The sequence below is a fragment of the Lissotriton helveticus genome, chromosome 8 (assembly GCF_964261635.1).
Source record: "Lissotriton helveticus chromosome 8, aLisHel1.1, whole genome shotgun sequence".
NCBI classification, from domain to species: Eukaryota; Metazoa; Chordata; class Amphibia; order Caudata; family Salamandridae; genus Lissotriton; species Lissotriton helveticus.
This window is the reverse complement of record NC_136069.1, coordinates 1529424306-1529568484: the sequence shown is the minus strand read 5'-3', so window position 1 is coordinate 1529568484 and position 144179 is coordinate 1529424306. Positions and strand designations below refer to the sequence as shown.

Genomic DNA, 144179 nt, shown 5'->3' with positions numbered 1-144179 from the left:
TGTTGTAAATAATTTTGTCCACCCTAAGCGTGGAAGGGTATACTCAGATGTGAGTCCCTTGCTCATTGCACCATCAGGATTCAAGCAAGCCGGGCCGAAGACGCCTGAAATGGCAGAAACCGGTCCCCGGAAGCTTGTTTCCTTCCCAGTGTAAGAATTGGCTTTTGTAGTCTGGTCTGCCCTGTTCCCATGATGCACTGGGCCAGGGACAGACTAATTTGCATACAGCCGGGTTCTGAAACTGGGATGGTGCAATGAGCTAAAAAACGGTGTTGGATCTAGCCCTGATCTCTTGACTGGGTGAGAGTACTCTGCTTAATTCAGAGACTCTGTCCATCACCACCCCTTGTTGTAAATAATTTTGTCCACCCTAAGCGTGGAAGGGTATACTCAGATGTGAGTCCCTTGCTCATTGCACCATCAGGATTCAAGCAAGCCGGGCCGAAGACGCCTGAAATGGCAGAAACCGGTCCCCGGAAGCTTGTTTCCTTCCCAGTGTAAGAATTGGCTTTTGTAGTCTGGTCTGCCCTGTTCCCATGATGCACTGGGCCAGGGACAGACTAATTTGCATACAGCCGGGTTCTGAAACTGGGATGGTGCAATGAGCTAAAAAACGGTGTTGGATCTAGCCCTGATCTCTTGACTGGGTGAGAGTACTCTGCTTAATTCAGAGACTCTGTCCATCACCACCCCTTGTTGTAAATAATTTTGTCCACCCTAAGCGTGGAAGGGTGTACTCAGATGTGAGTCCCTTGCTCATTGCACCATCAGGATTCAAGCAAGCCGGGCCGAAGACGCCTGAAATGGCAGAAACTGGTCCCCGGAAGCTTGTTTCCTTCCCAGTGTAAGAATTGGCTTTTGTAGTCTGGTCTGCCCTGTTCCCATGATGCACTGGGCCTGGGACAGACTAATTTGCATACAGCCGGGTTCTGAAACTGGGATGGTGCAATGAGCTAAAAAACGGTGTTGGATCTAGCCCTGATCTCTTGACTGGGTGAGAGTACTCTGCTTAATTCAGAGACTCTGTCCATCACCACCCCTTGTTGTAAATAATTTTGTCCACCCTAAGCGTGGAAGGGTATACTCAGATGTGAGTCCCTTGCTCATTGCACCATCAGGATTCAAGCAAGCCGGGCCGAAGACGCCTGAAATGGCAGAAACCGGTCCCCGGAAGCTTGTTTCCTTCCCAGTGTAAGAATTGGCTTTTGTAGTCTGGTCTGCCCTGTTCCCATGATGCACTGGGCCAGGGACAGACTAATTTGCATACAGCCGGGTTCTGAAACTGGGATGGTGCAATGAGCTAAAAAACGGTGTTGGATCTAGCCCTGATCTCTTGACTGGGTGAGAGTACTCTGCTTAATTCAGAGACTCTGTCCATCACCACCCCTTGTTGTAAATAATTTTGTCCACCCTAAGCGTGGAAGGGTATACTCAGATGTGAGTCCCTTGCTCATTGCACCATCAGGATTCAAGCAAGCCGGGCCGAAGACGCGTGAAATGGCAGAAACCGGTCCCCGGAAGCTTGTTTCCTTCCCAGTGTAAGAATTGGCATTTGTAGTCTGGTCTGCCCTGTTCCCATGATGCACTGGGCCAGGGACAGACTAATTTGCATACAGCCGGGTACTGAAACTGGGATGGTGCAATGAGCTAAAAAACGGTGTTGGATCTAGCCCTGATCTCTTGACTGGGTGAGAGTACTCTGCTTCATTCAGAGTCTCTGTCCATCACCACCCTTTGTTGTAAATAATTTTGTCCACCCTAAGCGTGGAAGGGTATACTCAGATGTGAGTCCCTTGCTCATTGCACCATCAGGATTCAAGCAAGCCGGGCCGAAGACGCCTGAAATGGCAGAAACCGGTCCCCGGAAGCTTGTTTCCTTCCCAGTGTAAGAATTGGCTTTTGTAGTCTGGTCTGCCCTGTTCCCATGATGCACTGGGCCAGGGACAGACTAATTTGCATACAGCCGGGTTCTGAAACTGGGATGGTGCAATGAGCTAAAAAACGGTGTTGGATCTAGCCCTGATCTCTTGACTGGGTGAGAGTACTCTGCTTAATTCAGAGACTCTGTCCATCACCACCCCTTGTTGTAAATAATTTTGTCCACCCTAAGCGTGGAAGGGTATACTCAGATGTGAGTCCCTTGCTCATTGCACCATCAGGATTCAAGCAAGCCGGGCCGAAGACGCCTGAAATGGCAGAAACAGGTCCCCGGAAGCTTGTTTCCTTCCCAGTGTAAGAATTGGCTTTTGTAGTCTGGTCTGCCCTGTTCCCATGATGCACTGGGCCAGGGACAGACTAATTTGCATACAGCCGGGTTCTGAAACTGGGATGGTGCAATGAGCTAAAAAACGGTGTTGGATCTAGCCCTGATCTCTTGACTGGGTGAGAGTACTCTGTTTAATTCAGAGACTCTGTCCATCACCACCCCTTGTTGTAAATGAATAAGAACAGTGCCATTTTTGTAGGACGTTATATTCAGTGAGGCTCTGAGGTTCTGCGTGGGACTCGTTGTAATCCTAGTTCCGTATGGAATGTTTTTATGTTCTTGAATGGATAGTAGCTGGTGAAAGACTGATCGCCATTTGGCTATTTTTCTTGTGAAGAATAAAAGGTTATTGATTATAATGCCTTTTTTGACATTTTGGTAGTGATCCGGGAATAGGGTATCCGGGTTTTTTCTGAGGAGGTTGTGTTTGAAGGTTTTCGAGGCATTTTTTGAAAGCTTATGAGGGTATTGAATAGAGTAGGCGCTGTTTCCTTCAGGTATAATGATTGGTCCGGTCATGATGAGGGATTCCTTTGGGCAGTGAGGAGCGACAGTAAAATAAAGGAATGAGAGCTGTTATCAATTGGTTGTTTTAACATCTAAGTGGATGTTGGCAATTGACATTCACCGTAAGTGAATCTTATGACAGATTGAAAATATATATACATTAGCCGTTACAAGATGGCTGCCAGGTTAGTTAGGGGCCGTTACCAGATGGCCGCTGCTTGGAGCCACCCCTCTAGCCCAGGAAGACTCATCAGCATATGCAGGACACATCTCAGCTCCCTTTATGTCAGAGTCTGGGGTGAATGCACCAACAGACCTTGTCAGTCTAAAGCCAGATGTTGATTCCACAGTCAGGCAAACAAGAAAATGCCCACTTTCTAAAAGTGGCATTTTCAAATACACAATTTATAAACCTCCATTACTAAAAGGTGTGTTATTAAATTCTGAACTCAGGGAGCCCAAACTCCAAAGCTCTAGCAGTTCATCATTGAAAGTTATACTTCTAAAATGTTAAAAGGCAGCTCCAATGATAGCCTATGGAAGAGCTCGTCCTTGCAATAGTGAAAAATGAAATTGGCAGTATTATCAGGAAATGTAAAACACACTAGCACATTGCCTATCTTAGGCAAGTAGGCATTGCGACAGCTTGACCTCAATATTGACAATGCTGTAAGTCTTCCATTGTTCGCCAGTGGTGGTTCATGGACCCTGGCATCCCAAACATTACCCTATTTTGCAGCAGGAGCTGAAAGCCATACTATATAGAGCAGACAGCTAAATCACATTCTCAAAGGTAGAAATCAATGCAAATTGTTTACAAGGGGCATTTCAAGAGATAACTGACTTCGTGAATTTCACTGAATGTGTGGACTGTGCACAAGTGCAACTGATGACCTCCAAGCCAAAAATTCAAATACAGCCCTGTGTCAAGGTTCGGGTGAGAAGTGATGTAGGACTAATGCTCAGCTTGTTTCTGGTCCAGGGAGGACCTGGCTTGGCAGTTCGGGCAGGACTGTTCCCACAAGGAACAGGGTCAAGACTGATTTGCATATGGCTGGGTCCAAACTGGGGTGGTGTGGTGAGCAAAAGAATGATGGATTAAACCCAGATCCTTGTGACTGGGGGTGAATGTTTGCATTGTCCAGCATTCCGTCCATCAACTGTTTCTTTTGCATGTGGAGACAGCATTGTCAGGTGCTAGTGACAACTCCTCCCACCACTCTAGCCCAGGAGGACTCATCAGCATATGCAGGACACGCCTCAGCTCCCTTTATGTCAGAGTCTGGAATGAATGCACAAACAGACCTTGCCAGTCTAAAAACAGACATTTATTCCACAGTCAGGCAAACAATAAATTGCCCACTTTCCAAAAGTGGCATTTTCAAACACACAAATTATAAACCTCCATTACTAAAGGATGTGTTATTGAATTCTGAACTCAGGGAGCCCAAACTCCAAAGATCTAGCAGTTCATCATTGAAAGTTATACTTGTAAAATGTTACAAGGCAGCTCCAATGATAGCCTATGGAAGGGCTTGCAATAGTGAAAAATGAAATTGGCAGTATTTCACTATCAGGACATGTAAAACACACTAGCCCATGGCCTATCTTAGGCAAGTAGGCATTGCGACAGCTTAATGTTATGCATTTGCATTTTGTTCGAACTGGGGGTCTCTAGTTGGCAGGGGTAGGTACCACTGTCCAAATAGGGACCCTTTCTTCTAGTCAGGGTAAGGAGGAAACACTCTTAGATAACCCCTGCTCACCCCCTTGGTAGCCTGGCAGGAGCAGTCAGGCTTATCAAAGGCAATGTGTAAAGTATTTGTACCGACACAGTGAAAACACCACAAACTGACTCCACAACAGTTTAGAAAAATAAAGGTATTTAATCTAAACTACACAAGACCAAAATGACAAAAATCCAACATACACAGTTCAAGAATATGGTTTCAATTGAGTTCTTAAGGTTGCGTTAAAATAATCCACAGTTGCGTCATGTTTTAGCCAACAGTACCTTTAGATGCGAAAAAAGTTTAAGTCAAAAGCTGTAGCGATGAAAAGCAAGTGATGCGTCACACCTGAGACCCTCGGGAGGCGTTGCGACAACTCCGCTGGATGTAGCGGGCGTGTTGCGATGACTCCGGTCTGTATGGGAAGGGATGCAATACCTTGCGTGGATTCCGGTGCACAGGTTTTCGTGGAAAAGGCTTGCAAAAGGGACGGCGACGAGGCCCGGCTCAGCGACGATCTTCTACTCTCGCGGCCCATGAAGCGGTGCGACAATCTCACCCAGTGACGACAGGCTCTGGGACGATACTCACAGCAATGGTAATCTTCCCGCACCGGTCTGATGCGTCCCGCAAACGAAGGTTGCGACGGCTCTGGCTGCGGCAAACAGGCGCTGCGACGATCTCGGCCTTCGTAGCAGCAGGAATTTCCTCGGCACTGACGGGGATGCGCTCCGCAAGAGAGCGATGCATGAAAACTTGCAGAAAGTCTTTAAAATCTTGGTTTCCAGCTTCCCAACACAGGTACAACTTCCAGAGGCACCACAACTGTCCCAAGTACTCTAGGAAGGACAGAACTCTCTCAGCAGAGTTCAGGGAAGCTGAGGGTGAAGACCTTTTGTTCCTGGGACTTCTTAACAGGGAGCCAGCTCTTCTCAGGCCCTTGGAGATTCCTTCAAGCAAGGGGACACAGCACAAAGCAAAGTCCTTCCCCTCTCCTTGGCAGCAAAGCAACAGCAGGTCAGTCCAGCAGAGCAACAGCAGGACAGTCTTCCTTCTTCAGGTTCAGCTTTCTCCTTGGCAGAGGTTCCTTCTTGATTCCAGGATGATCTCATTTTCTGTAGTCAGGGGTCCTGCACTTATACCCCTAAAAGTCTTTGTTCCCTTTGTACAGGAGGGCTCTGAGCCCGGTCTGAACAAGTTCTGGGTGTTCCTTGAGCACTTTGTTTTCCTGGCCTTTCCTTTCGGAGAGAGGGGCATGGTCATCAGCCGCCCAGCAGGATGTGGAACCTGCATTGTGGAAGGCAGGCACAGCCCTATTCAGGCCCTGGTGCTACCCCCTCCCACCACTCTAGATGCAGATGGAGCTATACAGCCCAGGGATGGTCCACTCAGCCTCTGGGAGCCACCCAGCCCCTGTCACTCACAAACCCGACAGTCAATTCACAAACAGGCCAAGGCACACAGAAAGGTCAGACAAGAGAACAGCAACTTTCTAAAAGTGCTGTTCTCAAGCACAGGATAGAAAAACAACCTTTCCTAAAAGATGTGTTATTAAATTCTGAGTTCAGGGATACCAGACTTTTATGTCCTACCTTGCTCCTATGGGAAGATATGCTGGTAGCCATTGTAGCCAGCATTCCCCATGATAGCCTATGGCGGTGGTTCCTAAAGTGTGCGCTGCGGTACCCCGGTGCGCCGTGATGAGAAGCCAGGGGTGCCGCCTAGGATGTGGCTCCTTTGTGATGAGCGTGATCCAAGCACTCGACCTCTGCATTTAAATGGCTCAATTAAGAGCTCGGTGAGGTTACGGAGAGTGCTGTGGACATCTTGACAATGCACCGAGTAATAAAGCAAGCTTTACATTGAAGGGTTTAGAAGCCTAAAAGAAGCCGAACCAGTTGAATTTACCTTCAAGAAATCTTCCAAAGACCTTGAATCAATACGGCTAATGGGCCCTGGTGGCAACTCTTGCTCAGGAAGCGAGCGATGGCCAAAAGAGAAGATCGTACAGAAACGAAAGCCAAAGGGAGACAGGTAAAGCTCACTCTTTTCAATTTACACAGTGATTTAATTAGATATTGGGTGCACCTTGCCGGGTATATTTCTTTTGTTAGGAGAGCATAAATGTTAATCTTTATATATCCCGTGTTGCAAGTGGTTGTAATCCTTTTTTTAACAGTTCCGTAATAACTTTATTTAGCGTTTTGATAATGTAACTTTGCTTTCATTTTGTAAAATTTCTGACAGAATGCAGTCTAAAAGCAGTTTGTATTGAAAACAGTTGTGGCGCATTGTGCTCGTGCTCTTAAACATGCATGCGCATTTAAAATAATCAGTGTTTACCACAAAACCCTGTCACCTATGTATGAGACTTCTTGTGTACCAGTTACCTATAAAATGGTTTTGGATATCGCATTGCCTGGGATCACTGAGGCAGCAAAACTACACTTCTCTGTGTGCGTTAATATCGTAGTTTTGCAGGAATTAGGAGTCATTTAATATCTTTCTTATTTCTGGCCTAGTAACGATTTTTATGCTTAACTTGAAAAACCAATGCATGCGAGAAAGCATCAGACATTGTCCCTGTCGCCCCTTGTTGGTATTTGGAGGTTGAATAACATTTAACACATGTAACTTTGCTCCAGTAACTCATGAAACTTGTAACTATGCTCTGAAACAATGTTCGTCCTCATGTAAAGCGATCTGATACCTCCCGGTCTAGCCAGCGCTATATAAAACTTTTCAAATAAGTAAATAAATAAATAAATACCCCAATATTGACAATGCTGTAAGTCTTCAATTGTTCGCCAGTGGTGGCTTTTCGACTCTGGCGTCACAAACATTACCCTATTCATACTATATAGAGGAGACAGCTAAATCACATTCTCAAAGGTAGAAATCAATGCAAATTGTTTACAAGGGGCATTTCAAGAGATAACTGACCTTGCGAATATCACTGAATGTCTGGACTGTGCACAAGTGCAACTAATGACCTCCAAGCCAAATATTAAAATACAGCACTGTGTCAAGGTTCGGGTGAGAAGTGATGTAGGACTCATGCTCACATCCGTATTGCCCCTCTCTGTTACAATGTTATCATCCTGAGGTCACTCACATTCATGGACTCATGGCAAGGCACACCCATGGCATAGCTGACCCACTCGGATCCCGATGAGGTTTGAATAAAACCGCTCGAAGGTATGTGGTATGAGCGGACACGATATAGAGTCCCGCATGGTGTGAATGTACCGAACATTGTTTGAATGATAACCGCCCTTGAAGGTCCATGAAATACGCCTTCTGAACTTTGAGCCCCTCGATCAGAATGTACATTATCGAGCCTGAATGAGTACAGATAAACCGTTGTAGCATGAAATCCTACATTGTTTCAAAAAAGATAAAACCGTCCCTGAAGGTTCATGAAATACGCCTTCTGAGCTTTTCGGTCTGATTGTACATTATCGAGCCTGATTGAGTGTTTATTACCGTCTCAGAAGGTATATGAATTGCGCCTTCTGATGTATGAGTCTTATAAGCTTGAAAAAACGTGTGTATGTTAAGTCCACCTGAAGGTATATGAAATGCGCCTTCAGTTATTTGAATGTTTATGAAAAAAACAAAAACGCAAAATATCCACCTAAGCCTGCTCTAACAGAGATCATGTAATCATCTCCAACATATATTGCATGATAGGAGAAACCACCCCGCCATTAGAAATGTCTAAAAACGTGGTCATGCCTTGTTTTCCAAACATGAGTGAGTCGACCCTGCCCAAGAAATGGGGCGATGAGTTAGAAGTATCACTTCATTGCCACACGAGTATGTTCTATATGTTCACGGTATAAAAGTACCAAATCGAAAGTCTTGTTTAAACCTGAAGAACCCCTCCCTTTGTTTAGATTGTTTAAAAAAATGTTATCTTTACAGGTACCTTAGGACCTTTAGGAACCACATCAAACGATGTTCCTCAACACAGATACACTAAGTAATTCTTAGGAGTATATCTTACGTTTATATACACACATCACCCCCTGGCCTGAAGAAAGCCCACCCGACCATCTGGCGATAGAGGGCTGAAACATGTTGACCTACACGATTAGACTAGTGTGAATGAGTCATAATAACTCCAATTCACCTACAATAATTTTATTGCCTTTTGAAATCAGAATGAATAAATTAACAAGGTCTGAAATCTAGAGACTTTTAATACACCTTCACTTTATCACGAGCACCATCACTGGTCACTACTGTTTTAACAAAGGGTATTTCCTCCTGGTGGAGGTTGCATAACCACTAAACCCTATGATTATGCAAACACGTGTAAGGGAAAGCGGAGAACAAAGATATACCGCTCAACGTTACCAACATCCAACACGTGCATGAGGGTTTTTTATTGGGACTTGAAAGAACCGTTCCCGCATACCCAATGTTATGCAGGACAAGTGATCCTTCTCTTTTGATTAGACAAAGGCACAGTTATGTCAGAATGTGCAAATCTGGTAACAACCAGTAGATGCTTGTACTATAAACACCACACATATGTCCAAAAAGCTTATAAAGTATGCCCTCTTAAATTCCTGCTTAACAATGACCCCTCCCCTTGAGTTATCACTATCGGGGGTAACAGAACCTCTGAGGGCACAAAGTTAGAGGGGGTTATGAGTGTGAATCTTCACTCCTCATAAAAAATTTGGATTTACCTGAAGAATCAGTAATTCCACATCCAGGCCCCAGGTAATCCTCATTCCGTTTTCCTCCTTCCAGCTTGGATTTGTAAAATTTCTGGGCATGATTCACAAATTGCACTTTGTTTTTTGGGTTTGGAGTACTATAGCAGCACTACAAAACTTACTACAAAGTTCTATTCACAAACTGCACTTTTCTGGTAACTTACACTTCTAAGTGAGTTTACTACTTTTTAGTATTCACAAACTGCTATTTTGTAGTTACTTAAGTTTTGTGCTAAGTCCCTACCTCCATTATTATCTATGTGAGGGTGTTGCAGTACCAGTAGTTGGCCATGTGTAATGCTGTAATTACTACAAAAGGGTAAGCACAGCACACGTGTAAATTACTACAAAAGTGCAGTTTGTGAATACCAAAAAAGTGATAAACTTGCTCAAAAGTGTAAAGAAAACATAATGGGGACATAGACGATTCACAGTTGCTACAGCTAGACTATGGAATACCCTTCCACTTCCCATTAAAACCAGTCCCACCCTCCTGACTTTTAGGAAGCTAGTAAAATCCTAGCTGTTCAATCAGTAGTCATCCATCTCAACTACTCTTCTTTCACTCCACAGGCCCGAGACACCCCAGGGTATTTGTGCGCTATATAAATTGCATAAATAAATAAATAAAGTTAATCAAAAATGTACGGTAGGTTTGTGAATCAGGGCCAAAGAGAGGAACGCTGGGTCCGGGGTGAATCCAGAAACATTGCACCTCTGACATTGTTGGCAATATTATAATGCTTACCAATGCATTAGTAATCTTTACAGCAGGCTTTGCCATGCTGATGAAAATATTTACTTTACGTATTTAGTACAAATAACATTACTGAACACACAGCACTGACCTAGCCTTACATGTTTTAATTTAGCAGCATGGATTAAAATCAGCAGGGAGACGCCATGTACAAACATACAGCAACCAGACGAACAAGAAATTGTATTAAAAGGAAAGCAGTGGTGTACGTAAGATGCAACTAAATGCAAGCAGGGTAAATGGTCCCTTCTGCCCTTAGTTAGGTAGTAAAATACAGCTAAACTGTAGAGCAGGGATCACTCACACACCCATCGAGTGCCACACCTGGGGAATGGTGCCACTGCACCTGCTGCACTAAGGATAGCTACCCCCTGAATGTAAATACTGTAGAATCATGCAGAAAGAAAGTCTGAGAAGAAATATAAAGGGCGAAAAACTGCAGTGTTCTCACAGGTGGCATTCTTCGCGTTACACAGGATTACCCTAGTCGAGAAGGGTCTAATTTCGGGATCGCCTCATACTATACATTTGCATACAATTAAAATAAATGTCACTGATGCACATTCATCATTGAAAGTTATACTTGTAAAATGTTACAAGGCCGCTCCAATGATAGCCTATGGAAGAGCTCGTCCTTGCAATAGTGAAAAATGAAATTGGCAGTATTTCACTATCAGGACATGTAAAACACACTAGCACATGGCCTATCTTAGGCAAGTAGGCATTGCGACAGCTTGACCTCAATATTGACAATGCTGTAAGTCTTCCATTGTTCGTCAGTAGTGGTTCATGGACCCTGGCGTCCCAAACATTACCCTATTTTGCATCAGGAGCTGAAAGCCATACTATATAAAGCAGACATCACATTCTCAAAGGTAGAAATCAATGCAAATTGTTTACAAGGGGCATTTCAAGAGATAACTGACTTCGCGAATTTTACTGAATGTGTGAACTGTGCACAAGTGCAACTGATGACCTCCAAGCCAAATATTAAAATACAGCCCTGTGTCAAGGTTCGGGTGAGAAGTGATGTAGGACTAATGCTCAGCTTGTTTCTGGTCCAGGGAGGACCTGGATTGGCAGTTCGGGCGGGACTGTTCCCACAAGGAACAGGGTCAAGACTGATTTGCATATGGCTGGGTCCAAACTGGGGTGGTGAGCAAAAGAATGATGGATTAAACCCAGATCCTTGTGACTGGGGGTGAATGTTTGCATTGTCCAGCATTCCGTCCATCAACTGTTTCTTTTGCATGTGGAGACAGCATTGTCAGGTGCTAGTGACAACTCCTCCCACCACTCTAGCCCAGGAGGACTCATCAGCATATACAGAACACACCTCAGCTCCCTTTATGTCAGAGTCTGGAATGAATGCACAAACAGACCTTGCCAGTCTAAAAACAGACATTTATTCCACAGTCAGGCAAACAAGAAAATGCCCACTTTCCAAATGTGGCATTTTCAAACACACAATTTATAAACCTCCATTACTAAAAGATGTGTTATTAAATTCTGAACTCAGGGACCCCAAACTCCAAAGCTCTAGCAGTTCATCATTGAAAGTTATACTTGTAAAATGTTACAAGGCAGCTCCAATGATAGCCTATGGAAGAGCTTGCAATAGTGAAAAATGAAATTGGCAGTATTTTACTATCAGGACATGTACAACACACTAGCCCATGGCCTATCTTAGGCAAGTAGGCATTGCGACCGCTTTACCCCAATATTGACAATGCTGTAAGTCTTCAATTGTTCGCCAGTGGTGGCTTTTGGACTCAGGCGTCCCAAACATTACCCTATTTACAGCAAGAGCTGCAAGCCAAACTATATAGAGGAGACAGCTAAATCACATTCTCAAAGGTAGAAATCAATGCAAATTGTTTACAAGGGGCATTTCAAGAGATAACTGACCTCGCGAATATCACTGAATGTGTGGACTGTGCACAAGTGCAACTAATGACCTCCAAGCCAAATATTAAAATACAGCACTGTGTCAAGGTTTGGGTGAGAAGTGATGTAGGACTCATGCTCACATCCGTATTGCCCCTTTCTGTTACAATGTTATCATCCTGAGGTCACTCACATTCCTGGACTCATGACAAGGCACAGGTATGTCAGAATGTGCACACCTGGTAACAACCAGTAGATGCTTGTACTATAAACACCACACATATGTCCAAAAAGCTTATAAAGTGTGCCCTCTTAAATTCCTGCTTAACCATGACCCCTCCCCTTGAGTTATCACTATCGGGGGTAACAGTGCCTCTGAGGGCACAAAGTTAGAGGAGGCTATGAGTGTGACTCTTCACTCCTCATAAAAAATGAGGATTTACCTGAAGAATCAGTAATTCCACATCCAGGCCCCAGGTAATCCTCATTCCGTTTTCCTCCTTCCAGCTTGGATTTGTAAAATTTCTAGGCCTGATTCACAAATTGCACTTTGTTTTTTGGGTTTGGAGTACTATAGCAGCACTACAAAACTTACTACAAAGTTCTATTCACAAACTGCACTTTTCTGGTAACTTACACTTTAAGTGAGTTTACTACTTTTTAGTAATCACAAACTGCTATTTTGTAGTTACTTAAGTTTTGTGCTAAGTCCCTACCTCCGTTATTATCTATGTGAGGGTGTTGCAGTACCAGTAGTTGGCCATGTGTAATGCTGTAATTACTACAAAAGGGTAAGCACAGCACACGTGTAAGATACTACAAAAGTGCAGTTTGTGAATACCAAAAAAGTGATAAACTTGCTCAAAAGTGTAAAGAAAACATCATGGGGAGATAGATTATTCACAGTTGCTACAGCTAGACTATGGAATACCCTTCCACTTCACATTAAAACCAATCCCACCCTCCTGACTTTTAGGAATCTAGTAAAAACCTAGCTGTTCAATCAGTAGTCATCCATCTCAACTACTTTTCTTTCACTCCACAGCGCCGAGACACCCCAGGGTATTTGTGCGCTATATAAATTGCATAAATAAATAAAGTTAATCAAAAATGTAAGGTACGTTTGTGAATCAGGGCCAAAGAGAGGAACGCTGGGTCTGGGGTGAATCCAGAAAAATTGCACCTCTGACATTGTTGGCAATATTATAATGCTTACCAATGCAATAGTAGTCTTTACAGCAGGCTTTGCCATGCTGATGAAAATATTTACTTTAAGTATTTAGTACAAATAACATTACTGAACACACAGCACTGACCTAGCCTTACATGTTTTAATTTAGCAGCATGGATTAAAATCAGCAGGGAGACGCCATGTACAAACATACAGCAACCAGACGAACAAGAATTTGTATTAAAAGGAAAGCAGTGGTTTACGTAGGATGCACCTAAATGCAAGCAAGGTAAACGGTCCCTTCTGCCCTTAGTTAGGTAGTAACATTCAGCTAAACTGTAGAGCAGGGATCACTCACACACCCATCGAGTGCCACACATGGGCAATGGTGCCACTGCACCTGCTGCACTAAGGATAGCTACCCCCTGAATGTAAATACCGTAGAATCATGCAGAAAGAAAGTCTGAGAAGAAATATAAAGGGCGAAAAACTGCAGTGTTCTACAGATGGCATTCTTCGCGTTACACAGGATTACCCTAGTCGAGATGGGTCTAATTTCGGGATCGCCTCATACTATACATTTACATACAATTAAAATAAATGTCACTGATGCACATAGTGGTTACCATGAAATTCTTGCATGGATCAAGCTAATCTAGAACTACCTTGGACATCTCTACATGACATGGGGGCAGGTGTGCAACTGCCACTGGACGAAAATGGCTTTAGCAAGGTGTCCCCCACTCCACCTCCTTCCACGTCCCTTCATGTGATGAAGCCTGGGATGTAGTTTTGTGAGTGCCTGTCACAGGAAAAACCTGGGCTGAGTGCTGCTGAGAAGAGGGCTATAGTAAGGAAGTACACACATATAGGAGTTCCATGATGTTTATTACATGTATCTTTGACCATGTCAAAAGGTAGGTCGCTCCCCCGCACCAGCACACAGCCCTCCTGTGTGCCCTGAGCCACTGCTGCCGCTCGATCTGGTTTGTGCCTGCAGGAATAGCTTTTTTTCCCCTTGTACTTTGTGCCACACTTTGCCTTGTGTATCCCCCGCTCGCCTCCACCTGATTGGTTAGCATTGTTATTGCTCTTTTTGTAATTCTTGTGCCCCTCTGTGCCCCACTTTGCCTTGTGTATCCCCTGTTTGCCCCCACCTGCTTGGTTAGCATTGTTGTTGTTCTTTTTGTACTTCTTGTGCCCCTCTGTACCCCACTTAGCCTTCTGTATCCCCCGCTCTTTTCCCGCCGCTGCGTCCCCTGGCGGAGACCTGGCTGACCCCCACCTCAGCGCCCGACATCGCCATAGCCATCCCAGAAGGCTAAAAGATATCCCGCAAGGACCGCACCAACGGAGTAGGTGGAGGAATTGCCATCGTCCACAGAAACACCCTCAAAATCTCGACAGATGCCGACGACACCCTCAGCACCGCCGAACACCTGCACTTCAAGATCTACACCAACCCCAACAACACCCTCAGAGGCACCCTTGTCTACAGACTCTTCGGACCCCTAACCCAGTTTAGCGACTCCTTTGCTGACTTCATCAGCACACAGTCCCTCGCCTCCACGGACTGCATCCTCCTCGGGAAACTGGACTTCCACATCGAGAAAAACAACGACTCCAACACCTCCACCCTGATCCACAACCTCGGCAACCTCGGACTCAAACAACTGTTCACAACACCCACTCCCTCCGCCGGCCACACGCTCGACCCCATCGTCTCAGCAAGCATCCAGGTCTCCTTCGACTGCACCACCGAACTCCACTGCTGCATCCACTTCACCTACCAGAAACCCACCACCGCACCCAGATGATGCCTCGCCACAGCTGGAGCAAAATCACCGAGGACCAGCTAACCACCGCCCTCGCCCAGAGCACCCCCGCAGACCCGACTGACCTCGACGCTGCAGCTGGCAACCTCAGACAATGGATCAAAGACTGCGCCAACACCCTCACCCTGCTCAAGAAACCCTCCAACACCCAGATCAGCAAGAGAGCCAGCTGGTTCACCGAAGACCTTCAGGCCTCCAAGCAAACCTGCCGAAAACTGGAAAAAAACTGGACCCGCGAAAGAACACCGGAAAGCTACCCAGCCCACAGGAACGCCACCCGCCAACACCACCAACTCATCAGATCCGCCAAAAGGACCACCTTCAGAGAGCGCATAGACAACAACGCACACAACAGCAAAGAGCTCTTCAGCATCGTGAAGGAACTCTCCAACCCCAGTTCCAACACCACCGACATCCCACCTGTGCGACTCACTGGCCACATTCTTCTATCGCAAGATCACAGACATCCATGACAGCTTTGATGCCGTCAGCACCCTGGCAACCGCCGGCACCCCTGCTCCCACGACCACCACCCGCTCCAACCACCTGCTCTCCTGGACGAACATCAATGACGACGATACCATCAAGATTATGAGCACCATCCACTCTGGATCCCCAGAAGACCCCTGCCCACACCACATCTTCAACAATGCCAGCAGCACCATTGCACCCCTCCTCCGGAAAACAATCAACATCTCCTTCGAGACAGCGACTTTCCCGGAGAGATGTAAACACGCAGAGATCAATGCCTTACTCAAGAAACCCAAGGCGGAACTCAAGGACCTAAACAACATCCGACCCATGTCGCTGCTCCCGTTCCCGGCGAAGGTCATCGAAAAGGCCGTCAACAAACAACTGACCAGCTTCCTCGAAGAGAACAACATCCTGGACCCGTACCAGTCCGGATTCCATAGCAACCACAGCACCGAAACTGCCCTCATCGCTGCCACCGATGACATCAGGATCCTGCTCGACAATGGAGAAACCGCAGCCCTCATCCTCCTGGACCTGTCAGCCGCTTTCGACACAGTCTGCCATCGCACACTAAAAGCACGCCTCCACGACACCGGAATCCAAGAGAAGGCCCTGGACTGGACGACCTCCTTCCTCTCCGGGAGAACCCAGAGCGTCCGCCTCCCCCCTTCCGCTCCAAAGCCACCGAGATAATCTGCGGCGTACCCCAAGGATCATCCCTCAGCCTAACGTTGTTTAACGTATACATGGCACCGCTCGCCCACGTCGCCCGACAGCATGACCTAAACATCATCTCCTACGCTGACGACACCCAGCTGATTCTCTCGCTCACCAAGGACCCCCACACCGCCAAAATCAACCTCCATGAAGGAATGAAGGCTGTCGCCGACTGGATGAGGAACAGCTGTCTTAAACTGAACTCGGACAAGCCAGAGGTCCTCATCCTCGGTTCCACCCCCTCAGCCTGGGACAACTCCTGATGGCCGACGGCATTAGGAGCACCCCCTACACCCACCGACCACGCACGTAACCTGGGGGTCATCCTCGACTCCACACACTCCATGACGAAACAGGTAAACGCCGTCTGCTCCTCCTGCTTCAACACCCTCTGTATGCTTCGCAGGATCTTCAAGTGGATCCCCACCACAACTAGAAGGTCGGTCACCCAGGCCCTCTTCAGCAGTAGACTGGATTATGGTAACGCACTCTACGCAGGAGCCCCGGCCAAACTCCTGAAATGGCTCCAGCGCATCCAGAACGCCTCTGCACGCATGATCCTTGACATCCCGTGCCGCAGCCACATCATACCCCACCTGAGAGACCTGCACTGGCTCCCCATTAACAAGAGGATAACCTTCAAGCTCCACACCCACGCACACAAGGCACTCCACGACACCGGACCAGCGTACCTCAACAGCCGAATCAGCCTCTAGACCCCATCACGCCAGCTCAGCTCTGCAGACCGCGCCCTCGCCACTGTCCCCCACATCCAAAGAGTGACCGCCGGCGGCAGATCATTCTCCCACCTTGCCGCCAAGATATGGAACACCCTCCCCATCCGCCTAAGGCAGACCGAAGACCTCTTAACCTTCAGGAGACTCCTCAAGACCTGGCTCTTTGAACAGTAGCAGCATCCCCCCCCCAGAGCCTTGAGGCCCTCACGGGTATGTAGTGCGCTTTACAAATGCTACGATTGATTGATTGATTGAGTGTACAAGGATGTACAGAGCCTTCTCAGCTCTGCACCGTGTCTGACCTATCATAATATTCCATGACATCACATATATATTAGAACCTTACTACATTCTACCTGTTCTAGTCTTTACACTTAAAGTGATCTGTACACTACTTACCGACCCCACTACTAAACATCCGCTTTCCTTAAAATAAAATAAAATACATCCCACACATCCTTTTTTTATTTTTTTATTTTTTTGCATTAATCTTTTTAATGCACAAAGATGCAATCCACACTTACATGCATATGAATCAGTAGATTGGACAATAAGCAATATATGGAACAGTATCCAGTAATCAAATATGCGCACTGCGGGATTGCGGACTCCTCGTATGACACATAGCAGTTGTACATTTTTTTTGTTTTTGTTGTGTTGAAACCATAATGACATTAATCAAACAGCAACAGAAAAAAAGAAGCAATACACAAAAAACAAATCATATCAATAAGTTTGCGAGAACAATAGAGCAGATCAATACAAGCTCAGTATGGCGTATCAAGAAATGCAAATAACAATACATCTTGCTACAGGCCAGTGTTCATATAGCACCATTGTTGTAGGAGTGGAGCTCATCAGCGACATAGGTACCGCATAAGGCAGCCCATAGGACCCCCACGCTAACAGCCAATACACCAAACCGCTACAGTTCGTTGCGTAGGGTTCGCGTGACCTACACTGAAAGAAAGGTGAAGTCGACCACGCAACTTACACTGAGCCCACCCTAGCCCACCCCTGCCGGTACAATGGAATTAATTGATTGGGATTGTGTCTCCTGAGTGAGCTTCGCAACATACTTCCGATATGGCCCCCAAATGTCTGCTGGGCGGGAAGCAGAGGCAATCTGTTCTGAATATTCTACACTGTTAACATTGCAGTAGGCCACACTACTGAGCCACGCGTGGACGGTTGGGGCGCGTCTTGCGCACCAGAGCAGCGCTACCTCCCTTTTGGCCAAAAGAAAGCTGATGGACGCCAGTTTACGGAGAGAGCGCGGGAAATTTGCAACGTAGCCAACTAACGCAATTTCGGGGGTGGGATGCAACTTCATGCCCAATATGTCCCCCAGAACCCGGTGCACCTCTAGCCAATATGCATGCAACCGCGGGCATGTCCAGGACAGATGGGCGAAGTCAGCCTGTGGGGCGCCGCATTTAGGGCAGCAGTGCGGCCTGCTAGTGTCGATTTTATGAGCAAGTGCAGGAGTGTGATACAACCTCCTTAGGAACTTAAAATGTATAACTTTGTGCCTGCTGTTTATGGACACGTCCCTAGTGGTAGCACAGCACGTCTCCCATTGGTCGTCTGTAATCTGAATGCCCAGGTCGCCCTCCCATGCGGCGTGCACCGCTGTGTCCGAGGAAGGAAGTGAGGCCAGGCATAGTTTGTAGAGTTTCGAGACAACGTGCGTACCCGTCTGGTTCTGTACTATAAATGTGAGTGCGGGGGCGTCATCAGGAGGAAGCGGGAATGTGGGGAATTCATCACGGAGCATGGAACGTAGTCTAGTCAGAGTGAAAGCGTCCATAAATGTACAGTCAGTGAATCGGTGATCCTCCGTCAGGGAGAAAGCATGTCCGTCCGGGAAAAGATCCCCGATTGTGTGCAGCTGGTATTTGGATAATGTGCGTTGAACCACCGACTCGCCTGTGATGGGGAGCCAATGAGGATTAGGCAGCGGCAAAGCAGAAGAGTACAACTTTTCAATGCGTAGCAGTCTTCGTAGTTTATCCCAAGCCCAGCATGTAGTGGACATCGGCTGTATGTCCTGTGGGTCCCGGGGGAGCCCTCTAGGAAGGATGGAGTTAAGGGGCACCGGGAGCGCCGTATCGGACTCAGGTCTCAGATAAGGAATTCTGGCATCTGGGTGAAACCAGGGATGCGCATACGAGCACTGTGCCACTAAGTAATAAAGAAAAAAATCCGGTACTCCAAATCCCCCTCTCTTGTAGGGAAGCGTCAACGTGCGCCAGGCCACCCGGGGGGTTTTGCCGCCCCACACCAAGCGCAATAATGAGGAACGAAGTTGCGAAAAAAAGATCTTGGTGAGAGGGATCGGAATATTGTTCAATAAATACAAAAACCGAGGGAGGACAATCATTTTGATGATAGCGATCCGGCCAGCCATGGACAAGGGGAGACGGAGCCAGCGCTCCGTATGGTCCTCCAAAAAATCTAGGGCATGTCCGTAGTTCAAACGGATAATAGACACTGTGTCAAGGTGAACGTGGATTCCCAGATATTTCACGGAGTCTGCGCACCATTCTAGAGGAAAAGAACAAGTCCACTGCGTGGTGGAGGGGGTTAGCGGAAAAATGACCGATTTATGCCAATTTATTCTGAGGCCTGAATATTCGCCAAAACGTGCTATCTCCGAAAGCAGTGGCTTCAAGTTGGTACGAGGAGCTCGAACATACAAGACCGTGTCGTCTGCGTATAGAGAGACGAGGAGTGGCCCGGTGCGGAATGGAAGCCCTCTGTGGAGGTGCTTTTCTTGAAAATGACACACCAAGGGGTCCATCGCAAGGATGAACAGGAGTGAGGATAAGGGGCAACCCTGCCGGGTTCCTCTAGAAAGTGTAAAGCTTTCAGTAATGGTGCCATTTAAACGTATCCGGGCAGTGGGCGCCGAGTACAGTAACTCCACTGTAGCCACAAACATTGCGGGCATGCCCATTCTCCTCATGATCGATAAAAAGAAAGGCCACTCCAGGGTGTCAAACGCTTTCTCCGCGTCCAGAAACACCGTTGCCGCCGGGGTGGAGGGGTCAATTCTGTGCAGAACAGAGAAAAGTGTACGAAGATTTAGGGAGGTATACCTATGTGGGACAAATGCGGACTGAGCCGGCGAGATGATGGTCTCCACGAGCAGAGCCAAGCGGATTGCAAGAACCTTGGCCAAAATTTTGTAATCAAGGTTCAGGAGGGACAAAGGCCTGTAAGAGCTACATAATGAGGGGTCCCGACCTGGTTTAGGCAGCAGAACAATTACCGCTTCCCGGAGTGTGGGAGGGAGAACGCCCGACTCCAGCGCCTCCGCATAAACCTCGGCAAGCCTTGGCACAAGTTCTTCCTTGTATTCTTTATAAAAGTCGGCCGAGAACCCATCAAGACCCGGCGCCAAGGAACTCTTAAACGAATCAATGGCCTCAATTATAAAATCCGGCGTTATGGGTTCGGCCAGAAACTCCTTCATGTTTTTCTCTAGGTATACCATGGCAATCTCATTTAGATAAGATCGCAGCGTTCCCCTGATAGTGTGGAAGTGTAAAGAGTTCTGTAGTATGACAAAAAGGTGTTACATATATCGGGAGTGGAGTAATGCCGTGTACCCTGCGAGTCAACTATGTCAGTGATGTAAGCTGCCTGGTGTGGTGGACGGAACATCTGCGCCAGTATCTTGCCCGGCCTGTCACCCTCTCCATACTGACGCGCCGTTTAGTGTTTGCCCATGAACCGCAGCTCCCTGTCTGCAGCGTCCCGAAATTCTAGGAGTAACTCAAGGCGTTTGGCTTCTCGGGCTGTAGAGGGATCCCAAGTATATCCCCCTCCACCATAGAGATATCCGCTTCTATGCGGGTCAAGGTGGTGCGAATCTCACGCAGGGCCCCCCTATGCTTGGCAATACAAACCCCGCGGATGGTGGCCTTGAAGCCCTCCCATAACGTGGCCCAGGAAGCCACAGAGCCGGTGTTAATATCAAAATAGTTATCGATGGCAGTGCGGATCTCCTCTTTAAAGACCGGGTCAAGCAGGGCCTTACTAGGGAAACGCCACTGTCGCTCGTAGCCACCCAACCTCGGGATCGCTAAAGTCAACACTACAGGAGAGTGGTCTGATAGCGTGCGTGGGAGAGTGGAAAGGCCATCCACCCATCCTGCAATGCCTGGGGAGAGGAGCCAATAGTCAATTCTGGTGCTATTGTTGTGGAAGCCTGAGTGATGAGTGTAATCAGGGGCATGTGGGTGCAGTCTAGCCTCAACATCTATTAAGGAAAAAGGAGAGCAAATTTCCGCCATCACCGAGCGGCTAGCGGTTTGCAGTCCGGAGAGGGAGAAGTGCTGTCTCTACCTTGATTCATTAATAAATTAAAGTCGCCTCCCATCGCTAACAAATCGATGTCAGAGTGAAGCAGCGTAAGCTGCAGGTCTTGAAAAAAAGCCGGGGAGTCAACATTGGGGCCGTATACACCCACCAGTGCGATTTTGTACCCAAACAACACACCAGTGATCAGCACATATCTGCCCTCCCCATCAGTCTTACTACCAGTCAACACAAAGGGAACACGCTTGTGTACAAGAATCGCAAAACCTCTTGCGTATCTGCTATAACTCGAAAATACTCTATGAGTACCCCAACCCCTAGCCAATGAGATTGTGTCCGCCTGCACCAGGTGAGTTTCTTGTAGGAAGAGGACATCCACCTTATGACGCGTTGCATAGTTCAGGACCTGTTTACGTTTCCGCGTGGTGTTCAAGCCACGAACATTCCAAGACATCAAAGTGAGTCTGGACGGACCAGACTGCAGACCTATCCTGGCCATAACGCCACACCAAGGATAATCAACAACAGGCATGCATCCGTCAAGCCACTCCCATGAATCTCGCAATCACTCACAGACATAAATGACCACACATTCAATACACGTCCCAACCCCCACCCACCACCCAGCCTCCCAGCATCCCCGGAGAGGCAGTCCCCAAACAAGCGCTGAACAACAGTGCAAAGTACAAGGAGTAATAACCATACTATGAAACAGTGTCGCTGCAAAAAGAAAAATGATAAACCCCAAAAGAAGATAGACAAACAGGCATTCGCCATAGGGGGTAGCAACGCCACGCCATGCGAGCGTCCCAGCAAAGCGACCACGAATTAATGGCCATTCAACAAACGCTGGAAAGACCACATCCATAAGCAACATAACGAGTAGGGCCCAAAGATTAGGTAACACTGGACATTCAGCCCTGGCCGGTTTCAGCAAAAAGGTCAGCGCTGGACTGTGTGTCATTGCGGGGCGGAGATCGTGGCGCGGAACCTGAAGCAGATGGTGAGCCTTGTTTCTTATAGCCATGACAAAAGTCCTGTGCGTCCGCTGGAGAGTCAAAAATGCGGAAACTGCCGTTCACCTCGACCTTCAGTCTTGCCGGATAGAGCATGCCGTACTTTAAGCCAAGGTTACGGAGGGTGGATTTGGCTCCAGCATATTTGCGACGCGCCTCTTGCACCATAAGCGTAAAATCTGGGAAGAAGGATAACTTGCTGCCCTGCCACTGCACCTCTCCAGCCTCTCGAGCCGCGCGAAGCGCGGCGTCTCGGTCGCGGAAGTTCATGATCCTGGCTATTATAGGCCGAGGTGGTTGCCCAGGGCGCGGTTTAGGCCCCAGTGACCTGTGTGCTCGTTCGACAACAAAGCCAGCAGTGAAGGTGTCTTTTCCGAATAGTTCGATGAGGAGGTGTTCAACGAAAGTGTCAAAACGGCCTGTGGCAGTTGTCTCCACCACACCAAGGATCTGAATGTTGTTGCGCCGGCTACGCGCTTCCAAGTCCTCATTTTTTATGGCCACAACTTTAAGAATTTTCTCGACACGCTCCAGTCGTTTTAGCGTTTTCACGGCACCATCCTCAACATCCGATATCCTGGACTCCGCCAGGTCGAGTCGTCGGTCATGAGCCTGCACGTTGGTGCCCATGTCAGAAAGTTTTTGTTCGAGGCTATCAAAGCGGGTGTCTAGCGCCTTAAAGCCAGCGCGCATTTCACCCATCATGGTGGCGACCTTGGACGCGGCGTCCCCCGCGTCCGCGGAGCCGGCAGCCCCAGAAGCCGACCCAGGCGGAGGGTCTGTAGTGAGGAGGGGAGTCTTATCAAAGCTTAGCTTCCTCTGATTCGGGTCCCTCTTTCCCATCACCGATGTTGTATAGGGAGTGCAGTCGCAGTGGTATAGCGCGTGGCGCCAAGCAGCGAGGGGGGATTGCGGCAGGGTAAAATGAAGCACCAGGCAGACCCGCGACCAGGCAGGCCTCAGCAATGGGCGCAGCACCGGACGACTTTCGGTGAGAACTAGTATGTCCAGCCTCTCATGCGAGGAACGATGGTGTACAGTAGCCGCAGTGGTCAAGGACCAGATTACTGTGTGGGCCAAGCTCTGTTAATGGAGTGTCACTTGCTGTGGTCCGCAGGGTGGGGAGCGACCCTCTCCTGTCGCCCAGTGCAGGAGGAAGGGAGAGAATCAAGTGTCCCACCGGGTGTGTCTGAGGCGGGGCCACCGTTAGTCCCTAGGGAGTGCCCCCCGGCTCCCCAACTGCCGTAAACCCCCACCCCCGCCGCCCCCAATCGAGCGCTCCCGCCAGCCGCCCGAGATCCAGCGCAGGCCCGCAAATCGAGGCCCCGGTCTCAGCACGCCCCTAGGCCAGTAGGCCGCGGTCGCGTCCCAAGAACCAGGCGCCCCCACCCGGGAGCCTACAGAGGTCGGGCAACGCACGAGAGAACCCGCAGGGTACATGCAAAAGGGTGAAAGGCACGGCAGCCGAGCACCGCGCAGCACTCACCCAGCGCTCCGGCGCAGAAGAGAAGATGGCGCCGAGGTCCGGAGGCCTCGAGTCTCCGCCGCCGTGCACACCTCCATCGGTCGCTCCCAAGGCGTCCCGAGTCACCCAAATGGACAGGGCGGCATCAGCAAGCGGATCTGCAATGATGTGGGGGACTGGAGCAGCGGATTACATCTCACTCGTCGCCGCCGTGAGCCCGCATGGAGGAGCTTCACGGAAAGGCAGCCATTCCGATCGCCGCCGTGGCCACGCCCCCCATCCCACACATCCTTGGTTTTGTTTTTAAATAGCATTTTCATATCCTGAGTTTTCTGCAAGAGACTTTCCACGAATTTTGAATAAAATTCAGCTAGACCAAGAAATTATCTAATTTCATCCTTGGACTTAGGGGAAGAATAACTTGTTATTGCGTCCACAATCTTCCTTTTGGGCTTGATCCCCTGATCATTGATCTCATGTCCTAAATGCATTACTTTTCCTATGGGAATCTGCATTTATTCATCTCTGCTAACAATTCTTTATCTTTCAGGATACATACCACCTTTCTTAAGACATCATCATGATGTTTTCTGCTCTTCCACGTTACTAAAAGTCGTCCTGGGAAAAATGTGACTTCTGGGATTCACCCTAACAACTGTGACATACACCTCTGAAACACAGCTGTGGCTTATGCCAACCCAAATGGCATGTATCTGAATTGGTAACAGCCAAAGTGTGTACAAAACATTGTCAGATGTCTGCTGCTGGGACCTACCACCACCTGGTTGTACGCTGCAGACAATTCCAACGTTGAAAACCACTTTACTTGTCTCGTTAATTACACTATTTCATCTATTCTGGGCAATGGAATCTGATCCACCACAATGTTATTGTTGAGTCCCCTCAAGTCCACACATAGACGCACTTTGCCATTAGCCTTCCTGGGGATAACCAATAGAGAAACCCACTTGGAAGCCTCCACTGGTTCAATGATATGTATTTCTAACAATTTCTCCAACTTTTTCTTTATTTCATCCCTGACAATGAAAGGGATATTGAGTGCTTTATGAATTTTGGGTCTGACTCCCTCCTTTAGCCATTTTGATGGATACATCTTTTACGTTTGCCAATCAATTTTCTCTTGAAATACAGAGGGAAACTCCTCTACCACCCCATTTTTGTGTCTTCTTCCTCGCATGCTACCAAGACGTGTTTTGCACTGTTAGGTTTTAAAATTATACTTAGTTTTCTTTGACCTTTCAAGCCAAGGACTGAGGGCTCCTCCGTGGCAATGTACAGTTTACACACTGCATGTTTGTTTTTGCACCAGAAAACTAACTGCCTGAATCCCACCATATTCATTTCTTCCCCAGTGTGACTCTCTGGGTAAACATCTGGGGGTTCCAAGTGACTGCCATTTTTATTGATAAAGGACTTCTCCCAAACACTTTCTGCTACGATCGTGTAAGACGACCCTGCGCCAGCAGCCACCTGCACTGAAACTCCTCCAAACGATACCCAACACAATGGTTTACTTACTAGTCCCTTCACCTGCAATGTTCAGCACCACCTTTCAACGCCCTTTACTTTTCACTTCCTTCGTCTTTCTCACTCTCTTCTGAGGAATCCTCCGCTTCACTCTCTTTCAAACACACAACCTTGGTGGTGCTTTTTTCTCTGCTTTCCTTGACACACTCTGGCGAAATACCCTATTATACCTTACTCTAAGCACTTAGCAGATTTTACGGGCACCTATTAAACACAGCTGAGTGCAATGTGCTGCCATTTCGAAAACAGACAATACATATGTTCCTTGATTGTTCCACACCGTTTCCCTATTTTCCATCCTTTCTCTGGTCGGTATATCGTCCTCCGGTCTGCATATTCTTCTGTTTACTATCCGACAGTTTATTCACAGAGTCTATGACCTTCTTTTGCTGTGAAAAGGTAGCCTTGGCACACCGCTCAGACAATTCTGCTTTCTTACAATTGCCACAATGTCTTTAAGATTAGCCTTGCCTTCTACCCATAACCTCTCCTGTATGGACGTGTTCTTAGTGTGAACCTTTAACAAATAGCTTTTTTAACACACTTAGGTCCAACCTCACTAGGCTCATGTGGGGGGTAGACAACCGTGTATCGGGTGGACCACACTCACTCTACCATACGAGAGAGGTGGTTTTGGAGTCCCTAATTTACAGATATATTATCTAGAAGCACAGTGCAGCTTTGCATGGCACTGGTACCACCCAGATGCACGTCTACCATAATCTAAACCCGAGGCAGACCTGACGCTGTAGGTGAGACTAGTGGCTATATTGCCAGAGGGCTTGCCCCGTGACTTGACAGCCATACAAGCAGTCTCCACCACCAGTTGGGCATGGGCGAGGCTGTTATGTCGACTAGGAGGACAACTGTTATACTCACCCGCAATCCAGCTGGCGGCTAACCCCTGGATACCCATTACTCAAGAGGTATTAGTACAACGCACTTTAGTAAAATACTTCTTAAACACCTTTGGAGACCTTTTTCAGGAGGGGCATATATTTTTGCGAACCGAAGATTCACGCTTCAGTAACGCTCCAGCAATGGACCACTTTGTGCTTAGATGGCTGCAGAGCACGCTTAAGGCCCAAATACCAAAATATCCATTAGAACCAGGGACATTCCAGCCGCTGACACTGTTAATAAGGGATGCAGAGGGAGACCACCTTATCTCAAAACTGTATCACCTGAGCATCTCGGTACTCCCCGTGCAAGACATTACACTCCGCGAAGTCTGGGAACTGGACTTGGGGCAATCTGTGTCCGACCGTGTATGGAAAAGTTGCTGCACACAGACTAAACTCATATAGATGAATCAACGTCACAAGTTAATACACCTTACATTTATTCAACAGACCTACATCGCTCCAGCAAAGCTGCATAGAATAGACCAAGGACGCTATTGGTTTGTTGTTTTGTTTGTTGTGTTATTTCACATTGTGCACTGCAATAACTTCACTTGTCACAAAATCATTAGCTCATGTAGTATCATTCCCATTTAGCAAATTATGAAGTTATCCCCTTGTGTACTTCCAAATGCAAGTAGAAGCTACTTCTGTAAGCATAAACATATGGAATGTCAGCAATGTGCAACTGAGTATTGCATCCATGTCACCCCAACACAGACATACAAGTGTACAGTCTCATGACATCTTTATTGCACAGTTGCAACTTTAGGCTGGAACAATGTAAAAACAGAGATAAATAACACATCACTGTTGTTTCCCTGGTAGATGTAGTCATTTCAGTCTCTCGTACCCCACTCTTGACCAATGGCTACCAGCATGTGAGGTGAACTTCAGTTGAGATATGGCTGACAAGTGAGTATGGGACATCAACACTGGTGCCTCTTGTTACGTGTTCAAGCAACAGGGTCACAGGGTAGTTGTAGTAGTTTCTTTTCAAACTTACCAACACTAGCAAAAAAATCAATTTCCTAAAAGACATACATATTATTACAAATTGCTTTTTCCACATTTCATTAATCCAAAAAACTATTGACATATTATTTTAAACAATACAATACACAAATATGCAGTGCACCCCTAAATTTGTACCAACAAATCAAATCACTCAACAATATCCACATTCATTCTCATTCATACCATACACACTAACAGTCAGCCCTGGCCCACATATACATCCTGGTCAGGAGGGGACAGCAGTGTTTGAGGTCTCCATGACCATAGCATGGGTTGAGTGCATATGACTAGGTCGACGCGCGTTTCGGTGGAATAAGCCTTATCTTGACCACCTTATTCAGGACCTTCTCATTTCATATGCTGTAGGGGTACAGACAAATATTTTGTAAGTCGGTAGCACCCAATGCTAGTGGCTGACTACCAAACTTTTTTTTATTGATGGATCCTATGGTTAGAAAGGAGAATCTCTCCTTATTGGGCAACTTCACCAATGCCATGCCATGATGAGCACTCCTGTTGAAGTTTGTGCCCTCAATTGAATCAAGGGTTATCAACCCTGTGTGTAGTTACATTTCTATGCCTCATATGTTTAAGGGTCCCCAGACGTCAATGTATAAATTCTTTGATGTGTCTATATTGGCTAGTACTAATACCGATAGTGCAGCGAGCACTTCAATTGCCCCCAATTTATCACACCGCCATGTCAATGCGATGCATTTCTTTTTCATACGGGACCAGCGGCGTCCTGGGCGGCAAAGTCGGTGCGCAGTGATGCACATGTGCATTTGTGGAGGGTCATTCACAGACTGCTGATATGCATCAGGGAGTAACATGCTGACATGTTGGGGTCACATCTGTGTGTCATCACTTAGGAACACATTGGTATATGTGTTTGCGAGACAAGGAAGGTACTGTAATTTCCACTGGTCATAACATCATTATGTGTGACTGTGCACAGGTAATGTTGCATTCACGCATGTGCTCATGCGAATGTAGTAATCCTTGCACATGTTGTGACGTGTGCTATTGTGTAATTGGTTGTGTCATGATATGTTTGCCCAGTGTATTCACGCAATTGCAATGAACCTATTTCTACTCTTATTTCAGCATCAACACAGGGCAGCAAAGGAGATAGGGCCGAGAAGGGACACAGAGGGAACCACTGGCCCAGAGGGTGATGGGAGTGCCATGGAGAAGCTACTCGGCGACCTATCCGCATTTTCAAGCTCCAGTGGCCGCTCCATGGTGGTGGCAGATGCCCCTGGACCTGTGTCCGCAACAGCCATGTCCATCACCCCCATTCCATCTTCATCCTCCCTGCTGCTCCCCAATCAGTTGTCTGGGCCTGCTCCCCTAAGAAGGGGATAGTCTCCTTTAAACCAGGCACCTCACCTCCTGCATCCCCTGCTGCCCTGTGTGTGGAGGCAATTTACATTTTTGGGTCAGACTGCAGTGCTGAATGCCATCTAGGTAAAAGAAAACAGCTAACTCAGATGGTGTCATACCTGGAAGGCCTTCACTTTGATATGTCTGGCCTACAGGGATATTTTAGGGCTCTGGCTTTCACACTTACAGCAGTCTTCCAACAATTCAACCTTTCTACTGCACCTCCTGCAATTTCTCCATCCACAATCCCTATTCCCATACCTTCCCAAAGCACACATACACATCAGCCTGCATCCACGTCAACATCATCATGCAGCAAACGAAAAAGACAAACATAAGAAGAAAAAAGACAGCAAGGAGACTAACCAAGCACTCACCACCCTCACCGCCACATCCAGTGACATACACATACACCACACCCCCATACCCAGCCACAACCACTTCCGACACCACACACAGAGACACCACCAACCACTGCACACCGAGGCACCACACCCACAGCCACTACCGACATCACACACCCAGACCACCATTTTCTGTAAATACATTAATATATTTATTTTAACAATTAAAAACATCATAATGAAATCTTACATAACATATTTATGTTGCTCATGTACTTTCATGTTCGCACACATTTTATATAATTTTTTCACATAAGCTTTTCCATCTCAAAGTAGCACATAAACAATAGATATAGTCCATAAATATATATGATATGTTACTATTGATTAACATATTTATATTACATTTTAATGTATATTTTACAAATATTTGTCTTTATTACTTTTTTATATTAGAAAATGAGGCTTCATGTAATTTCACATAATATATATTCATGTTGCTCATATATGTTTATGCTCTTTTACATATTTAACTAATTATTTTCAATAATACATTTTAATTAAATCTAAATAGTACAGGCACAGTTTTGAAACAATATATCTAGTTTAAACGTATATATTATATTGAACTATTGATTAATTATATTTATATCTGTAGTATATTTTAATATATATATTTACCAATAATTTTGTATTTATTTATCATATTTTGCACACTTTTTTTATCATAGACGTGTATTATGTGTACATACTTACTGGTTTGTATAGGAAAAATCTCTTTTCTATTTTCATTTAGCTGCCAGTTTTTTTGTTTTGAGTGTTCCATTTTTGCATTTATTTTGGGTTAACTCTTGCCAATTTGTGCAAATTTGTGTTTTGTCGATTGGACGAGGATCATGGACATCAGCTGCAAATTGCAAGTTGAAGTTTATTGTTAAATGAGGTTGGGTAATGTTTGCTAAGGATTAAGTTATTGTTGAGTGCTTTTAAATGAAATGTATTTTGTATGCATTTGTTTTGAAATACTTGTTTGTTTCTTATTTTTCCGCATTTTGTATTACTGTGGCATTGATATATATTTATTAATAATTTTATATTAAATTGTTCATTTATCAGTCTTATTGTGTCTTGTTTTCAAGGTAGTGTAGTATTTTATTATTTATAATGATTTTTACTTTGCATTGTTGTATTTTGTATACTTCTTTAGCCTTTTAAGAAATGTAAGGTTTCATTTGGGTAGTATATTGTTCTGTTTTAAGTTCTTTGTCCCTTTTTGAGGATGTCTACAAATTGGTGTAGGGTAGGATGGCTTCGGCCAAATGTGACTTGGAAGGCATTGTGCCATCCTTCCACTGCATTGTTGACTTTTGATTCTTGAGACATGGTGCTGTCATATACATTCCACCATGGTGTTTGGAACTTGGGTTGGCATATCTGGCCAGAACAGTGCAGTCTTCCAACCCAAATGTCTTCAACATAGTCCATTAGGGGACTTAAGTTCGGTTTGTGTACTTGGTAGTAGGTGGAGTCTATTAGAATGATGTAGTGGTCAACTACATATGTGACTGGTACATATGTAAGGACTATTAATTTGTTTATTTAAGAAATGACTAGGATGTTTATCGTATATTCTACACTTAGGTGGCCATTACAATGCCAGTTGGACTGGCTTCTGCGATCCTATTAGCGGTGGTCGGAGCGCCGCGGTATCATCGGAAGTAGTCGGTCCGACCGCCGGATTACAATGCATGCGTATACAGTGAAATCTGACCACCACAGTTCCTCCGACTCCACCAGGAAATGTGGACAGCAGTGGAGTTGGAAAGAACCAATGGAGCTAGTCAGAGAGCGGACCACCTCACAAACTGCCCTCCTGATTACGATGCGCCTTTCCGATGGTCCAACCACCTCACCAGAACTGGCGGAAAGGGAGGGAAAGAAGACTGAAACACACATGTACACAGCTCCTTACATCCTCTGCCACCATGAAGCAAACCCAACACGTTCTGCTGCTGCTGTACCTGCTCGTTGCCACCCAAAATCCGCACTGTTGCTGATGCAACCGCCAGTAAGTGTCACACCTACCCTTGTATATGGAGCCCTCAACAAATCAATGCACCACCATAGAAAAGCAGGCGTGTAGCTTGCTCAGTATGAGTTGGGTTGTGTGAGCAACATGTTTCCGAGTCATCACGCTGGGACATCTTGCCAATACATATTTCATGAGAAACAGGACATGAGGGGGCCTGAAGGGACAGTGGAAAGAGTGAGTAGTGAGAGTTGTGTAGCAGGGCTTGAAGTGGTCCAGGGTCTGCCGGCCGTTAGCACCGGCAGGTCAAAAAAGCAGATGCAGAGAGGGCTCCCATCGGACTCTCCATATTTGCCCTCACCATCAGTGTGCGAAATATATTCAACTCTGCAGCAGTACCACATTCCACTGGCGTAGATGTAACTGCAAAGAGACTCATAATACTCCATTGCCAGTGTTGTCACCAACTATAGTGAATACTAAAGTCTTTCAACTAAAGTGAGTGTTATCATGCACTGCATTTACCACAATGCACCTGGGTAAATTGGGTGCTGGTGTGCCAGGCAGTATGCCTCCCCTTCCTTTTGTGACAAACCCAAGTTCACTGGATTTTACCAGGAGCAGGCACGGCTGGCACAGGTAAGAGCGGTGGGGTGGTGGGGCGGGGTGGATTGAGGGGGCGGGAAGTCAAGAGACGACCGGATAGGTAAAACTAAATAAAAGATTAATAAAAACCACATACATTGCACCCGCCGCATCGCTGAGTCGGCGTTTGATTAGCGCAAGGTAAGTGGTTTGATTTTTTTAAATTTATTTTTAGCTATCCCGTCGTCTGTTGACTCCCCCCTTCACCACTCACCCACCCCACCACTGACCAGGAGCAATAAATATTGAAGTCCAGTCAGGACAACTGTTAATTAGGACCTTGGGGTGAATAGAACGCACATTGTTTCTTATGAAATTAGTGTTGCAAAACAGCAACGATCTGAGTATCCCGTATGCAACAAAGGAAAGTTTTCACTATCACCATGTTATCCCTAATCCAAGGTGCCAAACTTGGAATGTAACAGTGTATCTGATAAACACCAAACCCATTGATATGAGCTCTAACCAGGTGCAGCATTTACATCCCCAAAAGTTGTCTCACCTGTAATGAGGCTCTATGAATGGTTTCCTCCAGAAAAAGGCTAAAGGTTGCCGAGAACATGCAAAGCAGAATAACAAATGGTAACAATGTTACTGCCCATTGTTTCTCATTTATTAGTATTCTACAGAAATATAGAGGTAATGCTAAGATGCCATGGTTATTGCCGCTGTAGTTGAGGGAACTTGTTATCTAAGAAGGAACACATACACATTCCAACATTACGTCAATAGTATTGCGTGCACACTAATCATTAAGTTCTGTTTATATAAATTCGGCCCAGAATCTCAGCAGAAAGAGAGAGACTTCTTTTCTTATCAGAACCATCCTCTGGTACCAAACTTTATTTTATTTGTAAAGAGCAAAATCCCCATGTTCCAAAAGATGCTATGTCTACTCCATGAATCCTTCAGCAGTCGCACCACTACATATGCCTTTCAATACAGGAACCATTGTCCTGTATGTTGCATCTATTTAGGCCATGATTAACTATGATCTATCCCACTGCTACCCTTCTCAATCCAAATAACTGACTAACATATCCACCACTCAAATTACTTTCATATTTCACTGTACTAATTCACCACTTATCCTTTATGGGTTCCGGAGTAGCGTGCTACTCGACGAAAAAAGCGATTCAACTCCCCATCAGGTGTAACAAGCTCTATATAAAGGCAAACCTTTTTTCCCTCTTCTATCCCTCTGCTATCCTTCCGAATCTAAATTACTGACTAACCTATCCACCACTCAAATTACTTTCATATTTCACTATACTTATTCAACACTAATACTTTATGGGTTCCGCAGTAGCATGCTACTCGCCAAAAAAGCGCTTCGACACCTCGTATGGGGTAATAAGCGGTAAGTGCTATATAAATGCACTTACAAAACAATGCAATTGCAATGATGCAACAGATGCTCAATAACTGAGAACAGTGTCCATGTAATCGATAAAACTTTCAATATAATTTTGAGGCACATATAATTCAATTGATTAGAATGAGAAGGACTGTGAAAATATTATAGGTCTGAGGAAGTCGTACAGAGATTCAGTGGTAGAAGTGGGCGGGATCGGAAGGGCACGGTGTGCCCCTTCTTTTAAAAATTATTTCAGTTCGTTCCCCTACTTCTTTTGTTCAAAAAAGCATCCCGGGACGGCAAGAATAGTCCAACTTAAAAACGATAACTTTCATTCAGATTGTGTGGTGCCAGGGGCAGCTCGCACTTCTCTGTTGCAGCAGCCCCCTCCCCCCACCCCCCCCCTGCCCCCCCGAGCTCTCAGACTGAGGACAGGCCCATTGTCATTCCGATTGAGGCGGATTATCTCCTTTCGAATGGCAGTGCGCCGCCTTCTGCTTTTAGCATATCATGCTGAGTTAGTGATTACAAAGGAGCTTTCCCCAGACAGAGTACTGTGGGGAACTTGCCACCATGTGAAATTTGACAATGTTTTACACAGAGTCACTGGGCAGGAGCAATGAAGGGACAGAAGAGGAGACAGGGAAGGAGAGGTGATGGGGCGGGAGAGTTGACCGGGCAGGAGAAGTAATGGGCAGGAGAAGTGACGGGCAGGAAAAGTGACGGGGCAGGTATAAGTGACAGGGAAAGAGAGGCAACAGGGATGGAGAGGTGACAGGGCAGGAGCGGTGACGGGGCAGGAGAGGTGACGAGGCAGGAGAGGTGACGGGCAGAAGAGGTGACGGGGCAGGAGAGGTGACCAGGCAGGAGCGGTGACCGGGCAGGACAAGTGACGGGGCAGGAAAAGTGACGGGGCAGGAATATTGACGGGGCAGGAAAAGTGACAGGGCATGAGAGGTGACGGGTCAGGAGCAGTGATGGGACAGGAGAGGCGACAGGAAAGGAGAGGTGACGGGCAGGAGAAGTGATGAGGCAGGAGAAGTGCCGGGGCAGGAGCAGTGATTAGGCATGTGCAGGAGCGGTAACCGGGCAGGAGCGGTGAACGGACTGGAACAGTGAACGGACTGGAGCAGTGAACGGATAGGGGCAGTGAACGGATAGGGGCAGTGAACAGATAGGGGCAGTGAACGGATAGGAGCAGTGAACGGGGCAGGAGAAGTGAAGGGACAGGAGAAGTGATGGGACAGGAGAAGTAACAGGGCAGGAGAATTGACAAGGCAGGAGAAGTGAAGATGCAGGAAGAAGTGACAGGGAAGGAGAGGCAACAGGGATGGAGAGGTGACAGGGCAGGAGAGGTGACCGGGCAGGAGAGGTGACCGGTCAGGAGAGGTGACGGGGCAGGAAAAGTGACGGGTCACGAGCAGTGACGGGACAGGAGCAGTGACGGGACAGGAGAGGCGACAGGAAAGGAGAGGTAACGGGCAGGAGAAGTGATGAGGCAGGAGAAGTGCCGGGGCAGGAGCAGTGATTAGGCATGTGCAGGAGCTGTAACCGGGCAGGAGCAGTGAACGACTGGAGCAGTGAACAGATAGGAGCAGTGAACGGGGCAGGAGAAGTGATGGGACAGGAGAAGTGATCGGACAGGAGAAGTGATGGGACAGGAGAAGTGATCGGGTAGGAGTGCTGACCGGACAGGAGCAGTGAACGGCAGGAGCCGTGAACGGCAGGAGCAGTGAACGGGCAGGAGTAGGGAATGGGCAGGAGTGCTAACCGGATAGGAGCAGTGAACGGCAGGAGCAGTGAAAGGGCGGGAGCAGTAACCGGGCAGGAGTGGTGACTGGGCAGGAGTGGTGATGGGGCAGGAGAAGTGACGGGCAGGAGAGGTGACGGGGCAGGAGAGGTGATGGGGTAGGAGATGTGACAGGGCAGGAGTGGTGATTAGGCATGAGCAGGAGTGGTAACCGGGCAGGAGAAATTAAAGGACAGGAGCGGTGAACGGGACAGGAGCGGTGAACGGGACAGGAGCGGTGAACGGGGCAGGAGCAGGGAACGGGGCAGGAGCAGTGAATGGGGCAGGAGCGGGCAGGAGCAGTGAACGGGGCAGGAGAGGTGATCGGGCAGGAGTGCTGACCGGACAGGAGCAGTGAACGGGCAGGAGCGGTGATGGGGCAAGAGCAGTAACGGGCAGGAAAAGTGATGGGGCAGGAAAAGTGACGGGGCAGGAAAAGTGACGGGGCAGGGAAAGTGACGGGGCAGGAAAAGTGACGAGGCAGGAGAAGTGACTGGGCGGAAGCAGTGATTGGGCAGGAGCAGTGATTAGGCCGGACTATGTCATTCGCAACTTTTTCTTTTTATTGCTCCCTCCCTCTCCACTGCACTGCATATTTATTTCCCATGCTGTCTTTTTTCTTTGGTTTGCTTCCTTACTGCCGGCCTACTATGTAATGTAATGTCCTTTCTGCTGTTTAATGTGTATATGTAAAGCACTCTGATACCTACGGGTCAAGCTAGCGCTATATAAAACTTTTTTTTAAAAATGGGTAGGTTCCTGCCCGTTCACTGCAGGATCAGTGAACGGGCAGGAGCGGTGAACAGGCAGGAGTGGTGAACGGGCAGGAGCAGTGAACGGGCAGGAGCAGTGAACGGGCAGGAGTGGTGATGGGGCAGGGGAAATGACAGGGAAAGAGCGGTGACGGGGTAGGTGAAGTGACTTGTACTTATGTTCCTTGCCTATTTATTTATATACTATTGCATGACATCCACTGATGTGTCTGCAAAGCATACCTGTGGCCCCCAAATTTTGTCCTGAATTTTGACTTCCTGTCCTGAATTTTTGTCCTGAATTTTGACTACTTGTCCTGAATTTTGACTACTTGTCCTGAATTTTTACACTTACCATGCTGAATTTGCGCCCATGCCATTGTTCCTGCTTATATTTTGCACGGTTTACATAAACCTGTATTCCCTATGAGTATTTGCTTTTTCCTGAATTATACCTCAAATAAACATGTTTATCCATTCGTGATCAGAGACTCCCTGCTCTTGCCAGTCGGGGACTTGCCGTGTTTGTTTGGAGGAGACGACGACTTGGGGCGATAACACCGGACCAGCGGGACAGCGGTACTGCGAGGACCAGGTAGCATAGAGGCATAGCCATCAGCCGCACCTGGGTCTTCCCGCCACGCCTCCCTGCCCTTCATAGCGCTTCGCGGCCCCCGCTACGCTGGTTATAGCTGAGGTATTTTATTGTTGTCCAGTGGGATTTTGTACTTGCTTTTTTTTTGTTCCCTATTACCGAGCTGCTCTGTGGACTACAGCATTGAGGGACTAACCACTATGGCTTTACGTTCTGGGAAAGAAAGAATTGTACAGGTCTCAACAAAGAATGGGATGGTGTCTGGTACCCTTGACCATTTTTTTAAACGAGCATCAGGTATTTTAGAAAAGGAGATAGCTTTTGTTGAGAAGCGCTTATCCGTTGATCTTATAACTGAGAAGCGCTCGTCCCTGAGCAAAATTGGTTCAGTAGTATCCCCCATAAATTTAAGCCATCAAGCCCCTTTAGTGACCCAAAGCCCAAGTCGAGATTTTACATCTATGGCTTTGGACTTTGAGGCGGACTGTCCCTTACTAAATACCAATACAACCATATCCAGCACGATGACGACTAGTTTATACAATAGTGTTGGTGATCCTCCTCTCTACCATAGTCCTGTACAAAAAACCCAAACTGAGGGTAAATCGAACAACTCTTACCCCAGTAAAAGGAAGAGAGGGAGCCAACTTCAGAAAGGGGGCATTGCTAAAATGCCGAAAAACAATGGTTTAACACAACCTATGCACACTTTTCACAACATAAATAGCCCCCCAATTCCCACGGTGGCACCCATTGATACTGTTGATCAATGCCTGTCCAGTAGATCAGACGACGATCTCTTGGGTAAAATAGAAATACTTGTGAAATCTTTGATGTTACCCTTATTGGAACGTACGCAGCTGATCAATTCTAAACTGGATCTGCTGGAAAACCTAGTTATAGATAATTCCAATACGTTAGATAAACTAGTAAAAGGACAACATAAAGGAATGGAGTCACTGCCTAATTCTCAGAACAATGGGGTTGTATCAAAGATGGTTTCTTCAGTTATTACTGATTTATCGAACCCTCAGTCGAGTAGTCCACGAGTGGAATTGCCCCGTGTTTGTAATAATCCTCCGGCTTCTACTAAGGGCACGGCTACGAGGGAAGGTGTGGCGTCTACAACTCAGCCCGCTCCTCGAGTGCGGCCATTAGTGGACAGCCCAAGGGGCATGATAAACTGGGGAATAAGGCAGTCAAAGAGAGGCTTCAATGTGTAAATGTACCTCCTGAGTCCGTTCCCTATACTATTATCTTGACGGGAGTCCCAGCCATAAGGGAGGGTAAAATACAATCATATAGGGACCTGAAAACTAAAGTCACCTTCTGGCTAAATAGAGTTAGCTGGGTTGGACACTGCCCTAAAGATCTAGAGGGCGATTGCGTTATAATTAATTTCAGGGACAAATGGGTGGTGGATTTTATCCGCAGAGAACCAAGGTTTGTAAGGGTGGGTGAAGTTCAATCTTTAGATCTCCACTACTTCTATCCCCAAAGAAGCAGTGACTCTCTCTCTCTCACCCATTTAAGCCTCGAGGGAGAAGTCCTATTAGAAGACCTCGCCCTGATCGGGCAACATACTTTCCATTTTTTCCACGCCTGTTTAACCGGTTTGAGCCCCTCTCAGGCTTGGAGGGAGTTGATTGACTTCTGTCCAAGCCAGGCTGTAACACCCAGTTCAAGAGCTCCAGAAGGGTTTCTGATGGTATGTGTATACCGAGGGCTGGGGAAGATAGTAATGGTGATCTGGCACAGTGTAGGACTAAGGAGATGGTTATGGTGAGATTGAGAGATGTTCAGGGGATGGACAGGACCCCCCCGATCCTCTGCTTAGTGACCTAGTAGATAGAAAAACACTGATTGAAGGTGGGAGGACAACAGACCCCAATCTAGGGTCCCCTGAATCAAGCCAACTTACCCTTCAGGATTCCTCACTCAAAATTGCCTCGTGGAATATTGCAGGGCTGAAGGGGAAAATAGATCTAGCAGAGTGGGCAGACTTTGTAGACGATTATGATATCCTGATTTTCCAAGAAAGTTGGGCTCCGGATCCCATTTTCCGACTAGGTTATCTCAACTTATTTAAAACCGCCATTAGGGGTAAAAAAGGCAGAGCATCCGGTGGCCTAAGAATCTGGGTGAGGCAGTCTCTTAACTATAGGCCCTCTGAAGTGTCAGGGACCAACCCAGATATTCTTGGGATAAAGCTCAGTAAGGATAAATACCAGGAAATTTTTATTATTAATATATATGCTCATGGTTTACCTGGAGGGCGGTGCCCGACAATTATTGGAGCTTTAGACTCACTCCTGAATTCAATTGGAAGGGACAAGTTTTAAGTTGTGGCGGGGGACCTAAACTGTACTTTCGAACCACTTCAGTGTGAGGGAGAGAACTTGTATGCCGAAGAAGATGCGCTATGGAATGTTCCACATCTTGACCTAAGCCCAATTAAGAAGGGGACGGAGGCAGCTCTTCATTGGTTGGGACTTTGTCTCGAATGGGGGCTGAGAGCGGCAACCGGACGCTCAAACTCTGATAAAATGGGCCGGCCAACATCCGATAATGGTATTAGCACAAGTTGCATTGACTATATTTTAATTAAAATTGAGTTTTGGTCACTACTTGATGATATGACGATCCTTGCGCGCCCAGAGAGTGACCATAACCCGTTGGTCTTAAGTTTCAAATCCAATGTCAACTCTGGGCACAGTGGCCCGACCAAGTGTGCTACAGCCGAGGCTATCCTCACCAACGATAGGCGTAGGGTTCGTTGGAGCAGGATAATTAAAGAACCCGCTATTTTAGATAGGATTTCTCACGAAGTCTCTTCTCCCCGATGTGCTATCCAGGCTCTGACTAATCCCACAGGGTCATCCGACCAGTTAATAGTACTCCATGAACAGCTATTTGGTAAACTAAAAGTTCTCTTAACTAAAACCGTTAAATCCAGACAAGCTCTGGCAGTGCCGCCAGGTAAATATTGCTATAATAAATCATGTCGTCAGGCTTATAGTTCCCTGACTAAATCCATGAAATCCAGGGTGGTAGACGATGTTAGAAAGGCAAGGCTCACGTATAAGAAGGCCCAAATGGAAGCCAAACGAGCATGGGATCAAAAATCGTGGGCAGGATTTATACGAAGAGTGTAGGTCCTCAAACCAGATTAAGTTTTGGCAGGTCATAAAATGGGGTGGGAACCAGGATTCGCAAACTCCGGCTAACCATGTACCCGCTGAGAACTGGGTTGAGTATTATGCACCCCAATTTAAGGGCCCTGATCCAGATCCTGGGTGTAGATTGGTTATTTCCGCGCCTGTGCTCCCATTGCCATGTTCGCCTCTAGTGTTTGAACACATCGACGCTGAGGCTGCGCTGGGATTGGTCCAAGCCGGCAAAGCTCCGGGTATGGACTGTATCCCGGCTGACCTATTCAAATATGATCTGTCGATTTGGGTGCCATATATCACTATCCTTGCAAATGCCATTGCAAAAGGGGCACGGATCCCGGTCTCATGGAAAGGGGCTGAAATCCTACCGATTTTTAAAAAGGGGGATCGTTCGGCACCGGGCAATTATCGTCCGATAAGCTTAATAGATGCCATTCAGAAAGTCATCTCTAGAATGGTATTGGCTAAAATACAGATTTGGATTGATAATGAGAATATTTTATCCCCTATGCAAGCTGGCTTTAGATCAAGCATTAGCACCAAAGACCAGGTGCTGAGATTTATCATGATCTATTGGAAGGTGGTGTTATTGGGTGGAGGAACCTTATACGCAGCGTTTTTGGACCTTAGGTCTGCTTTTGACCTTGTGCCAAGAGAAAAATTATGGGCTGCCTTGAGAAAAATGGGAATGCCTTGCGATTTGTTGGAATTAGTCATAAGATTACATGAGGATAATTTTGCACGGGTAAGATGGGGTAGACAGGGGCAGGTAACCGAGCGATTTATAGTCAATCACTGTGTCAGACAAGGGTGTGTTCTTGCCCCGACTTTGTTCCTGCTATTTATAAATCAAGTAGTGCAGTTCTTTGCAGACTCATCCACTGATGCCCCTGTCCTGGGTGGTACAAAGTTTCCCCTTCTTATTTTTGCAGATGACACCTCATTCTCTCTAAGACTCGCAAGGGTCTTCAGACAGCGATAAACAAGTTTGAGGTTTTCTGCAAATCGAATGACCTACAGGTGAATGTGAGTAAAACGAAATTTATGGTTCTAACAAAAAATAGACTGCTGAAGAGTCATGTAAGCATGAATGGCATGGAATTAGAACAGGTGGAAGTAATGACCTACCTTGGGGTAATCTTAGAATATAGGTTAAAATGGAAACCCCAACTCGATGCACTCTGTTTAAAATTAGTTCAACTAACAGGGTGCCTAATTAAGGAGCAAAGAACCTCACAAGCAAAAAGGATAGCGCCGGCATTAAAAATATATGATGCAAAAATAAGTTCTGCAATCATGTATGGCGCAGACCTATGGGGTTTTTCAGACCTTTCCCAGTTGGCCAGGATCCAAAATAATTTCTTACGAAATCTGGTTGGTCTTCCACAATAAACTCCTATGAAACCCTTATTGCTCGATATGGGCTGCCGCTCAATTGTTGATGTAGCACGGTATAGGATGTTAGCATTGTGGCGGAGATTATGGACAACACCGGAACTGGTTCTTTTCGTTAATGAGATCTCAGATGTAAGATCTATTGCGGGTTCAGGCAATCTTCCCTGGTTTAGAGAAGTTAAGCTTATGTTGGGAAATATGGGACTAAGTCTGTTGTGGACGGACCCTGGAAATAATGCCTTTCCTTCAAAAGGTGAATTTAAGGCATTAAACTGGGCGTCTATAAGATATCAAACTGTTGCCCAGACAGAGTCCATCTCATTGACTGATAGGTTCCTGGCCCACAAGCTTGACCCCTCATTGGAGGAATACTGGGACGTCATCACAGAGAGCAATGATAGGAAGCTTTATCATCAGTTGAGAGTTGGGACGTTACCTGTGAGGACTTTTACAAATAAGTGGTGCGTACAGTCTTCTGAGTATTGCCCTTGGTGTAGGGATCAAAGGGAATCAATAGGACATATTTTCTTTGCCTGCCCTGCATACCTCGCCCCCCGGAGAAAATGGTTGAAACCAATCTGTTCTAAATTGAGAACGAGGGTGAGTGCGGAGGCGCTTTGTTTTTTAAGAACTAACACATCTGAGATTGTGTCTATTGCAGTAGCAAAGTTTTTGGGGTGGGCCTGGATTATTAGAGCTAGGCACCAATATACGAGTTGATTAACTGACAGTTTTATCTCTTTAATACAATCGTACGTCTGTAATTGCAATTTAATAATGTTTTATGCTTCATCTGGTTGTATAATATGTTCGACCCCTTACACAGTGATTTTATGTGTGTCGAAATTAACTGTTGCACCTTAGGGTTGTATGAAATTAGTTTTTAATGTTTTTATATGGGGCATCTTGTCTTTTAATATTGTCAAGACTGTTGTGCTTTATGTATATTTTTTATGTATGATGTCTTTTATGATGAAATATTTCGAATAAAGACGTATGAACTATGAATTAAATAACGTTATAAGCTGTAACTGGTCAGTGAAATGCTAAACGTACTAAAAATTGGTACGTTTTGCGGTTTCTAGCCACACACCTGTCTTCGCCCACTGATCCAATCTTCGGTTATTCCCGCCCCAAATGACGAAAAACGTGATGGCTGAAGTATACATGGAGAAAACATATAATGACCTAGTGTTGTGTGTTTGTTGCATTTAAGAAACACAACAATATTGGGAGGAATTTGTATAAAAAAGAACTTAGCGATTAGTGCACAGGCATTTATTTATCGATCTATTATAAATGAACGGGATTAAAAGACATATTGCAAGAAAAAAAGTGTTAGTCCACCCAAGGCCTCCCGTTCAGATTTTGGGCCCGTGGGTAGGCATCTGAATCTCAGATGGTCTACGTTGACCCTGCGCTGCACGGTACGTCTCCTGTCTGAGCGGGAGAAGGCTGGGGCTGGGGCAGTGTCCGGGCGAGCTGTGCAGATGCGGGCGCCAGATGTGGAGTTTCTTCCACCAGAGGCGGGCGGTGCGCGGGCTCAGCAGGCAGGGCGCCCGTAGCAGGCAGGCAGGCAGGCAGGCAGGCGGGTCTTTGGAGACGCTCCCTGGGAGGAGGGGCCTGGAGGAGCATTCAGAGCCGGGAGGGGAGGGCGGTGTGTGGGAGGGAGCGAGCCCGCCCGTCTGCTTGGAAAGCAGCGCTGGACGAGGACGGAGCCGGCGTTGGAAGAGGCTGGAGCGACCAGTGACCACGAGGAGAGGAGAGGGGGACGACGGAGCCTCCGCCACAAAGAGGCCAAGTGTCGCACCGGGGGAGAGGCTCCGAGGCCCGCAGGACCGGGGAAGGTCCCTCTGCAGACACGGCTCCGCCGCGGCCCGGGAAGCATGCGAGAGAGCTGCCGGGGAGCTTCGGTGGAGCTGGACGGGCCGCCCGGCGGGGACCGACCGGAGGGGCTGCGGACAGCAGGTACGGAGGGACCCCATGCATGGCACACCTAACCGCCCCGAAGCACTGCCAGGACCCCCTGACCGCCCTGCGGGCACCCGGCTTTACCACGCTTAGTTGTGCCCTCTTTACCGGCCTGCGCACACTCCTCGGCTCTGCCACCTTTGGTTGTACCCTCTTACAACCCTGCACACACCCAGCTCTGCCCCCCCTGAGTTGTGCCCCTTAGCGCCCGCTGTGCCACCCTTCGTTCACTGCAAGCCCCTGAGATGTCCCTAAATCGTTCCTGCTCTCTGATGCCTGAAGCTCTGATACTCCTAGGGGACACCGGGCCCTGCTGCCTGCAGTCCCCTTACCTACGTGTGAACGCCTAACATTTACCGCCCTGTGCACACCCGCCTCAGCCACCCTGAGTTCTACCCTCTTACCGCCCTGTGCACACCCGGCTCTGCAATCTAGTTTTAACCCCTCTCCTGCCCCTGCACACCCGGCTCCGCACTCTGTAGCCTTCACCCCCTCCCCTGACTGTGGACACTTGGCTGCACACTCTGTATGTAGCCTTTGACCCCCTCCTGCCTCTGCACTCCTCTGTAGCCTTTGCCCCCTCCTCTCCTGCTTGCGAACTCCCGGCTCCACAGTCTGTAGCCTTTGACCCCTCTCCTGTCTGTGCATTCTCGGCTCTGCACTCTGTAGCCTTTGCCCCCCCTCTCCTGCCCGTGCACACCCGACACTGACTCTGTAGCCTTGGCCTTTCCTCTGCCTGTGCGCACCCTGCTCTGCTGCCTGTAGCCCTGAACCCCCTTATCCACTGTGCATAATTGACTCTACGTTCTGCAGTCCTGAACCTTTACTGGCCACACGCGCGCGAGGCTTTGCGCTCAATGTGAACCCCTTACTCCCTCCACACACGCGCCTTTGCTGCCTCTAGTTCCAGCATCTTCCCTTCCCTTGCACCCAGGGCCGCTGCGTCCAATCGTGGCCCTGGCTCCTAGCCCGCCCACCCTAACAGTACACTACTACCCTCTCCACCCGTCCCAACCGCATTGCCTCGCACACCCCTTTCTGCTTTCTAGAGTTAGTTATTGGCACTTGTAGCGCTTACTACCATAGTTCTGGCGTCGCAGCACATGAAGTGATTTGTGTATTGCGCACTCCTTGCTTGCAGCATCACCACCTCTCACCCGCTATGCCCCCATCAATCCCAGCGTGATTCTCGCCCTCCTCCACCCTCTGATGTACTGTTATCAGAGTACCTCCACCCATATACAGCTGTGCGTATCAGCACCGCCCCCTCCAGCTGTGTTCCCACAGGAACACCTCCGCCCACCCCCAGCTGTGCTTCACACCCGTCTGTGCGCACTAGCGGGCTCCCCTGTATGCCTGTGAGTGGAGTCCCGCCTGGCCCAGATGTGCTGCTTAATGGCGTGTCCCGCCGCGACACTACTGTACTGGGTGGATGCGGGTCCACCCCTAAGCAGATGTGCTGCTTGCGTCATCGCCTCAGCTGTGCCGCGTCCCGGGGAGCCCCTGCCCAGCTCCCTCTGGCGAGCATCCATCCATCCATCCCTCCCTCCCGTCTGTGCTGCGGGGTCCGCCCACTCCTCGTGGGGGTGCCCCGCTTGCCTCCGGGGGTCTCCACTGCCCGCCAGCTATGCTTTACTCTAGGGCCTATCCCCCCCCCCACAGGACACTGTTTTTTCTCAGCCTCTTTCCTTGGGCGATGCTTTTTATGTTCGACTTCTCGTTCCTGCTCTGACAACCTTTTTAGAAGCATTATCCAAGGACCTACACGCTTTTTAGGTGTTTTACTTATCGTGAACGCGAAATGAACGGATAACTACGGTATGGCGGCTGTGTGCAGCGTGAACGGTCTAAAACGAGGCGCTAAACCAGCACTTAACAGGTTCCTAAATATACTACTTTCCTATCTCTGACGAAAAATGTCTTGCTCCTTGAAGTGTTTTCCAAGCGCTGCAATCAGTGGGGAATTCCCTCTGTCCCACTTTACGTGTCCTATGCCCCGGAGTTGCAGTTTTGCTCGAGTTTGGGGCCTCATGGCCGGCCGTGTGTCCTCCCAGGGCCCAACGGGGAGCGCCTGCCCCTGCCCCGGAAGGGATCGAGTCTGGGACGGCGCTGGTGTCTCCGATTTCAGTGCTGGCTTTCTCTTCAGTCCACATCTGCACTCCGGGCTCCCCCTCCTGCTCTGTAAACCGAGGAGGGAGTTTCCTGCCGAACAGGACTGACATCACTGGGAGAAATGTCAGCTCTCGAGGCTGGGGTGGTAAGAGGCTCTGACGTGCGCTGGAGCCCCTCGCCAGGGCCTCTAGCCACTTCTAATGCAAGTTACCATGGGCAACCCGTCAAGGGGGCGTTCAGTGAATTGTGCCACTGTAAGTAGGGTGGCAACCTCGACTGTATTAAAGTAATGAGTCCAAAAGGCACAAAGCAGCAGACAAAGGTCAAGCACAATGGTTCCATATATTTACAGTATTGGATGGTGCAACCACTTCCAATATCCGCTGCTCAGAGATGTATGAATTACAACAATAGAATAACCAAAAGGGGACGGTGCACTCGAATGAAGTCAACAGAACACGAATTATTTTGTAAATTTCTTCTTCTTTATTCAGAATATAGGTTTTCTGTGAGCAAAGGCACAGCCAACGCGTTTCGTTCCCTTTTGTGCCGTGGGAACTTCGTCAGGGCTGCAAAAATTACAACATATATATCCATAAATATACATAAAAATTGAAAAAGACACATATACAAAAAGAAAAATATTCTCATTACATACTAACATGACAATTACAAACAAATTTACACTGACCCAAAGAAAACAACGGACTAGTGATACATAAATCTAAACCACACAGAAAAAGAAAGTCACAATAGGTACAGTTTTAAAATAACATTGACATATAAATCTAAACCACATAAGATAGGAATCACAGTAAATACAGTTTCTTTTAAGATTATACTGAATACCCCTACGATGTAACCACATGGTATTTCAGATATAAACAACATTAAAATCAATGAAGTATAGAGAAGTAAATTTTCTATAAACAATTAGTACTGAGTCGAATTCAAATTTGATATAAAAAAAAGGGGAGAAAAAGAAGAAAATGGAAATATAAAAGGAAAAGGATTGTCTCCACCAAAAATGAAGAAAAGATATATTTACCTAGTGAGTATTTTAAAAAGTATTAAAGTAGTTGGGTCAATGAAGTAAACAAAACTATACCCAGAATGCATTAGTTTGTCGCACAAAATGACAGGGCTGCAAGCAATAACATTGAGTGACCATTACATCTGATTACAATTAGATGTAATAGCAAGTCGTTACTTACAGTGCTTATAAAGATCATGTGTGACATGAACTGGTATATAAACGAGCTTTGGCAAATTCAAAAGGTCTCGTCTTTTGGCCCTATTGGCTGTGGTAATGTTTTTTAGTAGCGATTTACACACGGGTACTCGCAAACATTTTCCCAGGGGTCAAAAGTATATGGTCTATGATGTGACTGAGGACCGCATTGATGCCAGCAGGGTTGGGGTCAGGGAAGAGATGGCTGTAAGGTGGGCGCGGGTGGAGCGAAGCTTGTAAATGGGGTGGACTGTGAGTACTGGAGTTATTTTGAGGTTTTCGTTCCATTCTAAATTGTGCCCCTTGTCTATGGAAGAGACACAGATTTAACAATACCTTGTTGCGCTGTGTTTTAGTCGCTATCCCATGTACCGCACCCTGGGGTAAGCCTGCTCTGCTTGCTATTGCTACCTTTTGTGAGTCAAGTGTGCACAGGAAGTATCTTGATTGTTGAACTGGAATTTAATCGAATCCTCGGCCTCACAATCTCCTTATTCCTTTAGTTTATCTGTAAACATTAAGAATGTTCATAAACAGTTGAGGGTTATAAGAACTGATGGAGACCCCCTGCTTTGTTAAGCCTTGCACCAAGCTTTACTGGTAAAAAGAGCAAATTGAGTGGTTTTTTTCCCCCTCGCTGTTGCTTGTAAAGTCTGTGCACACACTTCCTTTTTAGGTCTCGCCTGTCGATGCGCATGCGCATCGAGCAAGCGAGACTATAGGGGCTCATCGACTCTTTATCTAACTTGCAAGGAATCGTGGCGATTCCTTGCAGTGCCCGTGACTTTTAAGCTCAATGCGCATGTGCATTGAGCTTAAAAGCGCGTGCACAGCCGCCCGCATTCCTCCGACACCTTTGAAGTGAAGCTTAGCTTCACTTCAAAGGCCCGGCTTCTTCACACCCACATGCCGCTCTGCCCCGCTCCGCCCCCTCCCCTGAGTCATCCTGCCTGCCCCTTCCCGCCGTGTCGCATTTCTCCTCCCCCCTCCCCTCTCTTCCCTCCGTCTTGTTTCTTTTGGCGATGTTCTTGTTTGTTTAAGCACGTGAGGTTTTGTTAGCTGTCCCGATGTTTTATAGCCTTACACGTCTTACTCGCCTTTAAATCTGTAAGCAGACACTCGTTGTGTCACGTATTCAGCGCGGCTGCTGCTTGGGATCATGTGTTTTTTTTAAAAACAAGCAATTTAGTTATAGAAAGAGGAGGGCTCTATATGCTTTGTAACCTGTGTCGGACGTATTTCGCATGTTTGCTGCTTGGGATCAGGAGTTTTTTTGAGGACAATATGCTTTTAAACGTGTTGTACCCCCTGAATATAACTATTGTAGCTGATGCTAATTGAAAAGGATCGAGGAGGCTGCGCTGTTACAATCTAAATAGCAAAGTGCTTGAAATTATTATTAATGTGCAGCGCTACTCCGTGTGATATTTTGTTAGCAATCCCGATGTTTTATAGACTTTTTGGTAAAAAAAAGAAAGACGAGTGCCTTACTCGCTTTTAAATGTGTAAGCAGACACTCGTTGTGTCACGTATTCAGCGCAGCTGCTGCTTGGGATCGCATGTTTTTTTTAAGAACAAGCATATTTTAGTGGGCAGGCACAGGAGTTATTTTTACAATTCAAGCAGCGCTAAACATTTATGTGTGAGGTAATATACGGAGCTAACTAACAAACAGCACTTACGTTTATTACATTCCTAGCTATGGTATATTACAGATTTGCACTTTAAAATGTAAGGTTTTTAACTGTTAAACGGTGTGCGTCTTTATGCAGGTTTACTTATTGCCAATTTTACCCGTAGTTGTAACCGTGCTTTTTATCAGCACTATTTACATTACCTAAAACATATTTGTTTTGTTAGCACGGAATGATGTCTTTTTTGTACTGTGTATGATGTGCACAGATACAAAGCTACGCGCACAGAGGTAGCTAAAACTGGATTTGGTATCGTTGCCGCCACATCCCTTCTGATTTAGCATAAATGTAGTTTAAACCGCTGCCATGCAACTGAGGAACCGGTTCGGCTCTCTGGGAAACGCGGGCTCTATTGGTGCTGCACACCGGTTGGTTATTTAAACTATAGTATTTTCACCTCCTGCAATTGTGTTTAAAAATGTTTGGCATCCCGACAACATATGTCTACACCCTGTGGTATAACATACATTTTAAGTAGAGCTATGGCTGTGCATTGCGAACACGCCACGGTGATCTGTTTATTTTTACAGCAGAGACTGATGTTTTACGCATAAGAGCTTTTTATATTTACAAGTAAAATCCGTAGTACTGCTAGCGAAGAGCTCTGCAATAGGACTATTTAGTTTAAAATAAGCAGTCCGTGTGCGTGATAATTAATAAAAAAGAAAACATATAAATGTAGAAAACAAGTATATGCTATATAATAGTGTACTCCTTTGCCCTGTGCGTTTTGCACATGTGATACGTAATGCAAAGTAGCTTGCATGGCATGCTTTCTTGAGCACAGACGCACATCTTTATTGCGCTTCCTGGAGATAAGCATAAGTTTTATATTATGCTTTTGGTCCACCATAAAATTAATTGTGTTCTCTTTAGAAGTGGAGCTGGGGCGTGGGTTTTATCACTTTTCTCGCCGTTTGTTTACAAACCTGTTGCAGAGGTTAGCTGCATCTGGTACTTTGTTATAAATGTTGCGTTAAAGATGTATTGTGCGATAAATGTAGGCCTTATTTTCCTATGTCTTTTAATAATTGTGTATGCTTGGTATATAGTATTATACAGCTATTTGTGGTTTAACTGTATAGTTAAAAAAAATACTGTTACAGCTTAAACAAAATATTGCAGAGGTTATGAGGGATTTTTAAACGTGTGGAATTTATCTAAAAAAATCTAGAGCCCCACACTCCTTTAAACCTGTAAGCAGACACTCGTTGTTCAGTGCATACAGCGCGACTGCCACTTGGGATCCGATGCTGTCTTTAAAGCATCAAATGTAGCTTTTAAAAACGGGGCCCCACACACCTGTCAACCCATATGCAAACACTCGTTCTGCAGCGCATACAGCGTGCCTGCCACTTGGGATCTAATGTTGCCTTTAAAGTGTGTCATTTAACCTTTAAAAAACGGGGCCCCACATGCCTTTCAAACCATAAGCAAACACTCGTTGTGCAGCGCATGTAGCATGTCTGTTGCTTACAATAAAGCAGCTCCCAGCTATGCATAAGTGGTTTTATTAATTACCCACCACATTATCACTCAGCACCACCACAGCACCACTCAGCAGCACCACAGCATCACTCAGCACCACCACAGCACCACTCAGCACCACCACAGCACCACTCAGCACCACCATATTATCATTCTGCACCACCACATTATCACTCAGCACCACCACAGCATCACTCAGCACCACCACAGCATCACTCGGCACCACCACAGCACCACTCAGCACAACCACAGCACCACTCAGCATCACTCAGCGCCACCCCAGCATCACTCAGCACCACCAGAGCACCACTCTGCACCACAACAGCACCACTCAGCACCACCACAGCATCACTCAGCGTCACCCCAGCATCACTCAGCACCACAACACCACCACTCAGCATCACCACATCATCACTCAGCGCTACCCCAGCATCACTCCGCACCACCACATTATCACTCAGCATCACCACAGTATCACTCAGCACCACCACATCACCACACAGCACCACCACAGCATCACTCAGCACCACCACAGCACCACTCAGTACCACCACAGCACCACTCAGCACCACCACAGCACCACTCAGCACCACCACAGCACCACTCAGCACCACCACAGCACCACCACATTATCACTCAGCACCACCACAGCACCACTCAGCAGCACCACAGCATCACTCAGCACTACCACAGCACCACTCAGCACCACCACAGCACCACCATATTATCATTCTGCACCACCACATTATCACTCAGCACCACCACAGCATCACTCGGCACCACCACAGCACGACTCGGCACAACCACAGCACCACTCAGCACCACCACAGCATCACTCAGCACCACCACAGCATCACTCAGCATCACTCAGCGCCACCCCAGCACCACTCTGCACCACAACAGCACCACTCTGCACCACAACAGCACCACTCTGCACCACAACAGCACCACTCTGCACCACAACAGCACCACTCAGCACCACCACAGCATCACTCAGCGTCACCCCAGCATCACTCAGCACCACAACACCACCACTCAGCATCACCACATCATCACTCAGCGCTACCCTAGCATCACTCCGCACCACCACATTATCACTCAGCATCACCACAGTATCACTCAGCACCACCACATCACCACACAGCACCACCACAGCATCACCCAGCACCACCACAGCACCACTCAGTACCACCACAGCACCACTCAGCACCACCACATTATCACTCAGCACCACCATATTATCATTCAGCACCACCACAGCACCACTCAGCATCACCACAGCATCACTTAGCACCACTCAGCACCACCACAGCATCACTCAGCACCACCACAGCATCACTCCGCACCACCACAGCACCACTCAGCACCACCATATTATCATTCTGCACCACCCCAGCACCACTCAGCACCACCACAGCACCACTCAGCACCACCCCAGCATCACTCAGCGCCACCACAGCACCACTCAGCATCACCACATCATTCACCGCTACACCAGCATCACTCAGCATCACTCAGCACCACCACATTATCACTAAGCACCACCACATTATCACTCAGCACCAACACAGCACCACTCAGCATCACCAAAGTATCACTCAGCACTACCACAGCATCACTCAGCACCACCACATTATCACTCAGCACCACCACATTATCACTCAGCACCACCACATTATCACTCAGCACCACCACAGCATCACTCAGGGCCACCACAGCATCACTCAGGGGCACCACAACATCACTATGCGCTACCACAGCATCACTGAACGCCACAGCATCACTCGTCGCCACCACAACGTCACTCCGCGCCCCCACAGCATCAATCTGTGCAACCATTCAACAACAACTGGTTCAAATATGTTCTCTCAATGTTTCAAGCTTTATTACAAATGTCACAAAAAGATGTTAATTTTTCACTTCTGTTCTTGGATTTTTGTCACAATAAAATACACTGAACATAATCTTCACAAAGGTTATTTACAAAAGTTTAAGCTATTGCCATTATAAATTACAATAACTTTTATTTAAGTATTAATTATAAAAAAAATAAAAGCCATTGTTATTTGTAATATCAATACATCTAATTCACGTAAATACAACACTTATTGCATTACAAATGCTATAGGTGTCACATTTGCGAAAGTTATAACTATTGGCATTGTAAATGACAAAGCTATTAATTTAGCTATTTTCAAAACCAACACATAAACAAAAAATGTGTCATTTACAATCCCCATAGCTCAAACTTCCCTAATGCGAGACCTATTGCATTGCAAATGCTTGTTTGCTTATATCACTGTGTATTTTTAGATTCTTGTGAAAAGTCCTCTGAACGCGCCCCTCCACTGTTTTCAGCAGGTCATTTTTAGCATCCGTTATAATGTTTAGCTGAGATGTGAATTATAGATGGTAATACAGTAATCTGTATATATGCTAAAGTTGATGAAGACTAGACTTTTCCAGCACCTGTTAGCAGCTAATACTGAAGTAAAAGCTGAGAAGGGCGCATCAGATATTTGAGCAAATGCTATTTAAATTACTGTAAGCTGCTTCCTTCAAGACCTGAGTAGAAACAGGATTGTTGAAACGAACTGTACCCACAGGGGCACATGCACAAATTACATTAAGTAATTGGCATGCGCCAGTGTTGCTGACACATTTTTCAGAGTGGGGGTGCTGCCATTAAAGGTGCATCACTGAAGTCATAGGGATTGTGAAAATCCATGCGTCACATAAAGAATAAGTGCAACAAATGTATTCAGCAGGAGAGGGTATGGATGTACTATGCCGCCGGTAGTGCACGGAGCAGGCTGTCTCAAATATAGTACTAAAGCATGGTGTGGACGTGCACTGTCATTAACAGACAACGCGTTTTCCACTGAAATGACCACAGAATTTGAACACACAAAGTTCTACTGATTACAACTATGCAGCTCACAAATGTAACGCGTGGAAATTAGGCTTCAGTGAATATTTCATTTGCACATCACCAAGTTTATCGATTAGTTCCCATGAAAGTCTTTGTTTAAACCACACTTCGAAATGACAAATAAGTGCTTCATTTGTGCTTTCTTAACTGCCAAAATGTTAAGAAATATCTGTTTAGTTTATTTAGAGGTGTATTTAAACTTTGTTGTGTATTAGTAAAAACTGACATGCTACAGACTTTCACACTCCCTATACCCAGCAATATTGTCATAGTTCACTGTACAAAATCCTCTGTTTGCAGTCAAAGAAAGAAAAGTAATCTACCTCCCCCTTTCAAAAGAATAAAGGGCAATTTGTCAGAAGTTATAGTCTGACATTTGACCTCTGTCTTTAAAATTTAAAGGGCTCTTTATTGCTCATTTGCCTTCTAAGCTCCAGCAAGGCGGCATGATCAACGCATAGTGCCAGAAACAAGTAGTCAGCCATGTATATAGACAATTCTCCAAGGAAAAGGGAACTGCTTGAATATGAACGGTGGACACTTAAAGTGGTCTGTCCTGGGCTGGATATTAAATCATCCTCGTCGCCAAAAGTGTAGCAATGCCACAGCTCTCACCTCTCTGCTGTCCTTCATGAAAGAACTGAAACCCCCCTCTGCCAGTAATCTTTCCCTGGCCTGCCTCCCACCTCTTGTTCGTATGCACTTCTGTGTGCATGGGGTATGTGGATGTGCTGGTATTTCTATAACATAAACCTGGCTGACAGCTGGTGCACATTGAGACATCGGGGTGCAGGACTTCTGAGATGAAATGATTTAAGATCCTGTATGTATGGGGTGGTCCTGAATTGCCCAGGTAGGGAAGGATACGGTGGCCCCCTTCAGTTTTAGATCTTCTGTATAGATGTACTGATATCTTTTCAGAACTGTGCAGTAAGTCTGATCTGTGGAGGCACTTTCAAGGTGGGATTCCGTAATCTTTACATTTTAGGTGGGGAGACATGTTTACTATGCTAGTTTTTTACTACTTTGTTTGGCGTAAGCTCACGTCCAGTTAGGACCTAGTTTTTGTGATGTAGTGTAAGATGTATAAATGTACACTGTGCTTATTCCCGCTACGCAGACACCTACAATTTTCATGAGTATACTCAACAGGTGCCAGATATGGAGGCACAGAAAACAGTATAACATAGGTATTTGTAAAGTGTATATTTACCCCAATGGCTTTCCAGGCACTATGTAATAGATGTTTATTGTCATGCCGCTGGATAGCACTCCTGTTTTCAGCCTCAGGGCGATGATACGATGAGTGAACTACCTGGAATGGAATCATTAGCCCTCTAAGCCATCAAACCTGTCTATTCCTCCAACCTTCCTATCTATGTACAATGTGAAATTAGCCAAAAGGCAGCAGAGCGTGGTGCTGGGCAAATGGGAGGGCATGCAGTCAATGAGTGATGGAGGAGAAACTGGAAAAGATTGTTTGCCTTGCTTTTTAGGTCGAGCCTACTAGACAGCCCCTGCCCTCTGTTGTGAAACATTGTGGGCTTATCAAGAACATTCAGGGGTATTGAAGTCTACCTATTGCCTACTATTGGTTGGCTTTCCTGTCACTCTCATTGACTTGCTTCTTATTCGATGGTTTGCTTGTCCATCTTGTCAGTCCGGCCCCTGGAACATTGCCTCTTCATTTATGTTCTTTTGCTGTTCTTTTTGAGGTACTTACTATTTTCTTTTGACTGGAGAACTCCACTAGAGTGGATATTTAGGTCTCGCCTTTACCATTCCGAAGGAATGGGAAATGGCGAGAATTCAAGTGCTCGAACTGATTGTCAAACCACCACTTTTTTTCGTGGCGTTTTCTTCGAGTGCACAGGCCATACACTTTCATGGCCATCTGTTCCTCAATGTCCCTCCCACCCTTCGTTTGATCTTACCGCGAGTTCAGGCTAATGGCCCTCCCCCAGCACAGAGCGCGCATCGCGGCCGCACAGCACATCAAAGGGCTTCTCCCAGCGTGTGGTGTGCGGCTTCTCCTCCCCTAATTATGTGGCCGGCCGTACTTGTGTTTCCCGGCCGCTTCCCGGCCGCTCTTGCATTTAATTAGCAGCAGCAGCATTTCTCCTGCGCCAGGCCACATCAAAGGCTCTGTGCCACTTTCACCCACACAGCAACACTTACAGACACGCAACGCCACTCACACCCACGCAAGCCCACTATCATCCACGCAACGCCACTCACACATGCAACGCCACTCACACATGCAACGCCACTCACACATGCAACGCCACTCACACATGCAACGCCACTCACACATGCAACGCCACTCACACATGCAACGCCACTCACACATGCAACGCCACTCACACATGCAACGGGTGTGGGTGCAGATTGTGGGTGCAGATTGTGGGTGCAGATTGTGGGTGCAGATTCAGAGTGCAGATTCAGAGAAAATTCAGCAGCACCACCACCATTGCAATGCAATAGGTCTCGTTTTAACGCAAATTTAAGCTATAGGCCTTGTAAATGACAAAGCCTTTTATTTATGTTCCAAAAACCAGAACGCAAAAATAAAGGGCATTATCATTTACAATGCTAATAGTTCAGACTGGCTTTATTGCGAGACCTATTGCATTTCCAATGCTTGTTTTAATCTGTCGCTCTAGTGTGCTTCTCTCTCCCCCTCCCCCCGTTCCACGTTGCTTTCTCTTTTGTGTCTGTTTAGTTCTCACCTCCTTCTTCATGTTGCCCTCTCGCCCGTTGTTTCTCCTCACCACCTCCCTCCACATTGTTTCCATCCACCCATGACCTCATTCTCTCTCACTGGTTGCTTCCTCCCCCCCCAATACCCACAATCTGTGTTGCTTTGTGGTCTTTTTAGAATGTATTTCCTCTAGCCATGATGAACAGCATCAGAATGCTACGCCATATGGCTAAAAAACAAGTAGCAAAGCCAATAGGTCCCTTAGTTGAGACCTGTGGGCTTTGACGACTGACGCTTGTTCTTTTTCTGATGGTGTCCTGGCTGCGTCAGTGCCCAGAGCCTCCAGAGGTGATGAGCATGTCACCTAGCTGGGCCCGGCAGCATGTTGTGATGCATGTGTAGATGATACACTTAATAATAATAATAATAATAATAATAATAATAATAATAAAGGAATTTGTAAAGCGCATGGTTACGCCATCTCGGCGTGTCCCCGCGCTGGGTGAGAAGGAAAGACATTAACCAGCAATTACGGACCACTTAATACTAGCCGGAGAACAGATCTGTCTTAAGTTTTTGGGGGAGCTTATTCCAGTTCTGAGCAGCCAGGAACCTAAAAGAACGACCCCCCCCCCATTCTGGCCTTTTTACTTTAGGAATTACCACCAGCCCCATCCCACTGGATCTAAGAGACCTCCTAGGCACATACCTAGTGACCAGGTCGCGCAGGTAGACAGGACCAGTGTTCTGAGAAATACGGTGACAGATGCATAAGGTCTTAAACATGACTCTTTCCCTAAATGGGAGCCAGTGCAGTGAATCCAGGGTTTCTTTTGAAGCTGCTCTCTTGGGCCGCATAAGAACCAGCATAGCGGCCTCATTCTGCAAGACTTGTAGTCTACCAAGACCCTTTGCCGTGGCCCCAAGATATAGGATGTTGCCATAGTCAAGGCGCGCTGTAATTCGAGAATGCCCCATCGTCTTCCTAGCCCCTAACGGTAGGAGGTCCAATGTTTTACGGAGTTTTTTTAGTACTCCGAAACATTTCCCAACTACCCGCCTAATATGTCCATCATAGGAGAGAGTAGAGTCAATCCATATACCCAGATTTTTTGCCTTGGTACAGGGTATGGGGGTGAGGCCCAGACTAGGAGGCCACCATTCTGACGTCCAGCTTGATTAATCACCTCCCACCACCATCACCTCGGTCTTGCTGCCATTCAGTTTCAGGCAGTTATTATTCATCCAGGAGGCAAGTTCCTGCATGCAGGCCTCGACATTGGAGGCCGCAATTTCCGGTGATTGGGATAAGGAGTTCAACAGCTGGGTATCGTCAGCATAAGATACCACCTCTACTCCAAAACCCTGAACTATCTCCGCCAAAGGAGACATGTACAGGTTAAACAGGGTGGGACTAAGGGCAGAGCCCTGAGGGACTCCCTGATCCAGTTTAAAATCCTTGGAGTAGTATGCACCCTGTCTAACCCGAAAGCTGCGTTCAACTAGAAAAGATTTCAGCCACTTCAGGGCAGGGTCCGAGATGCCTCCTTTGTTCAGACACTGCAGCAAGGTGTAATGGGCTACAGTGTCGAAAAGGGTCGGGGCTGGCAAGGGGAGCCAGTAGGGTTCCACCTCTGTGAGGGGGATGCTTTCTTAGTTCTTCTGGCCCTTGATGAGGACTGCTGCTGCGTGCTAAGTTGTACATATGTTTCCACTTTCTAGTAGCAGTGAAAAGAAAACTCCAACTTTTGCACTTCTTTTATCACTTCGACAATCTGAGAATACAGGAAATGCATTTCCTTGCACTGAAGGGAGTATTCTGCCCCCCTACCTCAGTGTTCCTTAGGCTGTCCACAGGCTTTATAGAAATGTATTGATCTGTGCCTGCCAAATGGGTGTGGCAGTACTCCTGATGTGAGGGGATAGGGGTGACTAGTGCCTGTACTGGCATGGTGTGTGGTGCTATTTGACCTGCAAGCGTGTTTGGCGGTGTAGTGGCATGTGGTCTGTAGGCTGTGGTGTGACAGGGAGGTCTGCGTTCCATGCGCACTTCAGCTCTTGGCAATGACTGAAGAGGAAGGGTTCCAGGTCCTTAAATGTCTGTGATTTTGCAGTGTGAAAAATCAGCTGCAAAAACACATTTTCTCACATTAGTTCCTATTGTTTACAGCATGGGTACTCTCAAACATTTTCTCAGGGGCCAAAACGATCGGTGGGTGATGTGCCCAAGGGTCGTATTATGGCCTCTACGGTGGTGGCTGGGCGAGGGGGTTGGTGGGTGTAGGCAAAGTAAAGCATATACATCTAGAGGCTGAATTGAACCTTGTGAAACCAGAAAACCTGGAATTATTCCCAGCTTCCACACTTTACCAAATTGTGTGATCCTAGGCAATTTTTTATTTCACTTTTCCTCCTTTTTCTTCATTTTTCATATATAAGAGGACCTCAAAATACATAGCTTCAGGATGTGTGCTGTACAAAACCTCCTCCTGCGTTTGATTTAATAAACTATATTGTTGGTCATGTATAATAGAGTCCCAGGGCACCCAAAAAGTGCACATATCAACTGACTAACCTCTTTAGATCTCTATTGGCATTGCTGACAGGGTAGGGGAAGGAAATCATGTTTCTAAAATTATCTTTGAAACCTATCGCTTTTAAATAGTACAACTGAGATATTTAAGGTGAAAAGGTTCTGCATGCTGATTAAATACACTTTTTGAATTTTCATATTTTTACACTATTGCTGCAAGAGGCTTAACATTATGGTATTTATTTCTAAAGTAAAGCGGTGCAGTACTCCCTAATTACATCCTTTCTTTAGGACAATTACATTTTAAATAAATGCTTGCCTCTTTATTTAATATATATATGTATTGTTAGCGCTGAGTACAGTAAACATCAGCCCAGTGCTTCTGTTGACCCATGGGCCACATGTAAAGGCCAGGAAGGCCGCACTTTGGGTACCAGTGGTTTGCAGCAGTCCTAATATTCCAATAGACCAATTATTGTGTGCAAGTACTGTTTGTAATGTACTTTTTAAATGTTAATTACTGCATGACTTAGAATGAAATTGTTAGATGTGTATCTGTTCCAGGAAGTTGTGGGCCTGCTGGTGTGTGAAATTCAGATCTTGGGAACAGTGTGTGCACTTAGGAGATAGAGGCTTTGTCCAGTAGTTAAAGTACATAAAACGTATGGGAACTGTGACCCTGAGTGCAATGGGGTGGGATCAAAGGTGTGGCTAAAAATAAATTATTCTACAACTAGTTTATTAGTCTTTCACCTTTTACATAAATACATATAAAATATAACACACATACATCCCTAAATTAAAAATACATTACATTTAAAGTAATCAGTAGAAAATATTCGCTTACATTATGAAAACTCAATTAGTTAATACAATTACTCCAAATATCTTTATGTCTAACCAGACAATCCCAGAACTGATTCCATAGAGCTATGGGGAATAGCTATGTGTAATTCTAATGCTACAAGGTCCAGGCCTGTGACTGAAAGCACTGTGAATATACAAGTCATTATGTGGTCAATCAAGGAGCTGGGGCTTGTGTGATCTAAGTGGAAGACCTTAGGTGATTAATATTGCTTGGTTGGTTGAGATATATAAAGAACACATTAGTGGACCTTGGTTTAAGTGATTATTGGTCCAACGCCTAGGCCTTCACCACTTTAAGCGTTTATCGCACTGTAAAGGAGAGGTTTTGGTGCTGTGCTGTTCGAAACTGTAAGATTAACAGGTGGTAGGGTACAGATTGCGCAATGTGACGCACATGAGGAACTTAGTAGTTCACTACATTCATTAATGAGATTGCTCACAAGGTCATTGAACAATGACCACCCAGCATTGCTAAATGGATGTAGACAGTCACACCCATATGACATAAAAAACCAAAATCAATGTCCTGAGCAAAATTCATACATTAACACACAAATTAAGTCCACACAATGTTCTTTTCCAGTTTTTTTCTGTTTGAAACTGTTGACACAAACTTCATAGGCCAATATCTTTGAAATGCGGATATACATTTTTTTAAATTATGGATCACATCAAGCTTCCCTTGGCTAGAATCCTCTAAATAAAGTTCAGGTTGGGCATTCTTCCAATAGCATCCTTTACAAGCTTGTGGTCAGCTTCTGACCCTGAGGGTACATTCTGCCAGTCTGTAATCAATCCAAGGAAACTGAGGAGCAAGTCTCATTCTTCTGCCCTGCTTACAAGAGACTGAATAAAATGTGTCAAACCTCTTTGTTTGGTGCTGCGAACAAGGCAGTACCAAGTTGCATTATGAATATGCAAGTCTGATGCAAGTACCTGTGTGGAATTTGTCATTTCAACGATTTTTGGTAATGAGCCTGGAGTCTAAAAATGAATGAACTGAGATAGTGCTTATAAGCTCCTGTACTTGATGCAAATATTTAATAGATTCATTTGTAAAATGTTTTATCTTGGTTTTATAATATGTTTGTAGATGGATAAGTTTCATCCAAACTCGCAGTAAAAGAAAGTATCATTATTTTTAAATTATATTGCACGCAAATTAAAGGTGGCTGGCGCAAAATGTGCAGGGATTTAGCGTTTAGGATGAAACAAGTGCTTTCAAAATATATTATTCAGTAATAGTACCTAATGCACACCTTTTTAATAAGTTTCTAAAACATGAGTGCACTCCAGAACTCTATTGATAATACTACTTTACCTCTGAAAAGTAATACATCTTTGTCACCATGAAGCATCAAATGGCTACATCTATTAAAGCCATGTACCAGCTCAATTAAATCTGCTAATTATTAATGTTATGCATTTTCATTTTGTTAGAACTGGGGGGCTCTAGTTGGCAGGGGTAGGTACCACTGTCCAAATAGGGACCCTTTATTCTAGTCAGGGTATCGAGGAAACACTCTTAGATAACCCCTGCTCACCCCCTTGGTAGCCTGGCACGAGCAGTCAGGCTTATCAAAGGCAATGCGTAAAGTATTTTTACCGACACTCACAGTAACACAGTGAAAACACCAGAAACTGACTCCACAACTGTTTAGAAAAATAAAGGTATTTAATCTAAACTACACAAGACCAAAATGACAAAAATCCAACATACACAGTTCAAGAATATGGTTTCAATTGAGTTCTTAAGGTTGCGTTAAAATAATCCACCGTTGCGTCATGTTTTAGCCAACAGTACCTTTTAGATGCGACAAAAGTTTCAGGTGAAAAGCTGTAGCAATGAAAAGCAAGTGATGCGTCACACCTGAGACCCTGGGGAGGCGTTGCGACAACCCCGCTGGATGTAGCGGGCGTGTTGCGATGACTCCGGTCTGTATGGGAAGGGATGCAATACCTTGCGTGGATTCCGGTGCACAGGTTTTCGTGGAAACGGCTCACAAAAGGGACGATGCAACAACCTTTGGGGCAGCGACTATCTCCGGTGCGGCGACGGGGCGCGGCTAAGCGACGATCTTCTACTCTCGCGGCCCATGAAGCGGTGCGACAATCTCACCCAGTGACGACAGGCTCTGAGACGATACTCTCAGCGATGGTGTACGTCCTGCAAACGAAGGATGCGACGGCTCTTGCAGCAGCAAACAGACGCTGCGGCGATCTTGGCCTTTGTAGCGGCGGGAATTTCCTCGCACTGACGGGGATGCGCTCCGCAAGAGAGCGATGCATGAAAACTTGCAGAAAGCCTTTAAAATCTTGGTTTCCAGCTTCCCAACACAGGTACAACTTCCAGAGGCACCACAACTGGCCCAAGCACTCTAGGAAGGACAGAACTCTCTCAGCAGAGTTCAGGGAAGCTTGGGGTGAAGTCCTTTTGTTCCTGGGACTTCTTAACAGGGAGCCTGCTCTTCTCAGGCCCTTGGAGATTCCTTCAAGCAAGGGGACACAGCACAAAGCAAAGTCCTTCCCCTCTCCTTGGCAGCAAAGCAACAGCAGGTCAGTCCAGCAGAGCAACAGCAGGACAGTCTTCCTTCTTCAGTTTCAGCTTTCTCCTTGGCAGTGGTTCCTTCTTGATTCCAGGATGATCTAATTTTCTGTAGTCAGGGGTCCTGTACTTATACCCCTAAAAGTCTTTGTTCCCTTTGTGCAGGAGAGCTCTTAGCCTGGTCTGAATCAGTTCTGGGTGTTCCTTGAGCACTTTGTTTTCCTGGCCTTTCCTTTCAGAGAGAGGGGCTTGGTCGTCAGCTACCCAGCAGGAGGTGGAACCAGCATTGTGGAAGGCAGGCACAGCCCTATTCAGGCCCAGGAGCTACACTCTCCCACCACTCTAGATGCAGATGGAGCTATACAGCCCAGGGATTGTCCACTCAGCCTCTGGGAGCCACCCAGCCCCTGTCACTCCCAAACCTGACAGTCAATTCACAAACAGGCCAAGGCACACAGAAAGGTCAGACAAGAGAACGGCAACTTTCTAAAAGTGCTGTTCTCAAACGCAGGATTTAAAAACAACCTTTCCTTAAAGATGTGTTATTAAATTCTGAGTTCAGGTATACCAGACTTTTATGTCCTACCTTGCTCCTATGGGAAGATATGCTGGTAGCCACTGTAGCCAGCATTCCCCATGATAGCCTATTGGCAAGGTAGCCTTATAATAGTGATAAACGAAAAATGGCTGTCATTCACTACCAGAGCATGTCACCTGCACTAGTACATGCTCTACCTTTCACATACACTGCACCCTGCCCAAGGGGGTACCTTGGGCCTTCCATAGGGGTGACCAATGTGTACAGAAAGGGAAGGGTTAGGCCTGGTCAGTGAGGACACTGACCAGGAGGACATGGCAGTTCACAGACTGCACACAGGCACTGCGGTGGCAGGCCAGAGACACCATTTTAGGGCTACTCAGGTGGGTGGCACAATCAGTGCTGCAGGCCCACTAGTTGCATTTGAATCCCCAGCCCTGGCACACCCAGTGCACTTTACTAGGGACTTCTTGGTGATACAAATATGCCAATCATGGATGACCAATTACTATTTACACAGGGAGCACTTGCACTTTGACACTGATCAGCAGTGGCAAAGTGCCCAAAGCATCTAAACCAGCAAAAACGAAATCCAGCACAGCATTAAAAATACAGGAGGTAGAGGCAAAAAGATAGGGGGAAACCACTCCAAGGATGCCAGGTCTAACACATTTCTTTAATGTTTCAGGCTTGTTTCTACTTTAGCTAACCGTTTCTCCCTCGACTTAACATTACAAGTGAGTCCCCCCCCTTCCCTTTTACCCAAAGACACATCAAATTTGGCGTTAACCTTCCGAAAAATGGTTGTTTTGTGCCAAAAAGAAACTGTGTTTGTTAAATTTAAAAAAAAGATCTGCATGTCGTTCCAATAGATTCTGTCCACTTTGACCACTGGCTGTATCAGTACTATGGTGATGAGTGTGGTCAGTCTGTCTGCCTTCCACCCCAAACCTCACAGCTCCTCGTTGGTGTCTGTCCAAGGCGCAGGAACAAGGAGATGGGTATTTTATTTTGGTGCTGCATATGAAAAGATCCGGCCAACTGACTAGAGGTGGGTGCCAAGTTTGAAACTGGGAAACCAGGTTCCAGTACTGGTGTTGGCTCAAAATACTGAGATTATGGGCAAATTGCTTCATCTCCACTGCCTTAAAAAAAAAAAAAGCCCCAAACGATGTGTGCTTGTGCAATGTAACCAGTACTCGTGTAAATAAAAAATACCTCTGGATCGAATTTACATTAAATAAAACTGATAATCCCAAACCCCATACCACTATGATCCCCAAAATAACCCTTTATTGACTCCTCCCTCCTCTTCCCCTCCTTGTTGCATCATCATCTTACACCTCTTTTACTATTTCGATCTCCCAAACAAACCTTTCTGAACCCTTCTCTCTAAGTCTTCCCCCGCCACCTCCCTTTTACTCATCCCAAGTCTCCTCCTCCTGCTATGAGCCCAACCCCCCAAAAAAACTAACATCCTTCCCTCTTCTATCCCTCCACTATCCTTTTCACTCCAAACAACAGATGAACATGTCATCCACTCAAATTAATTTCATATTTCACTATACTAATTCACCTCTAATCCTTTATGGGTTCTGGAGTAGTGTGTTACTTGCTGAAAAAGCGCTTCGATGCCTCGTCAGGGGTTGTAGGTGCTATATAAATGCAATTACAATACAATACAATTACACTTTAATTCAGTACCTTTCCTCTCAGTCCTAGAGCCATGTTTTGTTATATTTTAAGTTACTTACCTGTAACATTAGTTGTGCAACTTGAGGTTATGCTAGAACCGTGTCACACACCCACCTCCACTAAATATGATTAAGGGAAAGCAGGTCCCAACGCCCTGTCAAAAAGCGCTGGACATACATAAAGAGGTACATGCAGATAAAAATTTCAATGGAAAACTTTAAAATGCATAATGATTCTCTAACGGAGGATGAGGTGCGTGGAGGTATATGTGCAGGCGAGTGGGGGCTGGGAGGCCTGTCGGGCCACCCAGCCTGTCCTGGAGCTCGGATTGCCTCTGCCACGGCTGCATAGAAATCTGATCGGCAGCTGGAGCCGCGCCGCCCCCATGCCCCACCCCCTTCTCCAGCTCTGATTTCAGAGCACATTCACGACAGCTTCCCAGGGACCGTGTGGCATGTCTTGTCTGCCTACTCAGACACCCGCCCACACAGTGCATCAGGGTCGCGACCTGGTGCCAGCCTTGTCCATCTGGTGGCGGGGTGTCTTTACTCCGCCCTGTGCCCACCGTGAAGGGGTCTCCGGCCGCCACCACAGTGCCCTGTGTGTGCCAATTGTTGTGTGACACGTGGGAGACATTGGAATGGAAAAGTGGCGTGTTTCCAACTTGCCCTTTGTTATTTCGTCTTCGCTCTCCATTCGCCTCGTCTTCCGGTGTAAGGGGCCCTTTGTATCTAGTTCCTGTTGCAACTCGAACTCGCCCTCGACACCCGTTAAAATACTTAACTACGGAATGTAAAATATGCTGGTTGCAGAGTTAACAATACTCACGACTTTGTTGTGGCAGAACATGATTAATGCACGTTATTAACCTGATGAAACTGGTACTTGCGTTATCGACCTCGGAAGGATGAGAGGCCCAGTATAAGTCAACCTACCGGTCATAGATCGCCTCAAGACGGCCTTCCGAGCGCTTTCAAACCGTCGACTTTTACGCTGTGTGTACCAGGGGCGCCTTCATTCTGCCAAAGTTCACACAGCCGGTCACACTTTGTAACTCTGTCTGCTTTCACCTGCCCTCATAAACGCCTAGCCACGCCGACGACTGTATTGTAAGAGTTTACAATCTTTTTATGGAAACTGTGGCCGCCCTTTCACCAGTGTAGTATTTTGCACAGTAGACATTAACTTGTTTATTTTCTGTCTTATGGTACAGGGAGAGTTGCAGTTGCTACCTTTGTAAACTGTGACCCGGGCGGGACGACTTTAGAAATAACACAGACCCACCCACGTGGGGCGCCGGGCTCCTAGCTAGAGCTCACGTGTACAGCGCATCACAGCACTCCCTGGACACTAAGGGTGTATGCAGGCGCTATATTATGGCGGCTGTCATATCTCCCGCTGGCCGCCACTGCTTTTTAGGTCTCGGGACCTATAAGCTGCGAAGCAGCTTCCGGTCCGGAGAATTCATGTCAGTTAGTAGGGCAGTTTAGACCCGCCTCTCAGCTCCGTTCGCTTCCATTGGCTGACTTCCTAAACAGAGGCCAGCCATTGGAAGAGAAGTGAGTCACTCCAAACAAGCCCCGTCTTTTTTGGATTTGGGGGCGTCATTTTTGCTGTTCTTTAGCTCGTGACGTCGTCCGTCACTCAGGACAGCAAAACACGCCCCCAAATCCGAAAAATTTCAGAAGCTTTGAGGCAGCCATTGTTGCCCAGCCGGCGCCGAGTACTGTGATGCTGCCGCTTTCCACCCACACTAGAGCCGCTTCCTCTGCTCTGACGCGGACACGGGCAGTCAGGTAAGTTTTTTCTTTTTTTTAAAAATGCATTTTTTAACGCCCTGCGCCAGTCCCGTCCCCCCCGCGCCAGTCCCGTCCCCCCTGCGAGTTGTAAGGAGAGAGGATCCACCGGCGGAGACGCGTCCACGCAGACTGTGCAGCTTCATGTTAAAGCAACGGTAGCTTTAAAAACCGCGGCAGGTGTCCCTGACTTCCTTTATCTGCGCATTAATAAATGTGCTTGTGTACCGCACCGGAGCGGGTGGCGCGGCTCTCAGACTTCTATCCCACACTTTAATGTGTTACGAGAGCGGCTATAAAGCGACCACGGCTCACGGTGGCTCCATCCAATGACCGACCGCAGGCGACCAGATGCAGTGGGCCGCTCTCTGGCTGTGTCTCCTCCCGGGCTTCGTCCGTGGCGCGCCGCTGCTGGAACCCGGTAAGCAAAATAAAACAGAGACAGTAACACTAACCTACACATTTTTCAACGAGTCCTGTTCATAGAACCTGTGGGGACTTGTCGGTGGGCGGGTTATATTGCTAATAATGTTAGCCCTCCTCCCCCACAACTTTCTGCGACATTACCACCCCTACTTCCTCCGCTCCACTCCCGCGCCCTCACTTTTCTTTCCCACCCTTCAACTCCCGATTCAGAGGCAGAGTCTGGCGCGTCGGAATTCAAGTCGTGAAATAAATACTGAAACATGCTTTGCAGTGTGAGACCCCCTTGTGGCAAAGGAGCCCCTGGGGGTGGGGGTACAGTTAGTAAAGACCCAGAAGTCGCAACCCCTCAGCAGCATTTGCACCGTGTGGGTCCAGTGGAGTTGGAAAGAAAGGGGGGTTCGGGACAGGGTTTCCCTCCGGGTGTGGGGCTGGGGGCATGGGTGGGTCGCGGGGTACTGCCCCGAGGGAGGGCAGCTCGTGTCTGATACTGAACGAACGGTCTGAGGGCGCTGGTCTGCGGGCAGCACGTGTCTGGTGTCCTGGAGTGCAAGGGTCGGGCGCACCTTTCGGGTGTGAAGGCACCGCAGACCTTGGGTCACAGAAGACGCACGCTTGAGGGCGCACACTTCCGAGGGCTGCAGGAGTCTGAGCGCACGGATGAGGGAGCCGTGAGGCTGGCGGGGAGCGGCCGTGCTCGGGCTCCAGGGCACAAGCTATGACCCCAGGGGCAGAACTGAGGACTCAGTGTGGGGGGTAGGGCAGAGCACATCGGGCATGTGCTGTTGGCTTCCTTGACCTCAAAGACACTTAAAATTCACCGCACAAATACACCCTCTGCCACCAAACATAACCATGACCCTCAATGGCAAAGGGCAGAATCCAGGCAGTGCCCACCAGCCCCTAGATCCAGACCCTTGGAAGCCCCCCCCACCCCCTGCCCCCTCCCTCACACAGACAGATCTGGTCCCACCCGCGTTCTCTTTTCTTTCAGTGTTACCTTCAGAGTAGACCTTTACAAAATAAAACATCGAATAGTGTGCCTACGCATACTAGTGGTTGTACCAATAAGCAGGACACACAGAAGCAGGAAGCAGTGGCATATGTTTTAAACTTTGGAGCAAACTTATTTTAACCCTGGCCTCCATTTTGCGCAACCCTCAAAGCTCAACTTCGGTGTCCTGCACAGTACAAAATGCTTGGAGTACATGCGTTGTAGGCCGTGGTGGTTAACCAAAGCAGAAGGGGCGGGTGGCGGGACGCACAAATAATCTCCCTCCACCCCTGGGTGCAAGAGGGTCACGCTGCAAAGCGCATTTTAAATACATTGGGTGCACTTTGTGAAGTGTCTTATGGGATCAGCTAGACGAAGGAATTTGAAAACCACACAGTAGCACGACATTTTTAGGAAGTCCACAACAAATCACAGGGGATGCGGCTCGTTTAAGGTGGGTCAGATTAGGAACCCCTGCTGCCGGGGGAGGTCCTGCCCCTACTGGTTCCAGCCATGTCAGGTGGCACTGCCCCCCTGGGTCCAATAAACTGAGGGGGCTCTGCCCTCCTGGTCCAGCCACTCCACGGTGAACTACCCCTTGAGAGGGCCCTCTGCCCCAGCCACGTGAGAAGACACAGCCTCGCGGAGCAGTCACAGGAGCGTCTGCTGCCCTCTGGGAACAGTCATATGAGGGTGCTGCCCCTCTGGTCCAGGCATTTGATGGGGCGCGCTCCTCAGTGAACAGTCATTTGATGGGGCGCAGGATCTTGGGTCCAGTCACATCAGCCTTATTTTATTTGCAGATCCTCAAACAGAATAAATGTGTCTGATGGCCTATAAATACATATCCCCTGCCGTTCACCTGAGAAAGTTGGTGGGAAAATAAACATCCCACCATTCTATTTGTGGCAGCTAGTAGAGTAGATCAGCGTAGGGATTGTCCTATATCATGCACAAGGCACTTTTGTTTCATCTGTGGGCGGGGGGGGGGGGGCAGAGAGGGAAGGGGGAGTGAGAGCAGGGCAGGGTAAACTGAGGGCTGTATTGATGGACCGAGGATGGTGGGTGCCTAGTTTTTTTAATTACAGAGATTCAAAGGTTTAATGCAGAGGAAGGAGTGTGTAGTGAGCTTAAGTGTGAGGAGCAGGCAGAGTGAAGGCTCGGAGGGTGCAGTGAGGGTCGGGAGGGACAGAGAGGGCTGAAGTGAGTGCGCCAGTGCAGAAGGGGGTGCTGGACGATGAATGGGTTGCAGTGAGGGTTGTAGTGAGTTCTGGAGTGGAAGTCTGATTCTGTGAGGGTTTTTGTGAGTGCTGGGGGTGATGGTTGTAGTGAGTTCTGGAGTGGAAGTCTGATTCTGTGAGGGTTTTTGTGAGTGCTGGGGGTGATGGTTGTAGTGAGTTCTGGAGTGGGAGTGTGTTCCAGTAAGGTATTAAGTGAGTGTTGGAGGGTGAGTGTTTTGCAGTGAGGGTTGTAGTGAGTTCTGGAGTGGAAGTAAGATTCTGTGAGGGATAAGTGCTGGGGGTGATGGTTGTAGTGAGTTCTGGAGTGGAAGTAAGATTCTGTGAGGGATTTAGTGAGTGCTGGGGGCGAGGGTTGTAGTGAGTTCTGGAGTGGATTTGAGTTCTGGAGTGGAAGTCGGATTCTGTGAGGGTTTTTGTGAGTGCTGGGGGTGATGGTTGTAGTGAGTGCAATAGGTCATGCATATGCGAGCGATTAAGCTATTGGCAATGTAAATGACAAAGCCATTTATTTATGATATAAAAAAAAAAAAAATTGTCATAAGCAATGCCAATAGCTCTACCTTTAATAATGCCGAGACCATTGCATTGTAAATGCTTGTTGTGTGTGTGTGAGAGGGCGGGAGGGGGGGGGGGGCTTCTTTTCCCACGTGGCCTCCGCTTCTCTCAGCAGCAGGTCCCGAGAGAGAATAGCGGCTTTGTCGCTGCCCATGTTCACACTGTGCCTAGAGGCAGCGCTATAGCGCTCCCTGGTTTGCCGCTCACTGCCTCTAGTTCCAGTGCTCGGCTCGTGCCTGGACATGCCTCCGGAAGCACGTCTGCGATTGTGTCTTTAGTTCCATTGTAAGCCAGGCCTGCAGGGCAGTGCTTTTAGTCCCTTATTCTTCCAGTGCCTGAAGATTCCCCGGGAGTCCGGTCTACGGTGCAGTGGTTTGAGTTCCCTTCTCCGAGACCTGTTGTGCAGTGGTTGCAGCTCCCTCGCTCAACCTGGACATGCCTCCGGAGGCAGGCCTGCTGTAGAGTTCCTTTAGTTCCCTCTCTCAGCCTGTCCTTGGACATGCCTCCGGAGCCAGGCCTGCGGTGGAGTGACTTTAGTTCCCTTTTCCAGCCTGTCCAAGGACATGCCTCCGGAGCCAGGCCTGCAGTAGAGTGACTTTAGTTCCCTCTCTCAGCCTGTCCATGGACATGCCTCCGGAGCCAGGCCTGCTGTAGAGTTCCTTTAGTTCCCTCTCTCAGCCTGTCCTTGGACATGCCTCCGGAGCCAGGCCTGCGGTGGAGTGACTTTAGTTCCCTTTTCCAGCCTGTCCATGGACATGCCTCCGGAGCCAGGCCTGCAGTAGAGTTCCTTTAGTTCCCTCTCTCAGCCTGTCCATGGACATGCCTCCGGAGCCAGGCCTGCAGTAGAGTTCCTTTAGTTCCCTCTCTCAGCCTGTCCATGGACATGCCTCCGGAGCCAGGCCTGCAGTAGAGTTCCTTTAGTTCCCTCTCTCAGCCTGTCCATGGACATGCCTCCGGAGCCAGGCCTGCAGTAGAGTTCCTTTAGTTCCCTCTCTCAGCCTGTCCATGGACATGCCTCCGGAGCCAGGCCTGCTGTAGAGTTCCTTTAGTTCCCTCTCTCAGCCTGTCCATGGACATGCCTCCGGAGCCAGGCCTGCAGTAGAGTTCCTTTAGTTCCCTCTCTCAGCCTGTCCATGGACATGCCTCCGGAGCCAGGCCTGCAGTAGAGTTCCTTTAGTTCCCTCTCTCAGCCTGTCCATGGACATGCCTCCGGAGCCAGGCCTGCTGTAGAGTTCCTTTAGTTCCCTCTCTCAGCCTGTCCATGGACATGCCTCCGGAGCCAGGCCTGCAGTAGAGTTCCTTTAGTTCCCTCTCTCAGCCTGTCCATGGACATGCCTCCGGAGCCAGGCCTGCAGTAGAGTTCCTTTAGTTCCCTCTCTCAGCCTGTCCATGGACATGCCTCCGGAGCCAGGCCTGCTGTAGAGTTCCTTTAGTTCCCTCTCTCAGCCTGTCCATGGACATGCCTCCGGAGCCAGGCCGGCTGTGCACCGTCTTGGTTTCCTTTCTCCTGCCTGTCCCGGGCTTGGACCCTGGGCAGCTGTGCAGATGCTCGGGTTCTCCTGCCCAGGCCCGCTGCGCGGTGTCTTTATTTCCCGTGCTCTGTTCTGGCTGTGCCTGGACATGCCTCCGGGGCCAGGCCGGCCGTGCACTGCCTTTCACTGGCTGATCTTGGACACATCAGCTCCTGCAGAGATAACAAGGGCCCCTGTCAGATAATCCTGCCTCCCCCTTTGTGTAATTGCTTCGGGAGCAGGGGGAGGAGAGCGTTAACTCGCTGCGGGGTTGGGGGAGGGGGGTTTGTGTGCTAAATCATTAACTTTCCGAGTGTGCAGGGGGCGGGGCAGCGTTTATAAAAGAGGCTGGCAGAGGGTGGTGTAAATACTCAGATATCCTAACTGGGCGCCTCACTTTGTTTTCTGCAACAGGTCTGAATCCGGAGTTCACGACTGCAGAGGATCACACATTCCGCTGCCTGAGCGATGCTGGGCTGTAGCTGGTGACACATGGCTGCCGACCAATTCCCAGGTAACCCCCGTCGTAAACTCTTCTAATCTAGTTTTTAGCACACAACAAGACCATGATGTGTGTCCGAGGGGAGACTGCGGTATAGGGGAGGTGGGAGCCCGCCTTGTTTCTTACTTGTATTCCCCACCGCGTTTTTTTTCTCTCCAGTTTTTATAGCGCCAGCTAGACCCAAAGGCATGAAAGCGCTTGACAAGAGTTTGTTCCAGGCTTGAAAAGTAATTGAAGCTCGTGCATTTATTTCAGCGCTCACTGCAGACAACTCCATTGATTGCTTCGCTTCTTGTTACACACAGCTGGAGTTAGCCATGTGTGATCCTAGCCATAATAGACACGACAGCAGCATTCAGATCATATGTACCGTATCTTTCCTGACCGAGGCGCCATTTCGCCTCCTGTGATTTTCATAGCGTCTTGGGTATGTCCATGACGGTACTGACACTGCTTGTTTATTTCTTATTTCCTGTACATTTCGTGCCCAGGGTACCGGCTTTACCCTCCACGCGCTGTATGTGTTTTTTCAGTGGTAGTTCTCTCCTGTGTGTGTGTGCGCAGGACATACCCAGGGCATGGCCGTACTTACACATTTGATATATTTCTTGTACTGTACGTATTGTGCCCTTCGGGGTACGGGTAGGTATACCCCTGCATGCCTCTTTTGAACTGTCCATACCATGTCAGTGGGGGAGAAGCGTGGCTCAGTGGTTAGAGGCGGCAGACCCGGAAGCTGAGATCGACCGTGAACCAGGGTTCGATTCCCCGCCTCGGCGGGTCTCGGGCTCAAAAGTTCCACGGACTCGACAATTCTCGCTCCGGTGCCTACTCGAATCACGGGGTCACACTCTGCAACTCTGGGCAATAGCTTGCTTAATCTCTTAATGCCTGGCTTTCACCTTGTGGACACCCTGCCGGGGTTTCTCACAGGGGAATACCAGGACGGGTTCCCTAAGCAAGCGCCAGGATGCCCTTTGGGTGTTGCGCTATATAAGTACACCTACATTTACATTTACATTTACATGTCCAGGGCTTTAGTTACACCTTCTGTGTGTTTCTTCTGTCTGAGTTCGGTAGTTAAACCTTCTTTGTGTCATAAACTACACTTCTTATGCCCTGGCCGGTAATTACAACTTCTGAGGGTATGTACTGTACTTATGATTTCCTGGGGGGACGTTAAATCTTCTCTTTATAGCTCCTGATGCACGTATGGCGGCTGCAACGAATATACATGCAATACAATATAAATGTTATGTGCCACATATTTCCTGGGACCCAGGTTCTGTATGTTTTCATCGAAAGAGTGTATCGTGCCCTGGTCGATAGCTGCACCTTCAGTGCGGTTATGCTCCGTACTCGTGATATACCGGGTGGTAGTTACACATTCTGTATGTTTATTATGAACCGGATGTATCGTGCCCCGAGCGATACTGCGCCTTCTGTCTGTCTGTCTGTCTATGGTCATTATACATTCTGTGTACTTCATACGTCCCATATGAATGATGCACGGTGTAGTACTTGCACCTAGTGTATGCGTATGTCCTGTACTGTCATGTCTTGGGCAGTAGTTACACCTTTCTTATGTTATGTCAGGGGCAGCTCTAGGCTCATGGCGGCCCTGGGCAGGGAGCGTAGGTAGGGGGCCCCGGAGGAGGGGGTCGGGGCGGAGCGCGGAGGCCAGTGAAGGGGGGGGAGGGGTGTTTGGAAGTGGAACAGAGCCGGAGGCCGTCAAATCCCTGCCAGGGGCCGCCACGCAAATATGTATCCATCCTCAGAGGATTATTATATTAAGGATATATATTGGCGTGGCGGCCCCTGGGGTTTGGTGGCCCTGTGCAGGTGCACAGCTTGCACATGCCTAAGGCCGCCCCATGTTATGTACCATACGTACCATTTCTTGAGTGGTTGTTACCCCTATTATTTTGCATATGTGTATTTTATATTTCCCATATGCATAATGTACGGGTGATATTTGCATTGAATGTATGTTTTGTCCAGTTAGAACTTATGTATATTCCTTGTATCCCATATGTATGACGGCTGGAGTCGGGGGCTGTCATGTACTGAGTGTATCACTTCTTGGGCAGCAGTTACGCCTTCTATATGTTTATCTGCTATGTGTGTTATGATACACTTTTATGTTTCTTGTGTACCGTATGTGCCATATTCAGCGTGAGTAGTACGCTTTCTGTATAGTCCCAGAGTAGTAATTCTACATGTGCTTGGGCTTTTGATCTATTGCACCGTATCCAGGGCGCTGCTTACACCGCCTGTAGAGTTCTCTTGTGCTGCTTAGGCCACATCGTCACATGAACGCTTTTTGTTGGGGCGCAGTGCTGTAGCTCACCCCGATCCCAGTACTTGGGCACAGATAAATGGAGCTGGCATCCTTCACCCCAGCTTCCAGTCAATGAAACGTGGATTGTTTCAGGTGGTGGTGATGGGGGTCCTTTGATGTTTAGTTAACCCCTTGGCCGCAAAATGGGGGGCCGCGTAGGCAGTTGGACGTTCGCAGCACCAGCGAGGTAGTGCTCATGCCGGCCGACGGCAGCAAGGAAGGGGTTAAAAAAAACTGCATTAGAAAGTCAACATGTCCTGCTGGTGTGTACACTACCTGGTCCCGTGTGTGCCAGATATGCAAGTTTCAACAGAGAAACAGCAAGCATTTTAAATGGCTAATTTTAGACTTTTCGGAACACGCCCAATTTTGGTAGACAACGTGGAACTGGAGAGAGAGGAAAATTATATTTGCCCAGGATCACACAATGTGGCAAAGCAGAGGTTGCACTTGGTCTCATGGTCAGCAGTAGAAGAGTCCTGGCCCATCTCCTTCTTAATTAAAGTGATCCAGTCAAGTGTTAATCAAGGGGGGTGTCGGTGCCTGTTCTCAAGGGAGGATGCTGTGGGCTTCGAAGCGTCAATATATCAACGAATGCCTTCTCCCTTCCAATGCATTGGTGCCTTTACTCTGTTCACTTCATAATAAACAGATTAGTACTCGGGGGACTCCGTCATTTTCTTGTATGTTATGAGAATGGTAAAACACTTAAACTACCACTGCTTGGCCCTCTAGCGCTAATGAAGTAAAGCACTCATATTTTGTAACCCTCATTTTTTTTGTTATAAACTAAAGACCTACTTTCCCAGGTGGGCCTTCAAAGATTATTCGACTCCCTCGTGCTGTATTGCAATACCAACACATTGGAGATCAACATCACCAAAACCAAAGTGATGATAGCTTCGCCCTCGAAAACAAGAAAGAGCACTTGGTTCATTGAGGGGAAGGCACTGCAATCAGTCGCCGCATATAAATACTTGGGTGTCTGGATAGACCACAAGGGGAGACCGACCGTGCACATAACCGCAATGCAGAGTGTCGCCCCCAGCTTGGAGGGGGCTTTCATTAGAACAAAGAGAGCCCTCCATTCCCCGAATTTCTCCCCGTTAATAAGACCGATAGGTGTAAAATTCTTGCCGACAATACCTTTCTGTGCTACAACCTACAAAGACAAAATGTCCCAGTTATACAACAAGGCTTGTGGACGACGTAGGGTATAATAGGGTGCACTGTTAGGGGTGATTACCTAATAGTAGTATTGATTTACACTCCAACCAGCTACTGGGGCATCGTCCCAACCCCAGACTAAACACGCAAGTAAACCACAAAATGAGCTGGGAGTGCTAGCTTATCTCAGAAACAATCAAGCATTTAATCGTCAAGAAACATACATATAGATCTATAATCAGAAAATATATGTTGATATTGAAATAATATACAATCACAAAAACAATGGAATTCTTGTCTTTCGTGATGTGCAGCAGCCGACGCGTTTCGTCCTAGAGGCAGGACGTCATCAGGGCTTGTACAATTATAATAAATCTCCTCTGTCTTTGCCTTTAAATTCTGAACCTTATATCAAGGGAGTATTCTACATGAGGCCCGATTCTTCAACCGTGTACCAGTATTAGTATTAAACTTATACACATTAAATCAATGACTCTCTCCAATCGATTAATCTCTTCTTCCTTTAATCGAGAGTCCTTTAAAAACTGCTCTGCCCGTGGAATATTATACCCCAAATCAATATAATGATGCACCAAGAATAATTGCCATCTCTTGGAAACCGATCCTATAACTTTCTTCCAATTAGATCCAGTCATTCGTAATGTAGCCTCATGTTCATCTCACCGCCACCCGGGTACGATAAATCCCGTCATTATATTGATTTGGGGTATAATATTCCACGGGCAGAGCAGTTTTTAAAGGACTCTCGATTAAAGGAAGAAGAGATTAATCGATTGGAGAGAGTCATTGATTTAATGTGTATAAGTTTAATACTAATACTGGTACACGGTTGAAGAATCGGGCCTCATGTAGAATACTCCCTTGATATAAGGTTCAGAATTTAAAGGCAAAGACAGAGGAGATTTATTATAATTGTACAAGCCCTGATGACGTCCTGCCTCTAGGACGAAACGCGTCGGCTGCTGCACATCACGAAAGACAAGAATTCCATTGTTTTTGTGATTGTATTTTATTTCAATATCAACATATATTTTCTGATTATAGATCTATATGTATGTTTCTTGACGATTAAATGCTTGATTGTTTCTGAGATAAGCTAGCACTCCCAGCTCATTTTGTGGTTTAAAGACAAAATGTCCACCTGGCTAGATAGAGCCCAGTCAGCATGCTTCCGCAGAGTGTACCAATTACCAAACTCGACCTCACACGCTCAAATCCGAATGGAATTCTCTCAGTCTTCCCAACACTGGGTCATGAGTGCAAGATTTATTGCTTATAGTCTAAAAACAAAACAGGCTCGCCCTCATACTCTAAAGAGCAGTATATGGTTATTGTTTTGCAATCCTGATGCATCCTGGAATAAATATTTGTCATATTGCTTGGAATCACTAAAGGCCCAGGATATATGGTCCGCCTCGCTACCCATAGAGACGATATCCAAACTTTTGACCAAACAAGAAAAATTCTGTCCTATGAACATGACGCACAATCCGTGTTAACGCTCTTTCATGGCAGTTGGGCTTCTAAACTCTATGCTCCTAAAACATTACCGCCCTACCTTTCATCGCCAATGAAACCATATGTAAAGCACCAATTAATGAGATTTCGCTTTGGCTTAATTCCACCGATGGCGTATAAGTTCAGACAAGGATATAAGAAAGCAACCTCTACACAATGCCGTTTCTGCAAACAAGAGGAAGAAAACCTAATTCACATCCTGTGCATTTGTAGACGCTTGATCACCCTAAAAAATTTCTGGCTTCGTCCGATCTATCGGCTCTCTCTTAATATTAGGACATGTCATGAAGCACTAGAATTGTGCATAAGGGGCGACTCACCTCAGATGGCTACTCGTTTTGTAAAATTCATGTCTGAAATTAACAATTTATTACCAGCAGGTGATCAAGAATGAATTCCAATCTCTAAAATTAACTGCCCCCTTTTTCTATGTGCTCACTGTTTTTTATTTAAATTTGAATAATGCCTTTCCTTTAATTTTTAACTATTGCCTGTACAAATTGCAACGATTTTAATTAATTATGCAAATAAAATACTTGCTTACTTACTTTCCCGGCGTTTTGCAGTGTGCAAGCCAAGCTAGCTAAGACATAATAAAAAGTGGGGCTTGAGTCTTGAAAGCATTCAATATCGCTTATTTTCAGACATCATGAACACAGGCTCATTCAGCTTCTCAATGTGTGAGGCTTTAACAGGAGTCGATCTGGTCTAGTTGTTCAGATGCCTCTTTGGACCGGGAAACCTGGGTTGAACCCCAGCTACTCCACGTGACAAAACCGTGTGATCTTTGGCTGATCACGTTCTCTCCTTGTACCTTAGTTCGCTTAGTAGATACAAATGCGGGCCCGGATACAGTGGGTTCGTTTCGCAGGATGCAGGGTAAGGTTATGAATTAATCTGATCTTTACTTAAATCCTTCTGGTTTTGCAGCCACAGCCATGTAAATATGCATTATGTCCATAAAACTACCTTGCACTTTCTTGTGCATCCCCAACCACATTAATCGGTAACATTTTAGGAAAGCTCAGCCTGAAGGAGAGACCACATCATGCTGTACACACACCTTGCCTCTTTTGAGGGTAGGGGTGGAGAGTTTGTGCACTGATAGACGTCTTGACAAATGGAAAATCATCTTTACTAAAACCTCTTGTGAACTTTTAACAATTGTGTTTACCTGTGAAAATCTTCATACATTTAAGCCACATCGCGCTACACTTGAGAAACAAACTGAACCCGAGCCTTGTGGGCCACACAACTAATCCAGCGCCCTTTCTTTTTTTGGGCGACTGCGTTTTGGATGCTGTGCCATTTTTAAATAGCACAATTAACTACATGTACCAGGATGCAGTGCTCGGTTGGAGGCGCTACCGCTGCTATCCCACGTGCTCCCGCACTCTTTAGTCCTTACCCCAGCGAGAAGCCAGCGTGCCTGGTAGTTAGATAGCCATAGAGACGGGCTGCGTGTATTCGAATAATTAAGCATTTCGACTGACGTTATTCGCAAATTCTAATTTAATCACCAAGGGTGACAGGTGAAGGGCTCCTGTGTCTAAATCTGGCATGGATCCGCCCACCCAGGCTGGCGTTGGACACCCCTGATTTAAGGCAAAGGATAGAAACGGAAATGAATACCGAGTCCCATCTACCGCTCGCCGCTGTCTAGACCACCGACCCTCCTGCACTTGACCCCCCCCCTCATAAACAGTCCCCTCGCGCGCCATTATGCAGATGATCCCGTTTCAGACTCTCCCAGTGGTTCCCAGGGCCATATGGCGCGCGAGACCCGCCCGCACCCCCGGCCGCTCGGGGGCAGGTGGTCAGCTGCTGCTGACAGCCTTTGTCCCATAACTTCCCAGAGCCCCGGCTGCCACGGAATGCCCCCGCCCTGACCTGCCGCAGATGTCCAGCCGTCTGCGCTGTCACTGACTTACAAACACTTGTCGCCCCCACCCCCCCCCCCCACGTTCCCTCAGCTCGTGTCTTTCCTGCAAAAGTCCCTGCCCCACACTTCTATTTCTGAACCAGGATTTGCATTTTGTTCAGAAAGGGCTTTGTGGTAGCGCCCTGCTGAGCATTGCAAACCAATAAAGGGTTATAATGGTCCTGAATGAATGATTTAGTATTGGCACGGTTCACTCCCACACCATGCTTCTTTTTACTCATACATAAGGCAATGTAGATATATATGTATATATAATGTGCCCGCGGCCTCCTCGCATAGGCTCTGTTATAATACCTTCTGTTTCTTTAGGGCGTCATGCCGATCTAAAGACGAGTTTATTTAGCTCTGTAAACAAGAGATGCGGCTCTTATCTCTTGTAATGGTATATAATTGACCAATCTTAGAAACATGGAAGGCTGAGTCGGCTTTGCCTCAATTCAAACACAAGGACCTCCTTATCTCGGTAGTGAATGTTTAACTCGCTGAGCAATCCTTCTGGCTGTGCAGAGCATCGGTGGCCAATCAAGGTCCGGGAGGGCAGTTGTGAGGCTAACAATAAAATATGAAAATGAGTCCTTTTTTATTAATATACTAACGGCATGGAAGTTTGTCGTATGGATAGCCCCAAGATCTGGACCTAAATCGGAGGCACCTGTAATAGTTGGCTTTGCGGTGTTGGCGGTCAAGCGCCCTCCGAGGAATGTACACTTTTGGGCATCTTGATGACCAGTAAGTATTCTGCTATATTTATTGCTGTATCACCATCTGCACCCAGTCGAAGGTAATCATTTTGATCATGGCTCAGTTTTGGAAAGTCTGTGATTTTATACATTTCTACCACCTTAGTTCTTCATACCGGAAGCAGCGGGTGAGGCAGTGAGTTTCTACTTCACTAAAGTCCATGTTGTATTGTACACTGATCCTGTCTTCTGGTTACACAATCCAGTTATTGCCAGCACATCTGTATGTATCAGCTCATTGGCTAGCTATGGTTTCTCCAAGATCAACCATAGCTGCTAGACATCATGACTTGTGCAACACAGTTTGTTTCCACACTACGTGAACCAACATTGATGGATGTCACTGTAGCCCTATAGGAGAGGATGCTTACAGTTGTGGCTGCTCCCACGAAGCAGTGGGGTGGGGAGGGAGGGAGGGGGGGAGATCACCTACCTCCCAGCTGGCTGTCTGGCCGCCGCCTCTCTTCATCCTCGGGCTCTTCTTGGTTTCTGTTCTTCCATAGCCAATCACAGCCTTGTGATTTGTCTGAGCGTGTGGTTCCGCGCTCAGATGGAGAATGGGAGCCTAGGCATGTTCTCCACCCATGCATAGTGCGCATGACTGTTTGGTCGAACCCAGAGGGCCGGCCAAATATTCATGCGCACTTGGGAGGTGGCCACCAGTCCTCCCCCCTGTGCTGCCCAGTCTAGCCCGCCCCACAAAACTGCCTCAGTATGGAAAAATAAAATAACGCAATGTTATCATTTTTTTCCCTTTGTTGCCGTGCTGAAAGTCAGTGGAGTGACGCTTCTCCGCCTTAGCAGAGTTCGCCCCTGGATGCCTAAGTTCCTTTGAAGTCCAGTGGGTGAAGCCTGTGGTAGATAATTAAGTTGTTTCTTCTAAAGTGCTTCTGCCATTTCTAAGTGTTAACCAGTGTAACTACTGCCTAGATGAATGGTACTCAATTTATTTACCTTTGAAGGAAGCAAAGCCGACAAACACTCGCACATACCTGGCTGTACGTGGACCTTCTGGACGGCGTGCGGATCGCCTTTGCCTCTGATTTCACGCCTCGCGGAACCCGCTGCGCGGGTCCCGCTTCGCCAAGGGGCGCCTGGAACTTGGGAGCTGCCGCTGCCGCTGTTGGGACAGACCAGGGTAAATTGGCTGTGAGGGCTGCGAGCAGGAGGGGCTGGACTCAGTTTCCCAAGAGTCACAGCTCAGCTCCGCCCGCAACACCTGGGCCGCTCTCCCTCATCGCCCCGCCCTTAGCTGACCAGTGAAAGCTGCCGGATTCCTCTCTCTACGTGGGACAAACACTCGCACATACCTGGCTGTACGTGGACCTTCTGGACGGCGTGCGGATCGCCTTTGCCTCTGATTTCACGCCTCGCGGAACCCGCTGCGCGGGTCCCGCTTCGCCAAGGGGCGCCTGGAACTTGGGAGCTGCCGCTGCCGCTGTTGGGACAGACCAGGGTAAATTGGCTGTGAGGGCTGCGAGCAGGAGGGGCTGGACTCAGTTTCCCAAGAGTCACAGCTCAGCTCCGCCCGCAACACCTGGGCCGCTCTCCCTCATCGCCCCGCCCTTAGCTGACCAGTGAAAGCTGCCGGATTCCTCTCTCTACGTGGGACAAACACTCGCACATACCTGGCTGTACGTGGACCTTCTGGACGGCGTGCGGATCGCCTTTGCCTCTGATTTCACGCCTCGCGGAACCCGCTGCGCGGGTCCCGCTTCGCCAAGGGGCGCCTGGAACTTGGGAGCTGCCGCTGCCGCTGTTGGGACAGACCAGGGTAAATTGGCTGTGAGGGCTGCGAGCAGGAGGGGCTGGACTCAGTTTCCCAAGAGTCACAGCTCAGCTCCGCCCGCAACACCTGGGCCGCTCTCCCTCATCGCCCCGCCCTTAGCTGACCAGTGAAAGCTGCCGGATTCCTCTCTCTACGTGGGACAAACACTCGCACATACCTGGCTGTACGTGGACCTTCTGGACGGCGTGCGGATCGCCTTTGCCTCTGATTTCACGCCTCGCGGAACCCGCTGCGCGGGTCCCGCTTCGCCAAGGGGCGCCTGGAACTTGGGAGCTGCCGCTGCCGCTGTTGGGACAGACCAGGGTAAATTGGCTGTGAGGGCTGCGAGCAGGAGGGGCTGGACTCAGTTTCCCAAGAGTCACAGCTCAGCTCCGCCCGCAACACCTGGGCCGCTCTCCCTCATCGCCCCGCCCTCACCTATTACCCAATTGTATCCAAGGCCATAAGTTAGCACACGAATACCGCTGCGCGGGAGCGCGCGGGAGCGTCCCGGGAGAAGCCCGGGACAAGGGCGGGACCGTCTGTGGCCGTCCGGGGCCGCAGGAGGCCGGGCTGGGCCAGGTCTCTAACGATTGGACTAGAATATTATTGTTTTAGGTAAAATTTGCTTAGTATTCATATCTGTTACCCTTTTAGGTTTTAGCTGTTTTTAACCTGTTATTTATTGATAACTCTCATCTAACCACATAGTTTGTTAAAGAATGTCTTCTTCCACTCCAAATACCCTCCCTGATCGTGTGGGTGTCTCTATACTTGGCCCCTTGGATAGATTCTTTACCAAAGCTACAAAAGATATTGATCGTGAGCTATTACTGGCAGAAAAAAGGGCCGAACGGCGCTTATCAGTAGAGGCTGTTAAAAGACAGGTTCCTTCTGCTAATAGAGGCGTACTTTCTGTATCCATAGTAGAATCGCCGGACATAGATGTAGAACTTTTTAATACTGATGGGATTCCGCAAATTTTCCAGGATAATCCCCCACTTCAGGGGGGTCAAGGTATGATGGTGACCATTTTGAGTGATTCGTCCATGGCTACCACTGATAATCTTATAGATCTTAATACCCCATTACTCCAGGAAACTAATACTCATTGCCCTATTAATGTAAATGTTATTCCGCCCCCCTTGAAGTTACAAACAGAGGTTGTTAGCTTGTTGCCTTCCCCTCCTTCTCCAGAAACAACTGAGACACACCATGGTCAGAAGCGTAAAAATGGTGTCTCTTCGCCAGCAAGGAAGAGGAGAAGGCGGGGAAACAAAAATAAAAATAGGTCTCTCAATCCATGGAAACCCTCTGAGATGGCATCTCCAAGACCTCCGTTGCCAGTGGAATTGGGGAACGCCATGTCAGAGGGAAAAACAGAAACACAAATAATTGCAGACGGGGAGAGTAATAAAAGCTATAGTGCCGAGCTATTGAAAGCATTTGAAAAAATGTTAAAATCATTTGTTTTACCGCTTGTAGAAAGGTTAAAGACGATAGAAAAAAAACTGGACTCCCTCCTTTCTCAACCAATACCCCGAGATAATGTAGTGTTACCTATCTTGGTTGCTGATCATGGTGATCAAAATACCAATAAATCTCTTAGTCAGCAAAATCCCCCCAACAAATTACAGAAACCAGTTGTTGATAAAAATAGTTTATCTTTGACAAATACGCAAGTAATTGGTGTAGAAAAAGGGAAAGTACCTGCGGCTGTCCTAAAACCTACAGAACAGAAGAAAGCGACTAATCTGGAAATGTCGCAAAATGGTAAAGTTAAATTGCAATATAAAAATACGGTACAATTACCTCCAGATTCGTATGGTTTTGTTATTGTATTAACTGGAGTCCCAATTGTTGGGGAGAAGGAAATTGAATCAAATAGAAGTTTAAAAAATAAAGTAATACACTGGTTGTCCGTGAATAGACCACTACCAGCATACTTGAATGGGGACATTGTATCTGTTAGGAGGTGTCAATGGATAGGCATACGTCCCAAGGATATAGATGGGGATTTGATCATAGTGAATTTTAAGGACCAGAAGGTGGTATCCTTTATAAACGATTGGTGTGTTGGTAGTACTGAAGGCGGTGTTTCTACACGTGGTTTGACATATTTCTACCCAGAGAATATGATGTTCTCATCCAAAGAACGGCAGAGATATGGTTTAAATACCAACTATTATCAAAAACCACCTATAGAATACTCAGCCTTCGACTATAAAAATAGAAATACTAGATTCCATACCTCAGCCAATCATCGAAATTCCTACTTTGATTCAAATAGCCAATATCGGATCGATCCAAGGGAACACTGGAATATTCCATTGTCTAATATGTTCTATCCCCTGACCCCTCTAAATTTGAATGATTGACTCCCTGTATTTAAACATCCCCTACATGATTCTGGGACAATAGAAGGGGATAGTATGTCCCCTCCAAGAGATGTAAATAGCAGTGAGAACTTGGAAATGAGGAGTGATAAAAAGGACACCTATCAAATTGGGGTATATGAGGTCATCAACCCAGGGGTTAATATCGAAGAAATTGAGACAGGCCAATGTGGCCAAGAGCATTCTTTGGTTAAATTGGTAGTGGAAAAAGAGGGTACTTGTGAAAAGGCTCTAAAAACTTCTGAAAGGATTGGTAATTTCCGTGTACTTTCATGGAATATAGCAGGTTTTGCCCATAGGGTGGAGGATTTGGTATGGGCAGAGTATGTGGATTCTTTTGACTTGGTTTGTCTCCAGGAGACCTGGAGTATAGTGGATCTTAGTTTGGATGGTTTTCTGGCTTTTAACACCTTAGCGATACCATCAAACTCAGGGCGAGCAAAGGGTGGAATGATGACAGCAATCTCTGTAAAACATAATTCAATAACCGTTAATCTTGTGGTGGAAAGTACTTGGTACCAGCTGTTTATTATTAAGAATCTTTTTAGAGAGACTGTTCTCCTTATCAACTGGTACTATAATATATTTGACCCAAATAAAACAGAAATTATTGAAAATTTGTATGAAGAGATTGTTAAAGTAAGAAATAAAGTCTTTCCTTTACTCATTATGTGGTTGGGTGATTTTAACTGTGAGCTGTGTAAATTTAGTGGGTCTAAAGCATGTGGGCTGATGGACTTAGATAATCATCCTATGGTCCATTTTTCACACACAAAACAAGGCGAGGCCCTAAACAGCATTTTAGTAAATAATAATTTATTTATTCTTGATATGAATAGTTTTATGGGTAATAAGAATATGAATACGACTATTCCTTCTTTTCAGGGCACAAGAGGCAGATCTAGCACAATTGACTTTGCGATAGTATCCATGGGTTTCTTTAGCTACCTAAATGACTTTAAAATTGAGGTAAACCCGGCTAGCGATCATAACCCCCTAACCCTGAGTCTCACTATTGCTGCTGATTTAAAGCTGTATCAGGAACAACCAGTAGCATATAGCAAGAATCAGGGCATTACTGTAAAATGGAATAAAGTAGCCGTGGAGGAATTGGAAAAGAGTATTTTTAATGAAAACATGGCTCAGATAGACATATGTCTATCATCCAATCCCGACCCAGTGCATATAATCAGGAGCTTCGAGAAGCTAATGGAAAATGTAGCTACACATTTACTAGTAAAGGAGGGGGGGAAGAAGCATGATCCTGGACCCAAATGGTTTAACGCAGAATGCTCTGCTGCCCAAACTACTTTGGCTAAAGCCCTGCGTATAAAACCTAGAGATGGAAGTATGGTTGTATTAGCTAGGAAACAATATAGGCAGGCAATTAAAAAAAGGAAAAATGAATTGAGGTTTAAAGCTTGGGAAGATTTAGACAAGGCATCTGACTTAAGGGACAATAGACTCTTTTGGGAAGTTATAAATAGGCCCTTTTTAAAATCAGGGGAAGAAAATACAATGCGAGTTCACCTACCAGAAGAAACTTGGGTAACTCATTATAACAAAATCTTTAACCCCAAAGAGATATTATATAATATTGACCTGGAGGAGGATGATTCCCGCTATTTTAATATGGACTCTGCTAAGAAGCTGAGTGAGTCAATTACGCTTGCTGAAGTAATGTTAACTCTGACTTTGGGGGCAGCTTCAAAGGCCCCAGGCCCTGATTCAGTACCTTTAGATCTTTTTAAAACTAATCAAGAGTTTTGGTGTCCCCTACTTATGAATGTATTCAAGGCAATAATAACTGGCCCCATTCCAATTTCATGGAAAGAGGCTGTTTTGGTCCCAATTTTTAAAAAAGGCGACAAGTATGACCCAAGATGCTATCGACCGATATCACTAATAGACTCAACATGTAAGTTGATGGGTCGGGTGATACTGGCACGGTTGGAAACATGGGCGGAGTCTTCAGGGGTGATTGTAGAATCCCAATATGGTTTTAGGAAAGGGAAGGGAACCACTGAGCAGTGTCTGAACCTTGCTTTGATTATGGGCAAGTACATGGGTGCCAAGAATGGCTCTATACACTTGGCATTCATGGACTTGTCCAGCGCCTTTGATACGGTGTGCAGGGAAAAATTGTGGCGCATGATGGCCTCCATGGGTTTTGAAGAACCTCTGGTGACCCTGCTCCGCAGGCTGCACACTGCTACAACGGTAAGGGTCAGATATGGCCGCGGTGGGGAAAAATCAAAATCAATTTTATCCACTGAAGGCGTCCGACAAGGATGCATTTTAGCACCTTTTTTATTCCTGATTTATACAAATGGATTGGAGGGTTTTTTGTTAGAGACATCTGCTGATTTTCCAAAAATAAATGGAAAAAGAGTCCCAATGTTGTCTTATGCTGATGACACTGTTTTAATGACACTTACCCCAAACAGTATGCAGATTTCATTGAATGCTTTTGATACATTCATGGGCAATTTAGATTTAGGTGTTAATTTTACAAAATCTTTTGCCATGACTTGTGGTCCTAAAAATGTGAAGACACGGAAATATATGGTAAAGAATGCTAATATTGAGAAGGTGGATAACTTTTGTTATCTGGGTAACCTTTTCAATAAAAAATTGAGTTGGGAACCTTTATTAACAGCAAGGGTTCAGAAGGCTGCCCAGTTAATCGAAGCTCTTTTCCGCTTTTCTAGCAAATTGGGCCAGCGCCGTGTTCCGGAAATTATATTACTATATAAGGCCAAATGTGTCTCTGTTTTGACCTATGGTTCAGGGGTGTGGGGTTCGGACAAATGTGGAAAAATGCAAATTTTGGAGAATAAGTTTGTTAAACGTTTGTTATGTGTGCCACTGAGTACATCTAATATATTTTGCCATGAGGAAGTTGGCATTGAATTTATAAGTGACATTATTCATGTTGCCCCATTGTTATTATGGGCAAAGGTTTGGCAATCAGAAAATTTGAAACTAACAAAAGATATTATCCAAGATTGTCAAAAACTTGATTACTATACCCAAATCCCGTGGATAAGATATGTTAAAGAGACCTTCTTTAAGATAGGTCTAGGAAAAATGTATACAAACCCAGAACTACTTGGTAGGGATACCAAGGAGATTATTAAGAAAGCCTTTAAATCTAGCCTGGGTTCTCTTGTGACAAATGATAGTCTACTGAGCGTACAAGGAAAACCGGCTCACCAGTTTTATTTGTCATATATTATGAACACACAATGGCGTTTTTATTTAACAAGATTTCGACTAGGTACCCTGCATTTTTTGTTTGCTTTCCCTAAACAGGGGGGATGGTGGGAAAAGTTACCCAACTGCCCTTGTAATAATAAGGTGTCGCAAAATACTCTCCATCTTTTGTTTTTTTGTACCCTGTATAAAGTTCCAAGAAATGTTTTTCTTAAACCTTTATTGGCATCATTTCATACACGCTATTATAAAGAAGCGTATGATTGTTTGTTGTCCCTATCAACTGTACATATTTGTAATTCCGTTTTAAGTTTTATCAGATCAGCTCTGGTGATTCGGAACAGATACTGATGACATTCGGTTTTTCAGAAAAGCTTGTAAATATGTAAAATGTTTGGTTAATTCTATTTGTTTTTAAAAATTTTTGTCATGTTTACTTTTATGGTTTCTATGTGAAATCGAAATAAAGTTTTTGAAACTGAACTGAATGGTACTCAATTTATTTACCTTTGAAGGAAGCAAAGCCGAGCCGTACTTACCAGAATTTGAACTCGCGACTAGAAGATCACTGCACAGGGGCGCCTCCGCTGCAAAGACGGAGGAGCGTTGCCCAACTGCTTTTCAGCAGTGTAAATAAAGCAAAAATAAAATGATGATAATAATAACTCTGTTATCATTTTATTTGTTTCTGCTACAGCAGCTTTGCGGGTGGGGCTGCTCGGCTGACAGAGAAGCGGGGGGAGGAATGGTGGGCACTCTTAAGTGTGCATTAATGTTTGGCTGGTCGTCTTGGGCCGGCCAAACAGTCATGCGCACTTTGCATGTTCTCCACCCAGGCTGTACTATAGCCTGGGTGGAGAACATGCCCAGGTTCACATTCCCCATCTCGGCGCCAAACCACAGTGCTCAGACTAATCACAACGCTGCATTGCAGTGTTGTGATTGGCTTAGGAGAGCCTGGGTGCTTCCTGTTCCGGCCGGAGCGGTTGCAAACATGTTGGAAATTGCTGCCTGCGAGTCTTCTCAAAAGACACTGTGGGCTTACCCGAACATAAAGGGGTTTGCAAACCATCACATTGCTAACCATTGGTTGCCTTTACTGTGATTCTCATTTTCCTGCTTCTTATTCAATTACTTTTTTTTTATAAAGAGTTTTATAGCGTGCGATCTAGACCCGAAGATATCGGGTATGAAAGCGCTTTACATGAGCGCCAGTTTTCTTACAGATGGACACATTCATTTTTGTTCGGCATGGGGAGATTAAGTGATTTGCCCAGAATCACAGGATGTTGAGCGTCGTTGCCGAGACTCGAGCCGGTTCCCCAGTTTCGAGTTCGACCTCTCTAGTCGTAAGACTACATCCTCTCTCACTTGTTCATATTTTGTCTGTCCCTTCCCTGGACAGTCCACATTTACTTGTATGCTTCCACTGCTCACTTTTAGGGAACTTCTGTTTTTCTTTTGTCTTGAGCACTCCACGAGAGTGCCTGTGTTCATCAGCTTTCTCCACGTGTGTTTCTCTTCTCCCTCGAAGCTCTATATTCCTCACTCTCATCTGTGAACGTCTCCCCAGCCCTCCCACTGTGATGCGCTGCCCTTGGGTGCTTCGTCCTGTGTTACTTTCTCAAGCGTCTGCTTCTCCTTCTAGCTCCATGTGGCGGTCTATGTTGCTTCACCTGTTTGCTTCTCTACCCTGCAAGCTCCACATTGCTCTCTTGCCCATTTGCTTTTCGCCGCCTAGCCAGAGTCCCCATATTTTTTCCTCCCACCCACGACCCATGCTGCTTTCACCATCCCGGACTCCCTGTCTTGCTTCTCACCCAATGCCCTGCGGTGTCCTCCATATCCCCAACTGCATAAAAACAAAATGCATTCCTGCCTTTTTTTCCCTTTTTATTTACTAATCAAAATCTGCTTGGTAAATAAAAAGAAAAAAAGCATCCGCATCATTCATGCATGTGTAATGCGGGCAGCCAAGTCCTCATGTTTTTTCGTTTTTAGCCATGCTGCCTAGCATCACTAAAATCTAAGGTCCACGCCAATAGGTCCCCGAGGCAAGACCGACAGGTTTTGCCAATCCTTGTTTTAATGTAGGGTACAGGTTCTGCACCAGGTCTTTTTCAGCCGCATGACCTGATTGTTGACAATAGTGCTCTTTACAAATTCAATAAATGAGCAAAAGGCCACACAAGGATTATCTGAATACCTGCAAGGGAGGCTGCGCCACGTTGTGCTCCCTCTCCTGGCAAGGTATAGAAGTGCCAAGATCGTTACGAGGCATCATTGGGAGGTGCAGTGCTTTTGACACCGACGAGAACCTCTTAAAAAGCTCATGCAAAGACCAAACTATGTTTAACTTAAGAAAAGAACACGGAGTAGATGAACCACGCGGTGCATTGTCACCTCGCAGACCTAAAGTGAGCTCGAGAAAGGACTCAGACACAGCACAGCCTTTCTACAGCACCACCCACCTTGTTTTAGTTGTCTTACAGCTCGTCTTTGACCCTCAACTGCCCCTTTCCTGCAGCAGGAAGAGCTGCTACTTGGAAATGTGAACACCAGCTGGGCTCTAGCGTCCTGCACAAAGGATGCAGTACTGCTGTGTGATCCCCTCCAGGGTGTGGGTAGTTTTATGCAGAGTGAAGGAGTTGTGATTATAACCAAAGACAACATCCTCCCTTACTTATCCAAAGCTGATAGTTCAGTGGGATAATGTGCCTGCTACAAGAAATTGTGCAACCTGCCTGGCCAGGGTCCAATCCCAGCGAGCCTGCCTCAGCCTTTCCATATTTTGAGGATGATTTTGAACTATCCTTTCTGTTGGGTAATGGTGTCCGTGATCTAAACAGATGATACATTTCTCTTGTCACTCTGGGCTGTGGGGCCAGGCTGGCGTCCCTTTTAACTTGTCAACGCTTGCTGACTGCCTTAAGTGTGCAGCCCTCTGATTCCGCCTTTTTGTAGATTAACAGGAAGTGAGGCTAGATAGCGCATCAGGCAGTAGCTAATTTTAATTGGCTGTCTCAAAAACATCAGTGCCTGTATTTATTTATTTATTTGTTTATGAAGTTTTATATAGCGCGGACTAGGACAGCAAACCTCTCCTCAGTGCAAATGAAATCAGGTCGGTGATAACCGCGATTAGCGTTTTTTAGTGTACTTTTTCAGTAGACCGTGCAAACTCCTAATTTTAAGCTTTGCAATCAAATTTTTTTCCCAGTCTCTGTGACCAAACTACCGATCATCCTGAATGTTTTCTTTTCACGTTCTCAGTTACCCAATTTGAGCTGAGTGTGCGTTCCGTGAGTCAGCCAGTCCTGAAAGGCATGTATGCGCATGTGTGGGAGTGCATCTCTCGCAGTGTTTACTTTGCGTTCACCATGGTTACTCGATCCTTTTGCTTGCTTGTGATCACTAGACCGTTGTGCCATGCTTGAGTATCTTGACAAAGCATAGTGAAAAGATTGACAGAGAAACCGGATTGTAAGTATTTCTTTTTGGAAAATGCTGTGCATCCTGTTGTTAATCAAACATGTTACCCACTTTTTTGTTCCTATAGAATTTAGGGCCGACAGCATTTAATTTACATGCTAAATATCTGCAACTCCGCCTCTACAGCACCACAGCAGTCCCACTGTTCCCACGGACTCCCTGTGCTTCCACCTTAAAATGGCTCGGCTTAAGGAAATGTTTGTTTATTCACCAGTGGTTAAGAGCAAGGGCTCATGGGAGGACCACAGAGTGCAGAATTTCCAGCTGCGGCCTACCCCTCTCACCTTTTTCTAAGCAAGTCTGACAGAGACTTTTCTGGTTCAGGTCAGGCGGCCAGGAGCTAGACACGCTCTAAATGGGCAGGTCCCTGGCTGCCTGAGCTGCACTTTGCCGGGCTGAGGATTTCACAGCCCTGTGGGTGTGACCTCAGCCTGGCAAAAGTGCCTTGAGGCCGGCACCCTCATGACGAAGGGGAGCATCACCAATTGCCTCAGGCCTGGGTGCTTCCGTTTTAATCCCTGAAGTGCCCCGGGCAAAGTGTCAATCACACCTCGTCACAGAGTGGACTGCTGCCTTACCTTAGGTCAGCCAATGAGGGAAGGCAACAGTTCCAACCCTCCTGGGACCTCCGAGGCTTGGGATTTCGGCCCTCCCTCAAGCAGCTGTCCCAATCATGCTGGGACCTTCGAGGCTTCCCTGTCAGAGGGCTGCTGTTGAGATAAGTATTATATGTTGTGTGTATGTGTGAATTTACATATATTGGTTAGTGAGTGTTGTGAATGGGCGTGTGTGTGAATGAAAGGGTATAAGTGAGATGTATGTGTGTGCTCCACCCCCTTCCCTGGTAATATTACCGGCAGCCATTAAACCCCTCCCCCCCCACTCCCTTTCAGCAGCCAGTGTTGGGTACCGTCAGCATGATTGAAGAAGAAACATTCCAATCTGTAAGACAGACAAGACAGAGGTGTCCTAGAGACTGAAAAGTTTTCAGGGGAGCCCCCTGCAGATGTTGTTTAATGGAGATGAGAATGTGCTCAGCTGAACCGCTTCAGTTTTAATCCACCTGAAGAAAGGGCAGCACACGTGTAAATCAGCAATCGGTGTATGAGGATCTGCTGGTCGACTGTGTCGAAAGCTGCCAAAAGATCAAATAAAATCAGCATTGCAACCCTGCGAACATCTACCACCATACCTAGTTCATCTGAAACCCTGGCTAGTACAGAGTATCAAGGCCAGAAACCAACTTGATAAAAGGCCAAGCGCAAACGGGACTGGAGGAACCATTGAAGTTGGTTTACCATGGCTTAGCTGTTTTATAGTAAAAAAAATTGTGAGAGATTTGACCAATGCTACCAAATCATTTTTAAAGCATTGGGTTTTCATATTGAATAAAGTGTATTGATAAGTGGCACAAGGAGTCTTCTACTTTCATGCTTTTTGAAGAATACAAATTGTCTTTCTCAGTTATGAGATGATAATAGTTCTTATTTATCAAGAGATGCAATGCTTTTTGGGAGAGGCCATATTTCATTCTTCACTGGACCTCCAGATAGCCATATGGCATGTTGAGTACATTCTGTCATCGTAGTGCCTGCTGCTCTTTGCCTGGAGTAGCTACTTGACTTTAGGATGCCCTATTTTGTGCCTAGCATGGCCACCTCAATCCATTGATCTCTTACCGCAGTCTGTGAACTTTAGGAGACTCCTGTTTTGTCTCTAGCATTACCACTCCCACCTCCTTATCTCCTACTGCTGCCTGAGAACTTTAAGCTACCCTTGGTCCCTAGCATTACAATCCCATTGATCTCTTACGGCAGTCTGCAAACTTTAGGATACTCTATTTTGTCTCTAGCATTATCAGCCCCACCCAATTGATCCCTTGCAGGGATCTTTGAACTTTAGGACGTTGAAAGTAGTTTCCTTGCTATTCATCACTTTTCAACCATACTTCCAATTTTCACAACAAATTGTTGTTTTTCAACTTCTGTCCTTTAGCAAAGAGAAGTCGATTCTAAGCTATTGCTACTCGTCGTCTCGGGGGTCACGAAAGCACAAACATGAATAAACAAGGCCTTTAGATACCAATTATGTTCTATAGTTCATGCTTTTTGAAACCCCTGTAGCAAATAGGAGGCTTCTTCTGAAGGGTTAAGAGTAAACAAATGGCCAGCTAGTGGTACCATTGTGTATGACTAGTACTCTTACCCTGATTTTTGGTGAGTCGACACCCATGCAATGAGTAGTCCTTTTCTTGTCCTTTAAATCTCTTCAAAACGTTGAACCAACAGAGGTTTCACACTATTGCGCCCTAGCTGGAGTAGTACCCTAAATGAGGAGGTGAAGTTACAAACTAGCGTCGGCCCATCTGAAGAACATGCTTACCCAAATTTGTTGTTTACCAATCAAGCCTACCCATAGCACCCCATACTGAACTGTAGGGCCAACCATTTACTGCTCCTGGAACCCGTTTACTCTTTTGCAGAGCGCTTTTGCAAATGTCTGCAGGTAGGGTTGCTACCTGGGCAGTATCGCACAATCACAGGCAGTATTTTTACATTGATTATAACAAAAAGTAGGAACATTAATAGAAGCCGATGTTTTTTCCCTTTTTTTAAACATCACCGTAAAGCAGAAAATAAGAAATTATTTTAAATGTATTTTACAGGAATCCATTTTTTTTCTAAATAAATAGTAGACCAGGCAGCGACTAATTGGCACTTTAAAAAAAGAGTGCATTTAACTACAGGAACCTCAAAACTTAAAAAAAAAGAAACGACCAGCATTTTCGATTGAGAAAGGTAGAAACCTCTTGAGCATGTACCTTGCTTTCTTTCTCCCTGCTTTGTGTATTAGGCTTGTAGTGCTGGCGCGTGATGGACACTTAGGGGTTTTCCGTTGTTTGTGTTTGGCTCCAACTGGTTTAGATTAAGCCAGTTTCAGCCACGTTGTCTCTAGGTGAGACTGTACTGGAACATCAGCGTCATGCCGTACCTGCTGCGTCCTGCCATCTGCACGACCCAGCTTCAAGGTGAGAGAATCAGCCCATGTGTTCGTGAGGATAAAAAATTAGCTAGCATTCGCGCCAAGAATTTTCAATTCTATTAAGGACACGGAGGCGAGGATTATCGTGCAGGTACGCCGCAACTTGCGGCGCAGGCGCCCAGTCCGAAGACCTAGGGTGGACTATGTCTGCAGGATTAAAAGTGAACTGAGTAGACCTAGTTTGGGATAGGTTTTGCTCCTTGTGTTTTGACTTCCTAGTCTTTTTTATCGGGGGCGGGGCGCGCCTCATCAGGGGTGTCTGTGTCCATATCAGTGTCCGGGTGTTTAGCCTTACCAGAAGGAGGAAGCGAGGAAAGAGCATCAGCATGGGGCCAAGATTTGGCGTGGGGGCCACTGCCCGTGGATCCGTAGCTGGTTCTGTAGTGTTAGCAAAGCCATGACGTTTGGCAAAACGCTCCAGTTGCTTAGTTATGGGCTTCAACGCAGCAGCTAACTCTTGCTGCACAGTCCCAGGGACTGGCTGCTCCACGTCCGTATTCACCGACTCTTGAACAATAGCGTTCAGAGCCTCCACAATGTTATTGCTCTTGAATGGAAGCTCTTGATACAGGGTCTTATACTATCCAGACTGGACTACGGCAATGCATTGTATTTGGGCGCTCCACAGAAAGTGATAGCTAAACTGCAGGTTGTGCAAAATACTGCGGCTCGGATTTTAACAGGCGCCAGCAACCGCAGCTCAGCTCAGCCAGCCCTCCGGTCACTGCACTGGCTGCCCATCGTCGAAAGAGTACATTTTAAGGCCCTGTGCATTACCCCATAAATTCTGCATGGCAAGGCCCCACCTATTCTAAAGGACCTTATCTCCCCATACAAAACCAATAGAACTCTTCGATCCACGCATCTACATTTGACCGCCATACCAAGGATCAAGAGTGCCCGGTCAGGAGGCCGCCTCTTTTCGTACAACTCCTCCAAACTCTGGAACTCACTCCCACTGGACATCTGTGCCCAACCCAATCTCCTTTCGTTTCGTAAGCTTCTTAAGACCTGGCTGTTTCCCTAATTTCCCCGCATTTACCCTCACACATTCTATTACTAGCGCTGGGACGCTCACGGGCAGCCATGCGCTCTAGAAATCTGAAAACATAAACATCTTCCAAGGAAGGGGTAGACACTTCCTCCTCATAAAGGTTATCATCCTCATAGCTGACCCAGTCTTCCATGGCAGGGTAGGATCTGACTGCTGGACAGAAGAGGAGAAAAGGGGGAGCCAACCCAAAGCACACCCAACAAATGCCTAGCTCCTCAGCTAAAAGCTGTATAAGAGTTCTTGCAGCCCACAGGGCGTAGGGAGAGCCAGAGATCAAAGAGTTTTAAGGAGCCTCTGCACACTCCTAGGCCTGAGAATTTTTTCAGCCACCTCAGGCATATATGTGATCTCTCCTGTAAATAAACTCAGAGCAAGTGAGCTCAGGAGCAGGTCCGGGTCGAGAAACGTTGTGCGTAGCCCAATCCTACTAGAAACTAGGGATCGATCAAGGAAGGTTCTTGGAGACGCACCGGCAATGAGGGAAGCCTGCTGCGTCTATTAACATAAATTCTACGCTGTCAAAGGCAGCGCGGCATCCCCTAAACCAAGCGGGGACCTTTAAACAGCCCGACCGGGCCGCCCGCATGAATGAAAACTCCCGCAGCCATGCGGGGAGTGAGCGTTAGCGCGCTAAAAACACAGCGCGATGCACGCGCTTGAATCAAGGGATTAATCCTGCAGCGCCCGACATGCACATGAAAAACCAACAGTGAAGGCAACAATTCGTGGACAGTTAAATGCAACAATGCGCTAATTAACTCAGCAGCGCGAGACTCTCACATCAAAGGCAAACAATTAAAGCCATCAGCGCGTGTACACAAGCGGCATATATAAACCTTTATTTAAATCATCCACAAATGCAATCAATCACAGGAATCGGTAATGAACTTTTTTCACTTAACTTCCTGCATGAGCAGCAAAGAAATAGGATGATTTCCGGTTACGATGGCTCTTATAGGGTCTTTCAGGATGTGATGTCTAATATATGCATCATGGGAAATGTAGTTTGTTTACATAATGAAAACGTTTTCATTGGCTGCTGTGAGTGGCAATAAATAGAAAGAGAAAGCATATTCCAAAGCCTCCGGTCCTGTAGTAGAATTGCTGTCTAGTACTGTGCAGAAGGTGCTGGTGCCGGCATAGTCTCCAGGGACGCTCGAAGCATCATGGACAGTTAAATACCAAAACACCCCAAAAAAAAGATACCTTCCAATTGGGGAATCAGCAATTATATTTAATCCCCCTTTGGAGGCGAAAACTCTCTGGAGTGCTTTTAGTGCTTTCTTTAACAAGCATGGGCAATGCAATAGGTCTCCCATTTACATGTTATTGAGCGATTGGCATAGTAAATGACTACGCCTTTTATTTATGTTTTGGTTTTTAAAACATAAATAAAAAGCATTGTCATTTACAATGCCAATAGCTTAAACTCATGACAAATGCAAGACCTATTGCAGGCCAAATGCTTGTTTAAAGGTGTGGGTGGGAGGGTGGGGTGTGTGTGTGTTTGCAGATAGAAGGTAGCAGAAGAAACACAGACTGGCTGGGTGTGGGGAAGCAAAAACATTGGCGTGGTGGGGGATGGAGCAGGGAGGGCATAGGGAAGTAAACGATAGAGCAATCTGGCGGGCAGGGGAAGAAAAGCAAATGAGCCGGAGCAACGTTAAGATGGGGGTGAAAGCACTCCCTTTACAGGTAATCTGAGCTGAGGAGCAAAGCACAGCAAGCTGCCACTTTGGAACTGGAGAACTGCTCAGTAAAGTGCTCCAATACCTTTTGGCCAAGTTCAAGGTTGCGGGAGAGTGTGTCAGACATTTGCAGCCAAAGAGTTTCTTTCTTTTTTGGATCGATTTCACAGAGGAACACATTGACAAAAGAGGGTAAGAGCCCTTTGTTGAAGTCATGGTTTTTAGCAAGTGAGTGGAGGCGCCAACCTAAAGCGTAATAATGTTTAACATAGATGTTCATTCAGAAAATAAAGACGCCAGATCTATCGGAATTTACATCACGCACCTTTGACCTCCCTAAAGGCATCGCTGAGTTGCCCTCTTCTGTCTCCCATGGCCCCTGAAGAGATACCCGGTTGCTACGAGTTAAACAAGCCTGTGGTCCAGGGCTTTAAGTGGGTTGGATCTCACCGGTGCTGAGCACCAGCAGTTTTTTGAAGGCGGTCTGTTTTTTCCGGACTGCAGTGAGAGCAGGCACATCAATATGTGCATGCTCACTTCTCACTAGTGGAGAAGTTACGCCATGACGCCAAGCCAGGTGAGCGCTGTAGGGGAAGGGGAATCCTTTAAAGAGTAATTTTCCTCTCTGGATTTCTCTTCTCTTTTTAAAACTCAGGAGCAGCAATATTGTCGAGTGTGTCACCAGGGCTTTAAGTGGAAGCTTTTTCTTATTATATACAAGCCATAGTTGCTGCTTATTCATCTTATGCAACTAACAACCACTTGACAAAGCCAATAGTCCGGACTTGTTGTAGGTATGATGTTACTTGTTATATCAAATATCTGGATGCAATGACAAACAGCCAAATACAAGTCGGGCGGCACACTATGCTAAGCACACATTTTTAGCTTACGTGTTTTTAAGCCACACCCTTAATTACATTGGCCACACCCCTTTGAGAGACCCCCCCAGTGTTTTCATCCCACTTAAAGACCTGCCGTGGGCCCAACTGCGCATGAGAGACCCTCCTCCAGTAAGAGAAACTCATTAAAGAAAATAGTGCTCACAGACTAAAGAAGTGTCGCGTAACAACCAAAGTTAAAAGGCCAGTCCTCATGGGAAGTTAAAAATGAAGACCAGACAGTACTAAGGAGGGACTAACACGCCTAATAACAAATCAGAAGCCAGTATTTACGAAGGACAATGACACAAGCCAATGACCGTTATAGGTGGAGAGTGTGCGGGGCTTCAAGTACATACTCCAATACAGCATGGCTCGCAGAGCAGCGCATGCGCTGCCCAGGCTCGACCTAAAAATAACCTTCTTGGTGCACTGCCTACCGCTTCCTACAGTACTTTGCAACTAGTGGTTGGTCCGTCAATGTTTCAATGTATGTGATGCCAACTTGCACACAGTTCCCTTGCCAACTTTTTATTTAAAAAGCTACATTTAGCTGACCTACGTTGTAATGACAATAGTTTGCTCGAATAACGCTTGTCTGGCACAGGCTGTGTGTGACCAGATGAGACTTAATAGGGCTTGCTGTTACTTTTCCTTGCTTAAGAATTTTTTGAGCTCGGCTTGTTTGCGTTTATACATTTATACGTGACTGACGGTTCAGAACTGCACACCTATCCCAAACCTTGTTAAGGGCGCCCGCATATGGTAGCATGGTAATTAATAGCACAACTTAAATCAATAATGGACTTGTTTAAAAAAACAAAGGGGGGGAAATGATCGGTACTTGGGCACAGACTTTGAAAACACACATTCAATCAAAACTATTTGTAGAGCGCGCTACTCACTGTGAGGGTCTCGAGGCGCTGAGGAGGAAGGGGGGTGCTACTGCTGCTCGAAGAGCCAGGTCTTGATGTGTTTCCTGAAGGATAGATGGTCCTGGGTGGTTCGTATGTGTGCGGGGAGGGAGTTTCACATTGAATCTATACTCCCTCAGTTCTACTCACCAATTACTACCCATATTTAGTCACATCTGTGGCCCTCCGTACATCTGCTGTAGAAATCTGTGTGCAGCCTAAATCCTACATATTCTGGCTGCTGACTCAGCCCTTCTCTGTTCTTTGGGCTGATGAAAGGAGTGCCATAAAATAAACACCATCTGTGCCTGAGTGTGCTACAAAACTGCAGGAGTGTTGGCAGCAGTCATTATATGGAAGGCAAGCTTTTATCTGACTCCCTCTCTGTGCCTCTTTTCCTCCATCTCAACCCCCTCTCTTTCCCAGTGGCCCTTTAAATCTATCTCCAACCATTTCCTTCTGCGTCTCGCTCAGCTTCGTGTGTTTCCTTCCAGTGCCGCTTTGTGCCGTTTAAGATGCAAGAGAGCTTGATTTTAGCTCCTAGAGACTTCTCAGGGGAGAGTGTTACAAGGGTGCGTGCTAATTCAGTTGCGTCACTTCCGGTCCCTTTTACGCGGTCTGCCTGTTTTCCAAAGTGCCTGCAGTTCTTTGCGGTTTCTGCACAAGGACTGCATAAAGGCACAGCAGCAGGCAGGCTCCCCAACCTTCAGACCCGAGCAGCACCACCACCACAGGAGGCGCAGCAGGTAACTGGGCGTTACCTGTGCTTGCCCCGAGGTCATTAATGGAATGAAAGTGCCTGGGGTCCAAACTACCCACTCACCCTCCTGGTCTTCCACAATGCACCCCTGAAGCCCATGCATGGTCCGTGAGCTTCTCTTAACCCCTTCGTTGCGGGGGTTATTCCTCCGCTGTGCTGGGGGAAAGGGGGGGCGCGCACAGCGCCCGCATACTCAAGACGACCTCAGCTCGTCATGAGGCACGGCGCTCCTGTGCTCATGACGAGCTGAGCTCGTCACAGGTGCATTGGCTCCCGTGGAACGTTCAGCACAGCAGGGGAATTCTCCCCGCACCTGAGCGTTCCACGGGCCATGACGAGAGCTCGTCATGAGCACCGGAGCGCCGTGGCTCATGATGAGCTGAGCTCGTCACAGGTGCATTGGCTCCCGTGGAACGTTCAGCACAGCAGGGGAATTCTCCCCGCACCTGAGCGTTCCACGGGCCATGACGAGAGCTCGTCATGAGCACCGGCGCTCCTGTGCTCATGACGAGCTGAGCTCGTCACAGGTGCATTGGCTCCCGTGGAACGTTCAGCACAGCAGGGGAATTCTCCCCACACCTGAGCGTTCCACGGCCATGACGAGAGCCCGTCATGAGCACCGGAGCGCCGTGGCTCATGACGAGCTCAGCTGGTCATGAGCATGGGAGGGGGTTAATGTACACTGCTTTCCTGTCTATTTTCTGAATATAGTTACTAAAGTGCACCCTAGCCACAAGGTTGTGAGCGTCGAGGATAGTGCCAGGAATATGGTATCCCTGATGACATAGTGTAGAGTTAGTGAAATTAAATAATACTATAGTTACATTTCACACTGACTAGCATGTGAGCTGGAATGCACGGACAGAATGTAGAGTCTCCTGTTCCATGTATTCTATATGAGAGTCATTACTGTTTGGCAGCGCTGAGAGCAGGACTGCTGTGCTGAAGATATCCATTTTTACAGAATAAACCACTTTAAGTCCTCTTTCTGGAAGTGTAATTTCCACACATAGGTTGTGATTCTTACTTTAAAGAAACCTCTTTTGAAGTGTTTGTGGAGAGGGCTGTATGCATCTGTGTCGGGGAATAGCTTTGATATGTCTCGGGTGAAAGTGCTCTGCTGTTAACAGACTTCTTTGCAGTGCCCTTCGTCATGTGCCCTACTCTGCTTTTTTTCTTAAACCAGTTTTGCGATCACATGTCCACGTAAAAGGAGCGCTAAGGATTGAAGTCCATCAAAGGAGATGCTTTTTAATGAAGGCTTGGCTTGACACATGGTGAATCTATTCTCGCAAGTGACTCAATAGGATTCAGACCCTAACTCCAAAGTGACACGTAGATGAAATCTCGATACTGGGGCAAACGAGAATTATGCTTTTGATTTTCCTTACTGTGGTTCATTCCAGTATTCGTTTCGGTAACGATGCTGCCAATGTCGAATATATGATTATACCACGATTTCAATTACCACGCATGGCTTTACCACGCGAATTTTACATCGCAAGTGGCTTTACCACGCTGGTATTTACAACGTAGGATTTTACTACGCCTAGAAACGTCTTACCTGCACGTCTTTCTCTACGAGCCCTTACTTCCATCCTCCATTGAAACAAGCGTCAAAACACGTATACCAAAATAAAAAAAGGACTGTTTTTTTGACGTACACGGCACGTCTTTGGGGGAGGCTCTTTCCTTTTTCTTTTAAAATTATGTTCGTTTTTTTTTTTAAAGTAAACTGCTTGTTATTTTTTGGGGGGGAGACCCCCCCCAGCCCCCCTCTGCCCACCGCTTGTTATTTTTGGGGGGGGAGACCCCCCCCAGCCCCCCTCTGCCCCCCAAGCCCACGCAGAACGACTCGAAGGAATACCACATCTCCCCCCCAGCCCGTGGTAAAGACGTCGTGGAAGGCACCCTGCGTGGAAGGCACCCTGCGTGGTAAGTGTCACGTGGTAAATGTTAGTAGTGGTAATGCCTTCGTGGTAAATGATGTTTCCCCCAATGTCCTTCTTCCCCAGACGCTTTGGCCCCATTGGCGGCCTTTTGTCTCATCCTCCAACATAAGTTCTCTTCAAATGGCCCCAGGTCCTTCTGCATCGTCTTATGCAGTGCGATTTGTCTGAAGCATCTTCGGCTTGTGTGCACCCATCAGTGCCTCTTTAAGCCCATGCTGGTGCCTGTGCATCCCTCACAGTACTAAAGTCAGCTTTTTCTTAAGCTCATACTAGACTGCACATATTGCACAATCCATACTAGATGACGTATATGTCACACCTTAAATCCATGCTAAAGGCACACAATTGATGGACGGAATGCTGAACAAATCAAAATATTCTCCCCCAGTCGAGAGATGTGGGTTAAATCCATCATTCTTTAGCTCACTCCGCCACCCCAGTTTAGACCTGGCCATATGCAAATCAGCCTTGACCCTGTGCCTCATGGGAACAGTCCAGCCCGAACTGCTAAGCCAGGTCCTCCCTGGACCGGAAACCAGCATCCTAGGACCGGTTTCGGGCTTTCAGCCCTCATCAGCCAGGATAGCTTGATTGCAGTGGCACTGTGAGCCCAGGACCCATGTCTAGGCATACCCGGCGCACTTAAGGCGAGAAAGCAAAAAACACACAATTGATGGACGGAATGCCGAACAAATCAAAACATTCACCCCCAGTCAAGAGATCTGGGTTAAATCCATCATTCTTTTGCTCACCATGCCACCCAGTTTAAACCGAAGTTCTCTTCAAATGGCCCCAGGTCCACATCGTCCTATGCAGTGTGATTTGTCTGAAGCATGTTCGGCTTCTATGCACCCATCCGTGCCTCTTAAACCCCATGCTGGTCCCTGTGCATCCCTCACAGTACTAAAGTCAGGTTTTTCTTAAGCCCACACTAGACTGCACATATTGCACAATCCATGCTAGATGACGTATATGTCACGCCTTGAATCCATGCTAGACCTAGGCATTCCTAACTTGCAGTCGGGTTCTCTCTCAGCCCATCTTAAGCTCCTGTGCAGCATCCAATAGCACGTGCCAGGCCACCGCCCCCCCCTCCTCGTGTGCATTCACCATTGCAGCTTGAAGTCATGTCTTCTGCCTGTTGCAGCAAAAGATATGGGGACCTCCAAGCACCAATATCTTCTGGGAGTTGAGAGGTTCAAGTCTGTCAACATTAGACCAGACGTTCTCGCAAAAAAGGGCACCTACCTCAGAGCTCATTTAAGGTAGGCAGGGGTGGCATGCTTTTAATTTGTAGAGTTGATGATAAACCTGGACAATAGAACAGATTTGCTATTATCACTAGATTGATTCACTTATCCAGGCTGCAAATTCGTCAGTATAGCACAGGCCGTGCCACTCAACCACTTAGTGTGAAAGTATATTGCAAAACCAACACAGCTGTGCGGACGTGGAAGGTTGAGCGAGAAAGTACCAAAGTAGCCGCCTCTTTTAATTATTGTATTGTATTGATATAGCGCTTACTACCCCTGACGAGGCGTCGAAGCGCGCTTCTCCGGAACCCATAAAGGATTAGTGTTGAATTATTATCCCAGAATCTGGTCCATTTGTCATCTTTTCATAGACAACCGGGCCCACGGACTGGTCTGTCCTGTTTCACTGCTGAAGATGCAAATCCAATCGCTGCTTCTCAGTCTCTGTTATGACTCAGCGATTTCCCGGAGTGTGCTCTGACTTCCGGGATTCGGTACATTTCTACCCACATGTTCGCTCACAGCCAGCTCTACATCTTTTGGCCCTCCTTGTGACCCATACGGGGACCCTCCTCCACTGTAGTCCCATGTAAAGATGTGACCTGGCACAGTGCCACTTTTTTAGTTCCGGGTTGCGCTTCCCCTTAGCTGCATGGTTTTCCCTCCCTTAGATGCGCTGTGCTGACTATGAGCCCGTGTATCCCTGCCTACAATAATCCATCTTGAGCACTACATGAAACCTCTCCGCTTTAGGACTTTAGTTGCTAACAGCTTTCATTGCAACCATTGACCCTTAACCTCATCGCTGCGGCTCGAATTCCGCCGCAGTGCTGAACATTCCGATCGTGGGCGTGGTCATGACGGCTCCCGGCCGTCATCAGCACACGCCCACCGTGACTCATGACGGCCAGGAGCCGTCATGAGCATGGAAGAGGTTAAATACCCGCAGCTTTATTATGATGGAATTGCCCTCGCTTTTGGAGGCCGAAATGGGTCATCTGTCTCCTCCCCTCTGCTTCTTTGATTTTGCGTTTGTGCAGGTGCAGGTGTTCTGAAATAACAACCCCCTATAAAAGACTGCTTCCCTTGCTGCGCATGTACACGCATGTTCAGTACTAGCAACTGGACCCTGCTTGTTATGTTATGTTGATTTGTATAGCGCACTAATCACTCAAGAGGTTATCTAGGCTCTTGGGCAAGGTGGGTAGGTCTGTGGTTTCAAGGTGCTTGTACGAAGAGCCAGGTCTTCGTCTTTGTGCGGAACTCAAGAAGCGAGGAGGAGGCTCTGATGTGTTGAGGGAGGATGATCCATGTCTTGGGTGCGATGTAGGAAGATGAGCGACTTACAGTTTTGCCTTTGCGGATATGGGGCGTCTGTTCAAGTGAGACAAAGCATAGGTGTCTGGTGGGCTTGTGAAAGTGTACGCTACTGTTCAGGTATTTTGGTCCTGTGTTGTGTAGGGCTTTGCATGTGTGCGTGAGAAGTCTGAATTGACTGTGCTTCTGAATGGGGAGTCAGGGAAGCTTCCTGAGCTGCGGTGTGATGTGGGCGCAAAGTGGGAGGTCATTTGTAACCTCCCATTGAAGGTATAGCTTCAAAGTAAGATGACTATTGCTGGGCTGTGCACCTTGGGGCCCTGCACGCATGCTCCAAGGCTGGGCAAGCATGCTTCTTGCATTGTTTGCACCACATAGGCCCTGATGGGCGGACACATGGATTGACCATCCTGAATGTTCAAGGCGTGCAGTCATTCCTCTTGATTGACAGGGTTTGGCACAGGTGGAAAATGTCCTTCGAACACCTCAGCAGTGATGGAGATACCAAACTCTTTGAGGCAGTGTGTCCACTGACCCTCCTCCTTTGGGGACAAAAAGGGTTCATTGGAGCCGTCCACAACTGGGCGGACATTGGCTCCATTAATTCCGTATAGTGCCAGCACCACAATAATCCTTGTATATGGCCGTGCTTTTTGCGGGTGGATGACTGGGTACTGCTTGATCAATAAAAGCCCTAGGTTACAAGTCCCTTTTTTTTAAACGTTATCATTTTAATGACTAATACATTTAATTATATATTTACTATTCTCTAAGCTTTCATTAGCCTAAGAAAATTTACAATTTTAAGATAAATCATCATGGGCGTCTTTTAAAATTTTCTGTAAAAATGTTGAACTTGAAAGAAAATGGAGTGAATTGATCACCGGATTCAAACGCAGGGTCTGCTGTTGATGACGCGGAGGCTGGCTGTCGGAGGCACCCTGTGCACGTTATGAAATCAGAACTATCTGATTTACATAAATTGCCAACTGCATCGACTCCACACATTTTGTTATGGTGCAGATCTCTGTTATGAGGCTGCAGGAACTTCTCCATCTATAGCTTGTAGTGACACATTATAGATCACGACAGGACTGATTTTCGACAATGTTAATAAACAGCATATTACACTTTGTGCATCTCTGTATATGTATATATAATTTCAATTCAATTTCAAATAAGCTTTATTCAATAGCAAGTATCATAAAAGCATTTCACAATCATATAAAAGTAATAAAATTAACAATCCATATTTTAAAACAAGTTTTAAAACCTTGCTATGCCATCCACTCTAAAATTAGGCTTCATATCTACATCGATATTCTACCGTTGGATTTAAAATTACAGATTAACAAAGACCGATGACCCACACAAAACAGCAATTAATCTTCAGTGCTTCATAAATCATTCTTATGTATAACTTAGCTTTCAGTTCCCCAGAATAAATGGTATTTAATTGGACATTCTTCCTTATTTGTACTTTTGTACGGATAATCCACGCACATCCCAGGTACTTGGCAACCCCACATACTAGCGAGGACCTAGTTGAGTCCGTTCTCAGGATTCGTAGAGCGCCAAGATGGTTTCTAGTGCCCAATAAAGTGCATACAGGCTTGAGCCATTTGGCCCTTGCTTGCTTATAGGCTGGGCAAGCAAAGAATAGATGGGCTACAGTTTCTTGCTGTGCATCACAGCAGGGGCTGTATGTATAATATAATATATTACCCAGTGATGATTGCCACTGGGGAGTTATTGTTAGGATCATGTTTCTATATAAGGGGAGCGGTCTGCCAGGATTCAACAAAATAGATTATACTTCGCATATTGTTAAATCGCCCGACTGAAGATTCCAAGCTGACTCCAGACCCAGAACTCTTACTGCGCTGAAAGATTAAATATGTTAGTATTTTTCTTGGCTGAGTTTTAGTTTTGGAGGCGCATGCGCAGCTGGAAGTGTTTTCCAGTGGGTGGGTCTCTGTTTCCCCGCTTCCACACTGACCACTTGGCACACTTGCCTTGGTAATGATGGCTTTGGCCTCGTTCTCTATATCATCACGCCAGGAGCGCACTTAGGACCGCTGCGCTCTGGACATATAATAACATAATTATATCTCTGGGCATGTTCGGAACTGCAAGTGCCTCCCTGGACAGAAAAACACGCGTGTGTTTGGAGCGATCTAAAAATCCCACGGTGCAGGTCAGATCCCGCAATACCCAATTTCCTGCAATTTCCCTCAGCCTTTCTCTGACGCATCAATTTACTTCTAGTCATGGAGTGTAATACTAATGTCAAAGTGTACTTTTGAGTGCCCGCTGCTGATATTTGAAGTGATAGTAGGCCACACTGTCGAATCCTGTCGGGCCACCTCCAGGCTTTCATCCTTCCAATGTCGATACAGCCTCTTGGTGTCCACAAGCATCCCAAACATATCCCGTTAGGAAGGCGCTTAAAACTTCTCTTCTCTCACAATTTATTTATTGTCAGCTGGTCATCAGATATACTTGGCCCCCATGATTGTCTTTGGAGTGACAAAGCACTTTACAAGCAACCAGATACACCAATAAATATGAGGAAAATAGGTAGTACTGACACATGTCAATTACAGCGATTCCAGTTTGTAGAACTCCAGTAGTAAGTTCTATGCAAAACAAGCTATTGCTGTTAAGATTGGAAAACCACACACAAGTGCTAGAATCCAAAGTGCTGTTACCTAAAAAGTCACAGCTGCTTGATGGTGACCACATCATGTGGAAACCCCTGGCAACAATGAGCCAGTCCCTAAACGTTTCATTCTGGGTGTTTCAGAATGCCACACATTCAGTTAGGAGATGTGTGTATATCACTAGTGGAGCTATTTGTTGTCCTATTTCTGTTGTGCTGACACCCGTTTGTAAGTGCTGCATAACTTAGCAAGTAATGAGATTTCCACAGGGTCATACCATGTTTTAGGACTAGGTTTTGACAGTGTTGCTGTCAAATAGCTGTATTGCTGATAGTATGCGGGAAAGGTCTATGGATGCACCACTTTCAACCTTTGTCTTTCTTCAGCCAGCCTCCTTCAGCCATTGGCTTGACACATTGTCAATAACCCCTTGGCTCAGCCCAGTGGAGTTTTTATATTTTACCTAATGCTATTGGTTGGTTGGGTGTATCCTTCAGCCGCCACTCGAGAGCTTGCATTGAACTGCTTGCGAGACTACTTTATATGCGCGGCCCTCTATATTTGAAATGGGTGCAAAAACAGGACTGTATTGAAGGCAAGGCAGCCTTCGATTCAGCCACCCTTTCTTTCCTTGACTGACCTCAAAGTGTATACTCAGCATGCGTTACCCAGGTTTCTCATGTGTGCAGTGAAGCCACCAGACCACATTTCCTCACTGTCAGCCATCCGTGGCTTTATTGCAGCCATAGACGTAAAATACAGGCAGAATAAACACTGGCAGTTTATATCACTTCCATCCTGAACCAACATGGAACGAGCTGCTGGCTGCTGAACAGCAAACATTGTTTTTGTAGGACACCCAAGTTGGGAGGGTGTCAAAATCCGCTCCCCACAAGACACCCAGGGGGGGTTTGGCATCTTTTTGAGGCCCTAAAAGAATCGTGACTCACTTTGAGGAAAGCAGAGCGCTTGCACTGGCTTAGATTTGCGTGCGGCTCCTGCTGGGGACTTTGGTGGGGCTGAGGGAGGGCGCCCCAGTGTTAGACTGGCACCAGGTGTAAACCCTGCGGCCACCAGGCTGCACCTAGGCAGGGATGCAACTTAACCCCTTGCATGCGGGGCTCATTCCCCCGCTGTGCTGGGGGCAGGGGGGGGCACGCCCAGCGCCCCAGTGCTCGTGACGAGCTGAGCTCGTCATGAGCCACGGTGCTCCTGTGCTCATGACGAGCTGAGCTCGTCATGACCACACCCGTTTGTGTAGAACGTTCGCACAGCAGGGGAATTAACCCAGCGTGCGAGCGGTCAAACGGTCATGAGAGCTCAGCTCATCATGAGCACACGAGCACCGTGGCTCATGACGAGCTGAGCTCGTCCTGAGCGTTCAAGGGGTTAAATCACTGGCAGAGAGCTTATGAGAAGCCTCCGCACTTGCTGCAAACCTGGATCTGTTTGAGTCTGAATGCACGCGGTCGCTCTCTTCATTATTTGCCCTTACCCTGTGCAGCATGTGCCATTTTTATGGAACCGAAGCGCATTCAATAGCCCGGGAACCCGTATCGGTGCTTTTAGCACCCTTCGCGTTTGTCCTTCTTTAAAGTCACCTGTTAAATACGCTGACGATGCGTCCTAGTCGCTTCCTCTAAAGGGAGTCAGTTCACAACTTAAAGTACCAAGAAAAAACAATATACATGCATACTTGTAGGCATATGTACAACATACATTGCATGCGTTTACCTGTATATGTTAAATGTACAGTACATAATAAACACACATACCTATCTACATAAAACATACATGTATCACATCAACATACCTATATGCATAAAACACATGCACTTGCACTTCATATAGCGGCCTATTTTACCTAAAAATATGTACAACACAAAATATATGCGCACACCTTTAAATTTAAATCATAACCATAACCTTACGTCACATGCATACTCGTACATACTAGCACTACACATACATACCTATGTGCGTGAAACACGTGTGCAACACATTCTACACCTATAACCATACAACTATAAAGGATTTTTACAACATATATTATCCACAAGGCCACTGGAATTATGCGGCAGGAGAGGGACAAATTAATGGGCAGCGTTAAATAAATTAGGCATCAAGAAAAGGCACATTATGCATCATGATTTGCAGTAGTATTACTTAACTATTTTGTCATTTTTTTCAACTTGTTATCACGGTCAGGCATTAGTTGCACCTCATTAGTGCCAGTTTAATACCCAGATATAGCAGTAAGCAAAAGAAAGGGGACCAGTTCAGCTTTATAAAGGTCCTTCCACTACACAGCTACATGTGTCACTCCATTTTTTTAGTAACATTTGAAACGTTTTGAGCAAGAAACAAGTTTGTTGTTGTTACAATCTGCAGATTATGCAGCAGATGATGGATTATGTAGCAATTCTATAACTATGCGAAATCTCCACAGCTGCACAATCGCATGATTCCAGTTTCCCCTGATTATACATACACATTCATATACTTGCGTACTTGTATACATAAAACATACGCATAGCAACCCCTACGGGCCTTGTGGTAATAATACTATATCAATGCAGTTAGTATTATATGAACTTCACATGCATACCCATATACATAGAACATATGTACAGGACACATACCTACACCATTGGGACGCCTACACGAGTATTCTCCAAATATATACATACATACATACGTACATACACAATCCTGGCTCACCACATATCCTTGATGAGGCCACACAGGTATGCACCACAGGGCGTTTGTTGTTAAATATTGAAGTGCTTTATCTCTGAACAAAGATTAGCACATAGTCTCCTGCAGGCCATTGCCTCGCATGACGCGTTTCACTAGTATGCACCACATAGCTGCACCAAAAGAATGGTGGCTGGGATGTGTCAGCCACATGCATATACCACCTGTATGCATTCACTGTAGATTATTCACTTTAGGCTACTCCCCAGGCGCGTGACTGGATCCGTAAACATTTCTTTGGCAGTGCTCCTCCGTGCCGCTAATTGGCGCTGTGCGGCTCTGTGTTGGTTCCATACCGCTCCAGAAGTAATAGCAGAGGTGCATAGAAGCACAACCCCTGCATGCTGATGTTATAAGTTATTGGTTTTCCTTTCCATGCCCTCAGACTTGCCACAAGTAGACTTGTTCGTCCCATTGTGCTGAAAAGCAAGGTGAGGAATCTGCGGTTAGAGTATCCACCAGAAACAGTCCTCAAAGCGAAGTAATCTCGTTCTTCTGACTTGCCCCGCCTATTTTTATTATTTCATGAGGAGTTCAACTCCTGACATTACCCTTTAAAGTGATTCATATGGAATGGAAGTCTTTTTCTTCCATATCATGCCATACTTGGTGGGCATGGGTCTCTTTTTTAAGAAGTGCACACACTTCGGTGGATGAGGCTCATCTTTCCCCTACTATCTCTAGTGGTGTTTGGAGAGCTTTGGATACATATATGGATTTGGCTTCGAAAGGGTTGGTTGATCAGTATCCCTTTGCATCGTCTGGTTGATTGTTGTAATTGTTTTGCATATGTGGCACGGCAGGAGTTCCTTCCTTTCCCTTCTCTTCACTCTTCTCTCCCCTTCTCTCTTGTATTCTTTTCTATCTTCTCTTTTTCTTTCTCTCACTGTCTTGTTTTTCGAGCTCTTTCTTTTTTCCTGTTTCCTTTCTCTTTCTCCATATATTTTTTCTTATATCATGGTGATGCTTTTGATGGTTATTAAAGTTCCTTTGCATAACCCTTATTTCTTTCATATTATCCATATTTAATATTTAAGAAGACTTATTTGTGACTGGACCAAGGGATATATTCTTCTTCTTGACTTTCCATCATTTGTATCATTTTTTATTGTATTTAACTATTTATATATTTCTTAAATCTAATAAACTTATATTTCTTTAAATCTAATAAACGTATTGAACACAAAAAAAACCTCCTGACATTACCCATTCGCCCCTCGCTGATTTTATATTTTTCATAAACTACCACGGAGTATTCACAAGCCGGCGGGAGCCCTGCACAACACAGAAATAGCAAGTAATTACCATTCAAATGAGGAACATTTAGAAACCCTCCGTGCTCGCTCAGCAGCACGCATCCCCTCCGCTCTCCATTTTAACCCAAAGACTTCATTCCTGCTGATTCTCTTAATGTCTTGCTTTGTCCTTGGGGCCAGAACCTCAGACTGTATATAACATTATGCAGCTTCTTACTTTTCTAGTCGAAGTAAGCTAACTGCGTTGGGAGCGGCCCTTTGAGGACCAAATGACGCGGGATCTCAAGAGAGCATATTTCCGCTTCCGTTATGTCGTTTTTTTCCCCACACTCTAAAAGAAAACATATCAGTTCGACTGTAGAATGTGAAGCCGGGGCACCACCCCGGGCGGTCACAATGTTTTTGCAGAAGAGTTGATGGGGAAGGACGGTCCATTTGGAGTGTAGACTAAGTCCGGCCCGAACTCACGCTCCAGACTGAGCGGGGAGACAGGTGGGGACTTTGTAGAGCTGAGCAACCTTTTAAGAGGTGGCAGTCTAGTTTGAAAGCAGCCAGTAAGTGCAAACACATGCCCTGATGGCATAGAAAACCTAATGAACAAACTAAGTTGGGAGGTGACGTCTTACAGGTTGTTTGAGGGCTTTCAGTACTCTTGTCGTTGGAACTCCTCATGAGATACCTCTGTGATAAGACCATTGGACAGCGTGATACATATAGGTTTGACAAGGATGTCAATTTACCTAAAGGCCAGGGCTAGCGTGAAGCAACATTTACTCTTCGTGATATTACAGGGTTGAGCACTTATCCCACACTTTTTTATTTTTTTTCATAGTTTTATAGAACGCAAACTTGACCCGAATCTGGTATCGAAGCGCTTTACATAGCACCGGTTGCGTTACATGAGGACACATTCATTAGGTATCGTCTGTCGATGCGCATGCGCATCGAGCTTGCAAGACTATTGGGGCTTAAACAGTCTTTAACCAACTTGCAAGGAATCGTGGCGATTCCTTGCAGTGCCCGTGAAATTCAAGCTCAATGCGCATGCGCATTGAGCTTAAAAGCTCGTGCACATCAGTTCCCTCAGCCGGCTGCTTTAACACCCTCTCCCCGCTCCGCCCCCTCCCCTGCCCGCCGTGTCGCATTTCTCCTCCCCCCTCCCCTTCCCATGTGCTCCCACATATACACAAATTATACACACGATTATTGCTGTAATTATATGTAATTGTTATGCAATTCCCTGCTAAATACAAGAATATTGCTGTAACTGTATGTAATTGTTGTATAATCATGCCGGTTTTTATTTGTATGGTTTAGCTACATGTCAATACTTTATGCAGGAGCCACGGGCTAACCTGCACATCTGCACTCTTTTTAGCCTGTTCTTGTGCCTAATGTTTCTATATGCACTTAGATTGCTGCCTCCTCTCCTGGTACACGCCCAGCACACACAGCTAGCTCAGGTTCCCCTGTTCCCGCCCCCCCACACGTCACGGCCTTTTCCCGCCCACCCCAGTCCCAGCCACTCCCCTCCAAGTACTTTTAACCTCCCACTGTTGCCGGCGTTTCCATGGCTACTTGGATTCACTCCACGACAGACCCCGCTTAAGGTACGTGTTCCGTCTCTGCTCCCGATCACGAGATCGCTCCATGACACGATTATGTGTTCGCTAACTAGCCCCCTTTCCGCCTCCTGAATTACTCTCGATCCCCGGCCGATCACTCACGGATCGACGCCTTTACCACACCAGACAAGATTCCCTTGCAATTACGAACCTGTCCAACGGAACCGGAGCCTCAGCCTCCGCCAATACTGGTTTTCCCTTGCCTCCTCCCAGGTGAGCCTTTCCTTCCCCTTGCCCCGTCATGCCTCCTGCTCCGGTCGCAGAGCATATCTGTAACCCGTGCCGTTTTCCTCCCTCCCAGATTCATTTCTAGCCTGCCGATCCACGCTGGATAACTGCGCAGACTCACATCCAATGGATCTCCCCTGGATCGGACCACTCTGTCCACTAGATTCTTTCCTTTCTCCTCCCCCCCGACTTAGAACGACCAGGTGAGCCTTAACTTCCCCTTGCCCCGTCATGCCTCCTGCTCCGGTCGCGGAGCACATCTGTAACCCATGCCGTTTTCCTCCCTCCCAGATTCATTTCCACCCTGCCGATCCACACTGGATAACTGCGCAGACTCACATCCAACGGATCCCCCTTGGATTGGACCACTCTTTCCACTCGATTATTCCCTTTCTCCCTCCCGACTTCGAACGACCAGGTGAGCCTAACTCGACCGGGTACCCACACCTGTTGACCAGCCCGATCCTCGCTGGCCACCTAGCACGCTCCCCACGCAGCCCAACTCATGACATGCGCTCCATTCCCCCTCCCACGTCAGTCCTCCCTCGCGCAGCCCCCTGCTGCTCTCCCGACATACCCAACACCTCATTGATCATTGCGCTGCTCCCTAGCTATTACCCCTACGCAACCTTCCTTGATTTCGCACCCCCAGCGCGATCATTCCGCTTCAGCTCTTCACCCGCGACTTCCAGGTCCTACCCCCTCCCATGGGCCATATCTACCAATCCCGGTTTGTGGGTGATCCACGCAACGCCACTGTTATTGTTATTGTTATTGTTATTTTTGATTTATAGCGCGCTCAATCACCTACAGGCCTCTACTCACTCACACACGCAACGCCACACACACGCAACGCCACACACACGCAACGCCACACACACGCAACGCCACACACACGCAACGCCACACACACGCAACGCCACACACACGCAACGCCACACACACGCAACGCCACACACACGCAACGCCACACACACGCAACGCCACACACACGCAACGCCACACACACGCAACGCCACACACACGCAACGCCACACACACGCAACGCCACACACACGCAACGCCACACACACGCAACGCCACACACACGCAACGCCACACACACGCAACGCCACACACACGCAACGCCACACACACGGCCACTCAACCACGCAACGCCACTCAACCACGCAACGCCACTCACCCACGCAACGCCACTCACCCACGCAACGCCACTCACCCACGCAACGCCACTCACCCACGCAACGCCACTCACCCACGCAACGCCACTCACCCACGCAACGCCACTCACCCACGCAACGCCACTCACCCACGCAACGCCACTCACCCACGCAACGCCACTCACCCACGCAACGCCACTCACCCACGCAACGCCACTCACCCACGCAACGCCACTCACCCACGTGCAAAACGAAAAATGTTAAACTCTTCTATTGCGATACCTATTGCATTTTCAATGCTTGTTTTTGTTAGGCAGGGGAGATGAAGCGATTTGCCCAGAATCACTGGATGTTCAGCGTCATTGCTGAGACTGAACCCAGTTCCCCAGATTCTAGGTTGACCGCCCTAGCCGTCAGGCCAACTCCTCTCCCTATTTACTTCAGAGGGATTCTGATATAAACAAGGTGTGAAAACTTGAGAATGTAAATAACTCCTAGGAGCCCTACCTTTGTTTTCATACGTCTGCCTTCATGACATGTGATCGGGAGTAGCAAGAGCGGTGCCGGGGTAGCAGCTGCTCCCCATGGCTACCCCTAGTTGATGCCCTTGGTTTCCTAGAGAGTTTTATGACTGGTAGATGAGTGTAGCTTGTGGTACCAGTTCACGGTCAACAGCCTTTTATCTTGCGTCTTATCCTGCAGGCCTCAAAGACTGATCTACACAAACCATGCACGGTGTACCCCGGTAAGAGGTGTGCTTAATCACTTACACATCTGTACGTTGAAGGAAAGTAGGTCTGGGTTGTTTGATCAACAGGTTTACATCCCTCAGGGGCGGCTCTAGGCTCATGGCGGCCCTGGGCAGGGAGCATAGGTAGGGGGCCCCCGGAAGAGGGGGTACGGGCGCGGGGGCCAATGAAGAGGGGGGGTCAGGGTATTTGGAAGTGGAACAGAGCTGGAGGCCGCCAAATCCCTTCCAGGGGCTGCCATGCTAATATGTATCCATCCTCAGCGGATTATTATATTAAGGATATATATTGGCGTGGCAGCCCCTGGGGTTTGGCGGCCCTGTGCAGGTGCACAGCTTGCACATGCCTATGGCCGCCCCTGCATCTCTAAAGGAAATGCATGCAGTACAAGAGGCAATCTTTCGTTCTTTGGAGATTGACCTGCATTTAAAGTCACAAATTGAGATTGGAATGCTAGTGATAGGTAGTTCATGCGCTAAATGTCGTCCCATTGAGGAAGATAACAATGCCTCAAGCCAGAAACTGGGATGCAGTAATCCCAATAAGTGCAGGCCAGACTGGGAGCTTGTAGGGTCTAGCAGTCCCCACCTGCTCTCCCATCTGTTTCTAACTTGGGTTGGTGCTCGTGAGCTGACGTTGTGTTTTTTGATTGTGAAATCTCCTTGCGTCTGGCGGTTTTTAGCTGTCTCTGCAGTTTACCTCTAGTGTCCTGTTTTATCCAAACCTTCGAAAGCAACCTGTAAATGTGCACTAAAGATTCATTTAACAGCCGCAGTGCGATTAACCACATCTGTGCGGACGCATTTTTGTTAATACTGTTATTTGGCTGGTAAAGTTGATAATTTTACAGCTTTACGAGGTTGCAAACGTTGTGGGCTTTGCTCAGCCTCATGAGTAGGTGAAGTTTAACGCAAAAACATTTGTCTTCTACAAAAGGATTTTTGTTGCAGAACTCTGACACTGAATGTATGTTTTACAAGTATTTTAGCTTGCAAAAAGATGTTTTTTTTTTTGTTTTTTTTACCCACATTGTTTTTAGGTCCAGCCTGCAGACCGGGCCAGCTCCCTGGTTACAAAGGACCTATTATGAGCTTAACTAGAATTTACAGGGGCTTACAGTCTGCCTATTGTGTACCATTGGTTGACTTCATTGTCAGTGCCATTAGCTTGCTTAGTTTTCAACGGCAACCCTTATCCGAACTTCCCTTTCTCGGTCATCAGCAGTGTATTTCGTACATTAGTTCATATGTCTCCATGCCTTTTGTACCTGTTAAACACACACACACCCACATTATTTCCCTCGTGAGATGAAATATTCCTTCTCTAATTGGAAATTGTTGTATTTATGATGACCACACAATGCAACAACTGGCAGAGAAAGGTCGCCACCTCAAACACAAACTCACACAAAACGTGTGGTTAGAATTTGGCTATGTAACCTGCATTAAAATATTTTAGCTTTTATTTCCTAACACCATTACAAAGGTTGAGAGCTGAGTCGCCCTTCCTCAGTTCTGTGTCTACTCTACCAGGAGTTTTCTGAACTTCTCAATAACACGGGCAGGATCTGAGGTGGCGCATGAACGCGGCTTCCATTGCTTCCTAGTGCATACGTGTGTCGCGGGGACAGGTTACTGGAAGCACAGGAAGCCGTCTCGTGTTTGTGGCATGTCTGCGACTGTGTGGCGGAAATGTGGTTACGCTGATGTGCTTACTTGGCACATCGGTTGGGTTTCTGGTTTATTTTTTGCATTCCCATGCAAGGATAATATGGAAGAGTAATTGAAAAAACATGAGTTTAGTTTTCATTTTATTCATAGTATTTTCATAGCACAGATCCGCTGTGGTAAAAATCTAATTGTGTTTACGAAGCGGAGACCGGGTCAGGTACATATCAACGGGAGGTATAATGAAGTAAGGTTTACTTAGCAGGGTTGGTTGTCATCAGCCTGGTACTTAAGAGTGGCACTTCGTCTATCTCCCTCTTAACAGAATAAAATGAGTTGACCGTGATGACAGCCGAGCCTGTCCCCTTCATTGGCCAAGATAGTTAAGAGGAATCGACCCGCTACTCCCAGAGTTCATTGGGACAGATTACCAGTTTGCCTACTCCCAATTTGGTTTCTGTCCACGTCACGGGATAGAATCCTCTCACCGTTTTCTGGGATGTCCTCGAAAGCCAAGCGGACAAACTGTGCCCGTGGTGCTCTGTGTGCCACTGGAAGCAAGATGTACGCAGCCAACGCGCCCTTAACTAGGGAGAAACCAGGACTTGAGTTGCTTGTGTTACGGTTCAGGGAGGACCTGGCTTGGCAGTTCAGGCAGGACTGTGCTTATTGGAGCAGGGTCAAGACTGATTTGCATATAGCTGGGTTAAAACTGAGGTGGCATAGTGAGCAAAATAACAATATATGTGGCCCGAGGGATTACCAGTGGGTGAGATTAATCCAAGCATTCCATCCATCACTGTTTTGTTTACTTATTGTGGAGCCCTAAGATAGGATGGGTATGCCCAGATGTAGGTCCTGTGCACACTGTCACTGGACCCAAGCTGTACCCGGCTGATGAGCCCATAACTAGAGTGAAACTGGTCCTGAGTTGCTTGTGTTCCGGTTGAGGGAGGAACTGGCTATGAAGTTCGGGCTGGACTGTTCCTATTGGAGCGGAGTCCAGACTGATTTGCATATAGCTGGGGTCAAACCGAGGTGGCATGGCGAGCAAAATAACGATGGATTGGGATGCGACATTCCATCCATCGCTGTTTTGTATACATAAGTGTGTGATTCAGCACTTCTCCTGCTGGACTTGTCTACGCAGTCAAGTCCCAAATCTGTGTGTACCTGGAACAATCGCCTGACTAGGATTTCCAAGGGCCATCTTAAGGTATATGTCAGTGAACTGCAAGTCCTGAGCTGCTGCGGTCAGATCTTTTGTGTAGTACTTGTGATCCTGGTACCGCAAGCTTCAAGCAAGTTTGATGTGGGTTGCCCAGCTGTGTGGATGCTAGTTCTGCAATACCAGCCAGAGCTTCAAGCAAGATTGACACGCATTGATGTCATTTCTTTCACCCTCTCCTTACAGCTTTATTCTGAAGTTGTCCAACTCTTATCTTTTTCTCCTCTTTCACCCCTGCTGCCCAAAGTACCATCTCCTCCTGGCTTCCTCCCGGCCATTAACTCCTGCATTTTATTTCCCCAACTACTCCTTAATTCCTCCTGACACTGTAATTCTGGGCTTCCCTGCCTCTTCCCTTCTGTCTTCTCAACTCATTTGTCCCCTCCCCGTCACTCCTATATATTTCTTCGCATCCCATACTGTGCATCCCTATGTGGGCTGGTGTTTTGAACGTGAGCAACTGGACACCAGCTCGAAATGACATTTCCAGCTGAATTTTACTTGAACAATTTCATTCGGAGCTGACGTTCAAAACATTTCTGTTTGCTTTTGGATTTGTAGTTTTGTGCGTAAAAATTACATGAACGGTCAATTGGGGTCGAATATCTACCTGACATGTTTGGTGACTGTCCGTGTTATAGGAACTGCTGCTTGCTTTACAAGCAAGGCACAAGTCCTATAAAAAGAAGTGGAGGGACGCTGTCACCGGAAGTGGCGTCATGACGGAGTGACGTCACGAAAGGTGACGAGCTCCTCTTTCCAGAGAGGCCAAAGAGTGAAGTCCAGCTGTTTGGCAGGGGGGACGGCGTCCCCCCGGTAAAATAAGTGGGGGGACGCCGCCCACCCTCGTGGTACCCCGACTCGAGCCCTGATTACAAGCACCACTGTTCCTGTTCAGGTTTGTAATTGTGTGCCAAAAAAATGACGCAAACAGACCAATTAGGTAAAATGATTTGCCGGATATGCCGCTCGCGTAAAAATGTTTCCCTAACGGTGCTTAGCGTGTTCAAATTCTCCTCGAGAGTAGGCGATTAAAAGTAAATTCTCGTAAGTATGCGTAATTGATTATGCAAAGTCACCAAATTTACGGCACTCACTCCACTATAATTAAAATGTTGCACAGGGCTACTAGTTATGAGACCTATTGGTATATCATTCACGAGATGGCCCCCTAAAGGGTCGCAGAGGTGCAGCTTTCAGTCAAGGGCGTAGTTATCAATTGTGCACCTGGTGCAGTGGCACCGAGGCCAAGAGGTCTGGGAGGGGGGGGGGCACGAACACCGATTACTAATATATTTTACTACCCACACAGGGCTGGGGGGGTCGGGGGAATTTTACTTACTTTCACGAGGGCCCCTTGCTACGCCTCTGCCCTCAGTGTGAAGACGTGACGTCAGCCTGTTTTCACTGATCAGTTATCCGCCCACGCGCCTTTGTCAGTCAAGTCTCGCGTCTGTTTCTTCTCGCGGGCCGATTAGGGCATCTCTTAAGTCTTATCTGAAAGGAAATGGAGCCAAGTTACAAGACGCCCGATAAGAGACGTTCGCTTCGGTCGGATTTCAGGGAGTTGCAAGTTTGGCTGTTCTGTTAAACCTCAGCACGTGCTGTACCGCGGGGCGAACCCATAACTGAGGGTTAATTTGCAGAAATGTGCAGCGCGCCAGAGAACGAGGTGTTCCACAAAACTGTTAATAACCGTGGCCTTCTGTGTCTGCTGTCTGGGACGCGCCGGCACGGGACGACCCGAGAAACCTCAATTGTGCACTCGGGAGATTGATGCTGTATGGTGTTGACAACCTTGTGAAGACACTGGGGCGTAGCAAACGTGTCACGGACTCCTGTCCAAGAAGGCAAGAGTCCTCGCGTGTCCCCATTGGATAGAAAAATACAGCCTTGCTTGGTAAGGTGGCTCCTTACAGCTGTATGCCACGTCACTTGCATCTCGAGCTTGATTTTTGCAGCTGGTGGGGGACGACGCTCATCGGAAGGCCTAGGACTTATTTTCATCATCGGGCTTTGACCCAGAGCAAGAGAGGAAAGGGCGGGAAAGAGAAAAGGAAGAAGAGAAGGATGGGAAAATAGAGACCGAGAGAAAGCAACAATGAAATCCTGCAGGGGTGAGCTAAAAGGACACAAAAGGATATGGTTTGCAAGATTAAAGGGGTGGAACCCAAACTAGGTAGCCTTGATTTTTAGGAACCCCTTCGTTTGGGGCCACCTGCATGGGCTCCCGAGAAGCACTTTTGGCCCCTAACCCTATTTTCCTACAGATTAGGCACTTCTCTTATACTTGCACGTATGTCCGGCAATCTGATGTCCACCGAATTATTTAAGCCAAGACTGGCGGGACAATGGTTTTAGAATTATGTTAGTTGCTATTATGTGTCTCGTAACTGTATTTTGGTTTTATCAGGTTGAAAATCTGAGCTGGGGTGGAAATCCCAATTGATGATAAAAAGGTTTCGAAATGGCAGTCTTTCTGACAAAGACCTTGATTACGAGCAGGTGCTGTCAGATGCGATAACTATCACACCTGATCTGATCTGACTCCAAGGTGTACAGAATTTATCAAATGCATTACTTTATTGTCTATTCTGAATTTTTATGTAACAACATGCAGATTTTGGTGCTTACTGCAACAAAAGCCTCATGTCTTGGTATATATTGTCCATTTCTACCCTGTTAAGTTCCACCAGATTCTGCTGAAATTGAACTACGGTTGCAGACTTTTTCCACACCTGGTATTTACTTAGTGCACAGCTACAAAACACGTGCCCCACTGTCCAAATAGAAAGAGGTGTGGAGATTGTCAATTGAATCAACTCTTCAGATACAACCATGGTGGAGCCCAACCTCAGAGGCACCACCCTAGGGAAATCCAACCATACAGGCATCTCCCTGGTGTAACCCACCCTGCAGGCAGCACTCCAGGGAAACTCCACCATACAGAAATCGCCAAAGTTAAATTCAACTCTATGTGGCACCACCATAAGAATACCCAACCCTATGGGCCATAGCCTCGGGAAATCCAACCCGAAAAGCACCGCCATAGTGAACCCCAACTGCACAGGCAGTACTCTGATGGGAACCTCATCCTGCTGTTAACAACTGAAGGACTCCCAAGCCTTCAGTTATGACCGAAGAGAAACTCAAACAAAAAGGCTGCACTTTGGGGGAGACCCGATCCTATTGACATCAACATAGAGAAATCCAAGCCTAAGGGCACCCCTTTAATGAAACCCACAACTACTGCTCAAATAGGCCACTCTCTAAATTCACAGAGGAGAGAGAAAGGTATCTAGATTCATCTTTCCAGGCACAACTTTAGTGAAAACCAACCCTACATGCAACAGTTTAGGGAAACCAGGCCACATTGGCATCACCATACAGAAATCCAACCCTGTGACTACGACGCTTATGAAAGCTACAGACCATGCAACCCACTTTACACGTACACACACTTACCTGCCTACCTCTTGGAATGTGACAAGAACTGAAAGCACCACCATAAGAAAATGCACACACCTGAAGAACCAGCAGAGTTTTAATGCATAATGGCCCGTGTACTAAGTAGACTTTGAAGACCAGCTACATGCCTGCATCCCACGAAACCCACATCAGCACCACTTAACACCTCACAGAGCATCTACATCTTTAATTACTGAATGTAACACCAGACTATCATGATTTTGGTCACAGAGAATTCCCGGAACCATTAAGAGTGTACAGACGTTGATGTGTGCAACCAGACCACTCTACGTGGCATCACCCAGAAACTCCTCAAGAAACTGCAGAACATTCAGAATTCCTCCACGAGATGCCACCTGAGAGCTCCGCTCTGCGCAGCTGGCCCTGGCCACCGTCCCACGTATCCACAAGACCACGGCCGGTGGAAGATCCTTCTCCTAGCTCGCAGCAAAGACCTGGAGCTCCCTGCCTCTCCACCTCAGGCAATCACCACCACTGCCTCTCAATTCAAGAAGAACTTCAAGACATGGCTCTTTGATTAAACCACCGTGCTGTCGACAGATCAGCAATACTCCCCAGCACCCCCTCCCCCCAGCGCCTGGAGACCCTTACGGGTGTCTTTACAAGACATCTGATTGATTGACTACAAAAATGGTAGAAATGCGGTGCACAGACGCCGATCACAAAATCTAATGTGCACGTGATCCGCTTAACCACAGAGGGCCCTGAAAGGTTGGGCGACCCAGATGTACAACATCAGGCCCGGACTGGCCATAGCGGGCACCGGGCAGTCCCCCGGTGCGCCGCAAGTGTGGGGGCCGGTTTTGAGTCTCTGGGGGCCGATTTTGTTAGAAGGCCGTTTTTGCAGCATAGCTGCAAAATCGGACCTGCAACAAAATCGGCCGAAAACCGGACCCTAGCAAAGCGCTCGGCGGCACCTCCAACATCCCCGAGTGGGGAGGGGGGGCCGGCCGAGCACTTTGCCAGGGCCGGTTTTGGTTCCCAGTCCGGCCCTGTACAACATGCTTTCATGGAGGGAAAGCCACAGTTGTCAGGCGAAGCTGCACTTCAAGTGGCTTTTTGCTCCCCAGACCCTAGGCGAGAGGATGTGGGCTGTGGGTTATACTGCCGACTTTGGTGCTGGAAAGCCAGGGTTCGAGCCTTGGGTCACGTCCACATCCTGTGATTCTGGGCAAATTCTGGGCAAAGCCAGGGTTCGAGCCTCGGGGTCCCGTCCACATCCTGTGATTCTGGGCAAATCGCTTAATCTCCCCGTGCCTGAATGTGTCCTTGTGTAACTAACCGGTGCTCATGTAAAGCGCTCCAATACCTTCGGGTCGAGTTCGCGCTATATAAATATACAACAAAGAAAACAAACCAAAAAAAACAACAAGAATTAAAAGGCTTAAATAGCAGATGTTGCGCTTTGTAAACGTAACGTAATAACATCATAGCGTGGTGTGATGTATCTTGGGCTTTCAGACACGTCGCCATGTTGACCTCTTCTGCACACCTTTCCTGCTCCTTAGGCTTTATGTGAAGTGCAGTTTTTTGCGTGTGACCGGGTACTTCCTCCCCTGAGCTACTGTCTGTGGCCTGCATTTTTGGGGTTAATGCGTCAGTTCCCGAAGAGCCGTCTTGGTTTTAGGTTTTAGTTCACTTCAGCTCCGTTCCGCTGAAATGCGATCCCTTCGTTTCAGCTGAAAATGTTGCTTCGTTTTCCTGAAAAACAGGCCGACCCTTCCCGGTGGCACTGGAATGAAAACAACCGCAAGCCTCTCTCCTCCCCCACGGAGGCCTCGGCCGCGCGTTGGCCAATGTGTTAATCATTATTTTAAAGTAAGTCGTGTGAGTCGGAAAAGGGAAGCCGTGTCATCCTCTCCTGGACCTGGTGAATGTAAATCATTTGAACGTGCAGTTTAGCCTAAAGTAGGTTAGTGGGAAATATTAGCTGGCTCGCTGTACTCGGGTAAAAATGAAGATGGTTCCTTCCCTCTTTTCTGTACGCGTGGAAAGACATGATTCAGCACCCTGTAAGAAATTAACTTTAATGAGGTAGTGCTGGCCTTTTTTGGGGGGATAGCGCACTGGTGGCAGATTCCTTGGCCTCTCGGCACTTTTTTGCGTCAGTGTTTGTGTACGACTGTACGTTGCGGTTGTTCTCAGTGGGCCAGAGTTCATGGGAAGAAAGGGGTGGAGTTATTAGACCTTCACCTTCGCCTGTTCGAGTGTGATAGGGTGTGTTCTGTTTGGGCAGTGGAACTGGAAGGGGCAGTTTGCAGAGGACAGTTTGAGAGTTCCCGCCTTACCGCGGGTGTTTGAGCAGGGAACCCATGGGTTGAAGGTGCAATTGCATTTTAACTCTGGAGCTTTCCTTATTCAGTAATTAAAGGGACATTTCCTGTCTTTTGTTGTCATTTGACGCCACCTACCGCTAGCACTCTAACATTGTTGTATGTCTCACCTTGTGTCTTGCAAGGACCAGCCGAAATGTTTGTTGCTGTACATAGGAAAAGTCACTGATTACATTAGTTCATTTTACAAATGCCACATGAAAGACAAGGGCGTTTTGTGCAACCTCAAAAGGTCTGTATGGAACCTCAAATCTATATATAGTGTTATTCAAATTTATTTCGAACTTTGGATAAAAACATACATCAGTGTTCCAACCTCCGTCGTGATTGTTGCTCTGTCGCCAACGATGTCATTATCTACGGTCTTAGTGACTTTCATGATTTGTTTTCCCATTTGATTGTGTTTTCCGGCGTATGCATTTCCAAAACCTTCACCTAATTTAGCAGGGACATAGATTGCTCGGGGGCGAACTCCCCCAAAAAGTCGAACAGGGTGCGGCATGCACTCACTATCTCTGTTTCCACATTGGCACTCAACAGATTCTAAACTTCGGAAAAGTTCCATTAAGGACCTCTTTAAAAGTTTCTTTTCCTCGTAATTTGGACTGGATACACTTTTAAGATGAGCCAGGCGCACATTTTCTGGGCCAAATTGTGCGGAGTTAAATTCCAAAAGTGACAGCGTTATTCTAAAGTTAAAACCGTGACTTATCCAGTCTATAACTTCGGGCGATATTGAATTTCTGTTAATGGAGGCCTGGCCGGGCATGCACCATCATTGTACACGTCTGTAAATAAATATAAGGCAGATGCAACCCGGCTCGATGGCAGACCGTGCAGCACGCCGTGCTCTCTCCTTTGCCTATGAAGCAGTGCCTAGGAAGGCTCTCGTGACCTTTTCGCCCATCACCTGCATCCTGAGTTAGCCAGCAGTGGGGATTGTTTTGCGCCCCGTCCGCCACTTTACTAGCTAGCTATTCTCACGAGAGTAAGTCACGTGGCACTGCCGTAGCAAGGATGCATGGCTTCGACCCTAATGCAAGCCAGGAAAATGGGTCCCGAAAAACCCTTGTCGAATAGTGAAAACGTCGATGTTTGCTCACGGGGCCCCGCCGGTGCCACTGCACCTGCTGCACCGTGGAGAGCTACGTCCCTGCATACGCGCCTCTTTGCTGCGCGCTTTTATTTACTTTTCGTCAGACTGGAAAAAATCCTTTCAGCGAGCCACTTGCTGGACTGGGGCAGCACAGCAGAGATGTACACACTGCCAGCCGAGATGCCTGTTTTGCCGGAAGCTGGCAGCCTCTGGGCTCGGCCGTGGCACATCGCACAGGAGTCTGGAGAGCGCAGGCATTTGCCGTCCATGTTTTACTGCGAGCTCCACCCGATTGAGAAGTAAGCATTTATTTATTTCATTTTATTTAAAGAGCTTGTAGAGCGCCCAGCTACCCCAAAGGGTCTCCCGGCGCTATTGGTGAGGACTGAGAGAGGTTTACAGCTAGCCCTGGATGCTTATATGAACGTTATGGATTCCAGGGGACTGTCATTAAATGTGAAAAAAACCTTTGCTATGACGTGCGCCAGGGGCAAGTCTAAAACCTGCAAACTGTTTGCACGAAAGGAAAGAGTGCAGACTACAAAATCTTTCTCTTACCTAGGAGTAGTCCTTGAGGGGGGCGGGGGGGGGACTCTGGGGCTCAGCCATTAGGAGCAGGGCCCTCTCGTTCAAAAAAGCTACCGCAGCTCTAATGGTCTTTTCACGTAAAATGGGTAAAAGACCCCCTGAAATCCTACTTAAAATTTATATGGCCAAATGCGTTAGTACAGCCACCTATGGGGCCGGTGTTTGGGGCATCCAGGATACTAGAGAATTACAAACTGTAGAAAACGCTTTTTTAAGGAACATTTTAGCCGTCCCACCCAGTTTATCTGTGTTTAATTGTCATGCTGAGCTGGGGGTTAGACACATTAGCGACCTGATTGCGATGCAACCCTTGTTACTTTGGCACAGGGTCTGGACAGGAGCAGACTTGGAACTCAATAGAAAGATTCTTCGCGATGTTATGGCTCTCGACAAATCCAATAACATAGTGTGGTTGACATACATTCAAAAGTTTTGCCGGGACCTGGGGAAACCTGAGCTTTACACGTCACCAGAGGAGCTAGCCAGGATCTCGAGGAGAGATCTAAAGAACAGCTGTTGGCTCCATTTAGAATCCTTGCGCCTAGGTTCTGAACTGAACAAGGAAACGGTAGTGCGGCACCAATTGCTGCTCACCTCGGCCAACATGGAACCCTATCTGAGCTGGTGTACCAAGGGTTTTGACAGATTTTTACTTACTAGGCACAGATTTAACATCTTTTTTTCGCCTGGTGTCTTTCCCACATCCAAATGATAGGTCTAAAAAGCTTACCAAATGTCCATGTGATGGGAGGGCAGAACAATCAACTCTCCATGTGATTTTCTTTTGTAAATTTTATCATAATGAGAGAGTTCGATGGATCAAACCACTCTTGAAAAACCATGGAATTTGGTATCAGTGCCGCCCAGCCTTATTGTATCTCCAATTACTTAATGATGAACTGTGTGTGGCTACCGTGGTTGGCTTTTTAAAAAGTGTTTTTAGAAAAAGGAAAAGTTTAATATGTTTATAACATATTTTCGTTTATTCACTTTGTACTCGGTTCCAAATGCATTGTTATTTTTATGTATACTATGTATCGTTTTTCTTTTTTGATGCAGCTTTTATGGTTTTTTAATTTTATAAAAATCGAATAAAGCTTTTTCTTTCTTTCTTCTATTGGGAGGGCAGTAGCAGGATGGCAGGGTCCAAGGAGAAAGGGGCTGCTAAAAAGTAAAGTTTTTAGGTTTTTACGGAACTGGAGCAGTGAGTAACAGGAACTTAGAGAGTGTGGCAGAGCGTTACAAAGTTTTGGGCCCAACACAAAAAAGAGCAACCTTTAACCCCACACACGCTTATGACGGAACCGCTCCGTCACGCCCCTCGGGTGGGCTGTGCTGGTGACGGAGCGGTTCCGTCATGACCCGCTCGCCATGCCTGCGCGGCGCTGATTTCGCGCCTGCGCGTTCCATTGAGCGGGCGGGGCCATGACGGAACCGCTTCGTCACAAGCACAGCCCACCCGAGGGCCGTGACGGAACAGTTCCGTCATAAGTGTCGGAGCGCCGCGCGGCCCCCCCACCCCCTTAGCGCTGCGGCGGAATTGCCACCGCAGCGAAAGGGTTAAGACGAGCTCTGAGGAACCTCGGCACTGAAAATAGAGCGAGTTTGGCTGATCTCAGCTCACGGGTGGGGATAGATGGAGACACCAGAGCTTGGATGTAGGAGGGAGCGAGACGATGTCTAGTGCGAAACATGTAGCACAGGGCCTTAAACGTGATCCGATTGTCCACTCTTAGCAAGTCCAGTCTCTGCAGCAGGGGCGAAATAGACGAGAATCTCGGCAGCCGAAAAAGAAGGTGGGCAGCCGCATTTTGGATGATCTGCAGGCGACGAATCACGGCTTTGTCAGCACCCAGATAGAGGACCTTCCCATAATCTAATCTGGATGTGACCAAGGCTTGCACCACAGTTCTCTGAGCATCTGGGGGAATCAGCCTGAGTATTTTCTTCAGCCATTTGAGAATGGAGAAGTAGGAGGCAGTGAGCTTAGAGACCTGAGGTGTCAAGGAGAGATTTGTCAATAATGAAACGGAGAGTCTTCACTTTATCCACCGGTACGGGCAGTGGCCCCTGTATGGCAGTCCAGGGGCTGGCTCCCCAAAGACCAGGGTTATTTCCCAGGATCAGCACTTTGGTTTTATCGCCATTGAGTTTAAGGGCATTTTTGTTCATCCAGAGTGCAACATTAGCCAAACCTTGCCTGAGGGGGGAAGGGTCTTTTCTACGAGCCGTGAATAGTGAGAAGATAATCTGAGAATCATCCACATATGAGGAGACAGTGAGACCCGACTCTTTGATCGCATCCATCAAGGGGAGTAAATAAATGTTAAACAGGAGGCTCAAAATGGATCCCTTCGGAACCCCCAAGGGTGTTGTTTGCAGAAAAGACCTGAAAGGTTCGCTCCTTTAAAAAGGAGGACAGCCATTTCAAAGCAGTGTCGGCAATGCCTGGAACCTCCAAGCTATTCAAGCGAATAGTGTGAGATCGTATCAAAAGCTGCACTTATGCCTAAGAGGATAAGGCGGCTGTCCTGCCCGAGTTCAGTTCTTCCCTCAAAAACTCAGTGACTCCGAGCAGGGTGGATTCAGTGCTGAAGACTGCCCTGAAACTAGTCTGGTACAGGTGCAGTATGTTGGAGGTGGTCATAAAGGAGGAAAGGTGAGTATTAACATGCTTTTCCAGAATTTTGGAAAAAAACGAAAGAAGTGAAATTGGCCTAAAGTTGGACCAGCACTGGGGGTTGAGGTCCTTCTTCTTAAGCAGAGGGAGTATTGAGGTATGCTTCCAGTTCTGGGGTACTTCCCCTGGAATTTCAGATCAGGATTCTAGTACACACAGCTTCGAAGCGCTGCATGGGTTTTACAGTATACATTAACCAACAAGAACCTGTAATTAAGGGAGTGCTGAGGTTCGAAGTTCCCGTCCTGAGGACACTGAGGATGGCGTCCATTATGATGACAGATGACATCAAATGACATAAAGAGCAGGGTTAAATTCCCTCGATGTGACATTGGGAAAGGAATTACCACGCATGTGTTAATTGTCACACTCGCAATTTTCCTCTCGTAGATTCCATGAGCACAAACCTCCCCAAATATATTGTAGGTTAAGACTCGGGAGGGGGGGGGAGGAGGAAAAACCCAAAGAACTCTGTGTGTTAAATAGATTCTGCACGTTATGCCTCATTTTCCTGTTGAAAACTCAGAACAGAAGTTGCTTACCCATGCAGGGTAAATATCTCTCCCTGGGCACTGGTGTTTAATATGTGTGCTACATACCCCGCCCTATTCCTCCCAACTTGAAAAGAGAGCCATACTAGTGACTACTGTTTTGCAAGTGCTTTAAACTCAAAGATTTCAGTGTTACAGCTACCGGGTGCTCCTGCACAGGCACTTTTCCTTTGAGCACTTTAGTGCAGAGGTAGAAGGCTACACACCTTATGCACCCACCAATGCATAAACTGTTGCATCCTAGAGAAGGCCTCTTTCTCTTTGCGGTACAAAAGGGGGTGGTAATTGACGGAGCATCTGAACCAATCAACCACTCACACCCAGTCAAAAGATCTGGGTTTAATCCATCACCGTTCTTTAGCCCACTCTGCCACCCCAGTTCAGACATGGCTATATGCAAATCAGTCTGACCCTGTGCCTCATGGGAACAGTCCAGCCCGAACTGCCAAGCCATGCCTTCTCTGGACCGGAAATAAGCTTCCGAGGACCGGTTTCTGGCATTGCAGCCATCTTCAGCCCGGCTTGCTTTAATCCGTCCATCACCACCCCCTTTTGTACCGCTTTTGGCCGCCATAAGTGTGGCAGGGTATGCTCAGACGTGAGTCCCTTGCTCACTTTGCCACTGGATTCAAGCAAGCCGGGCTGAAGACGGCTGGAATGCCAGAAACCGGTCCTCGGAAGCTTGTTTCCTGTCCAGGGAAGACATGGCTTGGCAGTTCAGGCTGGACTGTTCCCATGAGGCACAGGGTCAGACTGATTTGCATATAGTCATGTCTGAACTGGGGTGGCAGAGTGGGCTAAAGAACGGTGATGGATTAAACCCAGATCTTTTGACTGGGTGTGAGTGTTTGATTGATTCAGATGCTTCGTCCATCACCACCCCCTTTTGTACCGCTTTTGGCCGCCATAAGTGTGACAGGGTATGCTCAGACGTGAGTCCCTTGCTCACTTTGCCACTGGATTCAAGCAAGCCGGGCTGAAAACAGCTGGAATGCCAGAAACCGGTCCTCGGAAGCTTGTTTCCTGTCCACGAAAGACATGGCTTGGCAGTTCGGGCTGGACTGTTCCCCTGAGGCACAGGGTCAGACTGATTTGCATATAGCCATGTCTGAACTGGGGTGGCAGAGTGGGCTAAAGAACGGTGATGGATTAAACCCAGATCTTTTGACTGGGTGTGAGTGTTTGATTGATTCAGATGCTCCGTCCATCACCACCCCCTTTTGTACCCCTTTCTCTTTGCATCATATAACTATCCCAAAATTCATGTTTCCAGCATTCACTTTCTTATATGTTCCCGGCTAAATGCAGTATTTCATCATCTAACTATCCCAATATTCATTTTCTTATACGTTCCCTTATAAATCCATTATTTCATCATTGAACTATCCCATCATTCACGTTCTTATATGTCCCCTGCTAAATGCAGTATTGCATCATCTAACTATCCCATCATTCAAGTTCTTATCGGGCCTCAAAAAATCCAAAAAAGTTTACTAGACCTAAATAATCTACTCAACCTAATTATAATCGGGGCTCCTTGTTTTCTTCTTTTACTGATTTTTACAGATAAATACAGACAGAAAAAAATTATTTTTGTGTCTGTATTTATTTTTAAATGCGGATAAAAACGGAAATTGTGTTGTTTTTTGAGTAATTCTAAATTCTGTCTGCCATGACTACCAGGCCAATAGCTGTGTGAGTTGATAGGGAAAGGGGTTTAAAAAAAGGGATTTTAGAAAAGAGGCTTTAACAACAGTAGATATACACAAGGCTGATACCGAAATGTGCATGTTTTGATATAAGTGCATTGATTTAACTTTAGCGGGTGTTCACAGCACTGAAACCTGGCAGGCATTCAAGCATGAATGCATATTTCTTGGTAAAATTAATGTGGAAATATACTAATTTCAGCTTCATTTTTTCACAAAGACCAAAATAAATATGGATAAATACAAATAAAATTAACAAAAAATAAATATGGATAAATACAGACGGAAATGTCAAAAAACCATAAAACCGGGAGCCCTAATTATGATGCTCTTGACCCATAAACTAGTTTCAAATTATGTGATCCTGGGCAAGTATTTTAATTCACTGAGATGCCATTTTCTTCTCTATCACATGAGAGCACCTTCAAATACGCAAGGTCAGCATTTCTGCTGTGCAGAAAACTCTTGTTTGGTTTAATAGACTAGGTTTTGCTCCATATGTAATAAAAATCTAGCCACATATAGGATACACATGACTGCTGACTTGCCTCCGTTCAGTAACCACATTGTCATCAGTGCAGGGACAGGAATGTTTCTGAACTACTGTTTTAAAAACTGTCACTTTTAATAAATACAAAATTAAAGCATAAAGTAGCAGCCCACTGTCATTTGCAATCAGCAGATTTTACATTGAAATGCCCAAAGAATTTCCCACTGACATTTGGTTTTAAAACAATATAGTGTACAATGTCTCGATATTGAGTTTCTGCAAATATTTGTCATTTACACATCACAAAGTGTTGTGATTTGTTTTGCTCCTATGAAAATCTTTGCTTGCATCACACTTCTGAATTACAAAGTTATTTCAGAATTCTTGATACATTTTGAAATAACTGTACTATTCATTTACAAGCTGTTTAAATATTGTGTTAGAAAAAAACCTGACATTTTACAGCCTTTTGTTTGACAATTATTGTCAGATAATTCACTTGACAAAAAGCACTGACTATAATAAGATAAAAAAAATAAAAAAAACCTTTTTCCAGGAACAGGTATGCAACAATTAGTAAAAAGACATACTGACATTGACCTCAGTCCTTGAACAGACATCAAATGTGTCAAGTCAAAAATAAGATTTAAAAGCCTCTTTGTTGCTCATTAACTTTCTGAATGAACAGAACACCTGTTCTCACAGTTTAAATTAATTCCCCAGCAAGGGAGTAAATGCTAACATTAGCTCAACCTAATAAAATCCCACTTAACATTGCAGAATGCAGTATTTCATCATCTAACTATCCCATCATTTATGTTCTTATACATTCCCTGCTAAATGCAGTATTGCATCATCTAAATATCCCATCATTCATGTTCTTATATGTTGCCTGCTAAATGCAGTATTGCTTCGTGGGTGGCACCAAAGAGGCGTCTCTGGGGCACCTACCAGACAAAGCGTAACATAATAGTCCACAGTTGTGTGGCCTCTTTTTCCACAGGCTCGTGTTGGCAGGAATAAAGTGGTTGTGGCAAGACTGCCCTCAATTCTCTTTATGGGAAGATGTAATATAATCTTCCTGCCCGTTGTATGGATTAGAGTCCTCTGTGAAGTACTTCATAATGTTGCTCAAAATGTGTTCAGTATTGTAGTTTGTGATGCATAATTATTATTAATAGCAAATCGAATTGTATTACAGCTTCTTTAAACATTTTATACCTTTCTGTAAAGCAAGTTTCTGCTTTACTACATTGAACTTTGTGACCAAGACTCTTATTTTCTTAGAGTTCAGCAAGGCACACTGGTCTATTCACAATGTTGTATACTTGCATGTGGAATAACGCAATTTTCATTTTACATGCAGCTTCTTCCTGTACACACTAGCCTTGTAACTTTGGCTGGGTTGGGTGTATTTGTTGTATGCCCAGAAGTGGTTTGGTTAGCCATTTTTTTTTTTACTATGACCAGGGGCCTCCAACCTTTTCTATAAGGAGAGCTACTTCTGACAAGTCAAAATAGCCAGAGCTACTAATGGCTTTGAATATTGTTGCAGTAGTGACAACATCCTAAACAACCAATGTAGTGACCGCACCTTGCAGGTTTACTAGTAGTGACATATTCGTTTCCAAAATACATGTTTTTCTTAAACTTTCTATACATTTTTGGGTCAACACATTCAAAGAAAATGTTTCATGGGGAAAAAGTTTTCATACATGGCCCTTAAAAGTCAGCTTGTGATTTTCCTAGTTCAAATGCATGTTTTTGAGACATTCTCCCCCATCTCCCTTGGTATTTAAATGCAAGGGATGCCCTTCAAAATGACAGAGATTGCTTACATTATGCAATGGATGCCCCCTATAATGTTAGGGCTAAAAAAAACACAATTGTATCCATTCAATCAATAAATCAGGGGAATTGTAAGCGCGCTACTCACCAATGTGGGTCACAAGGAGCTGGTGGGAGGGTTGGAGGGGGGAGCTCCGTTCAGTCGAAGAGCCAGGTCTTGAGTGTCTTCCTGATTATGTTGAGGGAGGGGGGGGGGGGTGCGTCTGACGTCGATTGGGAGCTTGTTCCAGGCCTTGGCCGAGATGTGGGAGAAGGCTCTTCCGCCTGTTCTGGCTCTGCGGATGCGCGGGGTTTCGGCGAGGGCGAGGTCAGCGGATCGGAGGTTTCTCTTGGGTGCGTGGAAGGAGATTCTTGCATTGAGGTACTGGGGTCCGGTGTTGGGAAGCCATTTGTAGGTGTGGGTGAGTATCTTGAAAGTAACTCTCTTCTCAGTGAGGAGCCAGTGGAGATTCCGCAGGTGTTGGGTGATGTGTTCGTGTCGGGGGATGCCAAGGACGAGTCTGGCTGTGACGATCTGTATGGTCTGGAGTTTGCGGAGTAGAGACTTGTTGATCCCGGCGTAGAGGGAGTTTCCATAGTCCAGTCTGCTGGTTTTTTGTGTGTGGGTGACGCTTTTCCTTGATTCGGGGGGATCCCTTGGAAGGTCTTTCGGAGGATGCGTAGGGTGTTGAAGCAGCTGGAGGCAACGGCGTTGACCTGTTGGGTCATGGAGAGGGAGGAGTCAAGTACAATGCTGAGGCTTCGGGCGTGGTCCGTGGGGGTGGGAGGGGTGCTGAAGGCGGTGGGCCATTAGGTGTTGGCAGAGTGGGGTAGGGTGGTCCTATGACGAGGACCTCTGTCTTCTCTGAGTTGAGCTTCAGGCAGTTTCTGCTCATCCAGGATGCAACATCTTTCATTTCTTCCAGGAAGTTGTCTGGTGGTGATTGGGTCCTTGGTGAGGGAGAGAATGAGCTGGGTGTAGGATATTATGCGGAGTCTATGCTGTCTGACGATAGCGGCGAGGGAGGCCATGTAGATGTTGAAGAGCGTGGGACTGAGTTGATTTCCATCGGTTCGGAGAGAAAAGGTGGCAGTCTGATTCTTTGGGTTCTGCAGGTGAGGAAGGAGTCGATCCAGTTGAGGGCAGTTCCAACGCAGACGCCTACTCAGGCCGGAATGGAACAGGCTGGGAGTTCGGACTTGCAGACACGCCATTACTGCTGCTCTGTCCTTAGAAAACACTGCCTTAAAAATAAAATTGGCCAAATTCGTTCAGTATGCCTACAGGCTTCTAGAAAAATTGGACTGCTGTGTAGCATAATGTGTACCTAACCCCATTTGCATTGTCCGGGAGTGCTATTTTTAAATTGACATGTTGCAGTAAGCACTGATAAGAAAGTCACATTTTATTCTGTTTTTATTTTCTTTATTTTAATCTCTTTTAAGCTGTAAGATTGTATTAACGTGCTGGAAGAATCTTTTAAAGATGTTTTATATCTAAATAAAGAATTTATTACCTGGCAGTTCCTGTATGCCGGCGTTGTGGAGTCTGCCGGTGAGTGTCGGTGGGAGACGGTCTTGAACACTGCAGAGAGGTTGAGTAGGATCAGGGCCGTGGTGTGTCCTTGATCGAGGAGGGTGCGCATGTCGCCTGTGGCATCGAGTAGGGCGGTCTCAGTGCTACGGTTGCTGCAGGGGTCGTGGATGGAGTTTTCCATTGTGGACATTGATTCCAAGAAGGCCCCTATTAATCGATAGAGGACCACAATTTGGCCAAATATATTCACAGTTTGGCAAGAATAGCTTCCATTCTGCCGTAATTAGTGAAAGCATGCCCAACATGTGTCAAGATTTACCATTATTATACCAGAGCCACCTTTGTCGAGAAAAGTTTTAATTGCGCCATAGATGAACCCGTTATGTTGGGAGCACCAAATAGGTGGTGTTCCCTGATACCAAGAATTACTTCCAGGAATAAACAATGTCTATCAAGGAGAACACAGTGCCAGCCACATATACCGCTCATACACAATGCACACATGCAGACAGAAACATTAAACAAATTAACATGCGTATATTCACACACCCTTCCCACCATCTTAAGAAAGCAAGGCTGTTAAATTATCTTCACCCACAACCCAGCCTCTGACTACAGGGCAACCAATGATGCTACTACCTCAGTCCCCTTTTATTCTTGCCCAGTTTTTACACATACTGTATGGTTTATAGAATGGATCTTGGAAAGTGACCAATGTCGTTGGGACTGCTAAATTGAGAGTGGAGACAGGTGGTCATGCTATAGGTACAACAGGCTGTCACGGTGTGTTTGTGTGTAAGCCTGTTGGTCTGTCACATGTTTGGATGGCGGTCACTCCAATGACACAGATGTGTAGCACTGCTTAGTTCAGTTTGGCTGAGCCCTCTGAATTATTACTATGCTGGGCTGCACTTCAGAGAGCTATTTCCAGGGTACTGCTGAGCAACCAATAGCCCCCAATCTACTCTTTGGAGACCCTTGCTTTAAGCGCTCTGTGCTGTGCAGCCTAGACTTGCTTTTGCTGTGCCTTGTCACTCGACATGGTGTTGTATCTTTTATGCCACCGGAAGGCCCGACACCTCCATTACAGTCAATCGGTGCCACGAGTTTCCCAACACTCATTTTTAAATTTAGAATTTTATACCCGGAACATTCCCCCTGACCAACCATGGCGAAACCGCTGCGTGATGCTTTAAGCCGCTCTACAAACTTGAATGGAGTGCTTTTTTGCAAAAAAAAGGAAGGTTGGTTCTGTTGGCAAACTAATGTTTGTGGTCTTTAATTTTGATACAACAGGTTTGACTAAGCGGTTTCAACATGTTGGATCTGTGCACAATGTACGTCACCTGCAGAGTGGATGGAATAAGGAAAGTTGGTGGGTTGGCAGGGATGTCGTGGGAAGAGCTGAGAAACCAGGGAATGGGCAAACAGGGCCAAACCTTACACCCCTGTACCAGCTGCAACACCTGGAGCTGAAAGACTAATGTGGGAGAGTGGAGCCAGTGAGCAAAATGGGCATTGTAGCAAAATGTGGCCCGGAATAGAGCAGGATCTGAGAGAGGACCCGATAGAGGACAAGATGGTGCAAACAGCAGCAGAGCGAGAGGAACAAAGTCGTGAGGTGGGGAGTGATACGTGCATGCACACAGAGAGAGAGAAAGCTCACAAGTGTGTTCCTGTGGCTTGTGTAAGGCCCCAGGTAATGTGACACAGGTCAGTACGGCACAAGGGGAAAAACTGGAGCATTTGGGATATCACCCATATAAGACCAAGACCATTTGATTCTGGAATCGAGGTGCATCATATGGGGAGAATGCAGGGAGATGCTGCTTCCTGCACTGTCACTGCTACATTGAAGTTAGTGACACCAAACAGTCGCTTATTAGACCTTCCAATATTTCTCATCAGTAGCTCAAGCATCTGGTCAATTAGACTGATCACGAAAAGGCAAGTTACGTTAATTTCAGAAAGCCTTGGTCATGATATGAGGGTGGATGATTGAGCTTCAAGGCTTCATTATGCTAAAGACCATGGCATCCCAGTGCAGAGCACACCTGGGCGTGCCTAAGCATGCATCCACCCTTTCCGCACTGGGATGGAGGCAGGACTAGAGCTGCAGGAAACCAGTCAATAGGAGTCCGGAAGCTGTGGGTGAAGTAATACAACGAATGGGCGAAGGCTGCCCTTACCAGATACCGCACCTCTCTTCAGGTGAGCTGTCGGGGGAGGCACTAGTCTGATTCTACAAAGTTTGCTTAAGGTTTAGCGTTCATTGCATCGCCATTGATAATTCATCCAATCTTTGGTTTGACAACAAATTTCCGTATAATCTATTGTGAATGGTTTGGGTAACAAAATAATTGTTTAACCTTTGCTGACGTAACTCTCTTTTTGAGCCATGCCAAGACTAAGGTTGTTTCCTCCTTTTTGTTTTACAGATCTCAAAATGACGTTGTCAGCGTTGCTCCAGATTTTGCTTCTGGCTCCCTTTATTGGATCCACCAAGACCTGTTTTCCTGAATGTCACTGTGAAGTGGAGTCCTTCGGCCTTTTTGACAGCTTTAGTTTGACCAAAGTGGACTGTAGTGGAGTTGGGCCTCATATTCTCCCAGTGTCTATTCCTTTGGACACTTCCTACCTGGACTTATCTTCAAACAAGCTGAGCATCATTAATGAAACCATGTTGTCTGGACGCGGCTACACAACCTTGGTCAGCCTGGATCTCAGTTACAACCAGATCACAAAAGTCTCTTCCACAACTTTTTCAAAGCTCCGGTACTTGGAGTCTTTAGATATGAGCCACAACTCCTTGGAGGCCCTGCCTGATGAAAGCTTTTGTAGTTCGGCCCTAGGCGAAGTGGACTTTAGCAACAACAAGCTGTCGGAGATAAAAATGGAAGTTTTTACATCAAGAGGACAAAGAAAACCTATGAATGTAGATCTTTCAAGTAACCTAATTTCTAAGGTTTTGCAAAGTGATGAAAGAAACCTTCCCAACATCCAGAGCTTAACATTGTCAGAAAATAGACTGCATTCTGTGCCAAAACTTCAAGGAATTCCACTTAGATACCTTAACCTTGATACGAACCCTATTGCCAAAATTGAAAAGCAGGATTTCATGGGACTGAAAGGGTTGATTCATTTGTCACTCAGCAATCTCAATCGTTTGACTGCAATCTCCCCTTATTGTTTCAAAGAGTTGCCAACGCTCCAGGTTCTGGACCTGTCAAACAACCCTAACCTGAAATTCCTAAATGCCGAAGTCTTTGTTGGCCTGGACTCCTTGCAAGAGCTTAATTTGTCCAGTACTGGTGTCATGTCCTTACCAAAGGATATGCTAAAGCATCTCCCTTCTATAAAAAGCATTGCTTTGGGGAAGAACATACATTGCCTAAAGACGATAAAGGCCGGCCAGTTTCACAGGCAAGGCAGCCTGACCAAAAAAGAGATCATTCACTGCCGCGATGACCATGGGTCCATAAGCGCATCTAATTTATTATGAGGACAACTGGTAGAACAATCCTGCCTCTTGCAAGATGGACTCCCACGGCCTGCTTTGTGCCTTTTTGTAAAATTGTTGATAATTTATTTGTATATATTTGTAAATGCCGGTACTTCTGTTCCCAAGGATTGTGAATTCCTTCGGTGAGCTGCTTGTGGGTGCTTCCTGTTGGCCCACTTGGACATCTCCATGTGCTTTATTGTCTACTTCTGTTTACTGTCATCCCAGAAGTGATGAAAATGGCTTGGGTAACTCTGGTCCATATGGTTATCCAGCAAAGGAGCAAAATCAACCAAGTACAAATGCGTGACTCATTTTAGGGCAATATCATTCTTGATGTTTTTAATGTGCAAATAATCTCTAAAACTAAAATGGTTTACATTTGTTGATTCGCAATGCCCACACAAACAGGAGGGTAGTGGTATATTTTTGTTTTGCATGTACCCAAAGATATTGGGTTGGCAATCCTTTATTCGCCATTACTGTAGTAAACTATGCTTTATTTTGGACAATTTTCCACGTTAAAGTGCCTTTGAAAATGTTGCCTTTCGTGAAGCTGCTCATCGTTTGCACTTTTGTTCCGAAAAACACTATGGTTTACGAGATGGTATTGTGCTTCGAGAATCTCTTAGACACATTGACACTATTTGCATATATGTGCAATGAACACCTTTCTGATTGGGACCATTCATAGCCTTTTTGCATTTTGCTTAGCATAGGCAAGCCATTTTTAAGCTGTCCGTCTCTGTGGAACCCGCTGCATGGCTATTCGAAGTAAACGCATACATAAGCATTCAGCATCCTTGGGGACGCGCTTTCGACTTCAGTAGTATAGTGATGTTGTACATTCAATATTGCCAAAACACTATGTAGGTTTTAAGGGGTGAGAGCAATAAAAGAAATTAACAGCAAGACCCCAGTGGGGCATGCACCAAGACCATATTATAGTTATATGAAAGCAATGCAAGCTCAGCAAATGCTGAGAGACAGACTTCAGATTCATGTTTTTATGCAGTTTTTGTGTGGTGCGTTTACAGAGAGCAGTATTAGCCTTTCCTTTTTAAAAGTGTGCATTTTTTATATTAGTAATCAAAATGAAACCTTAAGTGATAAAAAATTGAGAGGTGCAAAAATATATATTTTTAAAATGAAGTAATCCTTGAAATGGGGGAAAAGGATGATTTGAATATTCAAGGTCTGCTGTTGAAAAATGAGTTCAAGAAACGCCCCCCCTACACCCACGTCCACCCCCACCACTTCTTAATGTCCTCCCTTTTCTTCTCCCTAACCAAAAAAGATGTATATTTTTAGGAGCAAATGTTTTAGCTCGCGGAATTAAGAGCTCGGCACCCTATTCCTGGGGACACCTTTTAATGTGCCAAGAGATGAGTGCCACCCATGGTAGACACATGTTGAATTTTATTTCAATTTGACCTATCAGCTTGCTTTTAAATGGCATCAGGGCACACATAGTCAAGTGCCATGCCTCTTCCATTCACGGGCTCTGTTAAGACTGGCACAACCAGCCGTTTTAGTACCCTTTTTTAAAATGATAATCGATTATCATGTTGACACATGCGCACTGGCAGGGTCCATTCCAGGTGAAAGCAATACTACACAACAACAGAAGGGGGTGCCAGGTTGGCTCTAATCATGTCACATGGTTCAGAAGGGAGGAGAGGGCACGGTGAATAGCATCCTTGCATCAACCCTGAACTCTGGGAACTGAACCGAAGCATTCACCCAGCAGTGAGACCAATTGATGGTAGATGTCTAAGGATTTCTGACAGATAGTTTGAGTCACCTACAGCTATTCTCCTCCAGAGTGCTGTATTCTTATTTTAATTGCAGAGGGGCGGTGCATTCTGACATTGATCTGTACCCTCCCCAAATCTGCCACCGTTTCCATTTTCAAAAACAATATTCTGAGAACTTTGAGGAGAGTGAAAAAGTTACATAGGCACTTTGTCCTAGGTGATCGAGACCCAATTTTGTAAACTTTATATGCTTGAAAGAAGCCAGATTTTCATCACTAGACAAAGAAATTGACCTTCATCATGGCTTCTTCCTGACCCCCTTCAGTACAGACCACCAGTGCCCTCTATCCTGTTGATTTAGGTGAGGTGGTAAATTATTTTCAACCCACATTCAGTCCTTGGCTTCTATAAAGATTGCAAATATTGGGCACTGGCCCTGAATCAGTTGTGTGGTTGTTGAGATCACTCACCCAGTCTCATTCTTCTGTAAGCCAAGGAAATTAATAAATCATGCTTTCAATATAGATCAGAATGTTCTCACTGTGACTTGTAGCTTTCAAAAGATTAGGCTTTGAAAGAGGCACACTTAGGCAATCCATGAGATGTTCACTGCAAAAGAGTACCTTTTGGAAAGGTGCATTTTTTTTGCTGATGTTTATTGTTAAGGGCAAGTGCTTTGGAAACTAAGAATAAAAACACCCAACAAGGTATCTGGTTTTGAATAGAAAACTTCTAAGCACAGCATTTCTTGTGTGTCTGTGAAAGATATATATATATATATATATATATATATATATATATATATATATATATATATATATATATATCATGTCTTGTAGCACCCACCATCACAGGTATCAAATATATTTTCTTTCCATGCAAAAACCAATACGGCATTGTAAGGTATAGTTCATCATTAATATCCCCATCAGATTTTAATAGCAAGGATTACATGGGCAGGGTTTAGCAATAACCTCTCCCAACATATCTTTCCTGTTGGGTACATTTGCCTAATTGATTCTGAAAGGAATGGCCAGCAAGGTCTTCCTACTTTTATGTCAATGTTTTAACCAGATGAGCATCGAAAGAACTTTCACGTTGGTGGTGTTTTCATATTTCATTTTAAGGAAAAGTGGGACAACTAAAGAACCAGGTCCAGAAGCTCTTACCAAGTTGTGAAACATACTTGATAAAGAGACCTTAAATCATACCTTGGCTATGGAGTAAGCCATACATAGTAAACTTTACCACTTGTAATGCTCAGCATACAGGCACACCTTTAAACAATGCGTATTCCCCACCACAGACATGTGACTTAGACACACCAGGGCGAAGCTGACTTTTACGTTTCATGATTCTGCTTCTTGACTATCTCATTCCACTGCTCATTAAGATGAATTTGAGCAATTTTCGCATAAACTGTTGACCAAAGTTCAGAAAAAGGGATTAGGGTCCCTTCCTGTTTGTCCTAACAAACTGCTTGGTTGAACAGCCCCACGCTGTCTCATATTGTGCGTTAATACAATATGGAAGGAACTACCACACTTAATTTGTCTCTGGTACCCTCAAGAATGCAGGATATCTTGTGTCTAAGGTGACTCTGTTGTAGCTTCAAGGATTTTGGCACAATTAGTTCTCCATTTGGGCTCTCCCAGTAATGGCACACTCTTATGGTGGCTCAACAAGTCAGCAGCTTACAGTGACCTCAATATTGCACTTCCCTATGCTACTCTGGCTGGTTTTTATTTTTAACTAGTGGTACCTTTTCAAATAACTCTATCCTTAGTACATATTTTAATGCACATGTTTGCTTATGCTTTTAGAGCCACTTAATTTTTAAATAATTGTTTTCACCCACCACTGCCAATTGCACAAAATATTCCACTTTTTCCGGTTGAGGGGTGTTAATGGGCAAGTAGTTGTGAATGACCTGCACGCCCTCCACGAGGGTCACAAATATTTTATATTGCATGTTATCATTCAGACCTGAAAGAGTGTTCACATATTACAACTTGCATTGCCTTTTTATAATGACCAAGCGCTACAATTAACAGAAACAAAACTTAAAGATTATTTTTTCTACATTGCAACATAAAATGACAAATAGTTTTTCCAACAAAACAAAGGTCTGTTGATGTCAGTTGTTTGTTAGATGAACCTACAATGCCCTAAATACTGTGCAATAGAAAAACCACAAAGTGCCACAAACCTTTTTGTAATGGCCTATGGCAGGTACATAGAAGTGTGACGCTGGACTTATTTGAGTTTTGACCCAGGAAGTTATCACAGTGTCGCAGGAAATTACGTTTCTCAGTACAAGGTTGCACAGTTTTCCCATAAAGAGTTAGAGCTGAAGCTTTTTTAACCTCTTCTACTCTACCCACGCACTTGACCATGTTCTGTAGCGTACCTAAATTGCTTTAGTATGCGTTTTGGGACCCTACAATTATTAGATTTCGAAATGTGTTCTTAAGAATAATAATTCACAGATGTTATTTTTGCAACGCTTGTAATGACTATAACTATCCCCGTGTTAACACCTGTCAAAGAATATACCATAATATCTTTGTACTGCTTTCTGCTGGCAGAATCAGATTTGTTTTTTTTATATATATATTTACAAAAACAGGATTATTGAATGTTTTTTCTTAAACTGCTTATTTCGGATGAATATGTGAAGGTGTGAAACAAATTCTGTCTCCACAGTCCCCTGCTTTGGACCTCTGTGGTAAGATGGCTGCCCAGTGTGTTTGATCCACGTCATGACTGCAAAGTTTACTTTTGTAACCTATGCGTTGCTGGTTAAATATGTCTTAATAAATATCCGACAATCTATATAATATTTCTTTGTGCTGCATTGTAAAGAATTGTGATTATGCAATAATATTAATAAAGTGTTTTTGAGTTGTTTTTTAAACTGTGTCCTTTCTTACTATGATACTGTAGCCAAAGATCTATCAATGTTTCAATGCAGAAAGGAATTAACAAAAGAATCCATAACATTTCTGTGTAGAAGTTTCAACCTCATTGAAACTTCTCTTTATTTCCCTATTTACCTTCTCATTCCCATAATAAAGTGTTCCCAGAGTGTACCACACATTTTGATTGCTGGGTCTATGTTGCTTGCACTCTGCCATTTAGGAAGAAAGGATCCGAACATAAAGAACAAGTTACATATGGATCTGCTGTCAAAGTTGTCATCTTGACCATCCTTTGTTAGATTCACAGAATTTGTTTATTTGAACCCAGCCTTTTACAAATATTGGGCTCTTCAGCTGCCCCCTGCGTAAAGCCCAACTCCATCTTTTGAAATGTTGTCTCTCATGAGCGGTATAAGGCAGCCTGCAAACCTGATAAAAGCATGCTTAATGGAGTGTAAACTATTTTCTCTGCATGTGTTGAGATATGTGTGTCTTTTATCAGAAAAAGAGTTGGTGAGATTTGTGTACACTGGGCAGCATTTTTCAGATTGAGAATGGGTTACTAATTTGGCTAGATTTGTGGCCATTATGTGGGTGTCCTTCCTGGAACTTTGTATTTGGGCTGTTGTACTTTCCTCTTGCATTAATTATTTTCACTATGTTAATGTTTATTTAGCACAAGAAGAAAAAAGTAGCTGATGAGCATATCTTCTTAGGGATGGTACAACTGTTCCCTGGATAGATATAAGACCGAGGGAGAAGGAGGAATGAGAGACTAGGTCGCCCTCCAAATATTTAATGCACAATTTGGAATCCAAAGTATTGGGTCACAAGACCTAGCTCATGTCAAGGTAACTGACCGGAATGATCAGTGGTACCATCCAAGAAAGAAAAATGTCTTTCTAGTGTCCCCTCACTCACCGGGGTTGCCCCACGGTGACATGCTTCATCATTGGGGCCATCCCAGTTCTCTACGAAAAGGGGTGTGCTGCGACTCACGAACTACGCAGGAGCACTTTAAAGTGAAAGACTATGTGTAGTGCAAACAAGTGGTGGAGTGGGTGTGGGTGAGTTAAAAATACCGTGCTTAGTGGGCCTCAACAGATTTATTATGCTCCTAGGTAGGTATGTTAAAAGTGGGGTGAGTATCACTGCTAGCCAACCTATAATGAGGATTGGTTCAGTGAAAGGTCAACATGTTTCATGCTATCCCTAGCATTTCTTCAGGACCATGCCGGAACCAGCCCTGCATTTGCCACTCCTATGTCCCTAGTTAGGGAGTGATAGATGAAATCACAAATATACACTTATTAACTAAAGCATGCGTTCATGTTAGAATACATACAATTTATTCTGATTTCAGATGTTGTTGCTGTGCTTAATAGCACCTCATGGTCTCTCAAGGGATTCGATTTCACCTTATAGACTCACTGTTCCTTGCTGGTGAAAGCGTTCGGTAATACCTAATATCAGCCTCCCCGGGACCGCATCTGATCACTCCCTAACTAGGGACATAGGAGGGGCAAATGCAGGGCAGGGAGGAATGGAGGCCCTGATGAAGAGAGGGGGGGGGGTGATTCTTGAAAAAAATACAGAATTCCTCTTGAGATTTTGCAAGATCTAGACATTGTACAGGACATACCAGACTTGAAACCTGCTGCCACATTAGAACCAGAGGAGGTGGTCAATGAAGTATTTGTACAGTATGATTAAAAGGAAGGACCGGTCAACCAGGACCCCCTGGGAAACAGCATTTTCAACTCTGTTGGAACTATGCATGCCTTTACCACGCAGGCTTTAAAATGCATGCATCTTTACCACGCATGCCTTTACCACACAAACATTTACAACAAATATATATATTAGGTGGGTATGGGTTATATATGATTTAGCACTATAAACAACAATCCCATTGGGTTCTGTTTTTATATACACATCACACACATCCTACTTCCAATCATAACTCACTCTAACAGCACCAATTAGAACCCAAGAACATAATGTAGAAAAATCATGAATCTTTATTATTCTCTGTGTATTAAAAACTTTGATCTCTTTGTTAAAAACTTCTCAAACGAGATCTTGTTACAAAACATAAAAACACCTTTTTTCTGAAAAAAACCAACCAATTTCACAAATGTTGGGGAATTTAAATATATACTCTCTAAATCTCAAATAAACACCCTGTACTTCATGGGAAACCACTTAGAAAACAGTACCATGTAAGTGCTCTTGCATCACATACAGTATACTCGTAGATATTCTTTTTCTTTTTTGCACAAGATGTTATTGCAAGTTTTCTAGCTGGGCCACCTATGTTCGGACCAGGAGTTGTTTGTTCGATTTTTCTTAGACACAGAAGCGACGCGTTTCGGTGGTATCTGATAATGTCCCACCTTCTTCAGGCTTACAAATCATTTGTACAATTCAACCCAAGGTTAATCCTTTCATTGGTGAGAGGAGGGAGGAAACAATCTCTCCATGTGGATCAGCCAGATGTCTATGTAGAGTGCATTGGCAATCAAACACTCGACATAGGGGTAAAAAATCGATCACCCTAATATTTATGAATTCCTTGGTTCCGTCTGTTAAAAATTATTTTTGTATGAAGCACCATCTATCAGGGACCTTCTCCTCCTTAATAGCGCTGTTTCATAAGTATAACTTGTTCCAACCACAGGAGCTATGGTTTGCACACCGTCCGTGATGGTTATCAAAATGCGGGCGGTCCACTTTTCACCGGGACGCTAGCGTCTCCTGGCCCGCTCCTTGTTACTAGCAACCTCGAGTGTAAAAGGGATATATGGTTTATACTTACCTGTAAAAAATGTTTAATTCTTACATTTTCGTTGTAAAGGCATATGCATGGTAAAACTTTCATAGTAAAGGCATGCATGGTAATGGCATGCGTTGTTCCAATATACAACCGGACCCCCTACAAACTACTGGCAAGAGCTCTATGCAGATTCACCAGAAGAGGGAGCTGACTCAAGGCACTCACCGAATGATATAACAGTCTATAATGCCCTAATAAAAAGGACAGTGAATACTAATTATGTCCAGCTGGAGGAAGAGCAATAAGATTCATGCTTCCAGCTCAGAACACTGTTACCAACCCAAAAAAGGAATCCATCCCTGCCCATTTTCCTCAGTGTCCTAGACCAAGGTTGAGCGGCATTCAAGGAACCAGCTGCAGTCAAGGCGTTCATGCTGAGGCAAGAGAAGAAATCCAGGCAATCTACCCATAACCCACCTTAAATCAAGGTCAATCTGGTAGCAGGTCCCTGATCATTGCAATAGCACATAAGAGGGCAAATATGCCCACCTTTACTGGGCCCCCTCCTGGCCAGCATAAGAAGTGTATCTGGTGGGACGGAAGAAGGAAAGTTCACCGGCGGTGCAGCGATGTATTGCAAACCTGGAACATACTGCTAAACTAAATTTGGGATGAGATTAAAGACCTGCAACATCTGCCAGAGGAATATAAAAAGAGGGAAAACAGTAGTTCAGGAGAGCAAGAATATTGCTAATACTTGCCTCAAGTTGGCACTTGACACAGCAAACACTGCCAGCCAGCAACTGTGTGCAGCCACAACACTGAATAGAGAGTACATACACCTGGCTATGGGTGGTAGCAGTTAAGCAAGAGGTACACGCCTGGTAAAATCATAATGCTGTGTTCGAGGCATATGGGCTGCAGATGGTACATTTATGAATAGATCGCCATCTGGTGTTGGGCTCGGATGATTGCACTTGTTTTTCTCTTGGAGAAGTCTTTGTCGTCACGGGATCGATGACTCCTCCTTTGGGTGTTAGTGCGCATGGGTATCGGCTCCATCCTTAGATTGTTTTTTTCCGCCATCGGGTTCGGATGAGGATCGAAGCGCGTTTCTGATCAACTTCGACAAAAAAAGTTATATTCGGCGCGTATTCCCTTTCCAATTCGACGGTATTGTTATCGAATGTGACTACACTTCCATTTCGACGCGTTTTGACGTCAACAACAAGATTTCCAACTGCTACGTCGACGAGACCAGGAGGCCCATCTCGACGTAGTCCAGCCCGGAGTCCATGGAAAGGACTCCATTCAAAAAATGTCCGTGTGGTGCTAGGTTTCCACACAAGGACCTACACGAGGTGTGCAACCTCTGCTTGTCCCCTGAACACGAATCCAGGGACTGTGAAGCCTGCGCGGCATTCTCCTCCAAGTCGACGATTAGAAACCGTCGAGCCCGAAGACACGAGGTATCGAGAATGCAGTCACAGGCAATCCCGGAGCTGTTCGAGGACCAGCACCCCGAAGAGGAGGAAGAAGAGGAGGACGAGGCGGGGTCAGAAGCGGACGAGTCCGACGTCAAGGAAATCGACGTTCACCAAACCGTGAGTGACGACGTCCCTTTACCAAAGAACCGACCCCGCACGGTGTCGACCCCGCCTTCGAGCCCGGTCAGACAACCGAAAAAAGTTTCAGACGCCCCGCCTTCGGGCCCGGCAACGAAACCGAAACCGAAACACTCGGTCTCCCACCATGGTGGATCCGAAAAATGGCCCACATCGACACCGAAGCTCCATACAAAGGAAAGCTCGAAGTCGAAACAGTCCATGTCGAAACAGAAACGCTTCGACGTTGAAGACATCCTCGACACCGAAGACATCCTCAACACCGAAAATATCGGATTCGAATAAACTTTCGGTGCCGAAAACACAAATGGACAGTCAGAAGAAAAAGCACCTTTCGGAACAAAAAACTTCGGTACCGACACAGGAGCATCAAACAGATCCCAAACAAAAGACTTTGTTTATTGATCCACAAACTGGCAAGGTAGTGACAGAACTACCTAAAAAGAGGAAGAATGAACAGTTGGACGACAAAACTCCTCCTCCTAAGAAGAGAACAATGGGGACGAATACAACTCCTCCCCTTTCTCCACAACCTAGAGACAAACCCTCTTCTCCTCTTCCTCACACTCGGCCAACTACTCCTTTCACAACACGCCCATCTACACCTATAACAGATGTAGAAAG

General features: G+C 46.4%; 1 protein-coding gene across 1 annotated transcript; it reads left to right on the top strand.

Annotated features, from left to right (window-relative positions):
* Positions 1-42187: 42187 nt before the first annotated feature.
* Positions 42188-139150, top strand: TSKU (tsukushi, small leucine rich proteoglycan). The gene is made up of 3 exons (XM_078658518.1): positions 42188-42518; positions 69792-69891; positions 133413-139150. Exons 2-3 carry the CDS (start codon positions 69870-69872, stop codon positions 134474-134476), a joined length of 1086 nt encoding a protein of 361 aa, XP_078514644.1. The 5' UTR covers positions 42188-42518; positions 69792-69869; the 3' UTR covers positions 134477-139150.
* Positions 139151-144179: the final 5029 nt, after the last annotated feature.

What these genes read in the sequence shown, in the direction of transcription:
- TSKU (XM_078658518.1), top strand. Translation starts at nt 69,870, where the DNA reads ATGGCTGCCGACCAATTCCCAG. An exon ending in GGCTGCCGACCAATTCCCAG is followed by an intron (nt 69,892 to 133,412) that starts GTAACCCCCGTC and finishes TTTGTTTTACAG; the next exon opens with ATCTCAAAATGACGTTGTCA.